Source organism: Colletes gigas, unplaced genomic scaffold (genome assembly GCF_013123115.1).
Source record: "Colletes gigas isolate AHSC1104 unplaced genomic scaffold, ASM1312311v1 Colletes_gigas_Sc00007, whole genome shotgun sequence".
NCBI lineage: Eukaryota > Metazoa > Arthropoda > Insecta > Hymenoptera > Colletidae > Colletes > Colletes gigas.
In genome coordinates, this window is record NW_025106636.1 from 8047422 (window position 1) to 8191600 (window position 144179).

A 144179-nucleotide genomic window follows, 5' to 3' on the forward strand; every position below is an offset into this window, starting at 1 on the left:
TGGTCAGCAGTGGTCAGCAGGGGTCAGCAATAACAAGTTGTAATCGTTGTACGTTGTCAGAAGTAACAGGAGTGGTCAGCAGCGGTCAGCAGAGGCCGGCGGAGGATTGTAGGAAAATTCGAAAGTACATTTAGTCGTACCTTATAGTTGGGGTAAAAAGGGGTATAAGTAGGTAAAACAATTTTATGACATTACCTGTTAACTCAAGTCAGCCACCAGTAAAGGCATGTAGAGATCAGCAATGGTCAGCAGAGGCCAACGGAGGTTGGCAGAAGTCAGTCGTAATCGTTATACGTTGTCAGAAATATAAGCGGAGGTCAGGAGAGGCCAACAGAGGCTGGGAGAGGTTAGCAGTAGCAAGTAGTAATCGTTATACGTTGTCGGAAGTATTAGGAATGGTCAGCAGAGGCCAGCTCCGCCGGATAAAATAGTTTAGTCTTTTTATAACAATCGTAGCTTTATTTATTTATCTGGTTTAACATCTCGTCAACAATAATTGTAATCAAAAATTGTATATCGTATTGTCTTCTAATACCTGAATTTTTTAGGAAACACTTTCGAAGTATTCGTTTCCAAATTGCTGGGTTAACGTTAGTGGCGCGTTTTTAAATTTAACCTACTTTCTAGCTCGTGGTTTCCCGATGATTCGTTTCTACGGTGGAATCATTAGGCACATGAACGAATACATCGTCTCCAAGTTTTACTTTTCCTGGAACGTATAGTCCACAGAGTATTCCCATTGTTGGTAATTTTCCTTCGAGCGCAACTCGTTCCGGGGCTGTCTGTTCTCGAAAGCTGAAAATGATCGAGAAGTTTTTCACTCGGAGAACGAATAGGTTTAATCAGTTTTAGAAGAATTTGAAAATCGACAGTCAAAAATTTCTTTGACTTTCCCACTTCCATAGGAAATGTTTAATTTGCACAAATGCAAAAATAATACATTTCAAAATAATATATTTCACATATAAAAATTACATAGAAGATAATATAAATTTTCATGCAATGAAACTGACAGAGCAAATTTTTGATTTGTAATTTAGAAAATGGAGCCTTGAACGTTTCACGTTCAGTTGAACAATGATAGTATTGAATGATCATACGTTTTTAGAGTTTTCGTTGGCTCCTGTTCATCCATAATGCCAGTGTCAGGGTTTACTTGAATTAATTTGCACCTGCAACGATGGTAATCTTCACGAAACTTCCGGGAAACGAAACTTTTAATTTCGAATATATTCGGTTAGTAGTTTACCCTTGCTCGGTCAGTATCTACCTATTTTTTCTAGTTAATATTTCTTTGATCACGTAATTTCGATTACACATCAGTGTTAGTTCTTTTCATTTCTCGTTAGATCAAAATGAACTAGACGCTGAAGGCCACGAAGACGCTATCCCCACCATGCAGTGTGATAATTTCTCCCTCATGACCAAGCATGTACTGCCACTCGAACGTGGGGTTAGTTGGCATGCCATGGAGGAAGAATAATTGGCTTTGAGTAATCAATGACTGTCTCGACTACCGTAGAATGTCAGCACATAGCACTATACTTCAGTTTTTTTTAGTTAGTAGTAATTTTTTACAGGCTAGAATTTGAAAATGTTTCTCTCGTACCTAGTACACGGTTTTACGTTTCTGACCACAACTCGTTCGCCAATTTTTATCCACTCCCAGTTGTCGTCTTCGAACGGTTCCTGCGTAGAAACCAAAATATTCGGACGGAATTGTAAGGCAGGTACTGGTCTCTCCAGTTTCTCGTTCAGCATCTCGACGGATCGCGTAGACATCAGCATGTAGCTGGCCAAATCGCTGAACAAGCCCTGAAAGATATTTGTTCTAAGTATGGTTCGTTCGAAATATTCGAACATTAAAACTTACAGTGTCCTCGTTCCTGAGAGTCTTGTATACTTCTGTGTACTTTTCCCAGGGACCAACGGAAATGTTTCGTCTGTCCATCGCTGCACAGCCCAATCGTAATCCGGAATTTATTCCAGTTAAAAATCTAGAACGAATGAAGCGTAGTGATTGATTCAAGAGATCGATTTTTCTATGCTTCTAACGTGGTCGTGTTCTTCGAACCTTGATAACCATTCAGCAGGTTCTGGGCCACAATCGATACACTTCACTGACTCTCCCCACCACATGGTGCATTGAACGGCTTCGGGACTATCCTCTGAACATTTTGGCACATTGAAAATTACACTGGGCATCCCTACGGCTTCGAGTTTCACCTTGGATTCGTCTACCGCGGACAGGCTAACTAGAATCAGCGTTGGGTATTGTCTTCCAGTTTGGAAGCGGCCAGTTTCCTCGTTGTACACTAGAAACATTCTGATAAACAATGAAATTTCATAAATTACATCGTAAAGTATTGCGATCGTAAAATTATTCTATAAACGTTTAATCATCTCGCGAAAAAAAATCGATAAGTTGTTGACCATTTTGCAATCCGTAACTTCGTTATCAAGATACGAGCAGTTAAACTTTGCTGATATCAGCTGATCGCGGGACTGCGCATGCGCTCATCCATCATCTCTCCATGCGCTCACGCGTGCAGAATTTTAATTTTTCATAACTTGTTTACGATGCCACGGATTGTAAAACAACGTATTCAGATTATGTCGAACAAAATTATGGAAGATTCATGTTTGCAATTCTCAATTGCATGTATTATACAGGCCTACGAAACAACTTGATAGGTCTAATGACTTTATTTTACGCTGTGCATCGTTAATGAATGTTAAATAATAGATGAACGGTTTAAAGTGACGCGTTTGAAGTCAAATGAGATTTTCTAGAGCATCGAGTATCTGAGTAAATAATACAAAAAGTTTCACCTGTCTCGAAGGGTGAACCGCCCTTCCTTCTCAATACTTATGCCAAATTCTGTGAAATTGCATTCCTTCACGTCCTGTCCTCGCCCAGATTTTAAAGGGTACGCGTATAGCTCTTGAATTTGACCCACTTTCATCCATTTTGGATCGGGTAATTCGGGAATCGTGTCGTTGCTGGGACACACCGCAACGTCGACTTTGTGATTTATGTTATTTTTGCAGATGATTTCTTCGTGAACTTCCTCGTCTTCCTTTGTGTCGTTCTCTGCCGTCTTTTTCGACTTGCTTGGGCAATTTCTCTTTATGTTCCACATGATCACTAGGAGAACTATAGTCAAACTGCACGTCACCACCACCGTGGGTCGCCAATCCTGAGGGCGAGATAATTCTCGATTAAAAATTATTATTTCTTGAATTATATTAAAGAAGTAAATTTTGTATTGGGACCACTTTTCGAATTTTTCTATAATCGAAGAACTATTTGTATGGTATTCGTAGATCACTCTACTAATTTAAAGGTGCAGTGTGTCGATCATAATCTTGTCATTATCTTCTTTGTTATCAGGAGCATGATATGACGTACAGGAAGGAAATGACTCATTTTGAAACAACAAACAATCCGATTAATGACTATCTTTTTTCTAGGTCACTTTTCTCGTGATTTCAAGATCATCGGAAGTCGTTTTATATTTTTGTATTATCTTGGTAGCTTTAACTGATAACGTGACAAATCTAGACGTCTGATACATTAATCTCTAGACTGGTAGGATAATTTTTAGATACAAGTTTCGCATAATGAACAAAAATTGAATTTGATACGTTGTTTGTTCCAATAAAAATTACAATCTGAATCGAAGAACGTTTTACACTGATCGAAAAAATGATTATCTTCACAGTTATTTCATCGAATAAGCATTTTTATACGTCAGCAAACGATGACCATTTATTTGCACGTTTGTTTTTGTAGTTCGTGTTCGAGTGCTTCTAGTTCTACCAAACACGTGACGCCGCTACTGAGTATTGTGTCAATGTTTCTTAATCGAATTCTCCTCCGGTCTAGGCAAAGAGGCTTACAGTGGATTATTTATTTCTTTACTCTTTTTGGGTACTATCCCGGAAGGAAGTTTGTTTCTGTCAATAGAAATAGACCGCTCAGAATAATTTTAGCAGTTGCACAAATCTCTTCGTGGATCATCGAAGCTTCATATATTTCGAAACCCCCATATTTTACTTATTCTCCTTAACTACCCAAAAATCCTACGATTACTTTATCTGTGTAGTTTTTAGACGCAAGTTCAATTTATAATATTTTTAAGAATCTAACAGAAACAGTGTAGGCTTCATTACATTGCCCACAGAGGAGTAACTAATTTTTCTAATTAAATCTTTGCGTAAACCCCCAAGGTAGAACTCAAAACTCTCGCGAACACTCTGTCTTCGTCACCTTCGGAATTAGTTGCTTACAATTCCTCTTTTCAACCAAACTTCACAAACTTCAGATTCAATTTTTTTTTATCAAACATAAATCCTGGATTTTATCACTGAAAGTGTCCCGTCAGTCGTCGTCGTAACCCACGAAATAACTTCACCACGAATTCTGTATCGAAAGAGGCTTAAAGAGAATCAACCTACCGGGTGTCCTTGCATGTTCCTTCGATACCGGTGTCCCCTGCGAAAGGATACAGTTGTTCGACGCGCGGCGTGGCAGATTCACCCGCGTTCCTCGCACATTTCCGACTCCTACCGACTCTGCTGATATTATGCAACGCGTCGACTCCCTCTGCCCTACTCCGCGACATTATCGGGCGCAGGCCTCCATCGTAGACGATTGTGCGCTGTCCACCAGTCGTCTAGGAACTCACTCAACGGCGCCAGTGAATCGCCGATGCTCTTAATTATCACGTGTCTGCTGGCTAATTTTTCTAAACTCGATAACTTTTTATCTCAATAGAACCACTACCCAGTCGTATCATGGCAGAAGCATCTGGCTGGCGCTCGTGATAGCACGAGATGATTCTCGGTGGTCCAGTTCTGCCTCGATTAGTTGCGACAGTGGCTCTGGAATCTGTGTTCTCAGTTCGAGTGACACGTTTGAAGGGTGACATGAAAGTATTAGGCTGTTAACTAAATCTCAGCACGATTTTGTTACTTGGGAAGTTATTTAAATTTAGTTTCACTTTTCATCGCTTTGAGTGTCTCGTTCCGCTCGTTTGATGGTTAGGAAACAGAGTTTTTAACGGGTATAATGGCTGAAGAAGGCGACATGAATATTAATGATGCTTGTGGACTTGACACCATTAGCACACGTGTAACATTTAAATGATACTCGAGAGTCTCGTGTGCAAACTTGACGGTCGGCTACACGTGTTTTGGCTGGCCAAGATGACATTAGGTCGCACGAGACTTGTCAAACACGAACAAACTACGAAGAAATTGAAGTGGAAGGTATCGGGACATGATATAATTGGCTCAGATTTTTCGTTAATCGATTTTCTCACCTTTTGAGGCCCAGAGAATTCAAAGTAAAAATGTAAAAAGTAGCAAAGAAATTCAACAGAAATCGCTTACAGAATTTTGTTCGTTCATGAATGAGGCTATGAATAGGGCGATTCTCTTGCCAGTAGACTCGAGAGGAATGTTCCTGCCTACACTCTTACAATTAGAGTTGTGTCTGGTGCAGTAGTTGTCATCGTCGACCAATGGATGAAGCAACATTCCTTTCGAGTCTGCATTTGAAAGAATCGTCCTATATCATTGTGACATCTATTACCCCGAGAGCCAAAGAAAAGTGGAAAACTCGAATTGGACGGGGAATATATCAGCTAAGATGATTTCAAGCTCATTAGTTTTTGCTTTTTATTTGATCATCATTACTTATTCAAAATAGTGCTGAAATTTAATATTAAAAATACGAATGTGTTGTATACAAATAATATTTTATTATTCCTCTCGATTACAGTAAAGTAGTTAAACATAAATAAATTTATTTTACTTCTAATATCGTCTAAATAATTTGTATTTAACTTTGGAACATAATTAATACTATTGTCTTTTTGTTTAATTAGTAAAATTATTTCTGTAAATATTTATTGATCATATGTAGGCACTCTACATTTGAAAGACAATATTCTGTTTAACGTTTCATTTTATTTATTCTAAATTGATCTGAGAATACCAAATGAACACGTGAACGCCTCGGAGCCTCTTTCGTGCGCAAAAGTTACTCGAGCAGAATGAAGTTTATTCCTTTGCTGGTTTAGAACGTATTTAATTTTGTAGTATTTGTAGCATTAGTCTCACTAGTAAAGCATAAACCAACTTGAACTTCCATTTCATTTTCTCGATTCAAAAAACAGTTTCGGTACTGTTCAATTTGTAAAATTCCTTTTCTCATCGGACGAGTCGTCCATTTATAGGAATAAGATTTCTTTTGAAAAGGAAGACATGTAATTTTCGAGTTCAACTTGAGTAAACCAGTTTTGATGCTCGGAAAAGACCTCACCCAGGCACAACCAGTTCTCGTGTACAAGATTGGCAAGAAACTATCTACGGAAATTCGTTCGTTAATATACTTCCTAACAGTAACATTTCTTTACGTTTACCGAAAACATTCGATAATGAAGAATAGCGATCCATGAATAAACGAAACTTGAATTTCTGCGTAGACTTTTTTCTCAATCTCATATATTCGTTTTCACTCGATCTATAACTTTCAGTAATTTGTATTAGTTCTTAACTATCGCGTCGTCGTTAACTGTGTATCCCGTTCACAGTGGGGTTCTGCAGAGAATCGAGAATAGGGCACAGCATCCCTAAACTAGGAATATAAAAGTCTGGTCGCACTTCCTGATTCTGCGTCGCTTCTTCTATTTTGTCGAGGCCTGTGTCGACGAAGAGCTTCGTAAATCCGCACAATGTTCCGAATTTCATATCGTGCTGTATCCTGAAACGATGAGATATCGTAACGATCGTGATTATCATAATAAAAAATCGAACTTACGTATCGCCGATGATTAAACATCGTTTCGGGTCCTTCACTTCGCAGTTCTTTAGGACGTATTCTTTCAGAACTTCGCTAGGTTTCGCGCATTGGATTGGCGTTCGCCCACTTTTCGTGGTAATTATATCGATCAGAGGACCAGATCCTGGAAAATAATAGTTGTTATTATTATCGTGTTTAATGATGTGAATTTACCAATATAAAGCAGTACCTAAGACCCTTATATTGTGCCCACAAATGATCCACTCGTCCTGAGCACCGGTCAGGTACAGAACGTCCTTCCTTTTCAGACAGGAAATTGCGAAAGCTAATTTCGCCCAGTCAAAAAATATAGAAAAATCAACGATCACTGCTTTGATCGAAGGCAGACCCAGTACTGTCTTTACCGTCGCCGCCTGGTCCCATTCTGTCACTTCTAGCTAAAGGAAGACACCAACAATTTTACATTCCCTTGATTTTAAACAATTTTTTAAGTCCTTGGATTGTAATATAACTTGCAAAATTTTTATTCCAATGAGAAGCTCTTTATCAGGCTCTTAAACAGGCTAGATAATTCGAAACCTTTTGAAACTTTAGAACCGATTCTTTGCTATTCCATGGAGCATATTGCTAAAAATTGTTTGCTCTTCGAAAAGAATACATTAATCTGAATATACTCACGTTTTCGGGCCCCAGTTTGATGCCATTCTCGAGTAAAATCTGTCGAAACGGTGTGGTGGCGATCAAGAATACTTCGTCGCGAAAATTGATCTTCTTCAAGTACCAGCTGATCACTTTCGCCGTGTTTATTATATCATCCTACAAAATGTTACATTTTATGATGTTGAGATGGTGTGTAATAATAGTCTGAGCAGTTGCCTTTTTTATCGTGGTCGCGGAACGTAAAGATAAGACGTGAAAAGACAGCTAATAAAAGTTAAGCAAATAAGTTTATAAAATATTTTTAAATTGGATTTCTGTCTTTCCCTGTCCGTTATGCTTGAGTCGGAGTTAGGTGTTGGTTGAATACTGTACAATTTTACAAGTAGATGTAGCATACACACTCCATATAAATACCAAATACAACACACACAAATGAGGCACGTACAACTCTCAAATATCATTTATTACATCACATACGAACCATACTAATACCACGTACCAGCTACAGAAATAGGATATTCACACAGTACGAGCAATTACGTGTACGTTCGTAAGAGATAAGGTTATTGCTTCCATATATACTGTCAAACTCAAAAAAATGTTTAGCGAAACCGTTTTTGCATCTCTATTATGATATCGATAATGATAAATATTCATGCACAGATGACGGATAGTACGTTTTCTGTTGCGTTTTGAATATCAATTTATTGAGAATTCGCAAATGAATTTTACTATGTATGTATATATTTGGCACAGCTTGTAATTAAAGTACCAAAGTTGCGTAATATTTCACGTCGCACAATATTTAAATAAAATGCAAAAATGCTTCTGTATGTTATGACGTAAAAGAACAAACTTTACGACTATGAAAATGAGTTGAAAACTTCGTAAAAAATTAATGACGATATCATGTTGCATAGCATCAAGGTACATTTCAATATGGAAAAACATTTTCTTAGTACGCTAGAGTGTATAATAAATGGTCTTTTAACTTTGAAATTTTTGTAAGATAACGTTATAGCATCTGCATTTAAATAATAAAAATTTATACAGAAGATAGATGATAAGCTTTACCTTCACGGGTGCATATTTTATACAATAAAGTTTACATTAAAATATCTGGAAAACAAAACCACATTTTGAAGGAACTTAGATGTCTTTTTAGAAAAAGTATTGACTATAATTTTCACGTAGTGCCATTCAAAACAAATTTGAGGCCTTTTGTTGTCAGTCACACTAGTTCCACATGTACATACGATACCTAACAAGATATTGCACTACTATTTGAACGACATGCTCAACTATCATGCACACCACCACCTATAGTTTGAAATATGTGTAATAATCTCATGCATCAATTCCTATTTTTGGAATAAAGTATGCCCAATCGCATACATCGGTGCTAGTCGTGGCATGGATGCGTTCATCTACCATACTCATCATTACCAAACATTTCTATCACTCTCGCGCCTCGAAACTGACCAGGTCACTGGCAGAGAAAATCATCTACTCACTGGTTTTACTTTCAAGCCACCTTCACCCATTTTCTCACAGTATTGATCGATGCCTATCGTGCTGTTGTTCGTCACAAGATACACCTTCTTCCCCAGCTCCTTTAACCTGTTTACCGTCTGCATCGCGCCAGGGATCGGGTCCTGGAGGCGCCATAGGACACCTGATACAATAACAATGATACCACTATCAGCTCTAGACCGAAACCAGACGGTCGAATGACTCTAATATCTTCATCTGGATCTCCGTCTGTGACAACTGGAGAGGTAACACTCGCCATCGCAATCCGATAGGACAACGTCGAACGAATCCAGGAACTCCTGCAGCTGCTCCGCGGTCATCTCTGTCAGGTCCCTCGTGCTGGCCATGGCGGTCAATCGCGAATGATTAGTCTGACTGTCTCGTGCGACACCGTTTTCGTGGACCTGCATCTAGAAGGACTCTTGTCATGTGGAAGGGTGCACGCAGTGCGTCGAACTCGGTCGCTCGACGCGATTGGACTGACACGTCGCGAGGCGTACGACCGCTAGGTACACCCGCGTATCCTTGCCTGGTAACATCGCTAATAAACGATGACGCGTACTGATTGCGTTCACCACTTCCTTCGCGACGAAAGAGCTGACACACTGATCTCGTCGAACGACCGTGCGTACGTCATGCAGCTGATATTGTTGATCAGCGCATGCTCTGAGGTGCTCCAGGAGTGTCCTAGATTTTGGAGGTCCAGGGGTATCATCGAGTCACAGAATTTTGGATTTCCCTTGATGACTTCCTCAACACTGATTGCTTATAGCAGAGTACTTGTTTGACAGTCGATAGAAGTGACCGAGATCCTGATAGATCAATTTTATTTTTTGGAGACAGGTGGATCGATCGAGTTTCTTGAGCCTAATGGGTCTCAAAGGGCTGAGATTGTTACGGTTCGATCGTGTTGGTAATTTATGCAAGAATGTTGTCTAATAGTTTGGTATTGATCGACACGATGATTTATTCATAGCATTCTATTTAGATTAATTTGTATGTTAAGTCCTTAGGGGAAACGTTCGGTATCTTTAGAAGCAGTTTGATACAGGAACATGTGTGTAGACTACTTTTTCTTGCGAGTATTATTGTACTTGTCCTAACGTTCGACTATGTGGATTTATGGTTTCCATTGTTAGAATTGAACTTGTCAGTATCCTCAAGATTATCCATTTTATTTTGAAACAATTAAATATTTATATCTCGGAGGATGGTTTGGTATCTGCTAGGGGTGTTTGACTCCCCAGAGTCAAGATAGCCTGATAGCCTGACAAAGCCAAGACTTCGAAATCTTTAACACCACGTTGCCTTTCGTCACACTTGTGCTAGTTAATTTACCTCTATCATCGCGTTCGATGAGGGTGCAAACTGTATTGATCGATGCAGTTACGATTATTCATAGCGTTCTATTTAGAATAATTTACACGATCGGTCCTTTGAGGGAATATGTGACATCTGCGGAGGAAGTTTAATATCTCAGGAATATCTGTTTAGATGACTATCTCTTTTTTTCAATATTACTGCAATAACTCATCATTTGGATGTATGAATCAAGCAGAGGTCTAGGAAGTTCAGCATCTGAATGATTTCAAAATTCTGCGTAAATATCTATTGAAGCAAATTTATTTGTACAGTTTTTAAAAAGATGATTAACGTCATATTGACGCTTATTAAACATACTCCTTTCTCTTACGTGTGTTACTCGTCAACTAGATTGATTATGCTTAAATCAGACGAGGAGAGTTACAATAGAACGTATCACATGTTCTTAAGAAATGGATAACCAGGCCATTTTTTCCTAGAAAAATTCTTGTTTCTATGAAGGTATTGAGAATTATCAAAAGATGACGAGGTAACATAACGCTGTAATACTTAAAGAATGGAATACATCAATAACAGAATTCTTATTGAAATTCATTGTATTCATGTATGTCAGTTATTGAAATGGTAACGTTTGACAAATTGAGAAGAGCTCGGTATCATTTGTACTATACTTGAGGAGCATAGAAAAAACCCAAAGACACATGATAAAAGATTAGCAATACAAGGTTCATTGGTAGTTAAATTAGAATCCTGATAACACGAGGAAATTTTTTATCTGTGTTAAAATTTCGATTGTCAAATAGAAGGTAAGCCTTGTATCAGCTCTTAGTTATTTGACATTTTGGCAAGGCATTGAGAATATCATAGCATACATTAGTCTACTTTATAGTTGTACACTTCAACTTCAAACTTATTAGTTGCTTGTAAGTTTCATCGTAATCTACCTGTGTCGTTCGAAAGTACAACCCTATTTCGAACTATGGTCATGGAATAAACATGGGAACGTCTGAGATTGCATTTTCACTGAGAAGAACGGATGTTACGACGAAGCCCATGATTCAGTCTTTTGATAGATGAACAATAGTCTGCACGCAGTCGATAACCTGGACCGATATAAGCTGAATAGTACAACGATAAGCAAACGTAGCCACGAACAAAGTTAGGTGTGTTCGTGGACACTTGCGCAGACACTTCTTGACTTATTGTTAGCGTACTGTATTCTTTTCGAAATTTCACACAAATCCAACTCTCATTTTACCTCTGTTGTAACTTAAAAGACAGGATCGAAGGGGAATTCTGGTATTTAATGTGCTGTTGGTGGCAGAAACAATGTTCTACACTCTTATGCATGATTTAATGATAGTTTTCGAAGTCTTCTGAGTCGTTTACAACGATCATCTTACCTTCCATAGTTTCGAGTAGAATACAGAAGTCCACGAAACGTCTCACTCCACCTGAAAGAGGAAGAGACACAACCGTAGCGGCGGAATAACAATCGAACGCGTTTGGGTTAATAGAATTTCAATTTATTAAGTTTTTTTCCCTAGCCGTCAGTGTCTTGATTCTCATTTACAAAGGTATTATATGACTGTAGTGATAGTAACTAATAATCGATGATGGTAATAATCAATAATAACCATACTCATAATCATTTGCAATAATAATAATAAGAATAATCCTTAATTAATATATTAATCGAAATCGTATCTTATAATCGCCGTCTCTGTTGTTTCTCGACGTGTATGTGTGTTTGTGTGTATGCGTGTACACGCGTGTGTATGTGTGTTCGTGTCTGTTTAAGATCGCTCGTCTGGACGCGACGATGAAAAGAAAATTAACGGAAAGAAGAAGAAACGTCTTACATATTCACAGCAATGTAAAAATTACTGACTGCCAACGTAAAATTATTTTGTAACTCGTACCTGACTAGAAAATCAACTCCTTTACACTCTTACACGGCGGTACCGTACAATAATTCGTAGGCGAGGGCGAATCCAGCAGGTGTGGCGGTGGGGGGAGATGTAGGACCGTTCGAATTCGAACGAAGGACTCGAGAAAATCAAAAGTAAAATTTTATTGTTCGATCAAGCTCTCGTCGCAGCTGCCCCCACGAAATCGTTCTCTCGGCGATTTCGGCGTTGTTCGAATATTGTAACAGGGTTCGTGCGATCTCTACGCCCTCCCCCACCTTTCATTGTTAAGAATCTGGATCCGTCCCTATTCGTAGGCTATCAAGTTAAAGTTGTACACGTACATAGAAACATTCGTCGCACAACAAGCATGGAAACGCGATGGACGTCGTCGTGGAATTATTCAATTCGAAATCAATTTCGTCAAGTCTAGCGACTCTTGGACAATGGAGGAACTGAGTCTCGATAGCTTTTGCGCGAATAACGTGCGAATAGGGAATTGCAATAAAACTTTCAGCCGATGTATAATGCCCGTTTGCGGACGTTTGGTCGATTTTTTCTATCGGGGCTCGCGAACAAACGCTTTTTACGACTTTAACTTTACAGTGTGCCATCTTCGTGGAGTCGAATGGTAATTTCAAAGACAAACGAAGAATTGGTGAAGTACTGAAAGGATATATTTACGTAATCGAATTATGCTCGAAGGTGTACAATACGGTTCGACTTCGGTTCAGTTCGTTGACATGTCCAAGTCGCCAAGTTAAAGAGAAGCCAACGAAGCTGTACAATTTGTTGCCATCGCTTCTGCAAAATCGAACGAACTTATCGTTCCGACGACGCTCGATACACGTTTTCTTATGGCATCCCGGATCTTATTGATCCGAGAGTTACACGTATTCTTCGTTACACCTTCCTCTCTGCACCAAGCCTCGGTCCATGACCGACGTAAACGCGCCGATGGTGACCAGTGAGAAACTGCGTAATTCGTGACGATTCGCTTAATCTATAGGCCTGATAGTTACGTTCAAATTGGACCTGAATTGATTGGTTAGGGTCTATGTTAAACTAGTTATGCTTGGACCAGGTCTGTAGGATGTAGATCAAGTTAGGGAATAGATTATGTTAAACTAAATTTAGTAGTAGCTCAAGTAACTCTGTTCCAGGCCTTGTTTAAACTAAGGTTCGGGTTAAAGTAGATTTATCTAGGTTAACAATTTGGATCAGTTCTAAGACTGGTACATCTAGTTCAAATGTTGAAGTTAGATTTGAGTGAATTTCAGAACATTCAGAGGAGCCTCGGCTGAACGAACGTGGAGTCTTCAGTCTTTGTTCATTCGCTGTTGCAATATTTCTACTCAGTCACGCTGATCGAATTATTGAACGGTTTCCTCACTGGTCATCAATCGCATGGTCGCACGGATTAATCGTGAGCAATGAGTAGAAATGAATTTAGGCCGGTCAGGGGACTCGATACTAGCCATCGAAGGAAGGTTATGGGGTAGGAGGAAGGACAAGACAGGTGGAAACGACGCGATATTAGTGATATGACATCATAAGGTCGATGAAAGATCGAGAAGGCGTTGACAAATTGATCCAGGACTATGATTAACGTAGCGTTCTTCGATCGCTTACACTCGTCTCTTTGTTTTCTACTCTCCTCTGATTACTCCTCTTTTCTCGTCTTGAAACTCACTCTTTGCAACGAAGTTCGACAACAGAAAAATGACGATAATATTTCATGTAAGCTTTACATTTGACCACGCGGTTTCATGAACGAGTGTAAACGATCTGACCCCGCTACACATAATCCCCGTTGTTTCACGCATCTTTACGTGTCCTGTTTCGACAAAATTTCAAAAAGAATGACAGGGTGTCGTCTCTTAACCAAAGGGGGGGTCCAACTGCCCAGGTTCCCTAGCGGTTTGACGAAACAGCGACGAAGGTTTGAAAGTACGGCAGTCGAAAATGGTCAAGGTACGCTGGAAGAGCGAGGTTCCCATCGCGAATTCACCGACATCACATCACCAGGTAGCGTACACCTGTGCAAAGGGCGGCGCAGACGTAGCGCTCGCGTACGTTTCGTCCCAGTCGCGTTGGTTCGAACCCCCCGGTATAATGTCCGCGACGTTCTCGACGACTGTACGAAAAACGACCATAGTATTGCGTATCGACTATAGCGACAGTATCGATATTAGTATAGAATAAGTAACGTTAGTAGCACGGGTTAACAATTAGAAACTCGTCGTCCACGACTGTCGGCCGCCTGTACCCTGATCGGATGACCGAATGAACAAAGATGACGATGATAGTCCCGGCAGTGATGATCGCGCCAGCCACTAGTGAGTGTGTCGACGGTAAACGCTAACAGCGCTTCGCTTGATTCGTTTTCATTGGTGTTTACATCGTTTAGTGGCTTAGCGGCTGCTCCCGTGGCTCCTTTTTTGGGACTACTGGTCTGTTCGGACCTGAAAACGCGTGGAAGGGGGCTTCGACGGGGCTCGAGCTCACGAAGAAACGTTACAATTTGGAATAATCGCTGAAAGGCTACCCCCGCCAAGAGTATCCCGTTAAACTAGGTACTCCGGTTGTGTTTTTTATGTATCCAAGAGGGCTGGGGCCACGGGTGGTACCGCAGACACCACTCTGATCACACATAACGACGATCGAACGAAACAGTGACGATGATAGTAACATTAGTGCCGGTAGATAGTAACGGTAGTAACGTCTACGGTTAGCACAGGTTAAACTGGGACTAGGCTGGCTGTAGTAGATCTTCGTTAATCTCTTTTTAATAAGCGCTTACTAATAGTCGTTGTAGTAGTTACTTCGGTATAGTAATTAGGTAAACTGGTATTAATATTAGGTAACACTATAAAAGAAGTCCCTCCGGCTGATCTCGGTGTTCCTTAACTACTTTAATAGTCTGTTTAGAGTTCTTTTGTTCTCCGTCCTCTTCCTCCTCCTTCTGTCATCCTCGAGGTTTCTCCTGGCAGATACATCCCCTCGTCCTCAGTTGGATCGGTGTCTTTTATTTTCGGTTTTGGTTTTTTTCTTTTTTTCAAACACGAAACAACGGTACGCGACCGTAGTCTCTGCCTATCGCCGCCCTGCCTTTAGGTATCTACCTATCTATCGACCTACCTAACCTACCTACCTGATTACGAGACCTGTCTGTCTAGCTCGTCTAATCGAACGAAGAACAACGCGCCGGATGATCGGACGGGTGAATGACTCGTTGCCAGACGAGGCGTCAGCTTCCCGTAAGGATTCGTGACGATGATCAAAATGGCGTTCGTAGCGTCCCATCGAGGACAGCTACACGACGGTGAGGAATAATGAAAGTGGTCGGGCTAAAACTTGTTCAGGGCATTGGCAATGGTTCTAGAAAATGGGAGAGATGTCCTCGAACGTCGCGAAAGGTAGACTTTCCATCGACTTTCTCGTTTCGTTGCAAAGTTGGGTGTTCCGTTAACGGTATCTTAAGCCTACGGTCGCGTCATATCAAAGTGCAAGTGATCGAAATCTATCGATCTCCACAACCCCGTGGCTCCTGGCAACGAGACATTCTTGCTCGTGTTTCTTTCCCGAGTACGCAACGTTACATCTAATGTACACTTTATAGTAACCTATAAAGCTAATCCTCGACGATTCTCGGTTTTTCTTTGTGCCAAATACGTTCCATCATTTCGTTACGTTCGTCATCTGTGGCGCGACGGTCGACGGTTGAGCCCGCCGCTAGGTGTCCGGGCAACCTCGCAGGGTCCCGTCCCGTCCTATCCCCCTCGATCCTCGAGATTAGTCGTACATGCTTAACACGATATCGATAATACAATAGGTAATACGATCTATTACTTGTAGTTTAATTGTATACTATTTTACGGGCACGATGCGTCGATCTCTTCGCGTCGTTCTCAGACCAGGATGCGACGAACGCCGCGGAGAGAACGAAAGCGAGGTTAGAACGACAGAGGTAGGGAAGCCAGCTGATCTAAACGCGACGAATCGAGATTCGACCTGACAATTTCGATTCGACCCACCCATCTAAAACGATCGACCCGTCGGACGTTCCCTTCCTCTCCCGTCATCGTGTCTGCATCGTCGTCAGCATCCTGCTTCCGTCGCTCCTCAGTAAATTCGTGTTACACGTTGCTGTTTAAGTTTATTCGTTCGTTAAGTAGTCAAAATCGCACGGCGAGATATTTAGTCTCGATCGTTATAATATGTTGTATTATGTATAATATGTATAATGTACGCCCCTCTAATGGTTGTTACTATAACATTACACGTCTATATACAATTATCAGGAGCAACAGCGTTATTAGTCATATTAATTAATATGATTTATTCAGGCCGATGCACGCTTCTCATCGATATTTTTTTCGTTAATATGTCGTAGCTGTGTACGTGTAGTGTATGTGTGCGCGTGTGTGAGTGTATATGAGTACGTACGAAGCGGTTAAGGCGGAGGATCATCGCTCCAACTTGGTTCGTTCGTTCTTTGCTTTCGCTCTTTTGTTCCCCGTAACGCGCTAATCAAACTCTTTTCACTTCAGGGTGTTGACGATCATTACGGAGGTATCCAACGTACGGTTACTATCAAGATGACGAGCTGGTTTTCTCTTGGTGCGCGAGAGGACATCAGAAACGAAGATGAAGCGCGAGCCGATATCGTTACAAATCGAACCACGATTGTATAGGGCTCCGCGGTACGCGCGACGATCGAAAATTATAGTGTTGCGTGTATACACGCAACGATAACGTTAAGGAGGAAACAAAACGTCTCCACTTCGTACGTGTCTGGAGTCCAAGCATCGCGTGGCTGTCTGCTAATTACCGACAAACAATTTTAACTTCAAGATTCGAGAAAATGAGAAGAAAAAGTGTTCAAGCATTCGAATAGTTTGGAACTGCTAAAATATTTACAAACTTTCTGGTACACCGAGAAAACGAAGCTCTAAGGATCGAACTGAATAGACTGTTCAGAGGTCTCTTGGCCCAAAATTGACTCTGTGAGAAGTGGTAAGATTTACCGACGAGATATTCATGAGAAACAAGACGAAGCCGGGTAACAGCCACGCGATACGAGCGAAATATCGTGTTGCCTTAATAAAATCCTCCATCGGACGTGGAGCATCGCTGGTTCCGCGCGATTAATAGGAGTCTCCTTTACAAATTAAGCCGTTACCGTTAAGTTATTGCACATTGAACAAACGATTACCGATGAACTCTCGAATGCACGTTATACAAGTCTCTACACTCTTCTTTCTTTCGTCAGGAGATTGGTTATAATTCTATATTCACTCGAGTACTTCACCGTTCCTTTTTTCCGTATATGTATACATACATGTATATACTCGTGCTCTCTCTTCATATATGTATATATATATATAATTATTTATTTATTCATTTATTTATTTAATTATGTATTTATTCATCTCTTTCTTTCATTATTTATATATATATATTTATATGTTTCTCTCATTAGTGCCTACTTATTGTAAATCAAGGAGGAATGTAGTCGTAGTGGTCGCGTTGGGTTGAGCGAGATAAAGAATCGTTCGAGCGAGCCGGCACGTTCATCGTCCGGTGTACAACTAATAATTGAACAGGAGACCTAATTGGCATGGTGGAAAGTCAGACGTGTCTGCTATTTAAACGGTCCGTTTGCCGTTCCCTCGACGACCACCATTTTCTGAATCCCTCATCCTAAACGAAACCTCTTTTTCTCTGCCGAAATACATGACTATGGCTATGATTTTATTTATTATTTTTTTTTTTGAATGCCGGTGGCATTTGTATGTTCTCTTTTAATGAAATGAAAATTGGCAAGTATAGTCTACTGCGAGGAAGTGCTGATGAGTTTCTAGCGGCACACGATGGTCTAGGTCTAACTTATCTTGGATTCTATAGAAAAAAAAATGGGTACATTGGTCTAACTCGCGTCATTGCTCCTGCATTGATGTTACGGAATCAGTTATTGTTTTGGATAAACTACTATAGCCAATCAGATATGATCCTTCGAAAGAAATGAACTAGTTTTGTTGATCTCACCACCTGAAGATTGATAATATTGGTTAAATGAGATTGCGTGGGGAACAATTGACCGAGCATAGAGTAACCTGGTCATCTTCATAGTTTTTTTCAATAATACTGAACGTGTCTTATCATTTTATCCTGCGACTATAGCAATTAAAACATTGACCTGCCCAATTAACAAGTGGGCCCCTGAATGGGGGCGGGGGCAAGGTCGCCTTTAAGGCAGATCATCAACAGACACCTCTGATTTCCACCGTGCAAAAGTGTCCGAGGGCCAAGGCCTCGTTAACCTCGGAGGCACAGATTGCGCGTTCGATGATTAAATACCTGGATCAGGCATAAACCAGTCAGCGTCCGGAACCAGAGAAACTGAACCACGGATCTCTAACGTTGCGATTGAAGTCTCCACGAATTCAGATCAGTACCCTAATGTTTCTTAAGTTTACTTTCAAGCGTAGACTATATTCACCAAAACACACGGGCTATAGTGATTGTATATAGCCTCCCGGAGTTTACCGTGCGTTATCTATATTGTCACGAGATATGATCATCCATAGTAGAATACTTTATAGTCATAGTTGTCTTCCGATTTACATACTCAACATCGATAGATTCGTTATGTTTCGCACATATCCGTCGAATATACTTACATTATTTGTATATATATATATATATATTCTCATATATATATAATATTTATATATTTGTATATATTATATAGTATATTACGGAACTCTCCTATGTAATAACTTTGTCCTTCTCGTTGGGATATTCAATTCCTTACGAATAATTATACGCCGTTTTCTCGTCGTTCTAGACAGTACGATTACGAGGTTCTCCCATAGCGGAACATCGACAATTTATATACTTTATAAGGCCCAAATATTGTGCGCTACCTTTTCAATGAAATACGCCAAAGGAATTGCGAAAGCATTTACGTGTTTGCTCGGGACACTCACAGACACGCCTCTCTGTTCGTTGGGCTCAGTTTCTCGATTCACGCGGCTAATCTTGACCCAGTAGTAGATTGCGCGCGTCGTCGCTACTGAACTTTATGCTTGACCCATCAGCCACGCGATGGCTTCGTTTGACAATCGGTGACGTAATAACGGACGCACCCAGGGACTCTCCACGTCCCCACTCGGGCTGGTAACGGAAAATAAAAGAACGAAAACGTCAAGTCCGTGCGCTCAGATCGTCCTCGTTACGCGAAGACGAGAGAAGCTGATGGTGTTGGCTTGGCAGGCTCGTTTTTGGCACACCTAACTCTCCGGCTATATGTTCACGAGAAAATGGGCTCAGCCTCTACGAATCCCAACGAACAATTGTGATATTTTGCTAAATACCATCCTCGAAGGCCTTTGCTCGACGCGAGAGACGCGATTCTAAAACGGACTAGAAGTTGAGGCCCGGCTCACACCGATCGCCCTCCGAACCATTTGCACCATAGCGCGTTCCGTCACCACTGTACAGCTCGCACAGACCATGGACGACCTCCGAAACTGTCTCTCCTGACGCGATTCGCGCGATCGATGATCCGTGGAAGCTGGTCGAGTGCCTAGGAGATCGAGGATCACGACGAACCGGTTCAGACGTCCTCCTCGTCGTTGACGTAGTTATCCGTGATCATCGTTGACACAACATTGTCCGGCGGGTCGGCCGTGTAGTTCCTCTCCTTATCCTGCTCGAGTTACTCATCCCCCAATTCGTTTCTCTGGACGATACCCATCGGATGACCAGGTGACCATAGAGAACGCTTCTCTGCTCGCTCCTACGTATCGGGGTACCCCGTTTTGCTTCTACACCCCCTGGAATGCCTTGCCAATGCTGATTTCTTTCTCTTCTAGCTGTCCACGGCGCACACTGCCTCAAGTGGCGCTGTCTCGCGCCACGGACTCGGAGTTGTCGCTTCTACGATGGCGACCCGCTGTCGATTTACGGTATCCGTTAGCGACGACACCGTCGCTGGGCGTGCTGCTGGTCGAACGGTCGTCCTCCGTGTCGAGGTCCGTCCCGGATGGCACCAGCATGGCGAGGGTAGGCGAAGAGGACGGGGACGAGGAAGAGGACACGTTGCTTCGATGATTCGCGGTGCTGCTCGACGACTTGATGCGCTGACGACGCGACGGGACTTGGGATTTGGCTTCGTACTTGATCGGAGTCTTGACCGTCGTCGTCGACGGCGCCGCCGTCGCGGGTGTAGCACGGTGAGACGTCGACGACGGCGTTGTCGATCCACCAACGGCCGACTGGTACCTGGCCGTCGGTGTGATTTGCAGTTGTTGCGCCCGGAGACGGCGATCGTCTCTCTGTTGCTGGAACTTTGGTGGGGCCGTGTTCTGCAGGGTCCAGTGGACTTTCCTGGGGACGTTGGAGGACAGGAGGTAAGTGCTGGCGGCTGTTGCACCACCGGGGGAAGCAGTAACCGCTGATAGAGCTGCTTCCGGTGCACTGTCAGCCATCGGTGACCCCGCAGGGCTCGGTAGACTGCGTACGAGAGGCTCAGGAACAACGACTGGAGGACGTTGCTGCTCGTTGTCGCCCAGATCGCCAGCGCAGCCGTAATCGTAGCTGCAGCATAGCTGCCCGTCCTACGGAGAGTTTCGTTGGACACTGGGTTAGCCACGGCGGATGGAACGCGACTTTTAAACGTCTTTCGCGTTCGTCCCTTCACGGTTACCCTCTCACCGCGAAAAGTCTTGGGCTTCGCGAGTGTGTGCGCTTCCTTTCGGTGCTGTTTACGGTACGATACGTTGACGAGTGGAGGGTTAATTGCACAGTGATCGGCCGTGTGTTTAAAAACAGAGCAGTGTATCTGCTTGCACTTGGGTTTTGTTGATTTAGCTTTGGGTAAAGATACTGGCGACTGAAGGCGTTACTTGTCGTCTGTGGGTGATCGCGTGGGGCAGCTACATTGTGTAATCGTGGGAAATTGGGCGATTCTAACAAATTGGACATGCTGTTTCTCAGGAGCCAAAGGGAGGACGCCTCGACCCTTGCTTTAAGCGCTGAGGTATCGGATAGTTGGTGGAAGGCTGTGTTTATAGGAATCAATAGCTGAGTAGATGGAATGCCATGTAGTGGTGAGTGCAAGCGATACTACCACAGTATTAATCAGTTGAAACTGTGTTATATGAGTTACAGCTTGCCGTCTTTGTTAGAGTCACTCCGTTAGTGATCGATACAGGTCTCTACTCGAATTTTGGGGCTGTTCTTTTAAATTTACCTCGTACTACGGATTAGAAGTTCAGTACCAGAGAGCAGACCTTAAAAAGAACTCCAGAAAGTTTGATAAAAAATGGTTTATTTGAAAAATATTCCGCGCAATGGCGAAAGAGTTACCGAAATTTCAATCCACAGTATATGTACACGATTTTAAACAATAAACATCTGTTCCAAGGCCGTATTAGAGCTCGTGACCTTCAGCTAAGTGAGGTCAGGTGGTTACAAATTTAAATTCCTGATAACAATTTTAACAAGTTTTCTTTCGTAAGATGAAAATTTGCCTAAGTGAACAAGTGAAAGCGTGTATTTTATATCGCGTCGCTTCAGTGGCCGCCATGTTTGGTTTCGGGAATCGCGAGTCCAAGACTTTTCGCATCGCAGAAGGAAAACTAGGTAATCCTCCACATAGTATGCAATTCATTGTTTCATTGAACTGGCCACGATTCCGCCGTGGAAACAGGAAATCGACGTGAATATCCGCCCTCGCTCACGTCCCTTCGTGATGTCCGCACTCGGTCCGACTCCTTTCTCTCTTTAACCCACGTGACTCTTTGTGAGACGTTCACTTCACGATCACAATTACAAGAATTCTTAACGACAATCATGCTGAGACATTCGGGGAACAAAACAATGAATTTCCATAGTATGTATCTGACACCTGACGACAACGTGTCTAGGCTTTTACTACTTTTCGCACCGACTCTGACAAAGTGAGTACGATATCTCATTTAGACCCTTTGCGAATACAAACATAACCGTCTGACGAATAGAATTACTTTTCCTTGTTTAATCTTACATAAAAGCATCGAAATTGCTATTAGTGATCACACTTTACTAATAGTACATTACTTTGCGTTCCCAAAGAGTCAAAAATCGTTTATTCTACATAAGAATTCTGAAATTCTGACGAACTCACGTCCTCGTAACGTTCATGAGTCTGTTGAAGGCAAAATAGCTCGGGTAAATCAGTTTAGTAAGTAATTTTCAAATAGTCAGCTTTTTAGTAGGAGGCGATTTCTTGCCAAAAAATAAATCAAAACTGTAGAACACATTTTTTACTGACAAGGCTTCCTTTTCGAGAAAATTTGCTTGAAAAACTTGTTGGGGCTGCGCGGCGCAGGTCAATGGCGCCTCGGTAGTTCCCCGCAAGCGTCCGCCGGTGTCGCCCGATGTAGCAGTTTTCAAAGTCATTTTTCTCGAGAACGAAGCATCAGAGAAGAAAACTTTATACAACAGTTTCGATTTGTTTTATTCCAAAGAATTGTTCTCTCTGCGTTAGATTCATAAGTCACATTCGAATACTGAAAATATGTGCCAAAAATTCAACAGCTTCTACGGATCAACATTGGGGCGATGAATCGAGCGATTTTGCTTTCGAGAGACACTAGTTTTTCCTACCGTTTCATATATTTATCAATATTTCAATTTGGAAGCTTGAATCGAAATTGTTCAATTAATAAATTGACGAGGATTCTTTGCCAGAATCGTTGCTGGACAACACTCGATAGACAGAGAGAAAGAGACTCTTGGTGCTTCTATCGAATCTCGAATGCAGATCAGAGGAGGGTGCAAAAGAGGCTCAAGTGTAACCAAAAAACATAATCAAAAATAAAGATAAAGAAACGAATCAAAATGCAGTCTGTGTGTATTTTGTGTGTTTCTGTTACCACGTGCGCCGTGCGCCCCGACCGATACCAAATATAAACTGGCCAGAAGTGATTTATATATCTTCGATTTATGTCGACGACAGTGTGTCTCGAAATGTGTGCGAGCTAAGTGAAAGAAGTTAGTTGAATCGTTTTAGTCATGAGAGCGTGGGGTGAGTCGGTGCATGCGAGTTTTATTTTTTTTTTCTGTAAACGTGCATTCAGCCACTGTACCAGAGTAGAGGATCCATACATTTCTTGATCGATCGATCGATGATTTGCTGATAACGCGGAACTATAGCTCTGTTATTGCATAAAGTAAATGGTACTGAATTGGTTTAGTTGATATCGATGTTATTTTTATCCTTAAAAATATTTTAAACCTTGAGATATACTCTAGTAGAATTAAAATCAATGGAAATGAAATTTTAGTATTTTGTAAACATTTCTAAATTTGCAATGTTGACAGCTATTGATATTTCGTTGTTAACAAATGATATTGTAGCGAATAAGGCCGATGGTACCAATGATATTGATTTTCGTATCTGATGAAGATAACAATGTTCAAAGATAGTATGCATTCTTTCTTCTATTAATCGACAGATAGTAATTCATGAACAGTGAGTTAGTTTACGAATAAATGAAAAATCGCCGACGCGTCGATCAAGAACATTTTTGACAAGAATTAAACGTATGAAACATGCGACGTGCTCGCGATTCACCCTGCCAATTAACATTTTCTTAGCGCAATATTAAGTCAGGTCTACGTCACGCGCCATTCTCAAAGCAATTATGAATACTAGATGTCATATTGGGTGTCATCTTGCAGAAAAAATCACGGGGCCTGAGATGGGCCGGATTTCTATGCCCATGTGCGCTAAGAACATCATCGATAAAGTGATCGAGTAAAAACGGGTGGTGCATGTTTAGTAACAATTTCTGAAAAATTAATAAAAGAGACAGATGCTCAAATGACGGCTAAATGCACCATAGAAAATACCTTCCAGAGTTTGGGCATATTTTTTCGGATTTTTAAAAAGATCTCTGCTTGAAATTCATCCTGATATATCGAAGTTACGTTCGTACGATACGAATTTTGTTCGATACCCATAATATACATTATGTGGAAATGATAATTCCGACAGTCACGTGACATAGACAGATCGTAGACCCAACACAGTCGAAGAAAGGGTTAAGAGAAAGCCTGGTGACCAGCGTGCGACTATTAACGAACGAAAAGACCTCTAAACGGGGACACGCGGATTACTAGAGTCTAGAAAAACGAACAGTACAGAGAAGAAAGGTTAACAGAAACATGGAGACAAGCGGTGGAACGGATCGGTACCAGTGCTAGAGAGCTACCTAAGCAGGCAGGAGGAGTAACGAAAGCACTCGAGCTCGAGATTAGTCATGGACAATAAACAATAACAGTAAGAGACATTAATAAACAAAGAAAAGAGGCGGGTAGAGATTATAGGTGAGGTAGAAGTGACGTGATTACCGATGCACACAACACGCGCTATTGCTCACCAATTGGGCGCAGTACGGCACCTGCAAGGATACCCATCGTTAGGCTATCAGGTTAGTCGTCACGGGCAATATGGCGGGGTTAAAATTTCACAACATGGTTACGGTATTAGCACTCGGTTACACTCTTTCGTGTTACTTCGTGTATGCTCAGCGTATCAGCCCACCCTGTCCGCGTCCGTCCATTCACGGGAGCATAAACTATTAGCTCTGTGCCCGAGTTAGGCCGATTTGCTCTCTATTGAGGTGCTCCGTTGAACGCTTTCTGGTTAGATTTCGACTCTGTTCTTTTTGCTAATTACTGTCCTCTTTAAAACATTGAGATTTGCTTGCTCTTAAAAACGAGACAAGCACAGTTGGTCTTGATTAGGACTGAAAGCTGCCGTGAACGGATCGACGAGGTCGAGGTCATGCTACACGGTCGGTCGCTATGAGGTCGGGTCCGCTTTTGATTAATCATCGCCAGGCAATATGTATTGAACACGATCCATGCAGGGCCGACCCGAAGCAGTGAGATCTTTTATTTCCGAGCCTTCGTTTTCACGCAAATCGGTCGAAAGTGAGCTGAGTCAGGACTTAGAATTTTTCTCTTCCGTCCGATCGAGCGCGCGATTCTTTCGTATTTCGCGGCAGTGTTCGATGGTTTTGAAAGTTTATTTTACGATAGAGAGTATTGGTTTCTTGGATCGAGAGTGGCGAATGATCAGTGGTCAATGGGCACACTGTTTTATTTCTATGAACGAAGGATGAGTTCTTAATTTTTTAAAACAGAGATTGCTGGTTGTTGTATCACACTGATTCAATTTCAAGCATACTCTGTTTCTTATATTCAATTAAAATATATAGAATCGTATCTCAAGAGAAGAATCCTGAAAATTAAGAAATACACTCTAGTAATCCAAGAGACCAATAACGAATTGATTGATTCGAAATCGCTGTATTGTTTTCGTCCAAGCTATTTAGCACCTGGTCCATACAGTGAGCGAGGGTCAAAACAAAAACGTATTACGATTGATAAATCAATTGTCACTACGAAAATAATAACAAAAATGACTCTCGTTTCTACATTTACGCAGAGAACAATGAAATTACTCTGATCAGTTGGAGAGACATGCAGTATAAGTATATACGGTGCCGAATTGGGATATCTCGTCTTTCTTACTGATGGTGAAAGACTAATAATAATAATGAACACTGCCGCGTGCGAGGCAGATAACGAAAAAAGTACACAGATCTAATTTAATGCTAGCTTAGGGACGCCCCTGAACGTGTCTTGGACACTTGTATTGCCAAAAGAGATCTTGGAGTAATTTACAATTGGTGATTACAGCATGAGATCGCATAATGACAAGACTAGCACGACGCATTAGTAGCCAACGCCGAGAGAACATGTTCCCAAACGATTAACACGGAGTCGAAATTCCCAAACAGCCTAACTAGATTCATTTGTTTGGGTTTTATCGTGGTGCTTAGAACGTTTCGTCAAGTCTTTGTAGTAATACTTGTCCGATAGGTCGAGTGGTAATGAGATTTTAGTCAGGCTAAGTTGCACCAAGTTAGAGAGGTTTCTTAATTCAAATTAGGTTCGAATCAAGTCTGGACCAATAGCTAAATGCTAAGTTTAAGTTAAGTAAAGGGCTAAGTTAGTTCACAATCACATTTAAGGTCTGGGTCATTTGAATTGGCTAGGTCTCAGACAAGGATCACATTTATGTTAGGGCTGGATTAAGTGGATCAGCTAAGTTAATTATATCTATTTACATCTAAAGTATGAGTTAGGTATGGATCAAGTCTAAGCTATGTTAAAGCTAGCTATGAGCTAAGTTCAAGTTAGGTCTAGGCTAATGGACTGATTCTGTGTCTGGTTTGTATTAGATTTGTGTTGAGCTTGAGTTGAATCGTAAACTTCAAAGACTTGAACGAAACGTTAGCAACAGAGACATTTGTAGCATGTTAAATTTGATCCTAATTTTCTCTCAGCGTGTGAAAGATCAAGATTTTAGCGCATAGCTTTGCAACGTTGACTCGCGTTATACACACCGCAAAAATAAATGGCATAGTACTAGAAATAAATTACAGTCAGTATATGTATAGGCACCTTGTATTATACGAGGGTTACCTACTGACACGATAAATAAATAAGATAGACAAAAAAGTAATAGAGAGCGAAAGAGAGCGAGAAAAAAAAGGTATATATATATGCTCGTGTGTTGTGACTTTATTTGTACACGTGGCGGACGAATTATTTCTACATTTAGAACGATAAATCCAAAGTGAATCGTCAATAAAGACTAAAATAAGTTAATTCTCGCGTTATCTGCTTTTTGTTTCGAAATGATTCTTAAATAGCTTTTAAAAGATATATAACGTTTCTGTTGATTCTAAAGAATTACGTAAAGAAAGTCCTTTGATTACTAAGATTAATTGTACCTGCACATTTCTTAAATAAATATTAGTCACATAAATATATCTGAATGCTCTACAAGCATTTTATAAATAAATCAATACGTATTTACAGGAGAAACGACACAAACAGTCAATTAATTATTATCCTTGATTAACATAAAATTATACTAAATTAATTTACAATTATCTCTTACATCTCAGACATTTAAACATCAAGATAGTAACACGCTAATGTTGATAACTGTTCATGCATTAAAAAAGCGATGTTAATTGAGCGGTTGAGTTTAGATACAGCGAAAGCATATTACAAGAGAGAACAGATACAGAAAGAGAACGTTAATATAATGTTAATCCGCCACGTGTATTATGTACATCATGATGTTTTTGGATGGGCGGCTGTCGCACAACAACTGGTCGTACCTCGACGTATCATAGTGAACGCAACTGATTGGACACATGACAGATTCACGGCTAACTTAATGCGATATTTACTTTTCGTTTACTGACCTTGAGCTCTTGATTTCGCGCGAAAAGAGAGTGCGACGAGAAGAAACGTTGACCAAGATATTCAAGTTATCATTGCTTAAGTATAAGAATGTGACATGAACATGATTGTTTAACCCCTTCCCGTGGTATTTAGTGGTATTTCGTAACAGAGATTATGAGAATCGTGACCAACTCTTATGGCGTACTAATAGGAACTAAAACTCGATCACGATCGTGATTTGCTATCAGCAAGCCTGGCTCGTGATGTTCATGTTTGGGCGAAAATCATCATCACGAGTCAGACTCGTTAAAGTACGGGAAGGAATTAATGTTTAACGAAGCACCAGTGCCAATACTAAAGTACGTAAGTACTGGGAAGAACATTGAGCAAAGAAGACTAGGTGGCGCTAGTATATACGAATTGACTCTCACATGACTACTCAAGATTACGATGGCGTCACGAAGACAACATTACAATTTAAGACAAGGAAAAAGATCCTAATGCATTCTCAATCGTGTACACTACACGCTAAAGGGTATAAATTTGGTCGCTAAAGTATGCAAGTTTACTGGATGACGCCATTTTTTGACTACGCTGTATGAAACTCAGCGCATCACATTTTCTTTGCCGTGTATAACAACAGATAGAAAATCCAAAGTGTAGCTACGATCCAAACGTGGATCGACGATGTAATGTGTGAATCATCCGGACCATCGATCCTTCTCAATCCTTCGCCTCTCTTCTCTCACGAACCCCCCTATCCTATCCGTATCCTGCGGACCTTCCACGGGTAAAGGACCGACGATTCGGTTTCTTCGGTCCTTCCACGTGATCGTGGCTGGACGTCCTCCTTACCTTGCACTCGCACGTGGTGCACTTGTCATGGGGGTCCTGCCAGGAGCTGCCGCTATCGTGGATGATCCCGGAGTAGCTGCAGGGCTGTGGTCGAGTGAGCACCGAGAGGGAGGTACTGTTTCCAGGCAGTTCCCTCGCGCAAGGATCATCCTCGCAACGAGGACAACAGTCCCCGTCCTCTGTTACGGGATTCGAGCAGGTCACTGGTGGACATTCCATCTGCCAGCAGTCTATTTCGCCATACTGCAATAAATTGCAATGATTTTAACAGATACATCGACGGATCAAGCCTAAAGATTGCAAATGATCTAATGGAATTCAGGATTATGCACCGTCAACGTCTACTACGAGCTATGTTATCGCAACAAATCTTATTACCAGGCATTCGCAAGTCTGGCATTGGTATATCCATCGTTCACCGCTTCTGAAGACTAGGTGATGTAGTTCCTGGTGTCTACAGGAGGCCGCAGGATCACACTGCGGGCAACACTTATCCCTGTGGCTTCCTGGAGCGCTGCAGTCGCAGATAGGATCTCTACAAGTGACAACGCCGTCCTTGCACGTGCATCTTCTGCAGGGATTTCCGGCCGGCGCTAACGTCTCGCCATTCTCCACTTCGCGATTCTCGAACCAACAACCTGGACAAGTCGAGGAAAGTAGAAAACGGAATCAATTGACGAGCCACCATGGAGCCATCGAGGATTGCCACTTAACTAGAAATACTCCTCACGCAACAGGAATAAGGATCAAGCGCCTACAGCGACGATCAAAGGATTCATTGTTATAGTCTTTTAATTTAAGACAACCTGGACACTTACTGAGCCTGCATTCCTCCGCGGTGTGATTGTCTTCCTGGAGTGGACACATGCACTCGTACCCTCCTTCGGTGTTGGCACATTTCGCGCTAGGGTGGCACGTGTGCCTCCTTTCGATTGTTTGATCGTTGCATTCGTCGATGTCGAGGCACTGTGTGCCTTGAGTGCTGTCATGGAGAGCACTTCTGTAGCCAGGTTTGCAGCGACAGTAGTACCACCCGGGCATGTTGAAGCACGTCGAGGACTGATGGCACCTGTGTAGGTCGCTGGCGCACTCGTCCAGGTCGAGCTCGCAACTGTTGCCGATATAACCGCGTCGACAGGAACACCTTCCCGGCGCCACGCACTCGCCGCCATTCTGACAGGTCTGATTGCAGACGGCTAAACCAGAAGAGGTCAAGAGATTAGGAAGATTACGGGCTGGAAAGGGGGTGCAGCGTTGGAAGGAAAAAAGTGTTACGATCAACGTAGAACACAAAATAGAATACTGTACGTTTGCAGGTGTATCCATCTCCCGTGTATCCATCCTTGCATACGCAGTAGTAGCTGCCAGCTGTGTTGACACAAGTCGCATGTTCGTCGCACGCGTGATGGCCGGTCGCGCATTCGTCAAGTTCCGCGCAATTGAATTTGTCGACTCTATGGTAACCCGGAAGACACTCGCACGTGTAGGAGCCAATCACGTTGACACACTTCGTGTTAGCGTTGCAGTGGTGACCCTCCGAGCCACCTTGCTGTTTGCACTCGTCTACGTCTGAATCGCCAACAAATTAGGTCAATGTGAAATGCAATTACCATTGCAAAAACGTGTTGTTTTCGACACTTCGTTGCGAGGAGAGGGTCGTAAATGCACGTATTTGTTTGAAATTGCAATTATTGGATTACAGAATTGCAGGCATGTGTCTGTACTCTTATGAAACATAGGAAGAGTTGCTTAGATGCATCCCAGACTTGACTAAAGCCACCAAGGACTGATCACCAATGATTTTATCACGAAACATGGACATAGGCAGTAAAGACTATCGGTAGAATGGGTGAGCTTGACCACTTGAAATAGAGTCTGAATCGCTAACAAAATATGGAATCACTGTCTGAGGACAGGAACGCGCATCCCCGTTACCGCAATTCTGTAATCACGACCATCCTCCTTCGAATGACAGTCCGGCTCTTCAACACGGACAACGAAGAACCGTGTGTGTAAACACGTGTCATGTTCTCCGCGTGTCAACATCATCGTTTAAATATTTCACGCGACCGGATCGATCGGAAATTGCACGTGGTCGAGCAGGAATTTCCCATCGACCCGGCCCGCCTCCATCGAGACGGTTCGAAGGTTAATACGAGCGCGTTAAGTTAGAGAGGAAAGCATATTAGATACCGTGACAGTTATGACCATCCCCCTGGAAACCAATATCGCACTGGCAGGCGTAGGTTGTCTGGAGGTTCAAGCAGGATGCGTTAGCGTGACACTTGTGGCCCTTCGCGCAGTAGTCCACCCCTGGTTAAATTGGGTTAGCCAGGCAGATGAAGAGATAGTTAGAACATTCGATTAGCGTATTTGGTTTAGTTTTAGCGGGAAGCTGCCGCCGCCAGGGAATTGGATGAATTCTCAGTGTCCAAGACTGAGAAGAAACGATCCCGACTTCTTGACGAGCTTCTGTACAGAGCTTGTAAGATCTAATGCCACCCAAATGTATGGGCAGACGGTTAATTGTTCATAAGATATTTTATATTGAAATTAAATATCTTGGAAACCATTAACCATCCGAAGCTCTTTCATTATGCAAGAGCTCGTCAAATAGTTAGCGTTACGCTTCAAGACCTTCATTCGTGAATTCTCGTTAATCTTTCATGCTGATGAGCGCGTTAAGTGACGATAAAAATTGAGTAGTCTGGGATCTCCTGACGAGGCATGCGTCCCTTTGTTTATTTGATCCTTAGTTAATGGGCTATTATGGTGAGTAAGTGACTGATTTAGCAACGAGGACAACCCCTGGCAAAGAGTTCTTTGATTGGAATAAATGGTTAAATAATTTGGTATAGGTAGGGTGTAATTGTGGCGACTCTTCAAATATGTCAGAACATGGAAAACAATGCTTAATGTAACCATGTAACTAGTATCGGATAAAGGAGTGATCCAAAGAGTCACCAGATCAAAACTGTCAATAAAGTCCACATTATAGCTTCACCTACAGGGAGGGTACCTTTTGCCTGCGTCTCAAATTTGACGGAGTATCAGTTTATCGGATGAGGAACCTTTTGCCAGGGGCTGCATGCTTGGTTAATAGATTATTACATCATGCTAAACATCGAAATGACATTTTGTTAAAATGGACTAGCGAGGGCAATGAGTGATCTCGTTCGTTATTGACTTTACGTTAATTTTCACTAAGGGCTCTCGACAAATATTGTTAGAGTCGATCGTCACTCGATACGATCGAACCCTGTCACTGCTGTAAAAGTCGGAAATGTCTCAAAAGATTAAAGTAATAGTACCAATGGATGTTCTATTGCTCGCAAACGTACCTGGACAAAACTTGCAACACTCTTCGGCCACGCTTATTTGCTCACTGGGTGGACAAGGCAATCGTGGACACTTTGTTTCGGTGTCGAACCTTTTGCAGGTGAAGCTACCGTCGAAACAATCGCATTCGACGCACTGTCTCGGCGAGACTTTCACACCGTGATCGTAAATATCGCCGAGCAAGTAACATTGCTCTGGGAACAGACACGCCAGGATGCGAATTACCAAGTGTTTGCTCCGGCAGCATTGACCAAAGCAGTCGTACGCTCGGGCCACGGTCTTAGATAAGGGGTGTCTTTGTGGGAAACTTACTCAAGCAGATCGGGCAGCACTGTCCCGGAGGAATGACAGGATTCTTGCAGGTGACAGGGGCGCAAGGTGTCGGCCTACACTCGATCTCACCGTGTACGCAAGAACACTGCTGACAGTCCTTGTTCCAAGTCGCACCGTCCTCTTGGACGGTGCCATTAGTCCTGCACGACTTTTGGCACTCGCACTCTTCCACTTTGCTTATTCTGCCCTCTGCAACGGCTAGCTAAAAGGAAGGACGTTAATGAGCACAAGTTGATCGGCTGTCCGCGACGGAGAAAATTAAAAACGTGCTTCGACCCATTTCTTACGACGAGGACGGTATCGCCGAGTCGTTCGACAATTTACTCACCCTACGCGTAAGTTCGTTGAGATTATGCATCAGCTGCTCCACAGTATTTTGTAATATAGAAAATTGACCACAAGTGGGACAGGACGAATCGAGCTGGGGACACTGGGAAAGATAGCCATGGGGCCCTGGTATCAGCTTCACATCCTGCAAAGCACCCTGTGGCGCCAAAATGGTACTAACTTATCTCAGTCCAATGTAGAGTCAGGATTTAAAGTAGCGCTACCGTCGCTATATACGCTTTTTCTAACACTCGTAACCCTGTTTCTCAAGCATACCCTCCGCGGAACTAAACAAGTGCCCTTGAAACTGAGCCTGAGAACCCTGTAGACCAAAGACGCTCTAAACTAAACTTAAGTTTACGGAGTAACCCGCGTCGAATCCACGGCCTTAGGTCTATGCTCTACGTTGCTCGATTGCGATACGGTTGGCAGTTGTAGAAGGAATTGGGGGGGAAAACGCTAGTAATGAACGACTCGTACCTTGAAGAGAAAGTGTCTGACGTTTCTCTGGCCTACCCAAAGCTGAAGCTGTGGCAAAGTGAAATTGGTGTCAGGTGGTCCGGGCCTAAGCAACCGCCTGTACAAGGGATGACAGTCGACGAGCAGCTCGACCTGCGAGCCGCTTACGCTCAGGGCGACCCTGTGCCAGGCGCCGTCGGCCAGTCGGAAAGGAAACGCCTCCACGTGGACAGTCCCGTCTCGGCGCGATACGTAGTGAAGTCGAAGCTCGTCCTTACGACCGCTGCTCTGCAGCTCCAAATATCTACCAATCGCACAGAGATAGTTCACTTTTCTATAGAGAATAATCAACGGTTAAAAAAGACATTGCAAACTCGTAAAATGGTAATATACGGTAACGTAGATCGGTTGCTCGAGAAATTCAATTGATTCGAGAGCAGTCGATTCCCATGAATTATCACGCAGCTATTTAATCGAATAACTTGACGCAGCAATTGGTACGACAACACGGTCACAGAACGTAGTACGCGAATAACATCTGGAGATCGATTAAACCCCGTCTCGAGCTCTTAATTGAAACATGTGCATGGAATAAATTGATTACGCGATCGAATCAGATGAGGACATGTTACGCGCGTGCATCGTGATTTCCGTTTCGCGCTGATCGTCGATTCTAACCACTTGGATGTCCTTAATGATTCATAATAATAGAAATCTTGATTCTACGAGTGCCAATAGACGAGTCAAGGGCGTGTATCGGCAGGGTCTTTGGACGTGGACCGTTCCATGCAAATCCCTACGACGAATCTTCAATTTGGGACAACGGCAAATTAACATTAAATTTCGCTTAAACTGGCCGTGTTTTCTGCTCGGCAGGGCGTGTTAATTACCGTCTAATACGCGGACACGTAGGTGCATGCATCCAATTTGTGTCAGTCAGGTCAAAACGACTAGACTGCACTCCTCGCGTGCCAACAGAGGGTGCAACTACTTTGAGGTTAAGTGCTCTTCTTCATCCCGGCTCAACAATTGACACAGTAACTTCCTTAAGACTGGCTTTTCTACCTTTTCCAGTTCGCGGACTCTCTTTAAGCATCGTTGCTTCTAATTCATTGGTCGATCGCAGTTTGGTCTGATGGCTCTTGGCTCTATCTCCTCGATCGTGCTTGACCCTTTATAAACGGTACTTTCACTGATTATACAGGACGAAAAATTAGCAATTCCCAACTGAAATGACTACTTGTTTATCGAAACCCCGCTTTGAAGCGACAGAATCGAGACTCCCAATGGAGATAAAGGAAAAAGGAGTCTGAGGATTCCCGGAGCTCGATCTCGTATTTCGTTCGTGCATTGCTCGAGTTCCAGCGCGTTGTCCGAGTCACTTTGATTCCGGACCATCAGTCCCGAAGCGAGAATCAGTGGGTGGAATTAAATTACACGCGTCGTACCTATTGTTCCCATGTGAAAAGGCGACGATCGTCCCGGAATTGGCCTCCTCCTGTCGCAGAGCGGCGGCTATAGTGAATTCCGGAACCCGTTGGAGTAGCGTAACTGCTCGTTCGAAGCTCGCCTCGTTCAGTCGGAGCTCCCTCTCCTCGCCTGCAGTAGTAAAACTCAATGATTCCCGCACCTCGTTCGATCTTTTCGCGAAACATGGATAATATTAATAGTATCGTGAACAAATATTGGAAAAATCCTTATCTGGATGAAACATAAAGAACCGTTTATCCGTTACTCGCTAAATAAAAATTACAATTTCTTTGGAAATAGCTTCCACACTTTTTGGCCTATAGCTGTGTTAATTTTGGCAAAAGTTGGGCAGAGGCTTAATTCACCTAGGTCTAGCAATTTCAGAAAAGTTCGGGAATACTGTTTCATTCGATGACAAAAGAGTTTGGCGATGTAGGTCAGCCGAAATTTTTTGGTGGGTCGCATCGATTTGTCCGATTCACTGTTCCCGCTCGTAGTTACGCAATCAAGTTGACATGGAAATTCGATTGACTGCAGTTTCCGGCTCGGTTTCGTGAAAATTCGAAAAAAATTTGTCCTCTAACGAACCGAATTGTGAGCTTCTCGAGCAGAAATCCGAAGCTTCTACTTCAAAAACTATCCGACGCATTTTAAATTCCTTATAGTTACAGAAAAAGATAAACTAAACAGAGATTAATTACATTAAATTACATCCCCCTTCGAACGAGTCAACGTTTAGCCAACGAGTGGCCAGCGTTTGTAGATGAAAATGGGACACCCTGTAGAATCACCTGCGCTCTTTTTGAACCGTGCTCGGGGTCACCTGTAGAACGTACACAGTCGATGGACGCTCGGTAACGCGACACCCTCTGTATCCGAGGAAACATACTCTATTAGCTCGCATAAGACACGGACGATAAAGTTTCGTTTAACGCGCCATAACGCGCGATTCCTCTCCCCCTATGCAAAACGTATCCATTGTCCTCCAATTAACCACGTCGACTCCGGCGGAATTAATTTTTGACTTTACCTCCCGTTCCTCCCGGTGTCGATCATGCGGCGAACCGTGTAATCCGTCTCGTGCAAACGATCGGGGTCTGCCGCTCGAATGCAAGTGCAAATACCCCCCTTGGGACGAAGGTGCGTGGCCGGGTATAAAGTGCACCCGCACATGGTCGTCCACTGGCTGGCTTCCCAGTGGTCCCGCGACGCCATCAGTTTTTCTCCTCGAGTTACAGACACGCCGCGAGCTTAATAAAGCAACCGGACACCAACGGGGCTCGGCAATAAACCCGCGGCTCCTTTTTTTTTTTCGTGCACTCGAGGACCATCGAACCGAGTCGATCGTTTCTCTAGCCCACGAGCCGCGTCTGATCAATTATCCACGTCCACGGTCGGTTCTACAGCAACGGCGAACTATATCGAGGTGCTCAGCTCGCGTATAATCTTTCCACGCAAATTGACACACGTACCTAGCGAATGTTATTGAACGAACGATGACAGAGAACGCCTTGGTGGTATCTGGTTCGGTCGAGAAACGAATTCGAGCAACGGTGAAGTGCCATTGGAGAAGTTGTACGTGGATGAATTTGATAATAAAGAACGTGGGACCTTGCAGGTTACTATGAGTTTGACGCATCGTTGACGATAGAAGGGAATTATTATAGGGTATACCTATTCTCTATTGAGTTGGTTACTTGATCCTTGCAAGTCTTGAGCGTCAATACTCGTTCACGGAAAGATGAGATCATCGCGCAATGATCAGATTGTCTGTCGAGTTATTTTGATACAGTACCTAGTAACCTTGATTCTTGCAAGCAGATGTGTAACATAATACACTCGAGAGCCATGCCTGAACTTTAGAAAATATACAGAGCAGTTTATGCCTCGTGAAATATTATCAAAACAATTGATACGCGATGGCTACACCGTTCGCCGAGTCCATTGAATCCGAGTTGGATCTGGCATTGCTGGCGTGGAAAAGAAATTTCATACTGTGCAATATCATTCTACCACCCATGATCAATCGGGAAACAAAATTGTAGGCTGGTATCCAAAGACGAGTGCGGGGTAGAGAGTTTTTGGATCAGCACGGGGCATTAATTTAGCATCTGCGAAGACGGTCAAAGAGAAAGTTATTCGTTTCGGAAATAAATAACGGAGAGATTAAATCAGCCGACCCTACAGAGGGGTCCCAAGGGGTCACCCAATTCCAGGACCAGTGGGCTCGTTCCCCGCTGAACTACAAAGGGGGATCGCGAAATCTTGTTTTCCATGTTCGGAGAAAACTCCGCCACGTGTCGGCGTATATAGTTCGTGCCCTTTGTCCGACGGTCACAATGGGTTCCCTTACGAAGCTCTTCCAATCCGAACAGAATGAACCGAATTTCGGGGATGGTTCTTCCTCGATCGACTGTCCGAAGAAATATTTATCGAGGGTGAGCTCGTGACAAGATAAATAACAGCGACAAGAAACTGCTGTCGGCCATTTATTTATACGGAATATGTAAATGCATTCGTTGGAACCTTGAAATTCATAAGAAACATTAGCGTCGCGATTCCCGCCAATCATCTAATGGCGGGAAATTCCAATAATTTTGAACGACGTGTCTGCAACACACATCGAAAGGAACGAACTAAGAGCTAATTCATGCTTGAAAGGAAGCCATCACCGTTTGCCAGAAACTCGCCGAACGATTCTCTGGAACAATACCAACGATTTCAGACCACGGAAACTCGCACGAAGCCAAAGAATGGGGGATGCAAAGGGCTGTGCAACGATAGAAAGAGAAACAAAAAGAACATTCCCTTCGTTTTCGATGTTGCAAACCGCAGAGAACGTTCGGCTACTTCCGCGAAACCATCGACGGAGGGTGCAAGGCAGGCAAGGGTGGCCCCGGTAATTGAAATTTCTTTCGGGGAAACCCCTCCTGACAGCCACCCTTGGCCCGACCATCCCTCCCAGCCCCACCAAAGCGATTCCACTCGCTTTTCGCGGACGTTGCACCGTCGCCCACGCTTTCAGCTTGGGTGCACGTTTCTCTAATACCGATCGGCTGCATGAAAGCATGGGGGGGTTGAGAGGACGAGAGGGTGCAAACGTTTACGTAGCGGGGGTGGAGGACCACGTAATTCGATACGCGATATTACGCGCGGCAATTCGAACGGGAGAGATTTTATTTAATATCGAGATATCGATGACCTGTGCAACGATTTGTCAATTGGAGAAAGGGTTGTTTGGTTCAAATCGAAAATTTGAATAATATACTAATTCTATGAGATATTGATATCCTGATCCGTTGAGAAACGTGACCTTGAGAAGATGCGAATAAGAAATCGATGCTAACGAAGGGAATGTTAAAAATGTACGAGATGAAAATTGGTAGAGTTAATGGAAGTTGAAAGTTCGTCGAATCGAATCTCGAAACTCAAAAGGAGGAATCGATATGCGGCAACGAGGGAAATCCCTCCGGAAGTCTACCAACGGAGACGATGCGCCGACACTGGCTATGTAACTGACCTTTCGCGATATCGATTAATCGCTGGTTATGTAACCAACGCGTTCTAACTGATGAGTAACAATTGTTTTTCGAGTTTATGACTCCGTTGAACAAAAAAAGTTACGAGCTTTTGGAGCAACTCTATTTGTCGGTTCTGTTTTTTTATTTTTTTTTGCGGTACACGTGTACAAGGGCAATTCCAGACACAAAAGGACAGAAGGAGGAAGCAGGTTGTGATTTACGAAAAGCAATAATCGACTTTACGACTGGCAATGATTACTGCCTAGAATAGTCGAGGAAGATTGCCCGCGCTAGAAACGACCCTCCGATATGGAAATAAGGCTATATTCGGGTTAAGAGAAGCCCGTCGAAGCGGTTTCGGTTCTCGCCATGAGATTTACTGCACCGCGTACAACTCGCACGCAATTCTAACACGAGTGTAAATTGTTCCCAAATGATTTATTCGTCACCTGCCTGTGGAAGTGTATTATTTTATTGTAGGCAACATGTATGTACATTGCCAGAACGAAAAATATGGTCCCAGGTGAAAGAAATGGAACAACATCGATAAAGGAAAGCGCTTTATAAATGTTTCTATGCTATCATATACCCTGTTATGCCCTTGTAATATGTGTTGTACATTGAATAAAATATAGGATAGGTCCTCGATGTTTCCTCACGTTCGTGTCACGTGACTGTTTATCGTGTATAACACACTGTCCAGCATTAGAGTTTCAGTGACATTAATTCTTAACACACTTCACTCTGCATAGGGAATTATTTTCTGCGCTGGGAAATTTCGTCTATATAGAGACAGCACTTACCCTGAAGATAATAGGCTGGCTTTAACCTAACCAGCCCCGGCACTTGTATAACACCCTGTCGCGTTGTGTTGTACAACTGTAACGCTGCCAAGAGGTCTATACCTCCTCCAGGATCGCTCCCCGTCCTGGATCTCGTGCCCAGGACACTAGTGGTTTCCTCTGTAACGCCAACAGTGGCCACCGCCGTCTCTTCCTCTTCCTTGTTTGTCGTGCCAGACACTGAAAAACAAAACCAAAACCGCTCGTTAACACGTTTTACAAGTGTACGCGAACACCAATTACAGGAACACAATTGGTTCTTAACCCAGTTGCGGCCAGTCGAGAATCTCGAGTGCCCCAACTGTGGACGCTTTTCGATAGTGTATTTATCTCAAGGTCACCTTCAATTTATGAACGTCCTTACAATTTATTTTGCCTGTCGTTTAGAGCCGCGGAGACGGAATTAATGAGCCGTAACATCATGACCTTTGAACGCCCTTGAGTACAACAATTTATGACAACGGAACGTATCGTTCCAAAGGGATACATCAACGATCCGAACGCTTCGCCTAATAGTTTCGTCACCCGGTATATATAACTGTATTTATAATAAATCACCCAAGGTGTTTTACCTGTATTTTCCATCGAACATTTTGCACATAAATCGTGCCATTCCAGAGACGGGAAAAGCATTTGGATAGTAATTTTGAATAACAAATGAACTTCTCAATGGATTAAACATTGCAAAAAGATCGTTATAATGTTGGAATAACAATTTACTGTTTTACACACTGTATTGAGTAAAAGGTGTTCATTGATTACGTAGTGTCCCCTCTCAAGTTGTCACAGACTCGAGACCGAATTGAGACAATCTAAGAGATCGAAAAGCAAGACGAGCGGAGGACGTTGATTCATCAATTTAATTCTGCCCGGGAGTGCTTCTTGCGGTCAGAGATACAGCCGTATCGTTTATGTTTATAAAAAATAACCCTGTACAGTTGATGTTAACGGAGTTTCGTGCCAAAACGCGACAATTCTCGTTCCTCCCAAGCTGTCGCATTCCATCGAACGAGCCAAGTTCGAGTAACGGGAGCCTCTACTCGAAGAGCAATAAAGTTCAATGGCGATATTTCCACTCTCTCCCGTGAAAAAATGCTAAGAGGAGTTCAAGGGGCATCCATCATCGACGCGCGGCTATCGTCGAGAGAACAGCGAAGGCAGAAGAGATCTGTACGGAAGAAGCGCGATAAGGAGAGAAGGGACAAGCAAGGTAGTCCTCTCGAAACGCGGTAGTATCGATCGACTCTTCACAGTCGACGGTCGTTATCGGCCTTTCCGCGCTTTTCCTCGTTTCCGTGAAGCCTTCAACCCCTTCCTCGACCCTTCTCCACCCCTAACCACCCTCCCGTAAACACCACTCCGCTTTATCGGATCGGTCCCTCCTGTATATGAAAAATCCATTTCGCCTCTGTCGCGTCGAGATCACGTAACAACGATTGAACCACCTCTTCCTCCGCCACGTGGAAAAAAGCTTTGCTTCGTTTCTTTTTCTTTTGCACCCTCTTTGCGCCCCTCCTCCCTCCTCGTCAACCTGCCAATATCCTTTTGTCCGATCGCCAATGGGCTATCGCGACCAAACGACAGCAGTTGACCGCGCTAATAAAAATGTTCACCGTGTCCTCTGCGATCCATCCAGCGACGGAATCGAGTCGTGAAATGGAAAAATATCGTTCGCTTTTTATTGATATTCGTCGCACAACGAAACCATTCCCCCGTAAATGTACAAATGATGGTTAATTGTCTGAAACACATGGATTTAGAAGCTACGATTACCTGTACAGTCCATCGAAAGAAGAAAAGAAACGTTCAAAAATTTCTGCTCAAATGATTCTGAATTATGTGAAGGCTTAATTGTCCATTAACCATTGCTTGTTAACTTGTTTCTCGCTCACGCTGGTATTAACGGTACCATTTTCGTTCCGCGGAGGTAGGGGTCTAGCAAAACGTGAACAACACTGCCTCTAAAACGGTCCACGGAGAATCTTTTTAATTGCGTAACGAGCAAGGGAAAAGAGAAATCACGGAAAGTCCGTGTCTCCTTTCAGCTGCGGGAACAATCAAGGATTCTGCGACTAGGACTCCGTGGACATTAATCGGGGCAAATCGTCCGGTAAATTAATGGCATTGCAACGGTTGCATTCACGGCTAAAAGCGGTACGTTGTGCCAAACGCATGCCTGCTGCGTCTTCGATCCATTGGCGTAGACTTTTTGTTACCTCTCGTACTCATCGCCATTCATTCCGAAACGTTTCTATCACGGACAAACTAGTGTCTGTCAAACCTTTCGCAAACGAAAGTTATCTAAAATTACCACAGTTAATTACTCCTCTCGATTTTAGCTTAATTCTCTTTAGTAATTTTCGTTGGAAATCACTGACGTCTTGTGCGACGTCACCTTAGCCATTCCAGGGTTAATTAGACTCCCGACGTGTCGCTTTCCAGTCATATCGGTTCGCAGACAGACCTCGCCCCAGCCGTGAATTTGACATTGTACTCGGTTATCTGGAGTCTTACGTTACGCATAAGGAGACTAAACTGACACACGAAACTTCACAAATGTCACGCGAATTCTCGAGAATATTGAATTTGACAGTCCAGTCGCATCGGTCCGAGGACGCAATTTAAGATTATAAACCAAATAGTTTGGATTTCAAATATTCGAGGGTTTGAATTTAGATCGATCGAGAAAACAGCGAACGGGGAAAAAATGAAAGATTCGCGTAGCAAGGGGTGTTAAACGGTCGGGTGGAGCGCCAAAAGAGTTTCCACGAGTGGCGAAAGTGGCACATGTCTCATCGATTCGCCATCCCCGCGGCCGAAGGGTTAACGAACCGGCGCGAATTTCCAAAAGGCGGCGCCTATGCTCGTCTTAAGAGCGGCCGCGCGCGGAACGCACACACTCGCGCCGCGGACCGCGGGAGACACTTTCCTCCGTCCGAAAACGCGCGCTGGTGTGTGTGCGCGCGCGGCCCGACGTCGGACGAAACAGGATGGAATGGAACGGTGGCAGACTGCCGGGCGTCGCGACGCCCGCTATCGAACCGTACGCGGCATTATCGTTTCGAGTTCGAGAGACGGACAGAGGGTGGAGCGAGGGTGCACATGGAGCTTCTAACGCGAAAGGGTACCTGGAAATCCAAGTGGGACAGTGGTATCCTCTCGATGAGATCGGAAGAGTTGTTATTGTGGACGTCGTGCTCGATTGAAATAGGGTAAAGAGGGGATGGACGTCCCCCTAACCCTTTCGAGCGTTGGGGCAATTTATCACCCCATACGTGTTTGCGAATATATTCGAAATCTGAATTATTGGCGGATCTAGAGCTCAAACGGGGGTTGACAAAATATTGGAGAATCCCACACCTAAAAAGGCTGCTCAAGAGGGGGGCCCAATCCTCCGCCTATTTCTAGGTCTTGATACATATTTCTGCACGTAGTAGAGAATTTTGTAAAAGATAAATTGTTACTTATTCAATCAGAACCTGAATTGGCTGCTGTCGTCTATAATTCATATTTCGATTATGTCAACATACTCTGTTAAAATCTTGGATCGTTTAATCAAGGAACAAAGCTATTCGCTATTCCAGTAATGAATTGGTGGATTTAATTGCACGAAGCTGAACGGGGGCCAGAATTGGGAATTATATTGCAACGGGATGATCAGCGGGAGGTACGCGCAGCCCTCTAATGAAAACATTCCTCACGCGAGGATGATGACCTCTCGCTCGCGTTCTCGCGCACGAACTCCACATTTATCATTCATATTGCGCCCCACGGAACAAGTAATCCGCGGCCGTAACTCTCATTAACGTTATCGAAATTGAAACAGTTGTTCGTACACATTGTAAATCAGTTGTTGCTGCTTAATCTGCTACAAACTTTCGGTACCCTTTCGTCACGTGTATTGTTATCGATATAAGATAACATAACCTATTCCACTTATCGTGTTATCTACAATATACAACACAATTTCGTCTATGTTACAAACACACTGATTTTCAGGGATCAATAGTTTGGTAATAATTATAAAATGACTACTTCATCCTTTTAGACTCTTGGTTAGCGAAGACACGCGTGTCTAATAGATTCTGGTGCTCGAAAAAATGTTAAAATTGAAATGAAAATAGCGTCCCATTCTCGAGATGATCCCCCAAAAGCCACAGATCCTCGAGGATAAATTCTTAGTGCAGTCTCGCATGAGAAACCTATTTCCAAAGGGGCGAGGGAAACCGAGCACGCAACGCGCCGCATTTTTCATTCACCGCGACAAAGAAAAGCGTCGACGAATGCCAGGGACTGCTCGAATCGATAGCACGTCGACGGTCAACCGGCGTGTCCACCTAGGAGACCCGTCCTCGTGGTGCACGACTCCATCGATCGTTGCTGGAGCGCGTTCCACGAGTCCGTGGGGGTCGCAGCCCGCGAAACGACCGATCATTTTCGTTAGATACGCACGTAAACGAACGCTTCGATCGTAGGTTCACGACTTCCTGGAAAGACCTGACCCTTCCGGGACTACGCCACCTTTCAGCTCTCATGCATCACGCGACAGACGGTGGTAATTTTCGCCATTAGTCGAGTGATTGGGTTTTCGTGAACGGGGCGCTCGATTTTCATCCATAGCAAACAGTTGGAGCCGGAGAGAACCGAATTACAGTAGTATTATTTTATTACTCGTTCGCATAGGTAAACTTTCGACGTTGTTTTGTTTATCGTAGTCGGTAGTAAGAATTGAGGTTATAGTTAATGCATTATTTGAAAGTTCGGATGGACACGAAACTTCCTGGAACAAGCAGTTAAACGTAACTCGTCCAATTGTACCCAGATATCGATTCGCTTATTCAGCACGCAATTTTGCAGAAGCCTGTCAGTTTTATCAGACACGATAATTGCTCGAAAATTTAGAGGAATATTAATGAACGAAACACGCGTGGTAACAAACGATCGGGTGTCTGATTCGTATCGTTTTATTAGTGTCACGAATGTTTCGCTGCTTTCCAAACTCTTACGACAATTCATTGACTACTTTTCCATTATATCAGTGGCTCGTTCAATATCTTCGATCGAGTTCTAATTACTATTTCTATTATAACAAATTATTTACTCGGACGATTCATGAAATACTTCTTACTGACACACTGACTTAATCGTGTACTCACTCTTGGCCGCCCTGTTCCGCGCGCCCAGGCTCCCAGATTTCTCCTGATAAATCGAACCGATCGCTGGCAGGAGCAACCAGCAAAACGTAATCCTGATCAGTATCACGAACGGGATCGACATAACAAACAATGTTCCCTCGACAAACTCCGACCAACCACTATCGACACCCGGTTTTCACGATTCGACTGACCACGCGCGCCGACAAACACTCACGATCGGGTTTCCACGCGCGATCACACGAGTGGCGTGACCGATCGCGCCGAATTTCGCGCGATCATTGAAATTTTTCCCCGGGAGGACACACGAGAACTGGCCACCCGATATCTGTCGTCGATGGAATTCCGCCGTGCCGACAAAATACAGCTTCCTCGTGCGATGTGCTTTCGTTCGATCATCGCTTTGCGAGGGTCAAGGTCGCCACATTTACCTCCGTCGCACGGTAACTTTCGATTACTTCTATCTGGACGCTGGATTATTCCCCTGGCCGACACTTTTCGCACGAACCACGTGTGTTCGACTCGCCCGTCGAGTCGGGACGAAGTCAATTGGCCGCTCAAGGCCACCGCCTACCTCCACCACGCCGCCTGGCTGCCCCCTCCACTCTGCGGTTCTCGCGAAGCTCTTAATAGGAATTATACGCCGTGACGCAAACGAAATTCGACTATTGCAACTATTTGAACGCCTGTTTCACATCCCGACTACTAAAATTGATACTTCATGAAGTTCGTTCTGTTATTTATCTAACCTGAACGAACAGGAGTGGCCGTCGAGATTGTATCGAATATAAATTATATCGTCAATTATCTATCTTTCGCCGAGAAAATCGTGTTTCCCTCGATCGATCGTCCGGTATACAAAAGCGGCGTGATTGAGGAAAGGATTACCCTTAAGGCGGCTCCGTGTGGCCTTTTTCAGGCTGCAAAGGCGATTAAACAGGGGCGTTCTCGTTAGGCGCGGCCTTGTCGTTGCCTTTGCAGGCCATTTCGAACGTTTCGTGCAAAAGTTTAACGAAACGTTCCGTAATCGAACTATTTTCTTTGCGTCTGATCCTTCTGACGATCCAATTTTGTTCGGTGCCCGCCTTCAAGCGACAAAATCGGTCGTCATTGATAAAATTAGATTAACGTTGCTATCGCTAGGAATAACAAAAATTCCATTTTCAATTTGCCAAGATCGGCGAAGCATTGCACGATGGGCAACTATAAGAAGTATCAGCATGCAAAGTTTGAAGTTCGTATTTATCACGGTTCAGGAGATAGAGCACCCCAATGCCGCTCCACGCGAGGGTAGCTTTGAAGGTGTGTCGTAGTTCATGCGAGACACATTCTGATCCCTGGTTGGTCCTCGAATACAGTCAATAAATAACACTTAATACGGGCTGTAAATTGTCGGTATAATGACGCATGAAACACGAGCATACAGCCACTGTTTCATAGGGCTGTCAAGGATTTCGATTCACCATAACACATTGGTTTTCTCAACTTTTACAATTTTAAATATTGTAACTTTTGAGGTTGGGAATCACGCCCACCTCCCCTCCCTAGAATCTTGTCTAAGATCAAACGATCGTTAAATATCTCAAGATAGTTTTGCAATTAACTCGTCATCCTCTTCGTGTTCTAACCTCCCATATCTGCCTGTCGTCAGTGCCGAATACATAAAGGAAACGAAAAAGGTAGGAAAAGCGTTCTCAGGGTTCGAAACACGAGATAACCGAGACCTACGTCGTCGATAAGAATCTTGATCAAAGATCTCGAACGATAAAGCTGGCGAGGGTCCGAGATAAGAGAAACAGGAAGGCTCCGGAGCTTGTGTATAGGTTAGGTGAGCCTTCCCGCGGCTCAGACAACGCCGCGTTAACCTGACGCGTCAATATTTGGCGATAGTCGGGCTTGTGCGCACGTTTGCCCGAAGAGATTAGGCTATTTTCCACGCGGCACACACTTCGGTCAGGTGCTGCACCCGACGAAGGTCTCACGGATATTTAAATCCACCTTGTGCTATTCTTAATGGAGGTGTTGCTCGATCGGCCAGTGCCGAGGGAATCCAGCGTCGTTCCTTCAGCGTTGGGATCCATGGCATTTCGAGTCTCGAATCTCGTCCATCGTTCGACGCAAGTTCGATGGACGGGACAATCCAAATAAGAGTGGAAGATGAATGGGATTGTAGGAACGAGACGATCTATTAGCGTGGCAGGTTGCTGGGATGAGGTTTATCGATGATATAAAAGATAAATGTATTTGAAAGTAGCTATAGCTAACATTCTACGCTCGTGCAGGGTACTGTTTGATGAACTCTCACTGAACTATTCAGCTCTGACTCTGAATCATTCAGCAGCTCCATTGTAGGATCGTTCCACGTGTATATTTGCAATCAAAACACTCAGAATTAACTCTCAAATCGTCTCAAACCGTTCCACACTTGTCACACCACGTGTACAGGTCACAGAAGACCATATGCACTTGACAAACGTACATAGACAGCGTACTCCTTCAGAATCAGTTCTCAAACTAGCTCAAACTAGTTCAAACGGAACCAAACATCGTAATTTGTATCTAGTACGTACATCCACGCAACATAAAGAAATATTATCGAAACCTATAGAGTTATTGGGTAGCGAAGAAAAAACGTGAAAGAATCCGGATGAATTAATTCACCGGGACAAGGACGCCCGACATCGTGTGTCAAAGTTGAAGTTTTATAACGCAATCCACTTTGGCGTCGCGTGCCGGGATTCCGTTACAGAGCAACATACAGACCGTGTCTGAGAAATTTACATTTAAGTTTCATATTCCTATTTCAAGTTCTGATTAGATCCTCGCGAACAAAGCCTCGAACACAATTTCGTCTTATTTAGGCACGCAGAATCATCGTCCGAAAGACTGTTCGCTGATAGTAAAAATAAGAACAGTTGAGGTAAAGGTTTAAGAGAAATTGTGGTCCGTGCAGTCGACTGGTGATTTCCCACGCTTGCCAGAGAAGCACGCGTTAGCCCACGCGGTCATTCGAACCGAACTTAACCTCCAAATTTGTCGGAACAATGCGTCGATTCATCCCAACGGTCGTTCGGGCTGTTTCGCGACTTCTCACGGTGAATATAGATCAAAGGTTGCAAGGGATCAGAAACTGTCGTATTGTACCGTTAATAGTACAGAACGTACCGAGAAGGGGCGGTGTTTTCTCAGCCGGAACGCGCGCAGAAACCTTTCATTTTGGGAAAGACGTCCGAAAGTCTGCGCACGTATCTCCCTCTGTCCTATCCTCGTAAAACGGCGTCGTTCACGCGGGCCGCGCGAACGCCTCAAAAATAGTCGGTTGGCTCGTAAAGTCTTTTGTTGCCCGTGAAACGCATTCTCTTCGTCTCCGACACGTCTCTTCGTTTCTTTTCTGTCTGTCGGCTTGCATCCTCCACCGTTTCGACGCCTGGCATCGGCGCCTCGATACCTCGCGAAACGGACGATCGACTTTGACCTTTTCACCGACGATCATCCGATCGTCCACCCATTGTTTGTTTCGGGACACCTCTACATCTGCTTTTTTTAACTTTCATCTTCCCCGAACTTCTGCATTAGACCACGATATCAGTCGAATTGCACCGATCTTGATCAGACCTAACGCTTATCAGCACTTCGTTGCCATGTTGGTACTCGGTTCGTAGAGTATTATTTTTATTATAAAATTGATGTTAAACGAGGTAGAACGCTGTTATTGAAATCCAACTTTTACCATCGTCACTGTGAATTGAAAAGCTCGTTTATTCCGTTGCAAGGGGGAAAAAACGTCCCAGAAAATATTGAATCAATGTATCGCTAGTTCCGGTCCGTCAAGATCAGACGAATCCCATGCATCGGTGATCCATAATTCGCGTCAGGTGCACACGTCGTTGTAATTGGCTCGCGCTAGTTACCAGGATTTCCTCTGTCACTAGCACGGTAACGATATCGTAAATTTGAACGTGTCACGGGCAACGAACGCTCTGTTTTGTATCCGTAATCTCTCCCTGATTCCCTCGTTTCCGCCGAATTGCTCGCGGGTTCTTCCTCGCTTCTGTCGTTGGTAGTTTCTAACCTCAACCTAATTGGCTGTCGATAATTTACGAGCAACGTTTAACGGCCAATCGATAAGACTTCCGAAATTCCTGTTAAAAAGTTAGGAGAATATGAGAAAAATATTTTGACGGCCCTAAAATCATTTTACCGGGTGCTTGAAATGACGATCGATCAGTTCCCTTCGACCTTCCAACGAATATTGCATGAAACACGCGATGAGTGTCTGCTATAATAATTTACTACTCAGGTACTGTAATTACACTTCTGGTAAAACACAAATAAAATGCGTGAGTCTGTAGATGTGAGTAGTAAGTAACACTTATTGAAAGAAAGCCGAAAATATTGGCCCAGTAAGAAGGTCGTAACACGGTCGGGTATTTGAAGTAACGAAGGTTATCGTCTTTATTAATAGTTCGTTAGTGGGATTAAGGAAACAGCGCTGCTGAAACGCAAAAATAGTACCGATCGTTCCGGAAACGTTAAAATAGATTTATCGATCAGCGAACAAATATTTTCGAACCTATAAACGCTACACTATCATCGCGAATTAACTGAACCTTTCAGATAGGTTCGAGTGCAAAATGTAAAGAAAAAACAGTATAAATAGTTATAAATAAAATAGTATAAATTTAAAAAGTTGATATAATCATGAAAATTTTCAACATTGTCGAATTAGTTTCGTTCTTTTTTTAAATTTAAAAAGTTGATATAATCATGAAAATTTTCAACATTGTCGAATTTGTTTCGTTCTTTTTTTAAATTGTAGATCTCGACGAGTGGAAAGAAAAAGATTGATGCGTCGTTGGTCTACGATTAACGGTTCAGCTGAAATTAATTACACAAAAATATAGGATTTTATTAGGTCATCGCCAAATGTATTGGCCGTTCAAGGTCACCAAGGGAATGGATCCTAATGTAACGTCCAATTGTTCTGCTGTATCGCTAGGACGTATCTGTAGGCTTCTGACTAATTTATGACGAAGTTTTCGTATTAAAAATGATGTTTACGACATGGTAAAAATGACGTTATTTACGATAGCGCTTACGTGTTCGCAAATGCAGTTGATTTAACGAAGAAAAATTGTACACGAAAAAGTAGAATCGTTGGGAAGTTACGAGCATTTCCGTTGCAGCTAGGATCACCATGTTCCTGCGCGTTTATGCCCGACGGAAAACGCGTGATTGCGCGCGGCGCCGGGGCGTCGAGACGCTCAGCGACCGATTCCAGTTGCCGTAATCCATTCGCCTGTCCGCGGATTCGACGCACTCCAATTATACTTCTGTCGATGAAATGCGAACGAGCGACCAAAATATGACTGTCCTAACGACATCGGCGAACTTTGACGGTTGTCGAAGTAATTTTCAAATAAATATGTCGCGCGGAACGACCCTTCTGGAAAAATTGTACAGGGTGGGGCTCGTAAAGCGTTACGATCGAATATGGTCCGAGATACCGATGACATCTAAAAACGTTATTAAGCGAAGTCGAAGCTTTTATTCGTTTCTCAAAGTGTAATCCCCTGACAATGTTTTCCATCGTCAAAAACCAGTGAGATGTTTAAGCTGAGCCAAGTTTAAGACACTAAACCAGTTTATTCTGTGGTAAAACTGCCATAATATTTTTTTGGAAATTGATTAACCCCTTCCCGTACTTTAACGAGTCTGACTCGTGACAAAGATTTTGGTCCAAACATATATCATCACGATCATGATTGAGTTTTAGCTGAATGGTACGGGAAGGGGTTAACCCTGTACAGTGAGCTCTACAATTGTCTTTTCTCTAACTGATCGCAATATACGTGCGTAATTTTGCACGTTGGAACGTATTACGTAAGAAAACAGACAAAATACAGTCCCTTGGGGTAGATTAATTTCCTTCTACCAATAAACTCAGACGTAAACGTGGAGCCGACAGGCAGAGGGGCGCTGAAGAACATCTCAGAAACAAGAGAACAAATAGGCAGAGACACGGATGAAATTACCCGCCGACGATAGACGCGTCGCGAGGAAACTTGGAAATTACGGTTGAAAAGAAGAAAGGGAAAGGGGGAGAAAGGAAATAACGGAAGGGTGGCTGTCGCGATTTCACGGCGAAATGCCTCGACGTCGCCCTGGTAAACGGGGAAAAATTCACAGCGAGCGAAGTAGAAAAAAAGAAACCCGGCACTTCGTACCATTAAACGCCATCTCCTGATATTCAAACTTTTCTTTGAGCAACGCTTCGATCGACCACAAACTTCTCCTGTTAATCGACTGAATAATCCACTACGAAAACGAATCTACACAGAGTGGAATATTTAACATCGTCTAAGAAAGTTTGTTGATACTACAAAATGCGTTCGAGTAATAACACTCGAGTATTGGTCAAGTAGAATGTGTCTGCATCGATCAGCCAAGATTCTACTATTATCAGGGGTACCATAGCCACGATAGGAGCAATATTACCGTGAATACGAGCACCAGTGGCGACCACTGTAGTATTTTACGGTACGCACAAGTCCATTTGATTGACAAAAGGCGTTTAAAATGTTACACAAGTCCGCCTTCGTTTTGTTATGCTCGTTTCGCTAACGAGCAGCGTGATTCATCGGCCACCAATAGAAATTTGTTGCAACGGGCATAAATTGGTCCTCCGCGACGCCCGGTCCGGTGTTCAACGTCTGAATATCGCGACACGATGCACCGTGAAATTAATAACTTCCGCGGTGAATGTGAAACGCGCCGCTAACGTTGGATTTATAGCCTGCATTTATCTCGAGGTGTTCGTATCGCTTTTTAGTTGGACGTTTATACGCCCCGCCGCAACACAGCAACTTTGAGGAGGCGTTTTGGTCTCATCAATCACCGCGAAACGCACCGGCGTCTTTGGGAATCGATCTATCATGCGAGGGCAAACGCGGTCGCGATTTGAAAATTGTGTCAGCAAATGTTACACGAGTACTCCGCGTCTCGAAACGGAGCAAAAAGCGTTTAAACGCCTGGGTCCGGAAAACCTTTAGTTTCTGAAATATAACTTGAAAGGATCGGCTGAGTGTTCTATCATTCATCCGTCCAAAAAGATAGTTGTTTTCTAAGTGCGAGGGGGCTTAAAGTTCATCCATGCTGAGATACGAATAAACCCTGCTTTCTAATTATAGCCAGACTATCCACCGAAGTTACAAAGTATTTGGAGTTTAAGTTTCCGTAAGGGTACGAGACTTGGACTTAGCACCGAGTCGAGTAGTCGCTTAAAGCCACATTCCCACTAGTGTGCGTTATTTTTAATAAGTATTATGGGACTTACGAACTGTCCAGAGTTCGAATGAGCCAGATAAAGCCACACTTACATCGAAATTTTGATTATATTACTTGCATTCTGCTTCGAAAAGAAAGCTAGATGTTCTGTTTAATATCGTTATCAATCAACCGCTCATTAAACAGTAATGTACTAGACTCTCACCGCCCACGAATACTGGTATAAAACCGGCTAGATTAGCGTAGTTAACAAGCGCTAAAGAGCAAGGATTCTACGGATGACTTTAACGACTCATCAAACCCACGTATTTGCGTCCATTTTAGCAGTAAAATTGTTGATCAGACATTCAGGCACTGTTGGAATTATATTCAGTGACAAGATTGTCAGCATCGACTGTACGTTACAACAAGTTGCAACATAATAGAACATGAGCGGTTATGTTCGAATACGTTTTCGTGAATGTTCAACCATTTTACCTAGTTTGATATTCGAAAGTTCGGTTGGGTTGGATTAAATCCATCCGTGTAATACAAGATCACCGAGTCTCTTTCTTGTCCGACGATTACTCGTACTGGTAATGAGAGGTTATGTTCGAACATGGTTCCGAGAATATGCAATCATCTTGCCTAGTTTGCTATTTTAAGGTTAGGTTGGGTCTGAGTTAGGTGAACGTGTGTCTACATTTAGAAGCGAAGTTTTCAATACTATAACTTATTGGTGCCTAGTAAGTCTAATAAATTTAGTCCTTTCTCTAAATATAGAGTTGTTCAAGACTTGGATTGTTTAACTGTTCGTTTGGTGAAACTCGTACAGTCCGAGAAACATCGCATCGATAACGACACGAATTTGTATATTCGTTCGTTGAATAATTTCACCGACGGAATCAAAGAGTGCTCGGCTAATCGATGTTTATCCGTAAATTTTTTAACGCTCGTAAAATATTAATCGCGGAGTATACGTAACATGTATCGACGGCGCGATGGAAGTCCGACAGTTGCGCCGATTTTATCCACGGCCTTGCACGAAACGGGAGAGCACGAGAACCTTTCTCATGTTAATGTACACTTTTAGATAAAATTCTACCGGTGGCCAGCGCGGAGGGGTCTGATTAATGGACGGGGCTAAAAATATCCTGGATAAAAGGAGACGTTCACACGAAACATCGAACACCGGTGGTAAACTCCGTGGCTCTTCCTTGTTCGCGGCCATTTTACTTCCAGCTGTTTGCTGTTTCCAATCCTGCTTCTCGCCGATAAATCGTAATTATTTTTTAGTTCACCGAAAGACGAGGATTTCCTTCGTGGAATTGTTATTGTCGATCGAAAGTATAAATATTTTTGAAGGTGTAGTGGAAGTAAAATAAAAGAGATAGCCAGTGTTTACCACCCTGTCAACGATGTTAAAAAATAGTTTTTATCTATCGAACCGAACCAACGGTGTCATTTTTATTGGCTACTATAAATATTGTAAAGTTCGCACGTATGGTTAATAAATCCCAGAGCTTGAATATGTCATGAAATTATCCGAGGTCCATCGATATTTGGCTTCATTAGTGCCACGACACGTCGCACAATGACAAATTACTTTTCTCCGAGTACACTATTGCGATACTTTGGCGAAAGTGTACTCACGTATCAGAAGGCTTGTGTGCTTTAAAGCAGTTCGCTTGAAGTACGGCCATTTGGAACTCGTTCGTACGTAAAAGGAGAGCACTTCCGGGGAAGGAGTAAATCCGGAAGTGAACTAAAAGCCTGCATGAAAATTGAAGCGTGGAATTCTTTTAAAATCTACTACGAGATTACGTTTCACGTTTTGGGATTGCTGGTAATTCCAGCGCAGAATAAATTGCAAATAAGCTCACGGAACTATCGTTCTGGCCACCTGCCATTCGTTTTTCATTTTTATACCACTGTATATTCCACGCCCCGCAGACAAAAACACGAGATATTCTATAACACTTTGTTCTATTTCTGATGTTGGTCCATTCCCCCACCCTGGATCAATTGAATTTACCAATCGTTCGACACTGGATCGGAGATAAGTTCAATGACCATAAATTCAAATACCATGGGACTAATAATATCCGAAGTAAAAAATATTTTCAAAATTCTGGATTCAAGGACCTAGCAAACAAGGCTGCAAAGATGGAAGAATCCACGTCTGCCACATACTCAGCCAGAAAACTGTCTTTTCCCGGACACTAATAACGGTACAGAGAGAAAGATACTTAACTCAAACGACTGGTAAACGGTGTGCCCATCACCCGATTCGAGGCTGCAAGTCCTCGGGGTTATTGTCCCCGATAAAGAACAGCCCTAAAGCCTCGAGATTCGCGATGAAATACACGGAACAGAACCGCTCGAATCGTCGCCATTTCACCCCGACCCAGACAGACAGCATTACCAGGGAACAGAGTGCAGACTGTCGGATCGACAAAGGAAGGATGAAACGAGAGTTTAGCCAAGAGTAGCGAAAGCGCATGGGGGGACGAGAGCGTTCGAAGGCTGCACTTTCGTAAATTCGTACGAATCACTTCCGTTGCTCGCTGCTCGCCACCCTCCCTCGTATTTACCGTCGGGAAACGACGGGGGTGGACGCCACCCCCCCCCCTGGGTTCGATTGATCCTCCAGGACGAACAAAGACGACCACCAGGCCGGAGTCTGTCCCGAACGTTCCCAGTTAAAGGTTCCGCGAGAAAACTCGAAAATCCCTAGGGAAGCTGGATACCAAGGGAAGAGACAATTTTCGCGCGATTCATTCCCTCCCTCGAATCCACGATTCGAGCCCATTCGAACACTCACCCCCCTCGCCGCTAGGTGTATGGGCTCGAGCCAGGGCCTTTTTATCCCTCAGTGCGACCGTGAAATCCAGAGAGCCCCTCGTGCGTCCTGACCACTCGATAATGAGCAATTCGCTCTCCATTTCCCAGCCTTTTGTGCGTCCCTTTGTTGACGCGTGCCGTGCCCACCCCTCGCGCCCTACCCCTACCCAGGACCCTGAGGGACTCCTTCGGGATACCGTATGTTCGTTAGGTGGGTATCTCGTAGAGGGAGGTGAATTTCGGTGGATTAGCGGGAATTCGGGGACCTTGGGAGCTTTGTGCGTTCCTGGAATTGGAGTGCCATCGGAGTGGTGGTCCGTTAATGGCGGCCGGACCAGACGGTCTTCGACACGCTACACGATGCTTCGAAAACACGAACTAAATTTCTTCATCCTTCGAAGCATAAAAGTTTACTAGAAACTATTCTTAGATACAAAGTAAATTTCTAGGACTACTCAGCTGTAGTTAATGATGGTTTCGAAGCTAACCACAAAATCGAATGAGCCTTCTTGAGCTCCGCGAGTTAAATTCAAAATATTTCAATACACAGCCTTTATTATCGAGGTTGAATTAATAATAGCAGACAGTTGCAGCTTCCCTTGTATTTCTGCACTTTCACATATTATTTCTTCATTCGATACTCGTTTCATGTTGTATTCGACTCATACAAAGTCGTAATACTTAATTTCCATAAGACAAGCTGCAATTAGTATCGATTTCATTTGTCCACGTGAATATTTCAAAAAAGAAATTATCTTAAGTCTGTAATCTAATAACAAAAAAAATATATAGAGCTTCTAGAAGCATTCAAGCATGATTTTACGATAAATGTTCACCCTAAAAATGAATGAAAGTTTCATTAGTTTGACAGGGTTCGTGATTACAATAACGATTACCGCGGAAAACATCGCGATACATCTTAAGATAACAGTTCCAAGATGTTCGTACCTTAGTAATTCTCAAACGTGTCACTCAGGCGGCGAACAGAGATTTAAAACTACACTAATGAAGCCTAATCATACAACGTCACACGCGAGCTTCTAGCACACGACCGTTCCGCGTAGTCGCTCGCTTTTACTAAACACCGTTCCATACACATATCCGATCGAGGAGGGTTGGGATTAATTATTGAAGAGTTCATCGATTATTTAAAGGGCAAGTCGCGGTGGCGTCGTCCTCGAAATGCTAGTCGATTGTCCTCGATCGACTCTGTGCTATGGAATATCGATGATTGACAGTTAATCGGAAGAATGTCGATAAATCTACGACAGGAATTGAATAAATGACAAGTGTACAGTTATCAATCTCATCAACCGACGTTTCGGTCATGTTTTTTGGTCACCTTCAAGGCTATAATTCTAGGTCATAATAAATTCAACACGACGTTTTTGACACGTCTTTTTATACAATAATTTTTTTTAAATTAGTAAACTTGTTAAAATTAATAGAACACATTTTGTATTCTCATCGCGTAACTACCATGTTACAATTTCACCCATAAATATTCATTGTGATATTTCTCGTATCGCATTTCTATGGAAATTGAAAACTTTTTTCGACGAAATCGAGAGGAAACGCTGCGAAATGGTCATGGCGAGTTTAAAAATTCAAGAACACCACTTCGCCACCGAATAGTTCGAGTTCCGCTAACCTCGGGTCACGGTCGAGGTAATTGGTTAGTTAAAATGTCCGTTCGTGCTGGAAAACAATTGAAACTACTCCGGATAATTGGACGCGGACTTTTCTCAGCCCCGCAGCGAACGAATTTACTTGTTAAAAATTATGCCCGCTAGAAAATAACTTGTTGGTCAATTAGCCAATCAGAGAACAGTGAATGATTTGACAATTTCAAGAGTACTGCCGAGTGTTTAAATCAAAATTTAATTTTGAGCCGTGTAGTTGCGATACGACTACGTTAGTGAGAGACCAAATGCTATCGATCGAGTCATTAGAATACATGATTTGGTTTAAAGTTTCTCATCACGTATACATATTGACCCATCGTTGACGGATGGGAGCCCAATTAACGCACGTAAATAACCCGTGTTAAAGGGACGAAACACCTGTTCGGAATTATAGCGTCGCTGGGAAGAGGATTCGTAAAGGGGAGGGAGCCAAGGGGCCCAACAGGCACGTGCCAAGGAAAAAAAAAGTACTTTAAAGGTACCGGCGCGTAAAGCTCAATCGCCAGGTGTCTGGTGGTCGTACACCAAACGATGAAATCCGACGAGTGTTGAATTTATGAAACACGAAACATGAAATTATAGACCATGCCTGAAGCCACAGTCCAGCAAAAATTATATTCGAATAGCAGATTTAATATTCATCATCTTCTATTTAATTCTAATGATGCTTTTATGAATTGAATTAAACAACTGATGGATAGGTAATGTTATCTGGGACCAGCAATATCGACAGACAACCTAACTAGGGTTTAGATTCCACCACAGACGAGCTACACTGCCAAAATCTAGTAGAGCTGATGAATACCTACAAACAAATTTATTAAAAATGAATAACGAATTTTTAAGAAAAATCAACATAGAGTAGGTGTTGAAATTCAGCGAAAATAAAAAATTTCAAATCGTTCTGGAAAAATTATTTCTACTTGCAGGGGTCAATTACAATCATTTTTGGTGAATAGACATCAGCCCCAAATTTCTACGCGCTTTCGAGAAAAAAATTCTTCACCGAAAATATATTGTTCAGAATAAAATTTAATAAGATGGAATTGTTAAATATATTACCCTATGAGTGATTTGAACACGTTCGATCGAATTTGTAGAAGTCGTGCGCTTAGGGGTGAAATTGGAGGAGTTGAAAAATTGATTCGAACCTATTGGGAACGCGAGGGAAAGATTCAGACCGCTAAAGGTTTATAGTTCCGTGCGGTGGCCGGTGTGCGTGCGAATTCGACGTAAAGGGGAAGGGTGCGCCATGTTGTCTGGCCTCCCCGCATTGCGCCAGTGAACTCGGCGAAATCCCGGACATAACCCCAGACCCGCCCGCATCTTCCACACGGTGTCCTTTCTCGAAACAGTGTTTCTTTTACCTCGGCACCTCGCTTCCTGCCGCGACGACGTTTCCTCCAATCCCTCTGGCGGATGCAGTCTCTGCCGCGTACCAGTCCCCCGTGCTCAGCCGCTCCCCTTCACCCCCCCTGACCCCACGCCACCAGCCTACTTCCAATAATGCGCTTTCGCGCGACGGATCGTTATCGGGTTTTAGGCCGACCTCGCGAGAGATTCGCGGGATTCTCTCGAAAACGGCGTCGATATCAATTCCCACGGACCAACAACTGTGCCACGATTGCCGCGGCACCAGCGTTGCGGGCAGACTGAACGGAGTTTTCGGTGAACGGGTCATAGTTACGCCAATGGAGCCCGGAATCCTGGAGAGATTCCGGGGTGTCATCGGTGCCGCAGCCAGTCGATAACGGGGTATAATTGGTAGCGAAGAATTTGTTCGCGTGGACCTCTTATTGAGGATTCGTTTACCCTATCCCACTGGAGAACCTCGATTTCGATCCTCTATAGGCCGTGTCCTCGTTAGGTCAATTATCCTTACAACTTTGGATGCGGGGAAGGAGGTTCGAATTTATCGTTACAAATTAATCGAAACGTTTGGAGAGCTAGATTCTTGCACTACTACAACACAATAGCATCCGATACTACCTAGAAATGGTGTTAGTTCACACAACGAAGTAGTTCCAGATTAAGTTCAAACACTACAAGAACATACACAGCAGTGCTAGGTTAAGTTTTGATACTACTGTTTTGGAGAATCAGGAATGTAAGCACGTGGTAGTTCTAGATTCCATTTTATTACTACTAGTCTTGTGGGTATCATTACCTAGAACCTAATGGTATGGTGCTACTCGAAACCTAGAACTATAAATAAAGAAGTAGTTCTAGGTTAGGTCTCAATACTTCTACCCCTGGTAGAATCTAGAACAGAGTTCTATTGTTTATCAATAAATATTGTAATAATTCTAGACTACGTCTTAATACTACTGTTCTTAGATAATGGTATCTACAACCTGTTTACTATGTTTCCCTATATTGCAGAGCCTAGATAATAACAGTACATAACCATTTATCACCTAGAACCGACAGTATGTGATAACTAAAACCAATAACTTACAGTGACAAACTAAAGTTTCCGTAAAATCACATACCTAGCTCCGTTTTGATGTGACGTGTTCTATTTTATGCACACTTCTATATTCCAACGCTGAACGATGTGTGATGCGTTTACGCGATCCTTGGTCATCAATTCTCTATGTTTTTGAACGGGATGATGCAAATGGACATGTTTGTGCTGGTTCAATTGACACAGATTGGCACGTATACGGAATATCATTTACATGCCAGACTGTGTCAATCGTACAATTTTAAATAGGAATCAATCTATAGCTAATATTTGAATCCTGAGCATTCTAAATCCATCTACCATAACTCCACTTTTTATTTCCTTCCCCCAAAGCATATTTATCAAGGTAACTATTGGCAAACTTTTGAACGCTATTATACGACCTCTGTGTGTACTATCGCCGACAACTTACGAGTTTTCTTTGTAATTAGTCCCTTAACGAGGCAAACATTACAGTTACTGCTATATCTAGCTGCAGGAGGGGGAAGTTTGCGTTGTCATATGGGGAATGTACGGTGCGCCAGGTGGTACGATTCGATCTACTTATGTAACACCTGCCTTGCGGGAGGTAGAACTCATGGAATTCACATAAATTAGACGCTCTTCAAAATATGTTGCGTTCATTAACAAACAGGTCCTCTAAGCTTTGATAATTTCCAAAATATTGCAAAGCCTCGATAGATAAAACATCAATATTTTAATGATAACAATATCCTTCTGTCTTATCTGAGAGTAATTAATAGAAGAAATACACGATTCCAGCCCGAAATTTACGCAATAATAGACCCACGAGAAGGGCAAACGGGGTAAAAGTGTCCGAACGAAACCAACAATGGGTTAAAAAAGATTTAAGCGGACTAGAGAGGCGCAGGAAGCCAAAAATAATTTTCCCTCGAATTTATTCGATGCCAGCCTCTTCGGCAAATGGTGGTGAAAGGCCGTGTCGAGAGGGGGGTGGAAAACGTCGAATGAGCAACAAGGCGAACGACGGCCACCAGAGACGACAGAAGTGAAGAACGTGGAGAGCCTACGAATATAGAGGAGCAAATTGAAGTAGGTCATAGCTTCCAGATTCTCTTTACTTCACAGGCCGGAATAATCTCACCTTCCCCCACCCCCAACGCCCCTTCCCCTTCTCTGATCGCACTCCGACTGTAATCCCTCGAGAGGACGAGAGAAACGGGGCTTGAATTCATTATTTCCCGTTTCCTCGGCGTAATTGCATTCGCTTTCGTTCGACCGTAATTTCGGCGCGGCCATCTTTTTTTCGCGCGTCCCCGCCACGCACCACCTGCGATCTTTACTTCACTGAATCGTTGTCATTTCGTAACTTCTGTACAATCCGAGCGTGAAAATAGATTCACCTTGACGGAGAGATTCTATTTTGTATAAAATATACTTCGAGAAGAAAAATAGTTCAAAGATACAGAGGATTCTGAAGCCATTGGCGGGTGGTAATAAAAAATTGCGACAAAATTTCGAAACTTCAAGGATTCGAATATTCCACCTCTAAAAATCACGAATAGAAGTGAAAATATTTAAGTTTCGACGATTCGTTGGTTATTAGAGGCAACGTAAGTTCCTATTAGCTTCCTTCTTTGGGTTCACCATTGGATGCAGTATCTAAAAACTCGACAATTACCTCTCGACCTTATCTGCAAAACTCAATTACAATCTGCTAGCAACATCAAGCAAATTAACGCAACTTTAGTCTAACTGTAACCACTCTCCGCCGTTTCTCCAGCATCATAAATCCCTTTCAACTGGACCAATTGAAAGCAACGATTACGCGAATCCCCGTAATACATATTTTTTTCAATCTGCTGTCTCCTTGCAGAAATTTTCCCAGTGGTCGAGATCATCCTCTCCACAATGCCCAGCAATCATCCCATCTCGGTAACCTTGACAGTAAGAAAGGAGGCTGGATGGAGAATTGTCGCTGACGAGGGAACGAAAGGAGCACGGTTTATCTTATTTGTTCAGAGACTCTGTCGATTCATCGTGTTTTTGCGCATTATACCCCCCTACCCTTCTACGATTTTCACGAAAATCCTTCGCTACCATTACCGAGATAGGGATCGTCCTCGACGAGTTGCCGACGAGGTCGTCCTTGGTTTCTGAAACGAGATCGTCGGTCCCCCAGGGTGCTGGCTGTTGGCATCAATCACATCCACTTCACAGAAAGGATTTTGGGTTGAGAAAGACGAAATGATTTCCCGCGAATCCTTTTGCCAAGCAATGGAGCCAGGAGCGAAGCAGAACGAATGTCAAGGCTGGCATGATCAAAGTTTGCCTTCGTCAGGTTTGATCTACCTCTCATGACAGACCATGTTTGCGATACTGTGGTCAACTACTGCTTGAAAATTATATACATATATTCAGGACAGGTACCTCGTCTTTATGCAATCATGCAATCACTCTGCAACAGTGTAGAAAGCATTTTGTAATGTTCGTAACAAGTATCTGGTAATTTGAATTTGGCGCGCGCGCGGAAGGCTCTTCGGTGACCACGAGACGATTGGTTTAAAAAATAATCGAACCTCGTGATTTCTGTTAATTTATATAACCTTGAAATATCAAGTTAAATGATGATACGGCAGACTATATCGTAGACAAAATATATTTGTTGAATCATAATTTTAAATGCTTAAAGAACGACTGCAAGTATTCCAGAAATTATGTATGATCGAAGCTGACGTAGGTTCATAACGTATCGAGAATTTTTCGTCTGGTTTTTCGAAAATTTTGCTACGTTGTAAAGAAGAAAAATCTTTTATTTTCAGCCCCATTTTTATACGGGCGACGTTTCCAGGTTCCGTCTGCGAGAAAACATCCCACAAATTCGTCTCACGGAGACACTTCGGACGAGACGAACCGTCCTTGATGCGACGCGACGAAAACATTCGCACGTTCGAAGGCAAGAGAAAAACGGCACCTGCCATCGATCGTCATGTTTCGTCTCGACAGGCATTGTTAGGGATATTTCAACCGAAAGTCGTTGGAAAATAGTCAACGGAATAAAATAAATCTTACAGATTTATTTTACGCGAGAGGCGTTCGGGACGCGGTGATTATTCTTCGATGTAAAATTATTAAAGTTTCATCGCTTCGATAAAGTAGTCAGAGTTTAGGTAATTCGTTTTTTAGATAATTTTCCTGTAACGTGTTTAAATTTCAAATCGATAGATGGAATATCTTTCGAGGTGTCGCGCGCGCCACGTTGAAAAATGTCGAGTTGTGACATAAATAGATTCGCGATATATCGACACGATAAAATTATCGTGGGCAACATCTAACCTCTAATTATTTCGAGGAATACACGTTTCGAAGTATTGTCGACAGGATCGCCCATCGTCGAAGATGAGTGGCCATCGTTGTAAAAAGATGACGAAGAAGCAATGGTGGAGGAGGAGGAGGTGGAAGGCCGTAAAAAGCAGACAGAGAGAGCGGAAAAGAGTCGCGATGGATCTGTTTATTGCCGTTTGGAATAAAAATCGCGGTTGTCGCTGTGTGGCGCGCAGTTTCGCATGAAGGAGCAACGTAGCAATGTCAGCAGTGGTACTCGTAACAGCTAGAGAGCCTCTCGTCCTCTTTCACTGCCTTCTTCCTTTCAGTCTCCTCTCCAAGGTTCTTCTCCCTACTCGCGAAACACGCAATCAATTATGACGGTTTCACGATTCCCTTCTTAGCGTTCCTCTCTTTCGATTATCGGTATCGTCCGCCACTTAGCCCTCATCCCTCTATCTTTTTTTTTCCATTCGAATGTCGAACGATTTAAATTTGCCGCGCGCGCCAAGTGCTCTCAGGTGATTCGCGTGACGCACCGTGTGATCTTTCAGAAAAATGGCGTCCTCTTTCAAGTTAATTTACCCTACTCTTACCTCATATTTTTAAACTATCAATTTTATCGAAGATGATTCGCGTCGACCATTATTTTTCGCCTATATTGTACATTATCCCCTCTCTTAAAAGACACCTAACCTCAGCATTTCCAAAACAAATTACCCAAAGTGCTTCAGAATCCGCCGTCACATCAAATAAACCTTTTCCCGCCGTGATCGAATAAAAACTTGGAGATAAAATCTTCCGATTTATTACGCGACATAAACGTTTCGTTCGAAGCAATAAAGCCAGCAGCAGTGTACGCGTACCGTAATTAGATGCTTAACAGAGTTGTGGCGCTAGGCGTGCTCCATGTTTCATCAAATTTCTGGGTGGTCCGTCGGTTTCGACGGCTCCGGTGGTTGTATTTTTAAACAAAAGGGGGTTAGTCGTCTGCGAAGTTCTACTAGTAGCGAATAATTTTCACATGGTCCGCGACACCGGCGCCGTTTCAGCGAGCGTAGGCGAGCTAGATTTATTCGCGCTGAACCACTCGCGTCTGGACGGCGTCTGGAGTCGCGACTCGCTCGTAAAGTCACCAGAAAATAATCAGGACGCTGTCGGAGCATCATCGAACGGTCACAGAGTTGTCTGCTCGAAACGATTATACTTTTTTTTTTACGATGGTCCACTTTGGCAACGTCTAATCTTCCGAAGCGCTGTCGAGACCGGCGGGGAAAGTTTGGCCATTATTACTGACAATATAGTATGATATTGAACAAGTCCATAATTAAGAAGAAAAAACGATTTCAAGAAATTTCTCCCTCTACTTTATCTTTATATTTTTTGAGACAGGCAAACTGAACATGACGTCACGTTGTACGTAATTTATGGTATTCTGTTTTCCGAACCTCTTCCCTTTTCGAGAAACAATTCTCGAACGCCCAACGTCCATATAACATTTACGTCCTTTAGATTCAGTTTCGATAAAAATTTCGAAACAAACACACAACAATATTCTTGGATTACGACACCTCCGGGCACTAAAACCACGCGATAGACCTAAAAGGAGATAACCTATATCCAAGTATCTATTTCTCCAGGTTACCCTTGCCTCCGCCAATGAAAAGATAAGGTCCATCTTAGTTGCCCCGGCCGTTCAATATTTCTCAATGTTTGCATAAATTATAGTTTCTCTCGAACGTTTTTATCGTTAAATGGCTGCAAACCTGACGGAAAAAATTAGCCTCCAGCTGCCATTGAGCGTTTACGATAGTGATCCAGGGGGATGGAGCGACCATAGGTCTGGCAGCGGATCATTGGCCAGACCAGTGGAAGAAGACATCGACACGACGCTTGGATGGGATTGAGTCTGTCGCGTGCGCGGGTGTGCGTGCGTGTAACATAGTGGTCTATCAATTTCGCGGGCCTGGACGTTTACGAGGAGGTCGTAAAGGCGACGTAATAGGCGCATACGGCCGTGCAGGCCGCCGTCGGGTGGCCAGGAAATTCGATAGAGCGCGAAAGAGGTTTTACGTAAGCCGAGGTCCTTCGATCGTCCTCCGCGACGCATCGGTTCGAAGTTAAGAACACCACCTTTCGAACAATTTTTGCTCTAGCTTTTACTTTTCACGTTTATATTCATGTAGCAACATAGTAGCGTATTCTGAACAAAAATGGAGACACATCCAGGCGAATTAAATTTGAAAAAAGGTGGAAAATTTATCTTGCGAGAAGTTGCGTATGCGTCGAAACCAACGTCCAATCGAACATAATTAAGACACTGTTTGCTCTTTCATGGTACACTAATGTGACGTTTAAGATAGTGTTATTATTGCTCCCTGCGAGCAGCTCGAGTGAGAGTTTGTACCAATCAATGATGACCATAACTCCGATGTTACGGTTGTGATTTACGACTTCTGAGGATCGTTTTATGCACACTTTCGCGATTGCGATTTTTTCAGTTAATTCAGAGTCGCTGATTACTCAAGGGCTCCAGACATTGATCCCTGATTCCCACGGCTGTAGGGGTGTTAAGTGACAATCGTTATTGAGCCTATACAACGCTGTTGAAGTGATAGGCGCAACGTACATAAAAATATCGCTACGCAGTATGCGAATGAGAGCGGACATAATTTGTTGAGCATTGTTTATATTTGAGATTACATTGGTGTTGAACTTGGAATTAAAGCAGTTGAGTTGTACTTGTAATTGTAGCTGTGCTTATAATTGAAAGCTGAAGTTCAAGTTGTACTTGAACTCTCAGTGCTATAGTTGAAATTGTAATGGAAGTGTCAGTTGCAGTTATAGTTGTAACTACAGTTTGAGTTGGGGTTTTCAGCGACAATATCCAACGTTAAGTAAGATTGCACATTTGTCTGATACGCGGAACGAGCTATCAGAGGCATGTCCGTAAAGTATCCTTTTACTTTCAAGCCTCGGCCATTTCGCCGGCCTGCCTTTTTTCTGCCGTAGACAATATTTTAAGCGCGCCATCTAGGCTTTGCTGTCACGTCGCCTCAATCTGCATTATTTTCTTCCGCTTTTTCCTAAATTGTGTCGGCGCCTGTGAGACAAACAATGGAGAGAACAGTGGCATAATTCTCCTATATTTCCCCAGCTGCGCTACTTTATATTCATTACCCATGCTTGGCATGTGGCGAGGCTATCGAATCGTTAAAACTTCGTCGGTTTACATCGACTCAAAGTAAAAAGCGAAGCCAGACTGAAGTTGAAGTAAAATAAAAAAATCACTGGAAACGTACAAAGAAACAGAATATTTTTAAGTATCCGACGAATTTAGAGAAGTGCCTTCGACGTCATATTTGATATGTAGGACAACGATGTCGAATTGTTCGGAACACATTCTTCAGCCATCTTTATTAGTCCGGTCGGAGACCACGTGGGCTGAAACAGTGCTAGTTCGAAATTTGTCTTGCTATTCCGTGCAAATCGAGCATAACTTGTCTCACACGTGACCAGCACGGCGACATTTTCGAGCGAAATGTTACAACATTTCGCGTGCTACGATCGAAATTACCACTAGGGCAGTGCTACCATAATTCATATTTTAACAAAGTCACCGGACTACGTATAAAATCGCGTAAATACGACCACAGACTGCTGAGATGTTGGTGTAAGACGAGAATGTATGACGAAAGAACGAATTCTGACGATGTAAATGGCTTCAGTTCGTTCTAAATCTACAGAAAACACAAAGAATCCCGGTTTCGGTTTGAATCTAAAGCGAAAAAATCAGTTTCAAGGAAATCAAAGAAACGAAGCGCTCGACAGAGTCTTTGAAGAGACCGGTTTCGATTAAAAGGATTAAAGGCTCGGGAAATCCGCTAATTCTTCGCATCCTTTGGTCAGATACTCTTTTTCCGGGGGACAAGAAGCGCACCCGAGAAACGAGCAAATAATTGAAACAGAAAGTTTGAAGCGATAGGGCGTGGAACACTCGAATTGTCCTCCACTTTGAAATCTATTTTTATGCGTCTGTCAACAAGACTAACGGGTTATCGACTTTGTGGAACCTCGTCAGGACATTCTGGTTGTTTCCAATTGTAGAAACTTAAAACAAGTTACATCCAAAAATTTTCTTAAAATCAAAATCAACTTATCGAACGATTTTTGTTGGAAGAACATTGTCAGAGATTCTCGAGATTCAAATTTCCTTCATACTGGGCCTTCGATATTGGGAATTCTACATAGGTATGCAAAGTAAAATTAGCGAAATTTACACCAAGTACCTATTCCAATACAGAACATCGCGTAAACCTTTTGTCGGAGCTATAAATCAGACCTAACGACTACAAATCGCATTTAACTTGTGCTACAGGCTAACTAGAAATGAAGTATTGAGTGTCTGCTTCGCCTGCACTTTCGAAGTGATGACTCCAACTAACTTGGACTATGCTAAGTAAGGAATAAGCTTTCAGACTGAACGTTTTTCACGTGAGAATGAAGTTTTAATAATTCACTATTATTCAGCCTCCTACCTATCTCTGAGGTTTCATCGAGTCAATGCAACACCAACGACTCTAACACGAGCCTAACTTGGACAATGATTCAGTTGCCAAGGGTTGTAACTAGAGGTTGGTTCCCAAACTGGAGATCTTTTACATGGCAATGAAGTTAACGTGTGCCACAGAACTTACTCTGAAACTAACAATCCTAAGACTATTAAGTGTTTGGTATTGTTTGATCATCTGCCTACATCGCAACACCTTGCACAGTACCCTTACTAAGCTGATACTTCCAAGGTACTATCTTCAAACCGAGGTTCTCAGACGCCTCTAATTATGGTTTGACTGGGAATCTTTGGATACTGTGTTCCTAAGCATCTGTTTGCCTTTGTTCGTACCATCGTTTAGAAGAATCTTGCGGCTAACTGGGTTTCTGCTGATAAATTAGGAGATCCTTGGATCTGACGTTAATTGTAAACACTATTCAGCATCCTCTGTTTCTCAGTTTGCTGGCTATATCCGATGTTTGATAGAATCGTCTCGAGTGGCACCCCTGCTAGCGCAACACTCGAGAACCGGCGACTCCGAGAGGTGTCTAATTTAAGCTGAGTCTAGCTAGAGTTTGACTTTGAAACCGTGTACCCTCGCGGATATCGATCACTCGGGATTCGTAAATATTTACCCCGATGGACCGATCACTTCCACGTGCGTATCACGAGCGCGGCGCACCTTCCAGGAAAGGAACCAACGGTTTATTGACATTACCTTGGTTCCATCTGCGTTGACGCGCGCCTCTCTTTGACCGTTCTCGTTTCTGTTGCCAGAGCTCCTCCGGGATCTTGATGTCCCTTCCATCTCACGGCAACCCACGCTCTGGCGATGAGACTCCGCAGGTGGCCGGATGCCTCGAAAATAGAGGAGCCTACCAACACCTATCGCCGCCCCAGCGATCTGCATCCGCGATGCAACGCTGCCTCTGATAACCGCTCTTTTGAGCTTTCGCTGCCGCGCTTCCCACTTTGAATCGACCTTCGCGGAATCGTTCCCGGAATACTTGCCGCGGCGTCTGGTCAATATACGACGCTTGAAATAATTTTATCCAATTTTATGTGGGGCCTGATAGTCAACGGGGTTGCGCTGAAGATGTTGGGCGATCGAGGTGGTACCTCTGCCCCCCCTATCTTATTCCGAGTTTCTTTCGTCGAGTAAAGAGTATATCCATAACGCGTTTAAAGTTATTCGGGATTACTGACCGCTCAAGGCCATTACCCCACCACTATATCTTTCAACCACGCCCATCAGACCACTTAGTCATTCTCACTCTTCTCTCTTCTCTCTGCAAACGTGTGTTTGACGGGGTTTGGAGTGGGGGAATGTGATCCTATGGCCAAGTGGATTTTGACTCGATCGAAGGTGGCCAGGCTTATTCCTTCAAAAGTTTTAAGTGACTTTGATTCAACTATATTTAGCATCCCTAGGTGTAATTCCTAACACTGAAGGTGATATCTGACTTTGTTAGCGGAAGGTTTATGAACAGAAGGAGCTATCATATGGTGGTACCATTATTTTGTAGATGGCGTTCGAAGCTCACCCTTATTATTTTAAACAAAATTACATGGTTTTCCTTCACCGTGTGATAATGGCGCTTCAACCAAGCACAAAGACCCATGTGCAAAGATTAAGAATCATTTATATTTAAAAAAGAATTTTAACAACTAATCTAGACCTTTTAGTGCGCGTCCCGATATTCTCGGTGCAATTTTAATTCGACAAGCTTTCGAACTGCTCCAGTTACGAACGGAAAGTAATTAAATTGTTTGTTAAACCGGTTTGAAGCCGTCGATTGAGGTGCACCGATTACCTCGCCGTAACGTTTCGTCTAACGAAACGAAAGAGGAAGAAGATGCTGACGAAGCGCTGTCTCTTTCCAGCGAGTGGCAAAGCGCTCCGCGGAAATTCGCTAATTATAGATCGACTAGCGACGAGGTGAACGCGTTGCCGTCGACGCCGACGGCCACGACGACCACTCGCTTGGACTTGAACCAATCCTGACCTTCCCTGCTGCGTCGTGTCGACCTAGAAATTTGCGTGCGTCGTATTCGTCGCAGCGTGATGGACGCCAGCCATATATAGTGTCGCGTCCCACCGAATACCGCGACCGGAAGTGCTCGACGCCGTCTTCCACCGATTCCGATTACGTTCCCTCTCGTGTCCCACTTTTGACCAAATTTGTTCTGTCTAACAACAGATCGATCCGTTAAAATGCCCGTCATATCCAATTTGTAAAAGATGGTTTATTGAATTCAAACGTGGTGATTTTAATCAGAAGGGATAAATTTTTCATTCGCACCAAAACTCATCAAAATGTCCGCAAACGTGGAACGAAGGGAATTATTGACTTAGGTTTCATAATCGTTGTCGCGTGTGACGGTTCTGGTATAGTGACAGAAACAAGCGTTTAAAGGATTTTGCATATTGCATATCTAGTACCCAAAGGAAGCTGCAGATATAGAATCTTTATCGCTTGGAAATGTAAATCCGCTACCCTCATCCGTCACATAGCGGTGAGAATCGAGTTTAGCACGACACCGTAGGAAATGTCACAAACGTAAATGCTTATCACGGTCCCGTGGCATTTCTGTCTTTCACCTTTCAAATATTCCATTTTATACGTTCACGTTCCAGTTTCGTTAGAATCGGACAATTTGTGCGTCGCGCCTCTGTATGTCTGTGACACATCGTTATCGCTAATTATTATTCGTGATTCGATTACTCGGCTGAGTTTATTTACCCGACGTCCACTTTTCGTTTTCGCCTTTCTCAAGGTGTCCAATTGTAATCGAGACTGCTACAATATTTGTTTTGTCATGAGAAAGACATAATTTGGGAAATACGAAACACTACTGAAATATAGACTGGAACAATATATTTTGATTAATGTAGGATTGGGGCGGGCTCGGTGAGTATTAATTCGTCAAAAGAAATTAATTTTCTACGACACAATTCGTGCAATAAATCTTTCTATTGGTAGTTGTCTGTCCTTGTCAGTTGTTCTCCCGACACTTTGCGCATTTTGTATGCAAAGTCGACCACCAGGGCGATAATTGATTCAATTGGAGCGACACAAACACCTGTTTCGGTGTCGCCAATCGTCCCCAACAGTTTAACTCACGTTTCAAATCGACTTGCTTGATATTTAAAAACATTGTCGTTAGTGATTTGAAGATTTTAATTGAAATTTACGAAAGTAGATGACGTCGGTCATTGGTTCCCGAGAAGGCAGCTTGTGACACTTTATTTGAGCGAGCCAATTTTGATAAAATTCTGGCGAATCGGTTGTCCAGAGGTAACGTTTCGATTTCCGGCGTGTTCCCCGTCCCCGAATCTGACCGAATTCCCCCATGAAAATTAATTTCCGCCCGGCTGGGAATCGTTGGAAATCGCCCAGGCCGCATCGCGGTTATGAAAGAAAAGGAATTGGGTTGGAATGGAGTGCAGGCTATAGCGGGCCGCGAAAACCACCTATAGAGAGGAGGCGTATCGCGTCGAGCGCAGAAAGAGACTGAAATTTCGGAAACCCGTTGCGACCGTGACCTTACCAAATGCATGTGACATCAAACAGTGGACAGTCGATGCTATTTACAAATTTTATTTGCAGATATAGAATCTTCAGTTTTAAAGTACCCCTATTGCTCTAGCTCCTAGTTAGAGAAGGGTTAGGATGCCTAACATCTACATACTACTCCTGAAATCGTTAGTTCTAAAGAATAGAGTTAGGGCAGGTACTATCATAGCCACACGAAGGATTACAAAACTGTAAGATAAATTCTAGTTAGCCGTAGCCTTACTTAGGTAGCGTCTCGAAGTCTGCAGAAGGTATAGCTTTAGAAGCGTGGGAGATTGTAAAGGAAGGCATAGACAACTCCTAGTAAAATGCATTCTAGAATCGTTCATTCCGATCACGTCACATGTTGCTACTTACTATTGCGTCCATTTCTGTATAAAGGATTCCTGGTTCGAAAGCCAAGTTAATTACCCATAGCTCAACTTAGGTGCGTCTGGGTGTCGCTAGACTAAAGCTAGGAGTCCCAAGAACTGCATACCTGACTATTAACTTCATATTCAAGCGAGGGATGGCTTTAAAGTAGATGGCTTCGAACCAGACAAACATGTGCTAATAAAGATACCCAAGCACGTTTATTAATAAAACAATGTCATATTATCGTTATTAAGGCTGCTCTAGGGATCCTGTCACAGACTTGTCTCTTAGTTAGAAACAAGCTCCTATAAGAGGATCCGTGGTTCAAACTCACTTGCGAAAGACAACCGCCATCTACTGACAAAATAGGTCTGACAGGTGACAGGCAACTAGATTGGAATTAATTTATAGTTAAAACCTTGTGGTTAGACTAAGTTCTACGTGTCGTGGAGTCTTTGAGTTCTCGAGTATGGCTCTAGCAGGTGTACCACGCGAGATATTGCATGGTACTTTTAGTGAATTGGAACGAAGTAGTGGCTATAGCGGGTCGCGGCAGCCGCCTCTAGAGAGGCATATCGCGTCGAGCGAGGAGGAGACTGAAATTTCTGAAGCTCGTTGCGACCGTGACCTTACCAAATGCGTGTGGCATCGTAGTGTGTTGGAGCACGTCACGGTGGCGAACAACGGCGGAGAGGGTGGCGCAGAAACAAGCCTCAATTGAGGTGGATGCGTGCTGATAATTAACAGCAATTGGCGTTACAGCCGACGGCCATTAATATTCGGTTCATCGATATCCGCGCGACCTCGGCAACGGGCCCTTTTGAACCGACGATCGTAAGTTCTGTAACGATCGCGAAACGAATTTCTAAACGGCTCTTCGTGGGACTTCTGCTCCCTAAGAGAAGTCCCTAACGGTCACGATCTTCCTGAGTCTCGAGCGCGAGGGGCAAAGAGGTAGAAAAATAAATGTTTGCTCCTCTCGGAGATTAAAAACAGCGAAGAGTAAATGATCAGAAAGAAAAACTAATTTCGATGGAAAGTGAAATAGAATCACGGTCGACCGATCCGGAAATGGAATAAGGGATGAGGGGAACAAAGCCGTGAAATGAAAGTTCGGTGTTTGCGGAAGATAAAGAGACCAGCCGAGGTTGAAGGTTCTCAAGAATTGAAAGAATGCGGGAAATGGAAACGAAAATGGACTCGAATGGCCGGCACCGAACGATATTTTTAGTTACGATTATTACTGCAACAAACGAACATAGTAGGAAATGATAAATATACAAAATACGGATGAAGAAACATTAGAATGGAAGCTTGAAATTGATAAAATTATTCCCTTAAATAATAGTCGGAGTATGTATGCGTGAAGCTACGAAATAATGTTAACCCAAAAATCCAGATGTGAACTCCCGAGTGGCGAAGAATAATCCTAAGCGAAGCGCAGAACGTCGCCACCCTTGAAACGGGGAGAGTAGCAGAAGGGGCGAGGGTTGAAAATTCATCGAAGCTTTCAAGGTGGTGTGAAAGAACCTCCCGGGACTGGGCGAGAAATACGAATCAAGAAAATGAAAAAGCCAAGAGTCGCGGCAAGAAAGTATTCGGGGTTTTAAGGGGATAGAGAGAGGCAAGATGGCAGGTGTGGGTGATTGGGGGCGATCGATGAACCCCCGAGAAAAAGCTGGGCTTGCGGCGGGGGTTCGGGGTGGCGGCAGGCTGGGGGCGGAGAGGGGCGTGTGCCACGAGGGTGCCACGAGGAGAACGGTGGATGTAAGGGGTGATAGGCCGGGGGCAGGAGGTCACTCGACTCTAGCTGCCTCACCTATGCAACTTCTTTCCGTTCGAATATTGTTAGCCTCTTAAAGGCTGGATTCGAACTGGACCGATTAACCTTTTACACTGGATCTCCATGTGACTTCAACACTGTTCGTTACGACAGTTGGACCTCGACGGATAGATTCGACAAAACACCTCCTTATTCGTTTATTCGTCGGTCACTGGAGCAAATTTTGTCTGCGAACCGAATTTGTCCAACGACCTGCAATTTTTTTACTAATCCATGAGTCTGAACTGTACCTCGATGGAGCGCGTACTCGCGAAGCAAATCTTTTTTTATTTAACGACTTTATTCTCCGTCATGAATAAAGAAAGTACATGTTCGACCACATAAAAAGATGATATATAGCCGAGAAAGCAAAGTGAAAGGACGATGTTCAGCAGGTCGCTATTTTGTGACCTAACCTTAAAACCTGTTGGTCTACAATCTTAAGTTAAATAAGCCATGCAAATGCTTTGTAACAAAAATTAAGGGGCATACTTCGCTTAAATTATGTCATTACTTTGAACAAAGAATGTTCAGAGAATCTCAAAGGATCTTGTATCTTAATGTTTGTCGGTTAGTGTATCTATATAGTTGTTAAACAAAAATTTGCAAGCAGAAGCTCTAGTCTATAAGAGACGACTCAGCTCCAGAAATATCGCTTTTGATAGCGTATGAGACAGCCTGGCCTATCAATATCTGGCTAATGAAACTACATAATAGGTGACGACTATGGGAGACCGATGGCAGACTACTGATCGCGTCTGGGGGTCGCATTAAATTCTTCCAAACGATCTCGAGCACGCGAGAGAGCGTAGTGTCGCGAAACAGAAGGAGATCGACGCGTGTGGTCCCCGTGGCGGATCGTAACAGGAGGGCCTAACTTCGGTGGTCTCTAAAAAAAGGATAACCGTTCCGAGAGGCACAATCGACCTTTATAAGCCTCGGTGACCGTCGTATATATATGTCCTCCCTGGATGTCATATTACTTATTGATACCAACGGAATTTGATGCGCGCAGAATGCGCCGCGACTGTGTGCCGACGCTCTTAAATGGCAATAATATTGGCCGGCTGATTTGGCAGTAGATCAAACCACGCTGGCGGTGAATCAAGCCCTCTTTGTGTCGGCTACCGTGCCGCACAATTCGAATTTGAATTCCCCGCTGGTGATGTCACGATTGTATTGGCAATTTCGCAGCCGTGAGAACACCCAAAGAGTCACACGACGCGGTATCTCCGAGCGATCCTTCTTAGCGCGCGATTGAATTAATGGACGCCGCCGATCTCAGTTTCCAACGCCCGGAGACCTTTTTAATCTATGGCGAAAAGGAGGCCATCGTTTCGAGATTGGTCGTCGTTCGGTAGCTTGGGTGTCGTCTCTAACCCTAAATGCCGGTACTATTCAACTCTTAGGTCTTGCCCTGATCGAGCAAAATCAGCAGACACTCTAAAAATGTTGTTCAAACGCCCTTTTTATTAGGGATCCATTCGATCATAGTTGGAGAAATTCGGAGCCGCAAAAATGAACAAAATGGAGGGTCTATAACTGACTATACACCTTGCCTAACTAAATACACAACTGTACTTAAGTTAGATCGGTAATAATTTAGTAAATTCGACTGACTGTTTATTTGAAAGTTAACTTGTTTTGCGTTTCATAAAAAATTGATCGGTAAACTGAACACTCGTGCGGAAAGTTCGTGTATAATAGAACGCTATAAATTGCTTCGACACTGCGTTGCAACTCCAGGGTTGTTAGAGCAATACTTTCACTAAACTTTTTCGACCACTTTTTGGTCTTCTTCGAGCACGAAAATATTCATTTTCTTGTAGAATTGCTTTTAAAAGCAATCTACCCGCTTCGTAGTTGTTATTCAAAAAATTCTGCTTGATCATCGTGTTTAACGGGATTCTACTTCTATGTAGATTGTTTTTCTCCATAAATTAGCAAGATATCAGTTAGCCAAGCAAAATAGGAGCAAGTAATTAACCTAGATATAGCTTGACAGGGATGGTCGGCAATAAAAAGTAGAAAAGGGAAGACAATATATCCTGGAATTTGTAACCATTAAGCTACTATGATCAAAACAGACAAGAAATATTCTTTTAAGGTTCCTCTAAAATCCATAGCGATCGCCCAGATAGATGGGGGGAGCTGATTACGGGGGCTACGGACTGATAACGTCGTTTTCTTTCGAGGAATGGGATCGTACAACGTAATCGAAAGGGCGTTGACTTCGGCGAGCTTGCAAATCGCCTTTGAGCTTGTAAATCGACCGTGTGATATCACGTTTCGTGACCCGTGACAGAACCAGCCCGGTCTCAAAGGGATGAAGCAGACGGATGAAATCGATTCGCTCGAGTCAACTGTTAAATTTCGCTGAAAATGCGTTTAGCCCCCGAGCGAGCTAAACAAATTTAAATTAGCCAATTTGGGCTGCAGTAGTGGAATCGTTTGATTGGAAATGCACGAAATCTACCATAATCAACAAAATATTGCATTTTGATAATATTTTGTGAGCGTAATACTTGGAGGAACTCTGGCTTACGTGAAATAGTAATCGATTCAGAATGAAATAAGCATTTTCTTCCTATCGACATTCGCTCCGATGGGGAAAAAGCGACTGGTCACGCGAAATCTACGAGGGATTTCCGATTTCGTGCCCAAGAAAATTTAATCCCGTCTTGCACGACGTCGCGCTATAAAAGAAACCACAACGTCATCATCAATCGATAAACCTGAATTCAGGATATTCGATCCATTGTAACACAGAAACGGCAATATCTTGTACACTTAATTTCAAGTAATATAATAGGGGTTGTTCTTTATCAAAAATCTGAGAAAGGAAAACTGCCTCAAGTGTGTCAAAAAAGAAAAGATCCTACTTTGTCGAAATGGGGTAATGCACAAGCGGAGCGAAAGAATAAAATTTATCATTACTTAATTGGCGATTTTAATTCGTTCCCTTCGCCGTGAACGGCGCCGAGAAGAATTATAGATCCGTGTTTTCGCGTTTGCTAAGTGCATTAAGGGTGTGCAAACAAGAGCAACGACACTGGGCGAGAAGGGAGAGAGACGGAACGGACAGAAACACGTTGCAGATATTCAACGCCCTGAAAGCTTATTGCTCATCGCGTTATACAACCCTTATTCGACAAACAGGAGCGTTACTCACTGTCTGGGCATGATGTAACCTCATTACCATTGAAATAACCGCTTATTATGCTGAACAGAATAACAAATAATATCATTTCGACGAAACAAAGACATTACAATAAATACTAAAATTGAGTAAGGTAGTCTGCCAGTCTCAATATCACTTGCAAGGATCATTACCCAATTCTTATCTCTGGTATAATGTAAAATTTAGCATCCAGAGCGAGTATTAAAGAATGTTAGACGAATGGGGGTGGAAGCAACTCCCAAGCTTGCACCTTCGAGCACGAATATCGTTATTATTGCCAATTAAATGATGTCCTCGTTGAAGAACACACGAAAGGCAACGTTACAACGATGTATCTCATCGACACTTCCGTTTTCTCTCAGACTAGCGCCCAACCCAGACGCACAAATCACGCAGTACAATGAAAATCGTCGCGAAAGACGTAAACGACATTTATGTCCGCCCATTTCACCAACTTGATCGCGCACAATTCTCCGCCGAGCGCGATCCAACTACCACAACGAAGCCCTACTTTACAATTGTCACGGGGTAATCAAAGAAAAAGCACGGCGCAGCGAGTGCCTCGCGAGTAATCCGAGGGTTCATGCGAAAAGACGAACCACGGGGACCGATATTAGCAATGGGGGAGAAGCTAAGCGTAAGAAACGTAACGCCGTGCAAAGTCAACGCCCTGGCAGCTCGATGGTCGGTGTATTATGCAACCCTCCCAGAACGACCAGTCGAAGCGCCCCCCACTACCGCCACCGGAAGCACTGCCACCATCACCACCACCACCAGCAACTTCAGCTACGCCACGATCGCATGGCCACCTAGAATCGCGACCGCATCTAAATCGCCAGTACAGCACCGTCCATAACCAATGTACCCTGAGCATTTTAGGATTCTTGACCCAGTCAACGTTAAGTCATTCCAAACACTATGTTATTCAATTTTTAATCAGGTCTTTAGATGATACTATATTAGAATAAGCCACCTAGAACCCTATCCAAAGGTAGAACAGAAACCATTTGTGGACTAGGCTCTCGGGGACTATGAGGATTCTTGACCCAGGCAGAGCTGGATACTACCAAACACTATGTTAAGTTTTTAGTAGGCTCTCTAGGTAATATTACCCTGGACTCACTAGGCTACCTAGAACCTTAACCAAATTTGAAACTGAACCATTTGTGGACTACGTCCTCTGGGACTATGAGGATTATTGACCCAGGCAGAGCTGGATGCTACCAAACACTATGTTGCTAAGTGTTTAGTAGACTCTCTAGGTGATATTACCTTGGACTCACTAGGTTGCCTAGAACCTTAACCAAATTTGAAACAAAAGCATTTGTGGAGTATGTCCTCTGGGACTATGAGGATTATTGACCTGGTCAGTGCCGTTTCAGTGTTTTAAACTAGTTTTCTAGGTGATATTACGCTAGGATCACTAGGTACCACCTACAACCTTGACCAAATTTGTGCAGATTGTACAGGAACATCCAAGAACGATGTCCTCTGAGAAAATTTGAGATTCTTGACCCAGTCAGAACTGGGTGCTATCAAATTACATATCAGTAAATTAAATTTCTAACTATTCTGCTTATTTTAAGTGCATGTATCCACCTAGAATCTTGACCAAATCCTAATCTATTCATCATACGAGCTACCTAGACCTCTGAATAAATTTAAACAAACACTGCCGATCATGGAGTCCTTTCTGTCTATCAGGATTCTTGACCTAGCTTGAACGTTACTGAATAAAACATGGCTGAATTTTAAATTCGTGTGCAGCTTAGTTGTCGTTAGGTGATGAGTATAATGTATTCAGCGAAACTACTTGTGGACAGTCCTGTACAACAAATTCCAATTGTACGGTATCCAGGAGACTGGTAGGAGGGTTGCGGGCCGATATCTATGCGCATCTGTCTCTCCTACGGGAGGCCTAGCAATTACGAAATGGACAGTTATCCGTCTCCGTCTCGAGCCGAGTCCCCAGAAAGTCCAAAGTTTGCTCTCAGCTCGACCTCGATTGTTCACAGTTCGTCTTCGATCTAAATGTTACTTCCACCTATCGCTTAGGGTGATCTTGACATTTCTACGTGCTTCCCCTGACTTTTATACTTCGTTATATTGGACTAATTATAATTGCACTTGCGCTTCTGTGTCAGTTTGAAATATCTTTCCACTATAGCGTGGTCATTGGACTCGTATTTCTTGCGAGCCCGAGTATACTTGTGTTCTCGACCATTAGACCTGCTTTGCCTCGTGCTATTGTTCTCTCTTGCATTATTCCATTCCAGCAGAATTTGCAATTCTCATTTTCGAGATTATTGCAGGCTACGTGTTTGGTGTTTTGATCGTGACCTGGGAAATACGCGATGAATTCTTAAATATTAGAGTAGAAATTGGGGTCTGAATTCTTATTCCGATTACCGTTTCCTGCGCCTATGTAGTTTTAGCTTCAATTCACCCTTTCATAGTAATAGATCATTAGTAGCCTCATATGTACGATATTTCTAAACATGGCTGCCTAAAATAACGCTAGTATTTTATTACGGATATTATGGTTCTTTCCCTGAACAGGGCCATGTGCGGTAAAACGGGCACAATGTTCTCATAAATAAAGTTACCGAAGACACGTATCCGTCGAGGAAAAATAATAATATTTACGGGGAACTCCCAGTCGTCGACCACGAAATCAATTGAACGAAGAAATCGATAACCATAGGCGCAGGATTCGTCGATTTCACCATAGGCTCACGCCCCGCGCTAGGTCTCGTGACGTGCCAAACGGGAGTGTTGGTAATACTGAGCGTGCACCGAGCACATGGTCAAAGCACCACCCGTGACAGCAGCTGTCATATACCGGACCTAGCCTGCCGCCTATATTGCCCTTTTTTTCGACCATTTCTTTTTTCTCTCTTTTTCGTAACTTACAGCGACTATTCCCGTTCGCAGGTGTCCGCGTTCGCCCGACATCGTTCTTGCATATCTACCCTACGCGTTTCTTCCTCCCCACCCGGTTCGCGTCATTTAATTAATGACGGCGCGGATAGGAGGTTCAAGGCCATTTGTGCGTGAATCACTGGCTAATTGGGACGGTGGAATACGATTTCGTTGATAAGCAACGCGGTGCAAATTGGGGTGGAAGATTTTTGGGGACGCAGAATAGAGCAGCGTCATGGATGATCGAACAGAAGCTATTTCGGGACGCAGGGACATATCTTTCGAGAATAATAATTGATGGAGTATTTTTTGGGTGCACAAAATGATTCTGGTCTTAAGAAAGGCATCCGGACATTGTATTTTTCTAAAATTAGAGATAAAAAATAGCAGTTTTCCTAAACAGAAAGTTCTTTGTTGCTTAATGCGTGAATAACAATCCATGGAGAATTTTCTGTACAGATAATTTGGCGAATATAGTGTCCAGCATTTAAATAAGAGGCATACATTCCATTTGAAGAGACACGCGAGTGCCCTTGCGATGACCTTGACCCCCTAAGACCACGCGTTCAATTTCCACCGCTTGTAGGTTAAAATTTCTGGATTTTTTGTTTTTCCTGGGTTCACGTTTCGAGGTCGCGTGTAACCTTACGAATCCAGGTCCTGAATTTGGGTCACTGTCTTTTGTGCAAGGTGGAGGGGGGAGAAGGGTTGCCCTTTATTATTTTGAAACCAGTTCAGAGGCGGCCTGAACGGGACGACAATGGAAAAAAAAGCGGATCCCTTCGGACAGAATGAAAACCGCGGTGACAGGTACGAGAATATGTTCCCTTTCAGAGAAAGTAGTCCCCCTTTTGCGCCACGAGGAAAAGTTACGCGCTTTTGTACCGCCCCGACAGAAATTTTATAATCGATTTACCTCGCTGCGATTTTATTTTTCTCGATTAATTTCCTCGCTTGATGGTACGTTTCTGAAGTGTAAATAAAAGAAACGAATGCGAAACGGAATTGGAAATTTTGATTCCTGCGATAATGTAATTAAGGTCTGCAGCTAACGTTGTCCGCCATCGTAAAAATCGCAGCGCGATAAACGTCCCGAATACTTGTCGGCCTGGAATTAAGTCTCATTCACACTCCGGGCTCGTATCTAATCGCGTCTATTATTGCTGAGTGAATTATTATGCTCGTTCATTTATTCAGTGGCACCCATTTTGCACGGAACGGAGGTACAAACGACGGAAGAGTACAATGATCATACTGTAAATGTGCGAACCATTGCAATAAACCAGCCCCATTGGCTGGTCTGGCGCCTAGCCGTGCACAAAGAGAGCCCTTAAACGTGTCGCTAAAAGTGCAAGAACAACGAACATTTGTTGTTTTCGCGGAAACGCCTAGCCTCTTCAAGGTCTTGCGTGCCTTTCAGACGTGGTTAAAATTCTCTATCCAAATGCAAACTTCGGATATCGAATAAGAAAACAATTCGTTGCTCGTTAAATGAAAATAAATATTACATTTTATAGAATCAAACGTTTTGCAACGCGTATTAAAACGATAAACGAAACAAAGATATTGTTCAGCGTTACAAAACTAACACCGTTTCACGTTATTAGAGTTTTCACGCTAAAGAAATGTTTGCAAAAGCTAACATTACTGTTGCTTCGTTGTTTTACACTGTAGGTTGTGCAAGCGTCTCGATATTATTGGATACTTCGAGGCGCCAGTGTTGAATTTATAGGACGCGTCCTAAGTATAAAAAAATATTTTTCCATGCAAAAATTGTTTTTCTTGTTTCATAACGTATTTTGTAACACAACATACAGAAAATACTGATCAATTTTGAAGTAATAATTCGCCACAGACTACAACAAAGTAACCAAATCTATTAACGGTGATTTTAATTACCATAAAGGAACGATAGCCTTTTTTTTTTACATATTAAATTAAGTATTTTAATATATCTATTTAAAAAAAGAAAAAGAAATTCTATATTTCGAGTATTGCTGGATTATTGATTTGTCACGAATTAGAATGATAAATAATCGTTTATAACTGAATTTCATAACGATATGGGACAGCTGTGTCGTCGCAGAGTTGATAGATGTCGCGTGTCAGTACCAGTTTCAATTTTTGTTTATTTCAAACAAGACAACTCGTCCCTGAAGAGGTTAATGACACCTAGCGCTTTGCATGAAGCTTCCTGTTAGGTGTTCAGTATAATCGGAGAATATCGTATCTGGAGAACGAAGCAAATAGCATATTTTGGAAAACGAGGCGAAGAATCGACGAACAATTAAGGAAAATATTTATTTATAACAATCTTATTGGGATAATATTTTGGGAAAAGTTTGTGAAATAATAGAACCTATCAAATAGTGGGGAATGGATTGTATAAAATACAAAAAACGAAAAACGATATTCTATAACGATAGACGTATAGGGAAAATAAAAAAAAAAAGAACTGTAGATAAATTAAAAACATACGAGACGTCTGAACTGGGCTAGAAATTGCAAGTAATTCCAAGTAATTTTATATATTGAATGATAAATAGTGAATTTTGAGCCCAAAATTAGTCGAATTGACTAAAGAGGAATGGTAGGTTATAACGGTAAAAACGTGCGAAGTGGAGGTTCGAATCGTGGGGCGAATATCCTCGTAAATATAATGTTTAAAAAAGCATGCTTGTAAATATAATGAAAATATACAGGTAGTCCCAAAATACGTAGTCTCCATTAACGTTCTCGGGTGGAAAAACAGAATCTTCCGCGTCGCCCCGCGGTCGCGCCGAGTTTTGGCGGCCGAGAAACGGGCCGCGATAAACTTTTCAGAATGATGGACGCAAAACAACTGCGGTGCCGGAGCACCCCGAGGAGAATCGAGAGCGCCGAGGTGCGTAAACTTTGTTCCATTTTAACGTTTCACGGCCCGCCGTACGTAACGACAGTGTCGCCACGGAAAAATCGGCTGAATTATCGTCACTCGCCGCGACGAACGTTATTTTAACACCGTGGCGACAAACGGCCCGATAAATAAACGGTTTTACCCGCGATTATATCGTCCCTGGCAATCGAACATCGACTCTCGTTCGATAAATCAGTACCAAATTTCCTTCAGGAATAAAATTTTAATTTGCTTTTTTTTTTATAATTTCTAAACCATTTTACTAAATCTTTGGTAAACCGATATTATTCCCAAGTATAAAAATGAGTATTATATATTTCCATTATTGTTACGTTCCTCCTGAATTATGAAATTTACTAACCACGAATTTTATGATCCATTCGTCGAAACAATAGAGGTTTGTCCATACGATTCGAATCCACTTACAGTAAATTTTATGACCCATTTGTCGAAACGATATAAGTCTGCCTTTTGATTCGAATCGATGAATAGATAAACATTCTGTCGCAATGTCGCTAATAAATTTCGACATCCGATCTGTCTTGTCACTCCGATTTATTCCATCCTATATAGACACGTTTAAAAACTGTAAAATAACTTTATATAATCTTCTCTCGTCAATACGTCTACGTTGTTAATAAAATTATGAAATATATAATCTTCCTAGTGAAATGTTTTTAAAGGCTGTATTGGCTGAATTGCATTATTAGTAACTTTGTGCTTCCGAGGAGCCCCTAAGGGTCAGGGGTTGTAGTCATTAAGGCTGAGTTAGAAGGGCCTAATTGTGTTTCACGTAGAAAAATACGGGAGAGGAGATCGAATCGGTGGGAAGTACGTGACAAATAGGTATCGATCTAGCGTAGAAGGCGCGCGATCTAATTTACGATAAAGTAAAATCGTGTCTGGAAAGATGGGAAACAGGGGAACTGTGATGGTCTCTGACTCACCCTCGGTGAGAAAGAATTATGGCCGTCGAATGTTCGGTCTCTCATAGAAATCCTAGGTTTTTCTTAGAAGTCCGCATTTACTCGTGTTTGAAGGGAGGCTCATGCAACACCGACACCCCGGAATAATCGGGATGCTTTGATTACGCAATGCTAATAGAAAACACGAAGGAATATGAAAGGGAACCGGGAACTATTTATAGTTTGCGACCACACGCAGACTGGTGAATTCTACCAAAGATTTATGAACGATTTAGTCTTCGACGGGGACAAAGATCTTTTTAAAGGCTCCAACACGTGTAACTGTATATATCTAAACTCGATGATCGATGGCTTGTATACTATACAGGATGATTCTAGCAAACGGACCACGCTGTGTCCGTTCTAAACGAAGACAGGGAATTGTTTAAATTTTTCGGGGTGCAGATCGTCGGTGACCTTGAACGACCAATTTATTTCGCTCGTACTCTACATTTCCCGAATCACGGAGCAATCGACAATTAAAACCGTCGTACGATCCTGATATATCGATGAACAAAGGTCCCAAAGGCTTGCCTCGAGAACTCCAGGGGAAAAGTATTTAAAAAACGACGCAAAACCTATGCCGATCGGCGCAATTGCTCGGCCCCAAGCGCGCGACGAGAGGGAGACCCGTTAGGTTCCTCCTCGAAAATATCTAAATTTAAGAAGTGGCACCACCGTTTCCTCCGATACGATTCGGTCGTTGCGTCTGCCTGTTTCCTTGTAAATCGTGAAAAAAAACGGACGAACGGGGCGGTGGGGTGGCGGGAGGGGGCACGTTGGCCGAAACAGAAAAGAAGAGGGACGCGCGGGGACCGGGGATAGAAATAGACGGATAGACGAATAGAAGAAAGACGGACTGAAACGTCCGACACGGTGGGGCGAAGAAAACTGTGGCCGCGCGAAGGGCGGTGGGGGGGAGGAGGAGTGGTATGCGAAAAAATACACTTGGCTTCGGCAGACGACGAGATAAATAGCGCGCGTGGGTGCGGCTCGGCGATGTCTACGGGCCACACGCCACGTTTCGACCGGAACGAGTCAGCCACGTTTCGACCGGAACGAGTCAGCCACGAAACGCGGGGTGGGGGAGGGAAAGGAAAACACGAACAAGGGCGGGGAGAAGGGACAAAGGTGTTCCAACAGAAAATACCTTTTTTTTCTTTTTCGTCTTCTTCTTTGACGCGGCGTTTCCGTGTTGTCGGAGACGCGGGGTGCCTGTGGGCACGTTCGACCATGGAGCGGAATTTGAATGATAAACGCGGCGAGAAATATTTTTGCGCCACTATTAATAGTTGTTCGGTTGCACGGTGGTGTTGCAAGTAGACGTTGCAACCGGGTGAACGGGTTGCTCGAAATTTTTGTTTCGTGTCTTTTGCTCGCCACTATCGTTTAACGACTTCGTATCGCGGCGGGCAAAATTCTTATCCGCGCGAACAATTTTTTACGTAAACGTAATTTTTCAGTCGCTATACAGTGCATGTATAATCTGTACAATTTAAGAAACGAATATTTTACAAATATTTCTGCGATAAATTTTGATTTACATCTATTATTGCAATCTATATTGTCCGAGTCAAAATAATTTCGCTTGTTTATTTGGCGTACAATTTTAAGCATGATTTCACTTGTTTATCCGGCGACCATGTTACCCGAGTTAACTCGGGCGCGGCCGTTAAATGATTAAAGCTCACGTGACCGTCGTTGAATCTTTCTAAACCTTGCGGATACTTTTATTTTTCATACTGTCTTTTCATTTTTCGCTGAACCTAGTTTGCCAGTAGCCTTTATGTGTGTCACGGTCGATAGTCTACCATTGATTTTGCAAATTTCATTCGCGTGTTAGGCGATGAAGCTGATTTAGGTATGAAATACGAACAGAGGTTGGGCCTAACGGTAATAGTAAAGTAGCCAAAAATTGACAATTCTCTATCGCCCTTTCCTTAAAATAAAAGAAAAAAGCGAATTACGGACGGTTCGATGATTTGTAAAAATTGATTAGCAACGAGCAGACCGAATCTCGCGCAACAGTTTCCCCGACACTGGATTTTGACGCAATGCGTCATATGGTTACTGTCAGACTTGCCACTTGACTGTTCTACGAAAAGAAGCCGACCTAAAAAGCTGAATGCACACCTACATAGTTCCAGAGCGCCAAATCGTCCGCAATTAGCGTCCCCGCGTGTCTTTCGCCTCATTTATCTCTTCATGCATCCCCGATACCCACCCTTCGCAAAAAAATGGACGTACGTTCCGTCGAATCGAAAAGAAGAAACATCAAAGGACATCGTAGTGAGGGGGCCGGGGGGGAAGGGAAGAGAGACGACGCGCGAATCGCGAAACAGAGCAGCATTTTAATAATACACGTATCTGCATGCTTGAGTGGACACGTTGCAGGCGCCTCATCGCCAGCACGCCCGTGAATATTCTTCTTATTTTCGCAACGAGGAGAGCTCGATGTTTACTTTTCGCGTTTCGATCGGGCCGAGCGTTCCTCGCGCTCTCGCAAAGACAGAGCCCCGAGAAATTTCCATAGAAGGGTAATTTCGCGGAGAAAAAGGAAGCTCGGCAATTACAGCTCGACATGTTTCGCCACAGTCTTGGAGATGTTCTCTCGAAAGAATAGGTGGGACGCAGGTGTTTGACCGATGGCCGGCCCACGACACACCCAGCGTCTATCGAACACGCTACAATCGTTAGCATAATTTTTTGAGGTGGAATCACGAGTTGAAAAAAGTTAAACAAGGATTCGGAAGGTACGACAGGATCGAAGGGAGAATTGGTATAGCCACATTGTGACTAGAACCAATATCATCCGCCATTGTTTCGTGTTTGAAGGGAGAATTAAAATAAGTTTCGTAAAAGATAGCTAAGGCATCTATTAGTCAGCTTGGGTTCGCGTATCACAGGCGACTAAAAGCAATGTACTCAACGATTCGTAGGGTATTATTGAATTCAGAAGTAGAACAAGTCTTGTTGGGACTAGATTCACTATCGCTATCGATTCAGATCTATTTCTAAAACTCATTTAACTCAGTGAAAAACAATTAGATACTGCAAATCGAAAGCTAGAGCAGGAGCAAGGAGTGGAGTGTTTTCGAAAGTAGGTCTGACACTATCCAGCATTGTCTCGTGTCTAGGACTCATTTAACTCAGCGTCGCTAGATTAATCAATCAAATGAGACTGAAAACAATTCCTCGCTGTGAAATCAACAAATCGAAGGATATGATCAAATTGAAACAAGAATTGAAAGGGATCTCGTCAAAACCAGGCTGATTACTATCCATGAGACGAAAGCTAGAGTCTATCGGAGCTTGGTTAGTCTATCGGAGGCTACCAAAAACAATTGCTCGTTACAAAATGAAAAGATACGATAGATGTAAGAAGAATAAGTCTTCTCGAAAGTAGGTTCACTACCACCCACCGTTGCTTCGTATCTACCATAAAGTCTTATCTGACCAGCGTCCAATGGTCACGCATGGTTAGCCTATCGGAGGCTTCTTAAAAGAGTTGCTTCCTACAAGATGGAAAGATAGAACATGCACAAGAAGCGGGCCAACTAGTCTCGTCGGAACTAGGTCCGATTCCACCCACCATTATTTCGTGTCTACTATGTATCTCCGATGTCCAATAATCACGCTTGGTTAGCCTATCGGTGGCGACCAAACACAATTGCGATCGTCAATCCCAAAAGTAGAATAGAAGCAGAAAGTGGAGTAAGACTTATCGAGATTGAACCCACTGTGCTGGAGGGTTGGAGAGAATGCCTCTGAATAGAATTCAGATATACTGATAAAAAAAAATCGTGGAAAAGGTTATTTCACTTACTATCAAGGAAACGCATTGTGAATTCAGTCAGGGGCATTTTTTATTCTGATCCGCTACTATTTCACACCTAAAATTTAAGGGCATGTATTGAAGTAGGATACTCGTTAGTTGAGAGTCTATTTCTAGGGTATCATAGGCTAATTCTGGTAACAAAGTCATTAAGAAATCGAAACAAGTTTCCTGGAGACTAGATGCTAAGTAAAGGACTCGTATCTTTCGACTCAACCCTATAAGAATTAAAGGACTTTAGTCAGCTAAAGAACTCTATGTTTAAACTCAGCTCTATGATCATTCACCTATGATACGATAACCATTTTTCCCCGATTACCACATTATTTGCGGATTGTTCCGCATTTGGTGATATAAGTAACTCAACGCCAACGATTGTTCCGCGCCCAGTGATATAACGAGACGTAGCGCGCGGAATATTCCGCTTCCTGATGCAGATGGGTTAAGGAACTCGAGTCTTGTTGACTCTGCTCTATGACTATTAAAAGGCCCGAGTCATTCGATCGATCCCAATATCAATCAGTCACCTCCGTGACAATCAAAGGACTTGTTCACAGAGGACTCAACCGTAGAGTAATCAAAGGATTCGAATCTGATCGAACCCTATGACAACTAAAACGCCAGTCAAACGGAGTCTTCCAAGGCAATCAACCCTCGCCTAAACAGGTATTTTATGGCCAGTAGAGACCCAAAAGGATAACGCAGACACTGGCTCTGCATGCCAAAAAGGACCCGTGATCGGTAAAGGCGAGGGTCGAAGGACAGGAGTCGATTAAATTGCAGGGTAACGAAAGGACTTACCAGGAGAGACGGCGAGTGCGAGGAAGGCAGCGGCAGTGGCGAGCAGGAATATCCTAACCGCATTTCCGCCGGCTCGTCTTCTGCCTGGCCTTCGACCCGCGTGACAGGAGGCGCTGCAGCAGACATCCGTGGGCTGCCTCGGTCGAACGTTGAGGACGACGTATGCCGGTTCCTGTCGCGGGGACAGGAGTTCCTCGTCGGCGTCGGCGTCCTCGGGGACGCCGGTCGTCGTAGCGCCGCGTCGACGTGGTGATCGCGGCTGCTGAAGGTCGCTGGCACTGCAGCTGCTGCCGGTACGGTCGATTGCCGGACCGTAATACATGGCCTGCAGGAGCGACGACTGCCGTGCCACCGGGGGCTGCACTCGTCAGCGTATCCTTCTCGCAACACCCTGGTACGTAACCGGGACTGCACCTGCGGCGTCCTTACCTACGACACCCAGCGATCCAGACGAGCCGCTGCTGCGAGGCATCACCACGACCTGCCGTCGAGATCCACCGATACCACCAGCACACCCCCGAAACCACTTCTCGTTTGCCTCGTTGACTCTCTTCGTACGTGCGACGATCGAACCGACTGCGGGATGGTCAGACACTGGCTTCGCTCTTTGCGACACGAGTCGTCTATCGACGGGGTATTTGAGATCAATTCCCAACCGCGGAATTCGACCGTGCGTGTTCACCCGGAGGTAAACGTTGGCCCGTCACGTCGCACCGAATTGTTTATGGTACGCGACACGCGAGCGCGTTATCGGTTCCTACTGTTCTCGGATACAGGCGTTTTCATCTCTTCCTTTATTTTCTAATCGGACGATAGAAAGGAAATAAGGCGCGTACGTAGTTGGACACTGAGCACGGAAGGAGGCCAGGACGACGACCCTAGAAAACGATAATCCTGTCCCCCGGTGTCAGACTTTCCCTGCGCGGCGAGCAGTAGGTGTGCGTAGTAGGAAGCAGACGAAATTCACCCCGACGAAAACTCGACTTTTGAAGAGGAGCCACCGCGTGTATTCCGGCACTCCTACGGCGCGTCGACGTCGGAGGGAAGGAAACCCTCTAAACGAAAGCGCGCACGCTATATTACCGGCGACACGTCGCGCGCGTCAGTATATACGCGCGAGAGTGTGTGCCGCGTGAAAGGGAGGAAAGGGTTCGTCGCACTCTTTCCTTCCCGAGACCCCTTTTCCTCCGTCCTTGAATTTTTTCTCGTGCCGAGGAACAACCACCGAACAACCCGTCACCACCTTGTCACCAACCACCTTCTTCTTTCTGCGTCTCTTCCTTCCACGGCCCGTGCCTCTCTTAATCCTTACGTTCGATGAACAACGGCAGCAGCAGCAGCGACCGGCTGCGGCTCGTGTGTCCAGCGCGCCTGGACACTACCACCGTCCGGTAGGAAGTGTCGACTGCCACGAGGTGGACACCTCTGCGAGGCTCTGCCAGCGGCAGCAGCACCAGCGGTGGCGGCAGCAGCAGTAGCAGCACTGTGCTGGTAGCAGTGGCGGTAGTAGCGGCAGTGGCAGCTGCAGCTGGTGCACCGGCGCATCCGCCTGCACCGAGCATTCGTGCCGCACGCCCCGTACAGACGTTACCACGATCCTCCACGGGTGTCTGATCCTTCAGTGTTTCTCTCCTGTTCGCCGTTACGTTGTCCCTCCCTTGGTTAAAATACCCCGGTTACGAAACCGTCTCGTGCGAGACCCTGCCGGCTGATCCGTCGCCGTGGACACTTCGACGTAGACTGGCTTGGCTGACTCTAGGTACGACGATACACGCGCGTGCCGCGGGGACGGCGCCGTGTCACGGCAGCCAGTCAGCCACCGGAGGCAGTTAGCAGTCAGAGGCCAGGTCTATACTAGAGGTGGTATCCTCTCGCAACTGCTCGACTAGCAGTGCTGGTTCGGCTACCTCCGTGGCGCGTTCCTCAGCACGTCCCAGACTCGCGCAGGCGGCTTTCGTGGCGAATCCTCTCTTCGAGGAGAGGACGTGCTGCGAACAGAGGCGATAGCGGCTCTGCCAGCTAAACGGACGCTTTTGGGAAACGGCTTGCCGCCAGTGGCAGCAGCAGCGCCGCGACGCGCTCTCGCCACCACGTCGGGACACCCCCTCGATACCCCGCCGATGCCATCGGCCTGGCCCGAAATCGATGCCCCGCAACGCGACGTCTCGAAACCACCCCCGCGACCTGTGCCATCAACGAACACCGCCTACCCTCTTCCTCCCGCTTTCTACCCCCTCTCTTTATCTCTCCCTCGACGTTCTACCCTACCTACTAGGGCTTGGAAATTCTTATCGAATTTTTCTGTATTCGAATATTCGATTAATCTCCACATGGACAAATTAACACACTCGATACAATTCATACTTTTTTCGATTAAATATTCGCTTCTACTATAGTTGTTTTTAATCCTTTGCGCTCGGATCTACCACTAACTCGAACACAGTTTCTTACGAGATAGATAACAAAATCTCCAAGGAAACATATCTTAATTTTAATAACAATCACCATTCTGATGGTGTTTGCGGTGTTTAGTTTTGGAATAACAGTGGATATAATAACGTAGGGCACAGTTTACGAAGGGTAGGAAAATGAAGGCTATATAAGCGAATTATTATTTATGAAAGATGTACCGACCTTCGATTTATGTCTGTTTTTTTTCCAACTCCCACGTGGCTCCAACACTGTAGCTGTATTTTTACTCCTTGGTCGAACTGCTCAAATAAAAGTGGTCCCACGACCTCTTTACTCGGAGACATTCCTAAGATTACAATTCTTATTAGACATACGATGCGTTTAAGTACCTTACTGACTGTAACACAACTTTTATGCAATATCGTTTTCCAGATAAAACTTTGAATAACGTTCAGCTCGAGGAGTAGCTCTTTCCCCTCCCCCTAGTTTTTAACGCAACGACTCGTAGCTCAGTTCTTCTAGGGTTAAGATTAGATTAGCATCGAGTACACACGAGTTAGTACGACCGAATGCAATCGTTTTATTAAATTTTAAATGCGCCCAAAAAATCGTGGCCTGCTGTGACTCAGCGTGAATTTAGCAGTCGGCGCATCAACTCTTTGCAACATAAAGATTCGAGTAGTTTGAAGACCCTTCGTGCACAAGGGAGAATACAAACAAACAAAAATGCTGACTCACTTTTATTTATATTTATTTAACGGTGATGAAAATGGACGTGATGAATTGTTGGAGCAAGTGGTCATTGATGCTAACCACTGTGCTTGAATAAACATTTTCTAGGTGGTCAACTACCATGCTGCGAGGAGTTGACCCTTGGGCGATCACGCGATTTTAAATTACGCAAAGTACACAATGGGGCTTATAACGAACCCCGAGAAAAAAAAGTCATTTGCTAAGAGCCTTTTTGACAAATACTAATATTCGTCTATTTATTATGTCAAATGGCGGATCGTAATCTAAATTATCAAACGAATATGAAAGAGTATGGAAGTACTTATAAAATACTTAATGTCGTTGTTTGAAATTTAAACATTAAATTATTCGAATCGTCTCAGCCCTGCTGCCTACGCTTCTTTTTTTTTTTAAGCGTATACCCGAGTTCACGTTTTCCTTCGTCGATGAACGGATACGTATTCTCTTTTACAGTCCAGTGCATGAATGGTGTCCCATGAACGGCGGTGTCGAGTAACACGGATCGATCGTGGAAACTAATAGCGTGCATCGATAGAGAAATTATGATGGAACTGGTGGCGCACGAAGTCGAGCAAACTTACCCAAACATTTCGAAGAAAAGACACATACTTTTACATTATTCGTTCGATAAAAATTAATCAACAAAATTACTCGATCTTTAAATTATTAATTTAAATTATTCTCAAACTACTTGAAATATCAGGAAACCTATTGCATAAAAGTAACAGCAGCAATATTTAGCGATACACGTTACGCATACTTTCGAAAGCATTATTACTGCAGCGTGCTATAATTCGTTCTTTCGGGCTGACTGCAGCCCATAAAAATTTACTGCACCTTTTTCTCGAATCTCTCGCTTGGCACACACTTCGGAATGCATGTGAAAAGTTTCATTGGATAAGTATTTTGTGAAACCTCTAGCAAATAGTATAACTCGATCCAAACGACTCTTTCAAGGGCGTAAGAGATTTTACAACCCTCGCCAAACCTAGACGAATCGCTAAAATAATATAAATAACGTCTCCGTAATGATTTTCTTCGATACAAATTACCTCGATTTACAAAAACTGGTACTAACAAAAAAGAAAAACCAATTCCAACCGAATAAGAATTTCGTCAGAACGATCGAGTTCGTTGGTTCTGGGTACAACTGCTGACTACACCCGTTTCACCCGGAGCAAAAGCCAAAAAAACCATTGCGTAACGAAAAGGCGGATACCCGAGGAGCCAGAGGTTCTCGGGGTGTCCGCCCGTTTGTGCAAACATCGCGTAACGCCGCGGAAATAATTCCACCGATCCGTGAAACTCTATGGTACCTATTAGACGACGCGTCGCGTCGGTTCCACGGGCAAACGGCTACCCCGGCCATCGAGTTTCGTGGAAACGGAATGTGGAAAGCAGGACGCATCGCGTTCCTTACTTGAGTCGCCTTGGAGATGCTCGTAGCAGCGGCGATGGAGTCAATAGACTCTACGTTGCGGCAGATGTACGTATCGATTTTGGAACGTTGATTCGCGCGTGTTCCAGAACGATACCGTTGCCCTCCGCAGAGAGGGAGAGAGAGATGCTGGCCGCGTCTCTTCGAAGATCAGCCTGCCCTGTCGCTGTTCCTTCCTGGCCAGCGGTGACGTTGATGTTACCAGCAGGCATGCGGGACGAGACAGGGGGTTTCGGGAGCACCTGGAGGCCACTGGGTGGCCGGCATTGCCCCCTCGCCAGGTGGTTGCAACTTGTTGTTGCAGGTCCCCGCGAGACGCGCTGGGGCCCCTTCTTCTATATACCTCCTTTTCCCCTTCTTTCTCTCTGGAATTGCAACATTCGCATGCTTCCACTCCGAATGGTCCTTCGCGTACGCTGGCATCTTCTCCCACGAACAATCGATAATGTTTTGGGTGGGAGAGTACTGGGAATTCCGTATGTCCGTAGTCAGGAGTGTTAGCAGACTTAGGGGCGTAGGTCCCCAACAATGGCCGACGGTTTACGTCGACTCCAATGTCTTCTCTTGACGTTGTTAGTTTGTCCTTGAAACCCTACGAAATATATTTAGGGCAGACCCATGCCCGCGTACGGACCCCATCGCTGAGCTGTTAATTTTTAATCGGCCGTCTTGCCGCGTCTCTGAGACATCCATTATTCATTCGACGGAGGCAAGACAGGCACAGATGGGTATACAAACTTCAGTAGGGGATTGGAGCGCGCATTTATCTTTAAAGAAATCAAATTGTTTATTAAACCAGTTACCTACCTATGGGTTACTCGCTTTCGCGAGTCTACTTCGGAAGTGAGAAGACGAACTACACGGTAATACTTCAGAAGGGAGGAGGTCGACTGCAGTAGTACTTCAGACGCGAGGGGTTGGACTGCAGCAATACTTCAGAACCGAGGTGGCGGTCTGCAATAGTCGTTTTAAAGAAAGTAGGTGGACTCTAATAGTAGTTCAGATGCACAAAAAGTGAGGTGAAATACGGTTGTGCTTCAGAAATAAGATGGACTATTGACGTGGTAGCTCAAAAGTCAGAAGGCAGTAGTTCAGAGGCGAAGAGGATACCTGCAATAATAAACAAATGTGAGTCGGTGAACTACATGTATACTACAGTAGTAGCCCAGAAGTGTAGAGAGGATGAACTGCAACAGTCCAGAAGCAACTTCGGTAATGCTTCGGAAAGAAGATGGTGAACTGCAATATCAGTTTGGCAGTCGGAGTGCCGAGTTTGGTGGTGGCCTAAAAATGAAAAGGTGGATCAGAGCAGCGAGCCAAACTAAGAAACGAGGTGGTAAGCCGTAGTAGGAGCTCAGGTGTGAAAACGTAGCGGTCGGTAGTGGCCAGATAGGCGATTTGCACATTAAAGGAAGAAAGTTCGTGGAAAGACACACGCAGCTGCGTTCATGGATCATTTACGATGCCCGTTACCCTCGACTGGTGAGGTGATACGTCCTTCGGACACGACCCTATTGTTCCCGGTGAAAGGAATACGTGGACGCTCGTGTCATGCGAACGATCGTCCACAAAATAAAGGATCCTCCGTGTGGTCACCCTTCGCGTGGCACGCGCCACGATCCACCTTTCTTTTACTCGCACGGCCAGCCGTCGCCTTTCAGATCCTTCAGGATAAGGAATTCTCCCTACAAAGCGGGAGGAAAGAGGGGGGAGGTGGGGGATTCTTTAGAATGTTACGGTTACTTTCTACGGAGCAGAAAGGTCGGGGGATCCTTAGAGCCACCTTTGATGTTTCGCCCGTGCCTGTGGCTAAGTTTGTACCTCAAATCACTATACGGATTCCACGTATGAACTGTGTTCAGTTTTATCATAAATTAAACTGAGTTCACTATATGCTGTCATAGAAAATAATTGATGGATCCACCCTTCGCAGTACATTAACACAATATTATAAATAAAAGATTCGATACGAAATGTAACCTCCTTGCAACGTAGTAAATAAACGATGAGCGAAGCGACGGGAAAAAAGAAACAATGCGTATATTATTCCCCGATGCACCCTGCTGGTTAAACACACCATCATATTTCGATATCGCCGTTTCCCCGGGGCTGTTTTCCGAAGCTGCCCTTGAGGATTTAAAGAAGCTGGGATAAATGGCACCCCGCGTTGCGTCTATTGCGCAACCCGGATAACGATTCGAACATCAATGATTGAACGTATAAAAGAAGACAAACAATAGGCTCTCTCGAGGGGGGGCAGGTGAAAAAACTTCTGTCCCTAAACCCACATTCGACTGTCATAATTAATAACAAGCAGCTATATCGTGCCTCAAGGTAGCCCCCTTTTCGTAAAAATACAGACTAATGGAAATTCTTATGTTTAAACACTGGAAAAAAAAAATTGGACCAATCTGTTGCTTCGCTATCCGACAAGATTTGATTTAATAACTTGATCAAAAATCGAAAACGGTCTCAAGGAACATCGTTACCGGTGATTAAGAAGATACGTACAAAGATTGATGTGAAGATTAATGAAACTGCCGGGTTCTCGACTCACGGAGGGCATTACATTAAAACTTAATATTGATCAAAGACCCCTCCCGGCATTAGCTCCTGCTTGATACCTTATATTTCGTTCGTATCCAGCCAGACGGTCCCCTTAAAGGAACGCTTCGTGTTAAGGGGTGGGTGGACCTTGCATGCGCGCATGCAAGAACACACGAAGCACGGATCTAGTGTCTTTAATGTCGGCCCCTTCATTCATCCCGCAAGGATGAAGAAAGAGGGGCAAGAAAAGCGAGAATCTCGCGGCTAGAAAGAAACGAAAGTCGAAAAGAAGGGGGCTTAGCGTTACTGGTGGGGGGAAGGGGGGGGGGGGTGACCGATACAAGTGGGACATTCAAGAAAGGGGTTAGGTCCCATACGGTGACAACGGCAAAACTCGAAACGACGTCGCCGGACTTGGCTTCCGGCCATTTCCCAGTTATCGATCCACGAAGCGTTACGACGAAGCTGCCCTACGTGCAATTATAGGTGTATCGTGTGTATAATACGACCCTGGTACGTGCACAGCCGGGGGCTAGATCGTCGTCGGCACACAAGGACGATCTCCAAAATTTGGCCGCCGAACTGGGATCGCGAATTCTTCGATGGCCGTGCGCGGGCCACGCTATTAAGGGCAACTACTCTATCAGTCACCATTTAATGCTGTATGAAATTTAGTGGCCCCTGGGGAACCTCGAAAACAGGTCACAAACCTGTGATCTTGATCATTAGGAGAAAATAAATATCCATTGCTTTTGTTCATAAATAAATATCAACTCTTATTTCAATCGAAGTAAATCGCTCTTCAAAAAATATATTCGAGTATTTAGTATTTTTTGAAATACTATAGTTAATTAAATGAGATTAAGGTTACCTTCGAACGGAAAAATAAAAATTTCCGACTAATTCGGATTATGCAACATATAGTAGGTTTCTAAGATATTCAGTTCTAACCTATTCTGTATTCGACGCAGTCAAGGAATAATACTTAAAATTTCAAGCGAACTCGTTCGTGGAAATTGCGTAGAAAGTTGGTAGAACTCGTATTAGGTGATTTGCGTTAGACGTTTGGAAATTGGAATGATAAGGAATCTTTATTGCGGTCGCAGTTTTCCGTAACATATTTTGGCGAACTGGTGTGTAAGAAATACACAGTTCACCCACCCTACGAATGCAACACAACGGTGCGTTTCCACGTATGCGTGGAATCGATAACTGGGAATTAGTCTGACAGGCTGTCTGCCAGAACTAAGTACGTACATCTACGCGAAAAATCTTGCCAATCGTGTTAAAGTAATTATATACCGCGGTTAATCAAGTTAAATGTCCCGTACGCCTTATCAATGCCGGCGAAATTGTTCGATCAATATCGTTTAACGATTCTTTGTCGCCTGTCGGAGCCGTGTTCTCAATACGAACGCTATCGTTTCCAAATAACCGCAGAAAAAGTTGTCGCGCAAAACGGTCGATAACGTCGATGTTTCGGTTACCGAGTCAAAATTAAGACGCACCTAACTTCTAATGCACGGCTTTGTAGTTCGGAGAAAAGCAATCGTTCAAAATTCAACGCGCCATTTTGAAATGAATCGATTCAAATGCCGTTTACACTTAACGAAAATCATTGCCAAGTTCTCATAATATCGTAAATATACCGTAAAATAATTCTTACGTATTACTGAATCTGCTGAACCCGTGCCGATACGGACAATAAAATATTTTTCGAATAAACGGGTCTTCGGAGTTGCCAGTTTGTTAGGAAAAGGTTTCTGTCCCGTTCTTCGTTAACTCCAGCTAAACACACTATGCACCATTGTTCGTTCCTTGTTGGAATTGTTGGTGAAAAGAATGCCGGCCGTACGGAAAAGACAAACTAAAGGACAAATGAAAATATGTCCACACAAACGGCGCCGTAGAAGCTAGTACGGGACCGAGATAAATAGAGGATCGCCGTAGTCGGTACGGAGGATCAATATGTCACAACCACGGTCACAAATGTACGAAGTAACCTGCGTACATGTATACAAAGCTCGCACATATGCCTCCCGCGCTCTTACCTCGTACGTTTCCGTTACACCGCGAACCGTATCGACTGCATTTCGATTATCGATTGCACGGAAAAGTTACGTGTACAAAGAATACTCTCGGGATCAATACTTATCGATCCCGGGCGAGTGTAACGGATCGGTTAAAAAATAAAAATAAATACGTACGTCACTTTACGTTCGTTCATTTATTTTAGCGAAATTACCACAATGAACTGTTTCGATCGCATACATTTCGTTTATTGCTATACTCGTGAAAGAGAATCGTAAGTACACCTCGTTTAGAATAACATTCCATATAACAAATAATGTTTTCTCAAATTTACTTTATTCCGTTCTTGGTAAAAATTGATTATTTCTTTATTATGAGGTTAAAGGTAACCAGTCTTGAATGTCAGTGACAAATCGATTCAACATTTATACTTCCGGTTGTCGATATTATCGACTGATTTCACGTGCCGCGTGTGGCGCTAAAATCAGTGCAACGAATACCGCGCTTTTCTCCGTGCCAAGGTTGTCCCGATCATTTGAAATTCCGTTGCAGTCAGCACTTCGCACACGCTAATTACGAACGTCGTGATTACTTTTCTTAAACATTTTAATTGAACACATCTTTCTAACTCGCACCCGTCATCAGCGTAATACAAAACAAACGCTAAAAGTAGCTTCGAATACAAATTTAGATAAAATGTACAAAACTTACGGCATAACCTACATTCCTCTGGTATTATCGTTAATAATTAATTGCACGATGGTTAAAGAATTTACAATTGCTGAAATAAATTTGTTAAATCAGATACAACATTCCGTCATAGAATAATTATAATATAATGCAGGCGAAACGAATGACAAGTAGAAACTGCCATGATATTGTTAGCACCGTGTTAAGCGATTTGTTATTATAAAGTGCAATATAAATATAAACTGTTCAGTGTATTATAGTATACTTTACGGTATTAAAAATACCATCTCTTTAACTGGCCTATGAACATACATCCCCGAATGTTACTTACAACACGTTTAATTACAAATGATTTCTTAAAAATTCAGTATCATTTTTCCCCCGGTCTAACCTCTCATAATGATACATTAGCTGAGATTCGATGTTGCATTTATCGCAAAAACATCGCAATTCATCAAGATACCAATGAAATATACATTTCAGTTGAAAAAATCGGCTACCTCTGCTAGCTCTCTTGTCCGCGCTTGATGATGTGCCCAACGATCTTCCGCAAGTTTATCACTTACACCCCACTTGTCATGATAGATACGTTTTCCACAAGTTGGACACTTTTTACCCCCTGTGGCAAACCCAGAAAATTAGACAGCCATACCAATATCGAGATGGAAACTTTTCTTACCATGGAATGGGGGAGTCTTCATGAATGTCACAAGACATTGCAAATGAAACAAATGACCACAGTAAAGTCTTTCTATGTGCAAATCTGCATTTTCGTTGGTTTCTGCATTTTCTGGATTTGCTGGCAGACATAATTCTCTGCACAACTGACAATGTTCTTGTGGTAAAGTTTTTATTGTTCTGGATGAAAGGAAATCGATTAAAAAATAGCAACAACCTATAAGGGCAAGTAATGATCATGTACCTTATAAGAAAAGATGTGACTATCTTTAAGGACGGCGATGGCACAAAAGGGGTTTTTTGCAATTGCTTTTTCAATGGTGGCTCTACGCACTGCCTACCTAATTCTCTTCCTTGTCCAAGAAAGTAGCGAATAAATAGTGGAGGGAAGTTTGTGTCTGCATCTTCTAATCTGAAAAAATTGTAAATAAATTAAATGAAGCAACATTCTACAAAAATATAAATGGATAGTCATTATTTGTACACACTTCACACAATCAGTCGGATAGCTGTCCGGTATTTCAATTTTGGCCTTGAAATAATACAATCCTTGCTGAACTTTTAAACCGATACTAGAATATTTCTGTTTTAATTTTAATTCATCATCATTCCCTAAGATTTTTTTTAATGCTGAAATTTCATCATAACAGCATATCAAAGGATTCTCATCAATAAAATTACGGATTAATTTCAATATTGGTAAAACCTGTAATAAAATTCATGTAATATTCATAAACAGGTTTCTACATTGGGGGAGAACTTATTACGGCTGGAAGATCAAAGTATTCTCACTTGAGCTTTGCCTAAGAGTTTCTTGCATTCCTTTTCACAAACTTCTGTTAGACCATCAAGTAACTTTGTAGACAAAGTTTTGCTCTTCAATTCGATTAACAGCGGCGTACGTGGATAATCCTTTGAGAATTGAATGCACGCAACGATCGTTTTGAACTTTGTTTTTCTGTGAATTCAGAGACACGTAAAGTCAACGAAAGTGTATTCGATTCACGTAGGTACTATCACGAATAAACTTACGTTATTTCCACTCGCACCATTGTGCGCACACAGGAAACAAGACGGCTACCGTCAACGACATTTTGACAAAGTTTTGACACTTCTTGCAATTCATCGTCGATAAAGCCCATGAGAAAATTGAATCAAGTTTGTTTACGTGATCTAGCACTTGCCGGTTATGTCAGCAAACCGTACCGAAAATTTTGTGGGCTATCATAACATAACCAAACTACGCAGAAAGATACGGGAACGTTATCGCATATACTTCTACCCACAACTTGGAATTATGTCATGAGATCACTATCAAGGTCGAAGAATTTACTCTTCGCTGGATCCGTGTTTTCAAACTGGAATCAACAATGTATAATGTACCTTGTCAATTTAATAGCGGAGTATTTTAAGTTCCACAATTTGGAATGGTAAAAACGTAAGAAACGTTCATAATTAGTGATGCTTTATTTTTCACGTCAGTGAAAATTACGCAAACACTTTTCTGTAAAAATCACGTCCAATCATCGCGTTGTATAGACGTAAATACAAGGCTTGTTGATTGCATACGATAATGCAAATTACGTAGGTCTTGCATAATTATTTTACGTTTATTATCTTTCGGTAATGTATCCCATAAGAATTATAGGTAAATATAATATTATTTCATCCTATTGGTCGCTATTCGCGACAGAATTTTATTCGAATAAAAATATATGGCGATCTATTCTCGAGGTTTATTCAGTTACGGAAGGTTTCATTCGTTCGATGCGAACAACGCACGCAAAGTTGTTTATCTTTTATTCATTACACGAAATTTATATCTAGATAAGAATTTTGCCCCCCTCTGATGAATGAACCCCAAAAACGTGCGTCGATAGGCAGCTCTAGCATTATAATATTCTATGGAGCAAACCTAACCTATACCGCTGTAAACAGGGGCGTGCATACCCGTTTTCCCTAGATCGATGCCCTAGTGACATTTCTGACGCGCGTGCGCGAGAAACGTTGCACGCTTGGTACTACTGCGCTCTAACCTAAAGCAAGACACGTGCTCACGGGATGTTTCAAATCGTACGGAAGACAGTGGTGCTAATTAACACGGAAATAAGTTCACGCGAATCATGTGAACACCGAAACGACTAGTTATCTCCGCGGAACGATAAAAAGACGCCAAAATGTCGCGAATCGCCGACTCGAGGGAAGTGATAATAACCAGCGACAGCACGGGCGAGCACTGGAGTGCCGCCGTGTGGGATCCACGAACCGGTTCGTCATTATCGACCTACAAAAACGCCGGTGCCCTGGCAAACCGTACACTCCAGCTTCTGAGCGACACGTATATAATCGGCGCGGATGCAACGAAGCCTCGAATACACGTGTGGTCTCTGAACAGTCCGAGCCCCGCGCCTAACCTAAGATTAACGACACCCGGAAAGGTAACGGCCCTAGCGTCCACGCCGAGCGGCTCTTACATCGTCGCGGCGATTTCGGAGAAGCTGTTCGTCTGGCAGTCGTGCAACGGTCGACTGCTGGGAAACCTGTCGCAGCATTATCAAACGGTGAACTGTCTGTCGTTCAGCAAAGACGGCTCGATATTCGCCAGCGGCGCCGAGGACGGTTTGATATTCGTCTGGTCCCTGTTCCGTGTATTGAACGACGAGAGAATCACGCCTCTGCACGGTTTCTCCCACCATTCTCTGCCGGTGAAAGATCTACAGTTCGGGCACGCCGGCGCGCTTGGGAGGTTATGTTCCGTGTCGCTCGATCGTACGTGCAACGTTTACGAGCCGAGGAGCGGGTTGCTGTTGCTCACCCTCGTGTTCGACGTGCCCCTCACCGCCGTTACCATGAACGCGCGCGAATCCGACCTGTTCGTCGGCTGTACCGACGGCAGCATATATCGATTCAATCTCCACGAGCCGCCGCGCGGCACGGAGCATCACGTGCAAGTTAAAAAGAACAGCTCGGACGGCATGGTCTACCAGGGTCATAAATCGACCGTCGTGACGTTATCGATATCGATCGATTGCCGTTATCTGCTCTCGGGCTCGACCACCGGCGAGGTCCACGTTTGGGACATCGCCAGCCGACAGGTTCTTCGAACGATCGATCACAAGGGACCAATCACGGCGGCGTTCTTCGCGAAATACTACGAGAACTTCCGGGTCACAGAGCTTGAGCCGCGCTTGCGACTATCGAACCTGCAACGGGTATCGGACGATACCGACGGGAACCAAAGCCCCGTCGAGGCGATTCCGCGGGAACGAAGTCCCGCGGACGTTTTGAACTTCGACGCGTACGCCGGGAACTTGGGGGCGGAGGGATCGGAGGGACCGTGTTCGCGCAAGCTGCTCGAGATGAGGGAGGAGATCGAGAGACTGAAGAAAATCAACGCCGCCATTTACCAATACAGCGTGAAACGTATTCTGGGCACGACGAACGAACGGTGAAACGGAAACCGGGACTGTTGATTATACTGCGTATCGATAGATTTATCGTTAGGTTGTTTCGACGCGTTTTTTTCTATGAAAACTTACTTCAATAAAGAGTACCTGTCACTTACGATGTAGATTTCTTAAACCGCATCTGATGTCTCGAAAGGGACAAAAATGTATTAAATTACTGTTACAGTTTCGACTTAGGGGGGTATTTCTAATTAGGGACGGATTAGAACTAGAAAATAAATATTTTGTTTAAAATACTTGTAAACTTGTTTAAAAAATGTATAACAATTTTGTATTCGTAATAAGATTGGTAACTTCCGAATCGGAAGTGGAGAAGATGAAGCCTGGAAAGGCACTACTTTATGATAAGGCCTTTCGAGAAATGCTTAATACATTGTTTAATTAATTTAGTCATACCTAGTAATGTGTTTTGTAATGAATATGGTGAGTGATTGCCCATTTACATAGAGCGGGATATGCCGAGGTTGCATTAATAAATAAATATAATACCACATCTCTTAACGTTTTATTAAATAAATATCGGATCATGAAATTAACTAGTTCATAATTTTGATAATTTAGTCATAAGAAAATCACGTACATATTTTATTTTTTATTAATAAATTATATTACTACGTTACCCGTGGTTGTTTATTAAAAATCAAAAACAAATTTTTAAGAAGAATCGACAGGGTCTAGGTGCCTAAATATTTCAACAAAATTAAAAAATTTCAAATGGTTCTAAAAAAATTATTTTCGATTGCAGGGGTCAATTGCAATCATTTTTGGTGAATAGACATACCTCCGAAATCCTTCGCACTTTCGCAAAAAAAATTCAGAATGTTGGACAAAGTTGACAAAATTAAAAAATTTCAAATCGTTGTGGGGATTATATTTTCGATTAAGGGGATCAATTACAATCAGTTTTGGTGAATAGACACATATCCGAAATCCTACGCACTTTCGAGAAAAAAAATAGAGTAGCCTAAATTTCTCAACAAAATTAAAAAATTTCAAATCGTTCTAAAAAAATTATTTTCGATTGCAGGGGTCAATTACAATCATTTTTAGTGAATAGACTTAACCCTGAAATTCTACACACTTTTGAGAAAAAAATTCGAGTAGATGGAAAAATTTTTCAGCGATAATAAAAAGTTAAGAATAACCAGACAAGTAAACAATTCAATTATTAATTATTGGTTCTCTACAGGAATATAGAAAGTTCATTGTTATTCTGCATTATATTAAAAATAATACTAGTGCAAACGAACGAATGGAGAAAATGTAATTAGAACGAGAAACAATACGAGTTGATTAAACCAATAACTGCAGAACATTTGCTTCAATTGTTTTATAATTCTGTGGTCAGTATAATTTCATATGCTTTTTTACTACACTACAAATATCTCTCCTTTTACAATTGAAATTTGTTTTATATCTAAGTGGACAAGAATAAACCTCAAAGAATAATACTTTTTCCACAGTGTTAACAGTGGGTCGTAAGTTTTTCACGTTGAGTCGTGTATTTCGTTTACGACGTACCCCGGCACGTCCATCTAAATGAAAGATGTTAAATTTATTTTCGTCTACGAAAATGACATCATTCCGCCTCTCTTTTTCTTCAGAAATAAAATCCCTCGCAAAATTTAGTTGTCCAAATGAAACGCAGAATCATCACTTTTCTATCGGTTATACAGACGAAACCAAATTAAATTGGACTGTGTACGAGGCTGAAATTAACTTAGAATTTAAAACTCTCTAGATCGATATACACGCAGTTTGAATTTTATTTGACTTGTAGAATAATTGAAACCATGCTTGCTCAATTTTCATCGCGATCGATAATAATCTTGGAAGATTCTACATTTTCCGAAGATGAAGCTTTCGTGTCTCCCAGTACGCGGCTAATATTGTAAAGCTCACCGTGATTTCGGTCGACACCGAAGAAAAATGGGATTAATTATTCGCGCAGCATTAGTCACGATCATAATATCCCACGTTGCGTAATTTCACGTTACCGGATCATGGGATTTCGTCGTATTTTTCACCATCGCCTTGCAGCCTCATAAACAGCCACTCGTATTTTATCCACCCCCCCCCGCCGGACGTAATTGCGTTACAAAAATAAAATCCAGATACGGTAATTTTAAGAGCGACCTACCACTTCACTTGATCGAGCATTTTTCTGGTTAAAACGCGAACGCCGCGGCTGAAATTGTTTCGGCCGCGATAACCCGGAGGAAGCACACGTGTAAAATTTAAAAGGTAAAAAGAATAAGGGAGCAAAAAAAAAAACACACACACACACAACGAACACAATGGAATTGAATGGTGGAAACCTGAATATCTTGCAAGAAATTATAAAAATGTAAATTTACACAAGAACGGACAATCGTCCGCGGAGAGAATTTACATTTGCGGAACAGCGAAGCCAAATAAACGCGAAAAGAAACATTGTTTCGCTCGAAAAAGAAAAAGAATTTTGTTGGAGGAAAAAGAAAGATTTTTAAAGGAAGCTCCGCTGCCCATCGCCTTTGTCATAAATTTGTTTCATCATGTGCTGACAAGCTCCCGATTATGGGGGATACCTTGGCAACTTCAACGAAACTTTTTCATTGTGCCTAACACAATGATTTGCGAGTTCTCCGCGCATTTTCAAGAACGTCTGTGAAAAAAGACATGGAGTTTAAATAGGCGCAGTGACTGCGCTAGGGGAAGCCCGGGGAACTAAGCAACCCCGTTCCCTATCTCGCTCGTTAGACAAGAATGAAGCGTTTCAATTTTCAAGCGCATCGCTCCGACAGCAGTCGCTTCCCTTTGAATACCATATTTGCGAATCCTCGTAATCGGGAAGAAAATGTTCCCTGGTAAACAACATTAATGAAGTCTATACGATGCAGGGACGAAGGGAAGTCAATATTACTTAATTCGAATAATACCTTGGAGACATTGTCGTTTCAAACCCAGTGTATTTTAACTTTTCGATTAACATTGTTGATCTTCGGAAAGGAAATTTTAATTCATACCGTTAAATTACTAACAAATAAAAGGTTTCTGACGAAGCTCTATTCTAATTTGCAGTACTGTAATTACAGAATTGCTGACTATTTAAGTCTGCAGATTGGGTTGGGTTTACGCGTTGAGACGATTCTGTTGCAAGCATCCCTAACAAGGTGCAAGAAGCGTGGCATTTTCCTCCCTGTTTTTCGATATAAGAAAGACAAATCTTATTTGCATTTTTTTTTTTAAATACAAATTACGTGACACGACCGTGTCTATTAGCTAAAATAAACAGAAACTGTCGAAATTGTTCTTTATTCGAATCAGACCTTTGAATGCTGCCCTTTGTCCGCCATTTGCCCCTAGCGTTCACCAAAATAAACACGCGCCACAAGTCTGCTTAATTAAAACGTAACACGGAATGATAGATCTTAAGCGTTAAATATGCCGCGTATCCACGCAGTGTCCTCGGCTCCTTTGTATTTAAATGAGACGCAGCCTTAGCGCGCGAATGAATGCAAATGAGGCGTTCACGAAAGTGTTCTCGTATGACGGAATTAAATTAGGCCTAAGGCGGCCGCCCAAGATAGAAAGGTTTGCATGGAAATTGCCCTGCTGAAGGGAATTGATGCCACGGATGACCTCGCTGAATCTTTCGTTGTTTTTTTTCTACCCTCTGAGAACACCGCTACATATCGATCGTTCGTTTTCGATGTATTTATTATTCGAGGCTCGAGATATCCGCGGACGTCGGTAGAGGCGATACCGAATCAGAAAAGTATTGTTTTGTACTGATCTGCCACGAAGAGGGTAGTCAAGTCCAATCGATACACCTTTGATATTCTACAAAGCTATACGGCCGTATCAGTTACGCTCAGAATGTATATGGTGTCTATTTTCATGCAAACCAGTCGGTATCCGGAAGATCTGGCGAATTATGCGACTGTTCAGACGTCTGGACAGCAGTGACTGAAAGAATCGAGATCTACGAGATCATACGAAACATTTACTAAAAAATGCTTCCAAGGCATATCTTTGATTAAAGATTTATTTTTAATAGCTCTCTCCATTTTTTGTTAGTAAAAATAGCAGGCTAGTTCTGTGATTGTTATCGTAGGAATCAGCATCCGACTAATCTCCTAACGATTTCACGATACTGATACGTCTCGTTCTCGTATTCGATTTGGTGGCGAAACGTATCCAGGCCGGGAGATATTGAACAAGTGCGGCTGGTCTCCCTAGAAAAATGTGCAGTATGGTGTCGCGGAGATTAAAGAATATATCCGTATATCCTGCGTTGCACGATCACGGATACATCACGATCGGTCGCGTAATGCGGCATAATCTGTACCGTTCTGATCACATCACGCATTTATAAATCGGTGTTCGATCCTGTGTACATGGGCATGGCCGCACAACACGCGCGACTGTGGATTTGGATTATGACGAATCATTACAATTATCCGATTTCAAATGTAACGTACACGGGTTTAGGCAGATCGAAACCAAACTCTCCCGTTTCACGGCGTTGTACAGAAAATACGAGAGTGTCTTAACGAGAATCTTGCTACTGGACTCGTCAGACTCGGTCTGCGTGGTTGGAGCCAAATAAGTTGGCCGTTCAAGGTCACTAACGGGCTCCCCCCTCCACTGACCGTCGTTTATTCGAGAAAATCTGCAAGCGTTATGATAATTGTGGGTCTAATTCTACCACTCTGTATCTATTGTTTCCGCGAAAATTTTCTAAGATGATCTTACGTCGGTGATTGTGTTGGTCATTTTTAGAAAATATAATTTGGAAAAGAATGAACGACAGTATGGTGGGGGAAGCCTTTCGATAGCCTTGAGCGGCTAATTCATTTTGCCTCAATTTCACGGTAGATCTTAAGGACTGACCGTAGATTGCGTAGCCTGGATGAAGCTCGGATTTGACAGTAGTTTATTGAAAATATTTTCCATTATGAAGTGTCAGTGAAACGGGCCATCAATTCCCGCGAATTATTCGGGAGTAATTATTCGGGAGCAGTTTACCGAGTATCGTAAAACCGTTTTATTGCGCAAGGCGCTAACGAAGGATGAACTTTTTTGTTTACGGGCGTAGCCTGTAAAATAATTGTATCGGTGAAAGTTGAACAGTTTGAAAACAGCTAGAAATACCGACGGCGATGCATCGTTTCGACTTTTACGGGGCTTTCCGAGAAACTTGCCGGATATTAAGAATTGCGTTTGTTATTTGAAACGAGTTATTTGATCTCGCGTGGTCCGTTTGGGTAACAACAGCGCCGTTACTTGCAAAACGGCTTCACGCGCTTCATTGTTAGAGCAGAGTAATTACTGTTGCTCGAACGATTTCTTCGTTTCGTTTCGTTAACTATAACGAGTTGAGAATATCGAATAATATTAAGAGGTAAAAAATTCCTATTATTTAAAATTGATTCCATACCTCTGTTTCTATTTTTAAATAATTATCGGTGAGAAATACTGGATATTAGTGTAATGGATACTCTGACCATTAAGCTGACTGGAATATACACAATTTGTATTCGAATCGATTTCACGTTAATTGCTCGGCGCATGTTTTAAAAAAAATAAATTTCAAATCACTGTCCGTGCGATTTGTAAAATTGTTTGCACTCGATATTTTACGTTACAGGGCGCATAAAGAGGATTTTTTTATCGATTAATATTTAAAAAATTTCAACCACTCGTGACTGAAATTTTACAGCGATTTCAATGTAGTTTCGGGCATGGAAAATTGAATAAGAATGATTTCAGTTAAATCGATTCAAGTATCGAGGTGTCGGAATTTCGACGTTCGTATTTAAACCGTGGGTTTTTTTTCGTGAAAAATTCGATTCCGCTGGACAATATATATCGACCCAGAAATCAATTCGACCCTAACTTGTAATTTATATCGGGGCCGATACTCATTCCCGCGGTTCCGTGTCATTGCATTAAATACAGAGGAACCAAAGCGGTTTCTGTTAATTCCGAAATACGATTTATAGAGGATGTCCAACAATTTCGGTAAACATTAATTGGTGTCCTGGTTGTTTGCACGAACTTGCGTGGTCCTTTTATTATAAAAGGCGTGGCGGTAAATATCATTATCCAAATAGTCTCGATCAATTATTAATCATACCACAAAATGTTTGGGAGAGTGTATGTCCTGCCTCGAACTACGTATTTACTCGTAAAAATGATATTCGTATAAAATTCAAGGATTTCTAGCGGTACGAACTTAGTACGAAAATATTTTGTTTATAGAACAATGTTTGTTCTCAACGTGTTTTTACCTGTATTAAAATCCCCCTTCAGGGAACTCGTAGCCAGGGAATTTTACATTTTCACTAACATTTTATCACTGTTGTGTACACGCGCTACTTTCCGTAAAAAAACCATAACGTATATGCTGAGAAGACTTCTTTGCATCTCTAATAGTTTTGATGGTAGCAGCAGAGGGTTGGAATATTGGAGGGTAGTTGACCCCTAAAACTTGAACTGCAATAGCTAAAAAAAAGTACAGGTTCTTTATTTTTAGCTCCTCTAGAAACGTGCAAAGTTTCACAAAGACATTTTGGTCAACGTCCTTACACGAAAAATGTTAGTTTAAGCTTTTAGAGTCACGTTGCGCCAAACCTGGGTATCAAGAGTCGTTGACGATAAAACGATTTCTTCTAGAATCTAGAGTCAACAGTTTTGTCAAAGGTAATTTGCACATAAGCCAATTGAAGATTTTAAAATCGCTTTACAAAACACATTTCACATCCAACAAATAAGATTACCTTAAGCTCTTCATCTGTAGCATGTTCTACTTTCTACCGTTCATCCGCGTTCTCTGAAACTCTAGGGGGTTGGCATCGCCCCTCAAACTTGACTCACCGCTGCTGAAACAGAAAATACGTACACCTTATTTTTAGCTGCTCTGCAAACATTTTAAGTTTTATGAAGACTCTTCTTTAACGACCTTACACGAAAAATGTTTCACCCGTAACAATGGAGGCCGCGACAAGATTCTCGGCCAAAAGAATTTTTTGTTTATACACGGACCGCGTTGCAAGAATCACTCTGCGGCCCCTTAAGAAACGAGACTACTTGGGACACATCTCATGCCCAACAAATTATAATTTTACACAATTCTGTATATTTCGTAGCCGGTTTCTTAACAGCCTCAAACGCCATTGAAGACGTCTCCATGCTCAAGAACCGGGGTCAACAGTTTACTCAAGAATAAGTACTGTTTTTGTATAACTTGCCCAAGTGTTTAAAATCATTGTGTGCTCGGTTTAGAGACCCAAAGATCACTGGAGACTTCAAAGAAAGTCCAACAACTGGGAACAATAGTTCTCTCAACACCTTTTTACCCTTAGTCTGTCCGAGTTCTCAGGAAGTGTTCACCATTCAACATGCCTCGAGTGAAATACACAAGATTATCAAACAACGATCGTTGATAGAATTTTTAACGTTGGAACGTTACAGTCCACGCAGATCCCCAATTCTGCATAAAAATTCGGGTTGTTTCGAGGGTTGAAATACCGAAAGGTCAACATTTTCCATCGAATATCGATGTTGCTGTGCGTAATTGGATCGAGAGTGAACCGGAGTGTTTGTTCATGAAGTGGCCGAACAAAATGGATACAGCATTTTGAAAAAATATATTCCGCTCATTGGCGATGGCGTAGAAAAATAAATACGCGATTTCGAAGTATAATAAATTCGAGATTCATTAATTAATTCCTCTCCTCTCAAACGTACTTCAACCTACCGTACTTACTACCAGCCGGCTGCATCCTACGATAAACTTCACCCGCCGCAGCTTAAATGGAAAATAAGTATCCCCCGTTTTTAGTTGCTCGTTTTGACTGCATAAAGAATGTTTTAATACGAAGACGCTCGCCGGAAGGTCCGAAAGTTTGATCATCGGTGAGGCGAGCGTTGAATAAGCGAATGAAAACGACACTGGAGGGCGTGTGAGGGCAGAGTGCGAGATGGGGAATGTGAAACGAGAGGGTTGAACCACCCGGGGGCTCGGGGGGCGGCGAGGACCCGTGACTGGTCTCGGCGCAAGGTATAAAATCAGACGTCGGATACCTGGAGGTATTCAGTGCCGGTTAGATCTCGCGCTTCGCAGCATCGCTTCATCGAATTTCGATCACGGAGACCGACTGCCGCCATTGCAATGACAAATCACCTATTTGTATTCCTGGTCGTTCTAATATTTTCCACTTCTCTCAACCGTAAGTGTGTACTCCGCGATCGATCCGCTTTCCCGGTCGATCCGGCTGCAGAGACTTCCATATTTTTCTCCATTTCGCGGTTCGTTACACCGGAGAACATTCGACGCTATCCATTTTCGACCATTTTTCTGTTTCAAGGCATCCCGCCCCCCCTCTCTTCGTTCGCCAAACCTTTTCCTTCAAAAAGAATAATACATGCGTGTTTTCCAAGCGAACGATATACGGGGCCATTTTCGAATCATTTTGCCCGACGAAAATTAATTCTTCGTTCCAAACTCACTGTTTTGATTATAAATTTTTAGTGGACATCTCCTACTTTTATCTTTTGGTATTTTAGGGGGAGAAAAGTTAAAGGCGAACAATAGACGCGCGTCCGGTTTGGTGCCGTATCCCAGGATCGGTAGAAACTCCGACATGGCAGGATTCTCGAGACTAGATCGCGCCTCGGGCCTGGTGAATTTTCCCAGAGTCGGCCGCTCCGAGATGCCGATTTCTAATATCAATTTCAACCGTTACCGTGACATGGAACCCGACGCGGAGTTTCAATTTTATAACGAGCACGACACGGACCTCGACCATGCCGAGGACCAGGACTTCGAAGGTGAAATTTCTTGCTCGCTCGTTTCTATGAATCGAGAACGAACTGCAAAGCTCGTAGAAATATCATTTTAAGCGCTGTTCATCTGGATTAGGAGTTAATAATATTTGTATCAGGATACGCCAGAAGATCGATGAACGTAAAGAACAAAAATCTGAAGGATGCAGCCTGGCTGATCCCCGATCGTCTACGTATGAAGGAGTATCGCTCAGCGCAGAAGATCGACGATACCAGATCGCTATTCCCCAACACTCAAGGTACGAAGGATCGTTCGCGTGCTTTTGATTATGATTTTGCAAACGATCGACATTTTTCTACGCTTGGAACTGAGTTTGTTCAATTCGAGAGGTTTGGGTACGAACAGTAGTGCCTCGATTATTGCATAAAAGCTTCGTTCGTTGTATGTTCGCTCTACTTCTTAGTGGACTGTTTACTTCGATCATTGTAGGAACTTTCTGTCCCCATTTCTTGCAATAATCGCGACTGTACTGCCTCGTTTCTTGCATCAAACTGCGTTAGGGATACTTGCAACAAATCGTCTCTTCCTTTGTTTGTGTTCCTTGGGCTCTTGTTGAAGTGCAACCCTAACTTGTCCCTGTTCGATTGCAAGAAAAGATGCAGTACTGTATAGTGTTCTGCTAACGTGTATCGTTCCTTTGTCGAAAGCTCGATCGTTCGACGCAACTGGTTTAGTCTTGACGAGTCTAGCATTTTTCTGGTCGCAGAACTGCGCTCGTCACCAAGTGCCTTTGGCGACGCCGAATCCGTGTGAAAATCTATCCCACTGATACGTGATCAGCGAGCAAAAATCTATCGCGACTGTTCTGTTGACGCGGCCCACCGGATCCAAATGCCAATTTAATTTTTCGCCCCTTGCCGCTCGTATTTCGCCCCCTCACCGCGATACGTTACATTTCAACAATCGCATTTGCGCAGAATAAAACGCGTTATCGTGCAGGGTGATCCAAAATTCATCGATCAAATGACATAATGGATAATTTAAGTCTTCGACTAATAATTTATCCAAGGAAAAGAACTATTTATTAATGATTCTACAAGGCCACAGAATCACTTTTGTTTTTGTTAACCAGTCATCTATATTGTCTCAAGGCTCAATTAGAAGCAACAGTTTAATCAAGAAGAAGCGTTCTGCATTCGCTAAAGGAACCTGGAGATCCTCTTTTCTTACCAGTGTTGGGTACCATTAAAAATGCCTTTTTCTTAACAATTGGGGTCAACCGTTTAGCCAAGAAGAAGAATTCGTAATGTATGGCTTGTTCGAGTGCCAAGAATCACTTTGTACCTTTTCGATAGACCTAGAGTTTATCACAGACATCACTTCCTCAATGTTCGAATCAAGAATTGTTGCCAGAAAGAGTAATCTTTTATACACAATTTCCTCGAGTGTCTAAATGTTTCATCCAAGTTCCCTCGGTGAATCTTCCGTCGTAGACTATCATTTTAACAGACCCATGGATCATCGAAGACGTCTTAGACCTAACAATTACGAGTGTACTGTATCGTTTCATCGGACCTGGACGTTGCAACAACTGGATTTGATAGTTTAGCCAAGAAGATTCTTTATCCGTTGACCGTCCATGTGCCTGGATTCGATCTATAGTTTCCTAACAGTCCCTGGATGGCATCGTCTACGCTTCAGTGGAACCAATAGCTGTACTAATATCTTTGCAACTAACCGATCGTCGCTTGCAGGCTCACGTAACGGTCAAACATCGCTTAACGATTACACCCCGAGATTAGGACGCGAGACCAGCGCCGAACGAGGTATCTGCAAATGATCTTCCGTGCCAACACGGCCCTCGACACCACGGAACTCACACGGAGAACGCAACGTGGTGTACAACGCGATCTACAAGGCTCTCTGTCGTCGACCTATCTCTGCCTTTAATTCCCGCCGGCGGTACACATCGTTAACTAAACTTTGTACAAGAAGTTATAGCCCACGATAGATTCTATGTACACGAAACAACAACGGACACGAGTATCTGTATTTATTTCGATTATTGCGAACCTACGTAGCTCGTTCAACAGAGTTTTCGCTGACTTAAGAAAGGATGTAATAAAAGGCCGTGAAATTACGTTTGTTTTTCAACGAACACCCCTCCCGCCCTCGTCGACGAACGCACCTATCCCGTTTCTCTTCCGACGATTTTTCCTTGAATTTCCACCTCGCTGCGAGCACACTTAGCAATTGATATCGACCCTCGAAATTCTCGTCGAACGTTTTCCTCAAATTGGAATACGGACGACGATCGTTGAGATATGTACACGGGAGAAACCCCCCTATAGATATCGCACACTTCGAAATTCATTTTTAGCGAAACTATATCCGAGTTTGTTTAATAAAATTCCCACGGATCAGAAAAATTGCTCGATTCCGGTCCCTCGATCTCATACATATTTATTTCAATTCTATGCAAAAGTTTTTTTCGTTCGTATTGCAGTTGGAATATTGTTGTACGAACATTGTTAATGGGAGATATTACGTTACGTTGGTCAGAATTGTCCAATTTTATCATAGAAGGTATTTTGCGTTAACCAAGTTTGAAAATTATTTTTAATATTGTTAGACTGTCTCCCGTACCCCTTTAATTCACAGGCACCAAATAGCAAGCTATTGTCTTCGTTCCTTTAATTTCTTCTACTATTTACTGTCAAGTTATTTACTTTCTTTTACCTACCTGACCCGTTACAAGAACTAGTACACTTGGTTTTCTCATAAGATATAATGAGAAATTTTATCTACCCCTCCACCACCCTTACGAGGATGACTGACATTGGAATAGGATCCTTTCAAGATGGAAGAAGGAATCTAGTGAGGAAATTCAAAGTATTACTGTAAATGTTGCACAGTATTCTCTTGAAAGATGTTCTGGTAACTAGTACGACTAAAAAGAGTCATAACAAGATCGTGTTTGGGTTGGTTTCCTTCAAAACAACCTCGCCAGTTTATTGGTCGACGGAAAAGTAGAAATAGTTAGAGAAACCCTAACGAGAAATTTCAGTTACCCAGAATCAGGAAGGAAGTAACGTATGTATCATGTTTTGAGGATACCCTGGTGAGCATCGTTCAAGGAATTACTCTGTTAATTTTTATTTAAAAATGGAGAAAACTTGACGGCGAGATCCAACGACCGCAGCCGCGTCTAACCGTTACACAGAGAGGCAGTATCGACACAGTGTTCTGCTTTCGGCTCGTTACCTGCTTCCTGTTACCAACTTCTAAAGTCCACATGCCCGAAAATTAACACCTTAAAGCCAACAGATTCCGTCCGAGCGGCGGCCGCGAGTTCGATCGCCGCGCCGACGGAATAAATTAGAACGATGACACGATGTATGTAAAATTCAATCGTTTTATTAATTGACAAAGTGTTCATAATGAATACCGACGCGGGCACGCGACGCGTCGGGCCACGCTATAATACGTGTACTGCGATAACAAATATGTACACACGTAGAGTACGGTAACAAACTAGTGATACACTTCGAGAATGAGTAGGGAGAGAACCGGGGTAACGTTACTTCGTCCTTCCTTCCGCCGCAGGGAGTCCCTCGGGATCTTTATGTACAAACCTCCTGCCTCCGTGGATATTGGCAACTAGAAGAGACTTAGGTCTAATCACACACACACACAGACACACGTATCACGCACACGCTCATCGTACACGCTTCCTCTGCGAGAGTAGCCACTGTACGCTGACCAAGCATGCAAGCCAGGCAGACAAGCGAACAGACAGACCGAGGGGCTTGTTTTTCGAAACTGCGCGTTACCTAGCCTTACGTGCGCTCGGCGTGAAACGTGAGGATTAGTTTTGGCCGTTCTAGGATGATCGAATGAAATGGAGGAGGTTGAGGGATGTGCGTTTAGTCCCGAGTCTGCTAGCCAACTCATCAGCGAGGTTACTTAATAGGCTGCCCTCGGACGTGGGCTGGTTCGCTTAATCACTGTTTCCTTTATACGCTGTTGCCTCCTTTCTTGCAATTGGGACATTTCACCGAGACTAAGGTGGTCCTCTTCCTCGAAATAGATCGAACTCGAATGGACTTTTAATTGCACCGTCGACCACTCGAGTCGAAGAAATATAAACAGCGGTGGGGGTGATTGCGAGTACTGTCCGTCCACGAGAATAAGGCTAACGAGTGTTTGCATCCCCACTCTATGATGGTGGGGGGTGTAAACACTCGTTGACTTTTCTGTCGAGAATGGACACAATACAAATTTGTGGTAGCCTTTCGTTGCTATAAGGGGGTATGAGGCTGGAGTGAGACTTCCTGGTTCCGATCAGGTCGAAAACCCCAATTTAGCTGATGTTATCCCATACCCGGGACCACTACTTTGACAGTAGATAGGCCTGGTGCAGAGAATTTCGGCGAAGTTAGCGGGCCCACTCTGGTCAAATCCACTCACCTCACCTCCACGTGGGGCCCCCGGGACCCTGTATCAACTTATATTGGTGCAGGGTGCGAAAGAGTGAGTGGTAGTTCAGGAAGGAGTTAATGGACGTGGTGTTAGTGTTGGTGACAAATCAAATTTAAGCAAAAGAAAAGTTATATTCTGAGTAGAATGGAAGAGTTGAGAGTGCTGATTCTGTGTAATCGCCCCTGGTGCGATGCAACCAAGGGGACAGTGCTTATGTGATTATCTCAACAGGCAGTGTTCTGTTTGGTACCCCACCATAGACGTGTTTTATCTAATTTGTCTTTATCACGAAGATTTGTACTTGGTTGATTTGTTCTGATTAATTGTAGAGGAAGATACACTAGCCCCGGACAGCGTCGATATCATTAAAACAAAACATTCGATGAGATTATTAATCGTCGAGTGCATAGAGATGGTGGAATAAAAAACGAGACGAGAACAATGTTTGAAGGCAAGAGAATCGCTTCTATATTCCGCTAGACGCGAGAAAGGTTGCACCGTTTTAAGTGTGAAGTGTTACATTCGGTGCGTTATAGTGGTTAAAAATTGTGTTATTATACGCTTCGGTGAAAAACCTCTTGGTGCTTTTTGTATTTAGCGAAGTGTTGCTGTTAGTTTTGTTGCCTGGTTCGCATGTAAAACATAAAGGAAACCTTAAGGAACCTTTCCTTTGGGTTAGAAGAAAGTGTTTTGAAACCTTGCAATCAAAATGTACTCTAACTCTTCTTTCTTTGCGTCACAAAGAGAATTCAGTGTCCTGATTCAACAAGTCCAGCTAGCAGATTCGAAACAAACGGTAAAGGTTTCACAAACAAGGCATATTAAACAATTAAACTGAAAGTGTTAATATGGGGGATGTAGACGTTATCAAGGTAATAAAGACTATTTTGCATCAGGAAGCAGTTAACTTCGAAAGACGTAGCCGTAATACGTTTAAACTATCTTCGTATAAAAAATGTCGTCCCTCACGCCATTGCATCAGACCTCTAGTGTGTGTGCCCGATGCTTTAGCAACGAATTTAATCCCGTTTCTTCGGAGCTATGTACAAAACGAAAGGTACTTGTGGCAGTTGTGGCATTAATCATTGGCGTCACACGCGAATTTTGACGAAGGGAACGCGCAGTTTCGAAACTCGTTGTCTTACATAATCGAATAGATTGGACAGACATAACTGGAGTGGATTCGATCAAATATTCTGTATACTACTTTCGATAACCTGCCGGACGTCTTTAATATACGCACGAGATACAAACTTTCTAGGTCCCTGTATGCATACAACCTTACCCAATGTACGTTTGAGGAGTGGTTTTTGATGGTTAAAAATGTGAGCCATTCGCTTACCAAGCGGCGAGAACGAACATATCCGAGTGAAATTATAAGTGCGTCGAAACGTTGGTTTTCGAAAGTACCAAAGTCGATCAGCGTAAAGTACAATAGTCCAAAAGTAAAACTGGCGAACTGAAATGGATCGTAGACCCGAAACAGCCACTGTTTTTTGTTCGTCTCGCCTGGTAGGCCCATGGTTCACCGTATAAAATGCAGATACACTTGGAATACCGTCGACGACGAACACAATGAACGATAACCGTTTAAGGACGACGCGACTGAACGTGGGAAGAAAGCGACGGATGAGCTCTGAACAAGTATACCGACTATTTGCTCGAAAGCCGGTCCCCGGGCGTGTCCTTACAGGGATACGAACTCGTGGGGCGGTTGGATGATTCGCGGCGGGGGTGGGGGCGATAGTCGTAGGTCCACGTCGGTCAGCGAGAACGCGGAACTTCCGTTGGCCGTGACGCGGGGCCCCATATTGTCGTAAGGCGAACAAAGATCGGTGGATCGCAGTGTGCGTCGCGGTAGCGTCGCAAAACTAGAGACGCTTGTGGCTGCCGCCACGACGGCGGTCGTTTTGTTCGCCACGCTGCTCGCGCCGTGAACCGGAATGTCGAGCAGGTCTGGGTAACAGCGATCCGAGGAATCCTGCGGCACGGACACCGAAATGAATATATTGCCGAAGATTCCAGCGGGCAGAACGCCGCTGGTGAATTCCGGCGGCGGCGGCGGGAACATCGCGGTGCAGGGCACGGCCCTCATCGCGTTCACGGAACCACTGGTCACTTCGGGTCTGAGTCTCTCGACGGTGACGGTGGCGGCACTCATCGGATCGCAGATCGATCCCCTTTCCGCCAGCTCGAGATCGCCCGTACTGTAGGCCTCCACCAGGCTGCCGTGCCCGCTGCCCTGGTCGTTGCTGTTCCCAGGCGTGGTCGTCGTTACCGACAGGTCGAGGAGCTTCTTCTCTTGGTCGCCGAAGCTCGTGCTGCTCTGGAGCTTGACCTTCTCCCGGGCGTTGTGTCGACGGGTCCCGCCGCACACGCACAGCGCCAGCAGCACCGCGGAGATCGAGGCGCACAGGGCGGCGGCGCCACCGCCCGCCAGACTGACCCACAACAACCAATTGTCACTCTGAGAGAGCGTCGGCGCCGTGTACACACGCGGAATCGCCACACTGACTGTGTCCCGCGCCAGACCGGCGATGTTCTTCGCGAAACAGGCGTACTCCCCCGCGTCGCCGTCGCTGGCGTTGTAGACGGTCAAGTTGTTCCACCTGTCGACGATTCTCCCAGGCGCGGGTCGCTCGTTGTAGGCCATACCGACGTCGGACGTCGCGTACGCGACGTACGTGCCGGAGTATATCTGCTCGGTCAATTTAGACGCGTTCACCGGACCGCCGTTCAGCTGCCACCAGACCTCGGGCTCCGGGTCTCCCGTTGCCAAGCAGGCCAGACTCAGGTTACCGTTCATCTCTTCCTGAATACTGCTGGAGAGCACGTAAACTTCCGGCTCGCAGGCGTACTCCGTCGGCTTAACGTCCTCCCACTTGCGACCCGCCAAACGCGGCGGCGATGAACACAGTTGAGGCACGGAATAGAGTTTGCTGGGCACGTCGGAGATCAGCCAGACGCGGAAGTCGCGGAGCCTGCAGTCGCAACTCCACTTGTTACCGTCCATGGTCAGAGTCTTGAGACGCGGCAGCAGCGATATCACCGACGCGTCGAGATACTCCAGCTCGTTGTGGTCGAGTCTCAGCAACTCGAGCCCCGTGAGATGTACGAACGCCTCGCCGTGTATCTCCGACAGCGTGCACCTTTGCAGCTCCAGGTTTCGCAGGTGCTGGAGCACGGGGAACTGGTGGCTCCTCAGTACGGTCAAAGGGTTGCCGCTTAAAATTAGGATCCTCAGTCTTTCGTTGCCCAAGAATGTGCCCGGCTCGAGGGCCTTCACGTGGTTGTCCGACAGGTCGATCTCGACCAGGATCCTCATGTCCCTGAACGAATCCGCGTGGATCTGATGGATGCCAGCGTTCCTCAAGAACACCCTTTGCAGATTCAGCAGGCCGGAACGCTTGAAGATCTCCGACTGTAGCGCTGGTATCTTGTTCCCCGACAAGTCCAGCACCTGCATGTCGGGGTCCAGCGATGCGGGCAGCGACGTTAGGCCGGCGTCGGGGCACAGGGCCGACTTCTTTCCCGACGTCCATTTGCACCGACACACTGCCGGGCAGTCGGTCCAATCCGGAAAGGCGGCCGCCCGTGATTGCAAGGCGAACGTACCAAGTAGAAAAAAGAGGGCAAGCAGAATGCGCCCTCGTAGAGGGTGATGCATTGGCCCTAACATGCCACAGTCTGTTTCTCTTCCGCAGCTGCTATTCTGTCCTGTGGACGGCCTCTCCACCGATTAGAAATCTGCAAGGAGAAGGAATCGTGTTTAAAATTGGAAATTTTAACGCCAAAGCCTCCTACAGCTACATCTCGTACCCCCAACGTTCCGGGATATTGTGGTTCGACTACGTCTGCGAGGTGCATCGAAGTTTAGAGGAATAAGGCCTCGAGCACAGCGACTAACATAATCTCTGGTTCGTGGATAATAATGAGCAAGCACCACTACACACGAAAATCACGATGAACGCCTAGGTGCATCCAAGACGATGTTTATCGAGCGAAATCTCCCGGCTTCGCAGACGGCTAAAGCGCGATCGTTAAATTAGTAAAACTCTTTCTAACGCGGACCAGGTGGCTCGTTACGTACGTACGCGTGACAGATGCGAAATAGGTTTACATTTGTAGAAGTTTGTCTAGAAAGAAAGACTGCTTGCTCCCGTTGGAAGCGCCTCCGACAGACTGACTCTGATATTCCCGTCCATTTACATATCTCTTCTTCGTCCGTTTCGCGTTGAAACGACGAAGCTGTTTAGTAGATTGAATTAATCCTCGCTCAGCGAACCGCCGCTACACGGAAAATAGCAATGCAACCGGGATAATCTATCCCGAATTGCATATCGTTTGGAGACACTCCCGAAATAGCCGCGAATTTGCTGAGCGCGGGTGGCCGGCGACGACTAAATGCCGCAATTCACGCCAAATGTTTTGAAACATTCCGTGTCTTCGCACGGCCGCTCCGTCATTTAGCCCATTTGTGCTAGCATGTAAAATTACGCGCGATAATTTCCGGATTAACACGCTGCCCGCTCGACATAAGCGATGCTACTTAACGCGCTATCGCACGCTGTATGATTAAACGGTGACAGACACGTGCTCGTCGGTCCGAGCAACGACCGAGAGCATCGCGGAAACGAAGAACAAAGAATTTTGTACGAGAGATCCGGACTGGTGAGCAACGGAACGAAAAAATTACAAAACGGGGGGGAGTGCGTTGTTTATCGCTGTCTCCATTGCTGGCATATGTATTTCGTCGCCGCTACTGCTTAATAAAAAAGAATGTAAGAGACCCTTTTTATTACGAAACGTGAAAGCTCTGCCGGGAACGTGATTCGCGGCTTTTCACTAAAAACGAGCCTATACGCGAGCGTAAAACGAACTTTGCTCCGTGCGTTTTATCGGTGGTTAAAGGAGAAAAGAGGAAACTTTTTGCCACGTCAGTTGGCCCGTGACGAAACTTTCCCATGCAAAACTGGTTCACGCTATTTAGTCTCGAATTCGTCGCGTCGAGTCGTTCGACTGATATTGAAGAACCCCTTCCCTCCGACTTGCTACTGCGATGTTTACCTATGTGGGCAGACCCCCACTGTTTGCGTACACTGTAGACGTACCATGTTTCCATTTACAATAAACTGAAGACCCCCCGTATTCTTTTTCCGTCGTCGTGTGCCCGGTCTGTTGATGCGGAAAGGAACCGCCGTCGAGCAACGGGAAAATGCAAAAGCTGGCTCGCCGAGCGAAACAATACGAGGAACTGCCATGATCTCGGGCATGAACTTCTACCACCTCGGATTTAAACTAACACTTGAACCGTTTTTTTCACCGAGACTTTCCTTGATCGGCGAAGCTATAGAAAAGCACCGATGGGACACCAGAATCCGATAGAGAATACATACGCAAGCATCGTGCAGAATTCTAAATAGAATTAAGAGGCTCGTAACTCATTCACAGAAACATTCTCGCTCGAACGACAAATACTTTGTTCGTAAAAAAGACAGCTCTATACGCCTGGATCCTATGGTTTGCGCGTTGGTATTTGGGCAGCTTTGTTTTGACGAGAATCACAAATAAAACGCAATTTTAATTCGTTGTTCGATGCAACGTGGTTCCATCCACGGTGGGGGGAAAAAGTTGTACAAAAGTAAAACCACGGACGTAGAATAACAAACTTAAGTCTATTAGCAGAATTAATGAGAGAAAGTAAAACGAGAACACGGTACGAGAATTTTAAAACTGTGTAACGAACTCCTTTCTATCGCAAGTGATCGAGAGCATGGTGCTTTTCGAGAACAGTTACACGTTAAAAATAGAATGAAAACAGGATGTAATTGTCGAGCGTTGCACACGAGCAATAAAAAATATCAAATATGTATGTATGTAATGACGCAACAATTCGTTTACATAATTATGACATTTAATAGGGCAATTGTAGCGGAAATTTACAGAGGCACCCGGTGAAACACATTCAAACGATATTTCACGTTTGTTATAACGCATATTCGCAAAGTTAGGGGGCTCAAAAGCAGGTTGAATCGAAGGCAGAGGGATCGATGAATTGCCAACGGAATAGTGGATTTTTCACCTCGTGTAATTTTCACGCATTGTTCGAAGAATCTGAAATCGAAAATGCGTTCGTCGAGGATGAGAAATATCATTTAAATCCTCTCCTCGTGCTAGTTACGCAACAAAGAACGACGGTATAATTGACACGGTAAAATCGTTAAATATTTTGTATGCAGGCGAAGGTACAATATCGCGCAGAAATCTGACGGGCAGTAGTTAACGAGTTGAAAATCCGACATAAAACGTAAGAAAAATAAAATAAATCCGTTCCATTATTCGCGTAGTCCGACAGAAAATTTTAACCGACAGGCTACCTCTGGGTATCAGTGATATGCAAGTCAATGGTCATCCAACACTTTTGGAAAAACGAGAACAGTATCTTAAGCTGTCAAATACCCACGCGATACAAACAGACACGGATTGCTGGAAACCCAATACCTGCCTCCGTAACAGATTGTTAGACATTCTTCCGTAAAAGACAACGCGCTCAATAATGTGTTTTATTATAAGGAGAGAAAAAGATCAGCACTGGAAAGAATTGCTGCTTCTATTGGGCGAATCAATCCTTCTAAGGGGCACGACCAAAGAAAATGTTACCCGACACCCGTTCACGTTCTATTTACTCGTGATACCGTTTCATTTCAACTCGAGACTGATCTCTCTTTCTCCTTGCATTACCGTTGCAAGCCGGAAACATCTGTTACGAGACGAGTAAAACGTCTCTAGACGCCTGTGGAATGCGTTCCCATAACAATGTAAACAGAACCTAAATAGCGAGCAGGCCACTGGCGATATGACTGTTTATGTTTATTGATTACCGGCCAATAGGCGACACTCTTCGCAGCCCTTGCTCGGTCGCATGCGATGCGAAGGGTTGAAAATCTGAACAACTTCGAACCGGTGGAATCTTTTCGACGACTGATAGGCTAAGGGAAACCTAGACCCTCGTAGCGTAAGAACAAAGATAGTTCATGACGTGACCGGCGGTCGAGCAAGTGGCCTTGAGTGGCCAGTTGATTCGTAGGGCGAGCGAGCGTTATTCGATCCCGACCGCGAGGAAACGAATCCTGCGACGACGACGATGCTCTGCTTATTCTTACTTGAGCGTTTTCTTCGGCCAGCACTAAGCATGCCGTCTGCGGATCTGAATGGGGCCGTCATGCTTGCGTGGACGCTTCCATTGTTTCTCGGGGGCTTTCATTTCGCCGACCGGTCTCCTTCGGGCATCACGAATCTATTGTTGGCGAGTTCTTAGATTTCATTCTGATTAAGTGCGCCCTACGTGCACGCGCGCGCCCCGTCGGCCGGCCTACTTTCCCCCGATCGCACGCCTCGCCGGGTTCAATCTGCAACAAAGGAGCAACAATCGCGCGATTATGTAACGGTTTTTTCACCCGACGCGACCGAACAAGCGACGCGGAATCTCTCGAGCCCACGAGCCTCGAAAGCCTGTAGGATTCCAGGCCGCGGGTTCGCCCGCCGAGCATTTCCGGCCGCCTACTAAGGCATATTAATTGCTGACGCCGCTAATGGTATGCCCGCGTAATGCGCCGCAAAATTTATATCGATCATAAATTAGTCACAAAGTCGGCCGCGGGTAGCATGGTAATAATTTTCAATCCTCCTCGATGCCGAACGCAGTTCCCCGGATGTTCCGAGGCCGCGAACGGAAGGCACACCACCGGCAGCGGCGGCAGCAACAACCGGCTAATTGAATTCAACGAAACTTTCACGGCGAACCTGAGAGTTTCGGGGTTCGTTAGGGGAGTTCTGCCCGATATTCGACGCTCGATCGCCGGAACCTTATCCGCACCAGGTGTTCTTGCGCGTGGTGAGTGCTCGCGTCACCCCGACACCCACAGTCATGCCACCAAGCGCGTTGGCCACGAGCGGCAAAATTCGCTTACGCGTTTACTCGCGTCGAAAGTTTCCCGGTACGTTCCGGCCAATCGCGTCGTCGCTTGCGGGCTGGTTGAAAAATTAAAGACGAAAGCGCACTGTATCACTCGCGAGGAGAGACGCGGCTCTCTCCCTATTTCACCCTCCGTCCTTCTTTATTGTTCGTCGCTTCTCACCCCCGTTCGGGACGATCCCTGTCCTTTTGTTTATTCTCTCCCCGGAGAAGAGACGCTCGCTACGTTACGAACGGAAATGGAATTGCTCGCGACCGCGGCGTCTACGCGACGATCGCCGCGGTTAGGTTGACGTCAGGGTCCGTGTCGCGATCGGACACGATATCCGTAAACCCGCGGAGAGAAACGAGTAGAAACGGACGGTGCGCGACGGGCACGATGCACTTGTCAGCTTCCTCTCCACGCGTAGTCTCACCGTGCGAACGTGTGTTCGCCCGTTCTCACGAGAGGACACCCCCCACCTGGGCCGTGGGGTCGTCGACTGGCATCGACGTTCTTTTCTATTATCCTCTTGGCCGATCAATCAATCACTTCGCGCTAGGCCCGCCGGATAAGAAGCCTCCGCACTGGCTACCGCTGTTTCCGCGAACGAGAGCTGGACATATGCGGGGAAACGCGAGAGCGGATGCTGCGATCGCGCCGCTCCATCGAAGGCTTTCATCCCCCGTTGCGTGCACCCCGTAACCGCCGCGAACGATCACGCACAACGAACTGAACGGCCACGACGATTCCACCCACGAGTCACGATTTTCGCGATTATTATCGTCCAACGCACACGCCACGGAAACCTGCAGATTTGCCGCAGAGGCCACCGACACGATGCCTACGTATCCCCGTGTCTGTTCCTCTCGCTACCCCCTCCCTCTTGCGCTCCCAACCACCCCTCTCCGATCGGTGGTCCCCCTCTTCGTTGATTCGCCGACCTCTCGCTCGCTCGTTACCCGTCGCTGTCCCTTTTCGACTCCCTTGCCGCATAACCGTCCGCGGGCAGCACCGTCGAATTCTGGTTCAATGAAATCCATTCCGCTCGCCGGCACCCTTACCCCAACACCCCCACCAGCGGCAACCTTTCGACCCCTAACTGCGTCCTCTCGTCGTCGAGATTCCGCTCGCACTAGCCTCTATAACCGTTGACTCTGTTCCCCGCCGGCCCTAGCGACTCGCAATCCTGAACAGGACGCGTGTGTCCACCCGTGGGGATACGCACCCCGCGAATCTGGCGATGTTGGATAGCCCAACTGGTAGCCCTTAGGTCGTCCCGGGCGGTAGGAATTCGGCGACGTTGGGGGTTGACCTAAGTTAGGGTCGAGAGAAAATGTCAGGGAATTTTATTGGCGTTAGGGACCGTTGATGATTCGATCAATCGGGAACTCGACTAATTTACGAACACAGTCGGCAAGTAGACTCTTTTATCTTAGATTCCTACTTTATCGACCCGCCCGGGTAAGTAGGAATCAGGAATTCTTCTTTATCGACGCGAAATTCTCGGTCGATAGCTATTCTTACCGACGGGCGCTGCTGAAGTCGTTCGGTCGGTAACACAGACGAACGCGTGAAACACGGGGGATGTGGAACAGATCGATGGGATTACGCTAGTGCTTCGCGCACAGAAGACAGGGTTACGATGCCGTACTTCCTTCTACGTTTTCAGCGTTTTATTACAAGAATATAGTATAAACTTTCGTTCGATAGTGTGTATGTGTGTGTCTGTGTGTGCACCGTCACGCATGAATCTTTATACATAGTGTCGCATCTCTCTTCTCGACCATCCCCACCCCCCGTCCCCCAGAAACCCCTCCCACGCAGGCCACGATAGTCATAGCTTTCGATAGTTGATCGATATACGTATAATAATATATCTTGTGTAATCTTACGGTTACCTTATCTCCGCTAAGTTGTAATCTCTATATATCTCTTTATATCTTCATTTTTTTTTTTTCTCGTTACTGGAAACATACTTGGCAATTCACGTCTAATAGTACAACGAAGCATTTTTCTTGGTTTTTTTTTTTTGTTCTGTTTCTCTCACTCTTGCGCACTCTTTCTCATCCTCACTCGCTCCTGACCTCAACAACACGCGCCATCGCGGACTTGCTCGATCGGTTTCGACGGTGACCCGCCGATCACGCGCGTTTCATTTTAATTGATATGTCAATGGGTTTTATTCTCTTAACGGCGAAGTTCCAGCTCGTCCCAAGGAAAGCGTAGTTAACTGCGAACGCCAGGCGTCTTCTTCGGTTCCTCGGGGTTATTTCCAGCTGTTTGCTGCAACACCAAACGCGGAAAGGGCACGGTGACTAGACATTGGGTACGGCTATTTTCGAAGATTCGTTATTCGGGGATCGGGTCAAGTTCATGGAATATCAAGCTCGCGGAAACTGGACTTGGAAATACTTGTTACGTAGCACGCTCTGCTTGACCCAGATAGAAAAAGAATTACTAAGTGACTATTTGCCTTCCTCCTCCATTGGATTACAAAACGTCCTCCCCTTGTTATTTATAAAAATATTTATAAAAAGCTGATGTGTACAGTGACTTTGGTGTGGTATCGATGTGTAAGAACGGACTGGGGATATAGTACAAAGCATTACGTTAACGACTGATATACTGACTCAGACATGTTTCGAGATCTGTTATGATTGCAAAGAAACACTAGTTCAATTGACAGAACTGGACATATTTTAACAAAAGTTTTCTGTAAAAAATCATTCTATTGGAATAATGTTTACTACTGTTATCTTAACCAACGATGATCTCATTTGTTTAAGTCATTCTGTATGTTTGTAGTTTCTTATCGTGAGTAAATAAAGGTCACCTTGACTCGAGGTTGTAGATTACGTCTCAAGTGATACAGTGGCATTGCAGATTTGCTTCTGTCAACATTCAATAGAGAAAGAATACATTGAATGCTGAATAGCTTGGTTTGGTGATAGCAGACCGCAAAGAAACGAGATATCGTAATGTTTGGATCGAACGTAAACACCAGCTTGACCTCTAACTATCAAGTTGACATTGGGCTGTCTCTGATGTATTATACAGTCTCGCATAACCATATTTGACATTCTGATTCGTTGCTGATTAATCTATTTACTCTAATGTGTTTGTATCAATGTTCTATATTTATCACGTGTTTTTATATTCGTTAACAGAACGAAAGAATCGTCACAATCGTTATTTTTCTTTTAATATGAAAATATTTTTGGTCCTGCCGAGGCAACACACGGTTTTTCTTCGCCGGTTAAAGCGCGTTAATACCGTAAATAAAATATGCCCAAATCTATTCGATCACTCAGGTTTCGCCAGGACCTTCTATCGTTCGCGCGAGGCCAGAAATACTCCGTAACGAAATTAAACAAAGCGCAACCCAGTTCCAGCGAATATTCAATGAACTTTTCCCATTTTACCTCACGGCCATTGTATACGGCTTCTCGTACCTTTGTAATATATGTCCCTATTCATCGTCGGACAGTTTTTCGGTCCCTGAGGAGCAAAATAAAAAGTTTAGACAATCGTCAGCGATCGTGAAGTTCAAAACTACACGCACCAAGCGCGTGTTCTTAATATACCTGAAAGTTAAAGTCGATGTTCGTTCGCACGGGACGATGATGCAGCGGCTGCGTAGGTCTGAAATTATTCCCAAGAGGTGCATTCGGATGGTCCTTGTCCCCTTGCATCAGTTGTCGCAGTGATAAAAGCTACAACGACAAAAGTACACAATGTTTTTCCCCCTTTTTCCATGTTTAGTACGCGCAGCTGTAAAAATTGAGACTCCTTTCTCAAGGGTTAGTTCTTCAATGGAATTTAAAATATTTGTTGCAATTGGAAATGCTTGTTTCGAAATCTAAACACGCATTGAAACGATATGTTCGTTATCGCACGATAACCTTTCACCCTCGATGATGTAATAGTATCAAAATTGGAACTACTTTGTTAGCTGAAGCCTTCGATAGATATCGTACAACGGAGCGATGATTCTACGACTGTTTACACTCGTAGAAACACAATTTCCGAGTGTACAGGGTGTTTTAAAATAAGTATCGTTTTTATTAATGAATATTATATATAACCTCTATCTCGAAATACGATTTTCTCGTGCCAGCTACCGTTTTCGAGAAAATTCATTTGAAAAATACTCTGGTCAGCCGTTCCACTAATCTCGAATCTTGACTTTGCGACTCTTTTCACACTAATGGAGTCTACGATGTACGATAAGCTTGAAAACGTTCGACACACTTTACATCGCCGCGTGCTAGTCTCGGCGTTGACTTTTTGTCAGAATAACCAGCGACACGTGGTTTGGTTATTTTGCATCCCTTTGATGTACCCCGGTGCAACTTTCCCCGAAAAACGCTATCCAACGGAATCTCGGCGTTCCGACTTAGCAAGTATAATTCTTCGCGAGTCGAGGTGTTACCGATAAATTTATTAAAATACATTGTAAATTTATGTATCCGCGATGTGTCATCCGCGAAAAGTGGCCATTGAATCTTTGATCGGAGCCTGTCGTTGCCAGAAGAATGGCAACCCCGATGTGTTTACGTTGAAACCTTTGGGCAAAGTACCAGCTTTCTGGCATACGAAATCGCACGTAAGCGCCCGTTTTATGAAAACCATGTTATCGCGATTTTTATGCATCCGTTCGACCTCCAAACCAAAAATCCAAGTTTCAACTTTGAAACGCCCTGTACGCTCTTGTTCTCAAAATCTTAACTTTTGAAACGCTCTATTCCCTGCTCCACACAGTACACACAATCGAAGGTATACCATTCCGATATCTCCATCTGTTTAAGAAAAAAAAAAGCTTGTAACAGTTTACATGAATCGCCCTGTATACACGGAGATGCAAGCGCGAATTTAATTCTCGTTCTCTCCATTAATTACACCGTCGTTTCGCTCTCAACGACAATCTGTTGACGTCATTCTGTTTTTTTCCCCCCTCTTGTCGACAACTTTTTTCCCTGTAGAAGGAACAGCCGCGCGCTTCTCGTCCGCGAATAAATCGCGTGAGCATCGTCGAGATTAATTCCGGAATGTGTGTCCACGCGACGCGCTAAACAATTATTTCTTTTAAGCACGGAACATTTTTCACGACTTTGATACGCCCGCGCCGGTAACATGGAAATTTACACGCGCGACGTCGGGAATTCATTACAACTCAGAACGCGTCGGGAGACGTTGTAGCTCGGTGCATACGCTCTTTAATTTTCCGAGTAACCGAGTAAGGGGAAAATTAAATTTACAGCGGACGAGTAAGCCTTTGAGTTCGTTCTTCCTGCGCGAATTAACCAACCCTCGAATTATTACATTTCGTGCTCGCTTGTACGGGTCGAGTTATTTACTAAATATGTCTGAGCTGGCTGTTCCATAAAATATGCTGCGGAGCTACTAAGCTGTTTGGTATGTGCACGCGATGATGGATGACGCTAAACGCATAAAAAGATGCTACTTGCGATAGCGTGTACCGAGCAGTGTCTGATGACAGTGGCTATATTTTGTGAAAGGCCATGAGATACTTAGGGGTAAATGGGGACAGTGGATCCTAAATAGAGTCTCGTGACGCTGGGGGCATTCACCAAGAGACGCGAAACAATTGAGGTAGTGGAAACTATGTAATGCCCGATGACAAAAGCTGGGATTTGTAAAAAGATATGGCCTACTTGGCCTGGGGGGGGATCGATACACCATGCCTTAGACGCTGAGTGTATTCTCCAAAAGGACTTTGGCTACTTGGGGTAGTCAACACCAACTATTTATATTTTGCAAAAGAACATGTTCTATTAATGGGGTGGCTCGGTGGACCCTAAGTGGTTTCTGATGTCGATAGGTGTGTCTTTAAGGAGGACAGGGACTACTTATGGTAGTAGGTTGGTGGACCCTAAGCAGTGAACCTTGGTGTTAAGTGTAATCTGCGAAATAGATGAAGTATTTGGGGTTGGAGGAACCATGATGACGTAACTGTATTTTGCAAAAGGCCTGGACTTTAGTTAGTAATCTTCTGAAGTAACTATCTGTATGAGATCTGTTGCAATGGTGGATCAATAAACACTAAGTAGTGTGTCAGGTGTATCCTGAAGAAGAGAAGTATTATTTATAAAATACGACTTGGCGAGATATCGCGTGAAATTTGCCATTAACGTAATTCCGGCCGACTCTTTGCAAAACGCTTTCAACGATTGAATCGCGGACGGCCCGAGGCAAACTTTTTATTTCACATCGCGGATAACCGTTTCGCAAAACGAGATCCACGTTCGACAATTCTTTGCTTTTATTTCCCCCGGACAGAGCGATATTTCATTTCGAAAAACCCTCGTTAATTTATTCCGGCGAATCAAAACGCGGCCGCAATCGGGTCGCGCGCGTACCCCCGGACCGTTCGAAAATAAAAAAAAAACTAACCTCGAAAATAGAAATCGGATTAAAATCGTTTAAACGTCCGACAAAGGGCGCGGCGGTACTTCCGTCGGAAGTCGATAGTCGAGTTATTGAATTCGAGATATTGTTTGCTCCCTTTGTTGGCCCCGAAGCGCGCACATTTTCGACGCTTTGTGCTGCTTTCTGAGGACAACGCACGAACTCGATCGCGTAATATTGAAACGGGAGATGAAACAGCGACGTTGCTGCCCATTTTCCTCCCGCCCCCCTCTCGGCTGTTCTTTTTTTTTTATTTTCGAAAGTGCAACTGCAGCCGGCCTGCATACGATCCATTTAGCTGATTGATTCGCAGACGGACGTTCATTACGCAGCGAGCGAAAGCGTGCTCTTTTAACGTTTTGAAAAATTATACACGGGGCGTGTAATTGGGGAGGACCGTTGCGTAATCGCCGCGTCGGAACAACGCCGGCCATAAGTGGATCCGTCGAATCGCCAAAATAATTTGGAAATTAATCGGGAACTTTTCTCCGTCCCCGCGGGGCACGAAACGCGCAACAAACTCAATGATTTAACGTACCAAAAATACGATCGATAAAATCTAATTATTGCATTTCCGATTTTAAAACAATTATCTCGAAGTATTTACCCCGGGAATTAATACAAGGTAGCTATTTATTCGCGGATTTCATTTATCCTTTCATGACGAGTAAATAAGAGACTACTGTTAATCAATTAATTTAAAAATACTAAAGCAGCATTAACGGGAGTTGATTTTCAGCCATGTTGACAGGTGCAATTTGATACGAACCAAATCGTACTCAAAATTTAAGCTAAATGTATCATGTATTTCCCGATGAATAATAGGTATTGTTAACGAATTAATATCAAACGAAAGGTAATAACGCCGACCGCCAAGTTCGTTTTATTCGATTAACAGAGGTGCCTGGTAACCGTTGTTTATTTTATTATACAACAATATAATTTACCGCGCGTAGTATCGTACATCTAGAAAGAAAGAAAACGCATTAAGTCATCAAAATGTAATCTCGCGATGATAAAGAACCCACGTAAACCAATTTCCTTTGTTGCGCGGGCGTGCGCGTTGCGCGCCGCGAGATTACGCTCGTCCCTGGCCACGCGAAATCGTTAAAAGAACATCAGAAACTACTTTCGTGCGTGAGTTACCGCGATTCTTCAAGTCGTCTCGACCAGATACGATCCCTTCCCTGGCGCCGTTCGAAACGAAATAAAGTTCTAGACCGTGAGCGATCGACGGAGCTGGGTTTCTCGATCTCGGTCGAAAAAGAAGGACGACCCTGGAGGCACGATATCGGGCGTGAGAATCTTGGCCTTACGTCTTTTGTGGCGCCGTTAGAGGAATAGCAAAGCCTTATGTTCGCGGCTAGTCGCGTTTTGGAAATTAGATGTTTCTGGGTTACGGTCTTTGTGTTGCGAAACAGCTTCGTTAGCTTGAAATATTCAAAACTTCGCCCGGATACCTTCGGATCTAGGCTATCGAGGTCACTAGCTTCATTTCGCTTTGCACCGCTACACTCCTCCAATCAGTTTCTTGGGGGCTCGATCATTTTCTGGACCTCGAAACGCTGATGAAACAGGAGGGGGGCGCGAGGCGACCAATGGAATCAGCCTGATAGAAAAATTTAAATCTTTAAGTCTGCTCTCAAAAAAATACGAGGCTCCACTAATGGGGTGTAGGGTGGTTAACGTTTTATCTGATTAATTTCAACGGTTGAAGTTGTTAAAGTTATTTTGCCGCGAGTCGTTTCCCTTTTAAAATGTACCTAGCGTCAGACACCACTTGTGCTAGAGGGTCATTAGACTCGAAGTAGTGTCTGATGACGGTGGCTGTATTTTGCAAAACGAAATGGACCACTCGAGGTGACGGGTAATTAGACCCTAAGTGCTGCTTGATGACACTGGATATATTCTGGAAAAGTAGTGTCTGATGACACCGGGCTGTATTTTATAGACTGACGTAAGCTACTTCGAGGATTGAATAATGCCTGCTGGCGCTAGATACATTCTGCAAATGGGCCTGGACTACCTGAGACCGCGAGCAGCGTCTTATGGCGCTAGATTTATTTTATAGGTGGCGTAGACTGTTATTAATAACGAGGATCAAGTAACATCCGAGATAAATGGATTCTTCAAAAGGATCTACTCGGAATAATGGGTATCTAATAATGTTTGGTGACGTTATTTCTGGCACCTGGTAACTTGGATGAGCTATCTACCAAGTCGTTACGAGGACATACATGCTACTGGAGGGTATCTAGTTAGATATTTGCAATTGTACCCCGACCGTGATCGTCAAATTGATGCAAGGAACTCTTAGTCCGCAGTCAAGAATCGTGACTCGAACAATCTATAGCCATCTAGGATGGCACGTCGTAGGATAGATGGAGAAGCGTGACGATGCTCACCTGCTGCTTCGTGATGTATATCGGCTTGTTCAGGATGATCCACGTGGTTGTCTCGTGGCAGTCTGGCATCGTCATGGAGCCGTCGTACGTCATGTAATATTTCGTCTTCGGCAGGAGCTCGCGTATCACGAAACGCTTAATCTCCATCGTTTGGCCTGTGTGCAATCGGTCACGATCGATAACGCTGGGATCTGACAAGCACCGTGACGCGCATACGTACCCCAATTAGCATCGACGTGCCCGTACACACGCCACCTATGCCTAACTTAATACCCCCGTCGCCTTACGTGGTCGCGCGTTCCCAGCCACTTAAGGGCTAATGCCCTGGAGAAAAGTTCGCGTGCTATCACGGACCAACGGCAATTTCGAGCTGAGAAGTTAGCAAGTTTCCGGTCTACACGTGCACCGTGTCGCGATCGCGTGTGTCGTGACTACGACAACTGGGGAACACCCACGCCCGGGGGATGACAGCGATTTTTGCCCCTATTTCGCGGCATCCGCATTGTTTTAAACAACTTCTGCTTTATGTTCGTTCACTTGGAGATCAAGGTACGCACCCCGGGAAAGCTGGGTCATCGGGAAAATAATTGCAAGCTTCGGGCCAAAGGTTTGGCAGTCAGCAGACACTTTTTAGCGATTACTGTCATTCAGGGACTCGATACCAGTGTGATTTTTATGGTATTCTAGCGCAACTATGCCAATAACGAGATAACAATACCGTGGGAATACTGGTATTTAGCTGTATTCATTTCGTGAAAACTGATTAGCTCCATTTTAATATACGGTAGAGCGATATTACCAGTAGATACAAGTAAAATACTGGTATTTACATATTCCAGTGTTTCGATATTTCGATGTCTATGAGGCTTATGACAATACAACCGGTATTTACTGCTATAATACCGGTATTTAGCGGTATTTCGCATATTTACGATCACAGTGAAGTAGAAAAGGTAATAAAAATACCGTTAAGTACCGGTATTTTATTTATATTTACCAGTATAATACCAGTATACTGCTGCAATTGATTTAGTTAATTTTGTCATCAGAGAATAATATTCTATATCGATTCTATAATGTAATAGTTAACAACGATGACCCCAAGCTTACGATGTCGAGTTAGTCGCGAGAACCTATAACGTATCTTACTAATTATTAGACCCAAACGAACACGTGACTAGTTTAAAATTTATTTGGAAAGTTCCGAAAAATGGAAGTGTATCTACGGTATACCAAACAAGTTTTATTTCAGTGTTTTAAGATGTTTTTTTATCACTGTTGGCAATATCATTCTTTAATTAGCTGATGCTCGCCAAGGAGATTATTCTTTTCTTTGGTTTTGTTTGCCTATCGCTACCTTTGCCCGAACAACGATAAAGAAGGCAGTCGCGACCCATTACCTGTAATTAATTTCTCCTTCCTTACAGCAACTTAAATACGAACGCGATCGCGCAAAGAAGAATTTTAAATTAAACGTATCCTCAAAGTGGAATTTAATATCTGGAAACGCCTCAACTTAGTAACATTCAGTTTCATTCTTAAAGACTTTTATTTCCACCTTTTCCCTTCGGTCTTTTTCTACCCCGCTCGCGGCAGACACCTTTTTCTTCGTCGAAACTTCTTTAAACTTGCGATTCTGTTCGCGTCCACCTTGCTCGAAACGTTCATTTACTTATGAATACAAGCACATGAAATATTCGACGCGCCTTTTCGAAATAATACGCGTGAAAATAGAGAGCCGTTCTTTTGTGAATTTCGTACCTATAAATATATGAAAACCTTCGGGATCAGATAACATACCTAACCCTCGGCTGGTCCGATGAAATCAATATGACCCAGGGTATTCTCTCGAAGCACTGTATCTGATATAACAGTCGTTCCATTGAAACTTTCTGTATTCGAAACTGCAAATATTTATGTACTTTTCACGTGTAGTTGGAGGTGTCTTTCAAGTACTACATTTTAAAAATTATGTCATCTTCTGGTCTAACGAATACAATTTTTTTTTTAAGAGAACTATATGCAGATAGTCGAAAACATACATGTATAAAATGCCAAAAAATATTTAAATTTGATTTGAATTAGTTATTCGACGTAAACACGAAGCTATATTTTTATTCTTCTCCCAGGAATTAGAGTGACGATGTTATTTTTTGAAATATTTGTGGGGAAATCTGTCCACGCGTTTATTGGAAATAATTTTTCACGTTTTGCGTAGCTAGGGAAATACGACGAGAGATATTCTGCACTGGCTTGATCCGAAATTGCGAAATATTAGATGTCACTGCGTTTGAAAAAATGAGGGGGGCTGACAGTACAGCCCTCTGGGGCTGACCTCATAGCAGTATCGCATATGTCACATAAAGGACCTAGGAGAACCATAAGATATCAAAGACGAATTTCGTCGCCATCAGTCTGCCACACTTTATGTGACTTATCCCACCGTAAAGAACCTCGAGACTTTAAGATACGAAACAAAATGCTTGACCTAGTTTGAATTATTTGATCAAAGATAACATATTTGACTCTGTTTCCCCCAAAATTCCATTACACTCCATAATAGTATAATATTATTTTTGCTTCAAAAAAATTCCAATATTACAGAAAAACGTAACTGAATTCACGATACAAAGTTTGAAAACGATGTACCGAATGGTTTTTTGCAATAAAAATCTGAAAGATCGCTCAATTCTTAAGACACCAACTCAAATTGATCTCATCGTGCGGTGCTGCTGTAATTTCGGTCTGTGAATCGCGGGTTAAACCCGATCCCTTTCGTTCGCGCGATATCTTATTATGGTCGGAAGGATCTCGAGAAACTTGAATCTGTCTAACGCGCGAAGGGCGTCAAGCTTTCTCTAAGCAGCGTATTAAATTACTCGTGCTCTCACCTCCGTATCTGATCTTATCCAGCTGTTCGGTGAATATTCGCAGCTCCGGGTTCGAGAGGTCCCCCACCTGAAAGCCAACGGAGAGGGTATTCTATGACGTATCTCTTACTCCGATCTATCGTCGTCGTCGGCGATTCGATCTTTCGGGGGTTGAAATACGCCGGTGAGATTAGGCATGTACCTGGAGGAGCAGCGACACCGCCACGATGCCCTGCGCCCTGGGCAGAGCGTCCGAGAAGTTGTTGTAGAGCTGGGAGTTGAACCCATATATTTGCAGCTGCGAGATAAAAACAGAAAAAATGGCGTTAGCAAAGTGGAGAAGGTCGATAGGGTTTCTAATCAGAATGTAGAGGTACTGAAATTTATGAAACGACGAAAATTATGGAGAGCCCCAAACAGTAGTTGAGTTTTGGATTCTTGCCAGGTGATTGGTTTAATGAATTAAGCTACTCATACTATGCTATGATCCCTCAGTGTATTATTCAAAATGCCCAAAGTTTGGCTAATTTATTGAAATATCAATCTGCATAACACAAGATTGTAAATAATAAGGGAGCTAAATAGGAATATACTGAGATACTTCTGGAAATTGTAGGGAGCTAAATAATAATAGGTTGGTAGGATTGCTGTATCGGGATTTGAGTTTGGAATCTTGCCAGGTGATTTAATGAATTAAGCTACTCATACTATCTACGTATCTAGGGTCCCTTTAATATTCGAAGAGCCGATTTGTTTGGACGTCATTGTTTTTATATAAAACTCAAAATTTGGAATAATAGGGGAACTAAATATGAAGATGATAATGCCAACTTCTGAGGACTATAGAGACCCAAACAGTAGGGTGATAGGATTGCTGAAACGGGATTTGAGTTTGGATTCTTGCCAAGTGATTGGTTTAACGAATTAAGCTACTTATACTATCTAGAGATCTGTGATCCGTTAGTTTAATATTTAAAATACTGATGAACCGAGACTATCGATAGCTTGGCTAGCTAGAGATAGATGTCATAATTCACTGACACAACGACCATCTCAGTTCTGAAAACTGTAACAAAAGATAGGATTGCTCAATAGTATCTCTGTTGTATTCCTATTCCAGACGACTTGTCTTATCAATTAAGCAACTTAGGCTATCAATAGATCCTTGCTCCCTGAGGTTAATACTCCCTTGTTCAAAGCTCAGCTAGCTCGTGATAGATATCATAATTGACTGACAATTCAAACTCCTAGATTCAAAGAAATTGGAAAATGAACGTAAATTCACAACGACCAATCCTATTTCTGAAAAAAATTCAGTAGTATCGCTAAATAGAGATTCGTGGTTTCGAGACTTCCTGTTCCAAACGACTTGTTTCATCAATTAAGCTACTTATCAACCTTGCTCCCTGAGGTTAATACACTGATGTCCACAGCTCAGCTAGCTTGCGATAGACGCCACAGTTCGCTGACACTTTGTACCTCGAATTTGCAGGAAATTAGAAAATAAATGTAATAGATCGTTTTAATTTTATAAAAGAAAAATATCTAAGATGTTATCGTACGACTCGTCGTTCTGTTCTAACACTACGAATCATACCCAAATTCTATTATCTTAAAAATCAATATTTAAAACAATAGACTGGCACTGATCTAGTCCGACAAATTGAAACATTTTTGGTCACGCGCTGGACTAAATATTTGAAACAAGAGAAGCGAACCCGGAGGCACGAGGGCCAATTCTATTTCTGAAAATTGTAGGGAGAAATAGAGAATCGGTCGATAGGATTGCTGGACCAGGATTCGAACACGGACGACTGCTACAACCAATTCAGCACGCTAGGCTATCGATCAATTCTTTCCCCCTAGAATTAAAATTCCAAATGGCTGCCGTCGACACATTTCGCTTAACACACTGACTACCATGTCACTCAGCGTCACGGAGCCAGCTTATAATCACTCAAACGCACTGTCGCCATTTGCCACGATTAAATGAAAATATTAACCTCGAAATACATTTTTAGAATTTCATCTTCGATATACAAACAAATTTTAAACAGAAAAAATCAAATAGTTTTAATGGGAAATTCTAGAGTCCAAAATAAGACGAAAATTCGTTCAGAAGTTATCAACGTTTAATGTTCCGCCTGTACTAAATTTTTTTCTCGAAAATGCGTAGGATTTCGGGGGTATGTGTATTCACAAAAAATGATTGTAATTGATCCTCACAACCGAAAATAATTTTTCCAGAACGATTCGAAAATGTTTAATTTCATCAGAAAATCTGTCCACCTACTCGAATTTTTTTCTCGAAAATGCGTAGGAATTCATGGGTATGTCTATTCACCAAAAATGTTTGTAATTGACCCCTGCAACTGAAAATAATTTTTCCAGAACGATTTGAAACTTTCCATTTTCGCTGAAAAATTTCAGGGAAACATATCAATATATGGTCAGACATTGCGGTAAAACATTTATTTCTCGAAAGTGCGTAGGATTTCGGGGGTATGCCTATTCACCAAAAATGCTTATAATTGACCCCCGCAACTAAAAATAATTTTTTCAGAACGATTTGAAATTTTTTAATTTAATTTTTTAATAACTTTTTAATGAAGCCTCAATCAGGAAATTGATATTCTTGATTTTCGTCTTATTTTGGACTCTAGAATCTCCCGTTAAAATTTTTCCCAGGGATGGCCGAACACCCTGTATACGTTCAAACGGACGTGCATAAATAAATGTTAACATAGTGTGGATATAATATATATTCGTACTTTAATAATTTACCATATTTACTAGTTTCCAATAAATTGGTCAGATTTGTGGGTTCCATCACACGAAATTCTGTTGTAAAAATAACATTTTACATCTCCTAGAAACTGTTCAGGATGTCTGGTTATCGATCTTCCCATACTACTGAAATTTTTTAACCGTAAAATCCGTCTAGACCATCGAAATTGTTGACTGCACCTACGCCATCGCGTGATTTGAGCTGATTAATGTGGAACCGTTGCGTTCGACTTTTCCTAAATTGAAGTATTCATCCCTTAACTGGGTCAGACTACTCAACTAGGTTACTAGTATAGGATCGCGATACACGCGCCGGAAAGTATATAGCTTTTAACAGTTTGCTGGTTACAACGTGAAGTACATTCGCGGGTGAAATTAACTAAATCGGAAATTTTTAAAAATTACGATACTTTTTAAGTGCGTGGAATACGTTACCTCCGCGCAATACGAAACTTTTTTACTGTGAATTTGCTCGATACGCGCGAGGGGGGAAATAATTTCGCGGCAGCGTTTGTTTGCGCAGAAAAACACGCGATCAAATTTCGACATGAAATTGGAAATATTTATTATTACCCCAGCAACCTTTTCCCCGTGGCTTCTGAGAATTTAGAATTTTTTTTAATATATAGGTCGAGGGGATTTCTTTATAAGTACTAAAATAACTGTGAAACTACATGGGCTAAAATTATGTGAACCTTTACCAACAGGTCGTTATAACGAAAAGCTTCCGTGGAAATTTTTTTATACGGTTCGCGGTGGAGAAAAAAAACTTTAGAATGGCCACGTGTCCGCTGTATGTCAGAGATATCGAAACGAGATAGAACAATAAAGGATAAACGTCCATTCGTGAAAGCTTTGCTCTTAATTACGATAATCGTCCGCGAATAATCCGATCTCGGAAAAAGCAATATTTTCTGTATCGCTTTATATTTTATCAGTTATCGGGCTAAATATTGTTGTAAGAGCGTTTAATTAATTTTAGAGAAAGTAAGTACTCTTTTTCAAACTCTATCAGTCGACAAAAATGTGTAGGAGAATATTTTCATTCCTAAAATTCACAAACAATGTACATCTAGATTGTTTACATAGAGAATGGAGTAAAATAAGAAGGCCAATAACCAGATGAAAACTAACACCAAAATTGTTTTCTGTATCAACAGTGAATATCTAAGTAGGTTGTCTGAATAGAAAATTAAGTAGAACGAGTAAAGCGATAGTCAGACGCCTGTGCTTTTTCACTTTCTGAATGTAAAATTAATACTTTAGGTCACGTATAATTTTCGTAAACGAGTATAAGAAGATTATATCAGCAGAAATAAAATAGAGAAAATTGAAATTAATAAACAAGCCTGTGTAAAACAGGTTTGGGATGATAAGTTTTGCAATAATAAACATGAAAGATAGATTGGTGGTGTTCATCAATAACTGTAAAAATCTTGGCAGGTCTTTCAATTTAGAAATTTAAGTGGATAAGAAATATCGGTAACCAGACAGCTACAAGAAATTAATATTTCGCAAACAAAATTTCTGTCAATGTACGACAGTGAAGTAGATATAAATGAACAGGACTGAATTCCTTTATTCGACACTAATATACACCTGAAATTACCAACAGGAAACGTTCAATGAAATCGCGAGAACGGGAAACAAGAATAAAAATAAAAACTATTTCCATTTGAAGGAGAATTCTATTTTCTCTTCTGAACGAAGACGAATTAACATTTGACACTAGGCTATATGAATCAAATGAAAACCATCTTAGATCGAAATAACTCAATCTGTTTCTGTTCCCGAGGACTGCTTAGACCAAAATATAAATCTAATTTCATTATTTGCTCCAAAATTAACTTCCCCTCGATCGTCGTAATATCATCGGTCCAAAATTATAAAGATTCATCGATAGGCGTACGGTATATCCGATAAATAATACACGGGTATAATTTTGCAAAATCGAGATCAAGTTCATGGAATCCAGGTCTAACTCGGAAAATGAAAATTTTCGAGGATCTCCAATTACAAAGGTTAAAACAACGGAGTATGTTAATGACTCGACGAATCGCCTACCTCTGCAGGGAAAGCGTGTTTATCCACGGTGTGCTCGCTTCCGGTTCGATCGTCCAGTCCAAAATGCAGATGAATCTCGTGGAACTGGTAACGATAGCTCAGTGGCCCGCCAGAAATGTTGACGGGATGACGCGTGTCGTTGTCGACGGCGAAGACCACGCTGTGGCCAGTGTTTGCTAGGACTCCACCGATCCCGTGCTTGTCAAGATGCAGTGGCTGCAGGTTCGGGTCGAATAGGAGCCTGGAAGGCTCGAGGTCCACCGGCGACTGTCGTCTGCCTTTGTGACAGAGCCACCATTCGGGATTGATGAGACCCCAGAAGCCGGGACCTTCAAAATCGAGACGATTAGGTACACGAACGAGGCTTTCGGGCATCGATTAACCGTAGACCCTCGAGACTGGTAACAAGTTCGAAACGAAGTTTCCGCGACGCTAAGCCCTGGGATTAACGGGGGTATGAAATTATTCAGGGATCGGGCAGAGTCGAGTGCTAACGGGTTTATCATTTTATAAAATTAAGCACTCGGGAACAAGCTTGACGTCTTAGCCGGATACTTTTTGGATCAGGACGGGGATCTCTGATCCCTTAATCATTTAAACGAACGCCCAGGCTCCTCCGACAATTAATTCAGAAATAAAAAAAAAAAAGTATCTTCTACCACTTCTTTTAAAAATGAAAGAGGCGTACTCTTAACTAGCTCTGATGAATGCTAATTTTAGAGATATTGTCAATAATATTCAAATTTTTGAGTATTCGAATTCGAAATATAATTGCGTTGAAGATCCACGATATTAAAATACTACAAACATCCAAATACTTAATCAGTGCACATAATCTTCAAATACTCAAGTATTTGAATTTCCATGGGCAATTATTCGAATACTCAAATACAGAAAAGTAAATTATGGAATTTTTTTAAAATAATAATGTAAAGAATGTTTAGTTCTGATCGCCGAGTGGTTAACGAGCAATTCGTGTAGCGGTGATTGTAGAATTCCTTACCGGAAATACCGTCATAGGTCCACCAGTCGTCCCAACTGAGGGGCCTAGATTCTGCAAATAGTTCGTTATCAAGAATTCGCGCGATGTCATTTATGCAACAGCAGTCCTTAACCTAGAACCAGTTGGCGGGGTCAAGTGGCAAGGATATTTGGCCACACTTCGCCCGAATAACGAGCCACTCGTCTCCATTATACACTTTCCTTCTACCGAGAACAATAATAGCCACCCCCGTCAGCGAGTCGAATAAGAAACGTCAACCGTCCGGTTAAGAACCGCTGCCCGTTTTACGCATCTGCGTGTCCAAATACCTTGTATCAAAACGATAACAAACACTCCCCAAACGCCGAGGAAGACGGAACTGAATGGGGCCATTCCTAGCGCTGCGCAGTCTTCGTCAATTGAACATCATTCGTCTCGATTCTATAGGGGGCAGACAAGAATAAAAAAGAAATAAAGATACCAGTTGATTCGAACTAGAAGCACGTGTTCGCGTCGACCCTGCCACGTGGCCGTGAGACTCTGCCCCCCCGCTCCGAGCTGGTCAACCGAATCTCCAAAAATCCGTCCAAACCTGTCCACGATCGCTATCGTCGAACCGTCCGGGCGAGAAACCCTCCGTGGAAGAGGAACGACAACCGCGCGAATCGATCCGCGAGGAATGTCAAAGAACCCCCTTGGTGTAACCAGGACTTTTAATTAGCCGGCGTCATGCGAACGATCCCGACTCAGGAATCTCCGACGAGCTGGAGATCGCTGGGGCTACTGAACCCCCCGTGGCTCCTCGAGAGGCGACGCGTGTCGCTGGCGATAAGAGGAGCAGCTCGGACAAGAAAGAAAAGACAAATCCGCAGTCATCGTCGTCGGGTAGGACGCTCGAAAGGGGGCGGGGTTCCCCACTCGATCCCCCTCCACCCACGGACCTCCACTCCACCCCGTTCCACGGTACTCCAGCGGCGGTATTCTTAGGTCAGGAAAACTCGAGTGGACTCCCTTCGGCGGTCGATCGATCGATACGGGAGATCGGATCTCGCGGAAGTGTCTCTAACCTACACCGAGAGACAAGAGCCCTCCTTGTCCCGAGCACGATGACTCGGCTCTCAGCTTCCCGTTTTTCTTCCCAGGCTCGCGAGACTTCTTCGTTGCACTCGACGATCGCGCACCGCGGCATCAAAGTTTCCGCGCGTCGAGAGATTTCGAATTGGTTTTCGGATCCGCGGGACTAATTTCCGAGTCACGGGCCAGGGCGATTGCGTTTCTAATCGCGGCTCGTCGGACAGGGTCGATTTCCATGGCGTTTATCGAGATCCTTCTCCGGAGTCTACACCGTCTACGCTGGTGATCTCAACAGTGCCCCAGGGTGGAACTCGGTGATCAGAATTTTTTGAGAAGGATTTGTCAGAAATTCTCGTCACACGGAACTGTGATCGATAGGATTACCATCGCGAAAGAAGAAAGACATTTGCAGCAGCCCCTAGCTGGAACTGGGATTCTCTGATAACGATTTGTTGAGAGGGGTTCGCTATTGACCAGGATCTCGTGAACACATAGAATAACTGATGGGATTGCTATCATGAAAAGAGGAGCATCGATCTCTCTAAGATTATAGGCATGTCCCAGTCGCTGTAACTTCCTGGGTGGAAGTCGGATTCGGTGATCAGAATTTTTGGAAAAGGAATTGTCAGGATTTTTTGTCACATAGACCAACGATCGATGGAATTGATACGAAGGAAGAAGGGTGACGATTGTTCTCACAGAGTAGACACTGAATTCAGATTCAGTAGGATTTCATGACATGTTGTATAGTAACTGATTGGATTACTATGTCGAAAAGAGGAGTACTGATTGCAGAGCTCAGGGTATTTGGTACTTATACACTAGCTGAAGTCTGAGCCTCTGGATGGGAGTTGGATTCCGTCATCTATATTTGGAAAATGGTCACCACAGGTCAAGAAACCATGTCACATAGACTAATAATGAGACTACTATCGTGAAAGAAGAACACTTGCATTTGTAATAGCTAAGAAAGTATGCTCCTGGGTAGGACCCAGAGTTCCTGAAGAAGTTGATGGTTAGGACTTCGTGTCACATAGACTAGTGGCTGATAACATTGCTTTTATATAAAAAAGAAGACGTATTTATTTCATATCGTTAGGTTCATTTAGGGGCATTTTAGCTAACTACGAAATAAAGTTAATGTAGTAGCTATGGAGAGTGCTCCTGAATGAGAATCACATTCGGTGGTCAAAATAGTTAAGGACGTCAGATCATGAAAGAAAGATGACTGATTCCTTGAGAATCCTGGACATCACTCAGAGGCATTCTAGCTCCTTGTAGTATTTACACTAGCCGTGGAGAATGCCGCTAGATAGAACACACATTCAGTGATCAGAATAGTTGAACAGAGTATTGGTCCGGATTTCGTGTCACATAGATAAATGATTGATAGGATTCTTATCGTGTTTGGGGCAATATTTGCTAGATCAGCCTTACCGGTGAGTCTACCAAGACCTCGACTTTTATTTTGAAATTCCTAACTATAAACGAATTACGTAATTTATTGGTAACGTGATTGTACTCTTATAATTCGAATAATATTAATTTACCCAGCCTAAGATGATGAGAATTTATTAGAGGATGTATCGTCTCAGATATCCTAATAATTGATGAGATTACTATCACGAATAAAGTAAAATGGATTTATCTTGCATAGTGGGCATCACTCCGGACATTTTAGCTCCTCACAATAGCTGCTGTAACCCATGACAGAAATTTAGGTTCAGTGATCCCAATTTTTGAAAGCGGTATTAGCTAGGATGTCGTAGTAACAAATGGGATTACTATTATAAAAGAAAAACGACAGATTTAACTCGTGGAAGTTACTCAGGGACATTTCATCTATTGTAGTCCCTGGATGGAATTCAAATTCTGGGATCACAACTTCTGAAGAAAAGGGTAACGACCAATAGCATTGCAAGCATAAAAAATGAAAGGCAAATGTCTTTTACATAGTGGACAATGTTCAGAGGCATTCTAGCTCATTGCAATAATCGAGGAGAATGCCTCCGAACTCAGGGTACAGCAGGTTTAGCGATCGTTTGTAAAAATAATAAAGTATAGAACTGCTGTCACGAGGAAAACAGATTTTTTGGAGAACGTTCACTGCTGCTGAAGATTCCGTGTCGCGCAAGCTAATGACCGACAGGATTACTATCACGGCAAAATAAAGCTGTGCTTGTTTCGCGTTGAAGACGTCTCAAAGGAGCCTTTTAGCTCCGATACTATGAGGATATTGTTAGGATTCCGTCCCTCGGAACAGGACGATGCTACCCGATCGAAGCTACCGTCCTCGGAAGAGCGAAAGAGAATTCCTTACCCCTAAAGTGCAACGACTCGACTCACGGTTCTCGGCGAGACCCCTCCAGCGTCGACTCGTCCCATGGAAAGCGTCCCGAACGGTTCGACAACTCCTTTTTCAACTCGGTCTTTTATCCTTTCGGGACCTAGCTGCACGACCAGCGAGAACGTCAGAGGATTCGACCGACACTGTGTGGCTGAACCGTCCACATCCCGTGCACACACTCGCGGTACGCGGTTCCGCGTCGTCCCGGTGCCAAGGATCCGGTAATGAGCCACGGGATTCGATCGCGAGGATTCAGCGGGAGGATCGTCCTCCTGGAGGATTGATCCGTCCTCCAGCCGATCTGACGGTGGCGTTCGTGGCAGAGTCGCGAGCGAGGGCGGATAAAAAAGCGTGAGCGCCGAGAGGAGAGACAGAGGCGAGCGTAGGGTCGGCCGCAGGCGAGACTGGTGGGAGGACGAGCGTGCGGAATCGATCGGCGAAACGCGCGATGTTGTGCGGCCGAAATTTCGCGTGACGAGCGAAACGGGTACGGCTCCTGCGGAAATCAATAAACGGCGATCGCGTGGACGCGAAACCGAGGATCCCCGGAGTCCTCTCTAGTCCCTCGGAGGTTCGGGGTGTCTCGCGTTAACCACCGGCAGGACGAAGCCCCTCGATTATCGGCCGATACTGACCGTGGACGACGAGCAGGACGACGTCGCGTCTATTCCCCACCTCCGTCTCCTTCACGCGCTTCTCCACCTGGCACTTGCACTGTACGACGGGCCAGCACGCGACGAGAAATTCCAGACGAGAGACCTGGCACGCCTATGGCTAGTCTACGTCGGGTTGCTCGTGGCCCAGGGGCCGTGAGAGCTTTTTTCCCCACGCAATAATTTCGTTAAAAGCGCGGCTCCGCGCCTCGCGAAGGAACGACGAAGGAGGAACGACTGCCCTACGAGGCCGCTGTGTACGTTCCTCCTACCTCTCTCTCTTTCACTCCCTCCCGATCCGTACTCCATCTAGATCTCCGTCGGGCCTTTCAGGTGCCCCCCGCGTCACGCGCACGCGCGACTCCTGTCCTTTCCTCTCTCGTTTTGCCTGCCGTCTTCGTCCGTCCAAGTGCATTGCACTCGTTTGCTCCTGTATCGGGTGGCCCTCCTCTACGTTCGGCCACATCGATGCTTCCGGACACGGCGGAACGAGCGTTTCGCGCCTCCGCGCTCTTCCACTCGGTCGTCCTCGTCGTCGAGCGGCTAGGACGTCTGCGCACACGCCAGGACGTGGGCAAGGACGGAGCGTTCCTTCGGGGAGCGATACATCTGTACCGGTTACCGGAGACCTCTTCCCTTCCACCGGGGGCCGCGCGATCCCTAATGAATCGACCTTTTCGAGATGTTTGACCCTACCCCCCCCCTCCCCCTCCGGCGAGGGGATAATCAATGGGCAGCGATGGTTATCGAGTCACCGTGCCACCCGAAATTCCTCGCTCGATCACGATTCCCGCTGCCCCGGTTCCGTCTATCCATCGCTCGCTCTTTCCGTCCTACCCGATTAACCCTTACCGCCGCCCACGTCAAACTCATTTTTGACCTACAGCTAATTTACACTTTGTTACCGTCTCGTTAAATTGCCTTCGTTTTCATGCTCGTTCGTAGTTATCTACCTTTCTCTATTCTGTCACAAAAATTACGGATACTTGAGTCTCGGATCGGGTTCAGCGTAAATCGAGACGG

The 144179-nt window shown here is 43.7% G+C and overlaps 8 protein-coding genes across 12 annotated transcripts in view; 2 read left to right on the top strand and 6 right to left on the bottom strand.

Annotated features, from left to right (window-relative positions):
- Positions 1-470: 470 nt before the first annotated feature.
- LOC122396252 (mitochondrial amidoxime-reducing component 1-like) lies at positions 471-4598 on the bottom strand. 2 transcript variants are annotated; one of them, XM_043394470.1, is made up of 7 exons: positions 4462-4598; positions 2833-3200; positions 2075-2326; positions 1874-1997; positions 1610-1815; positions 1101-1172; positions 471-795 (listed from the first exon to the last, which is right to left on the bottom strand). In XM_043394470.1, exons 1-7 carry the CDS (start codon positions 4474-4476, stop codon positions 624-626), a joined length of 1209 nt encoding a protein of 402 aa, XP_043250405.1. In that variant the 5' UTR covers positions 4477-4598; the 3' UTR covers positions 471-623. The 2 variants fall into 2 exon arrangements, with proteins under 2 accessions (XP_043250405.1, XP_043250406.1); XM_043394471.1 differs by lacking the exon at positions 1101-1172.
- A 1237-nt stretch (positions 4599-5835) lies between these two features.
- Positions 5836-9595, bottom strand: LOC122396197 (4-nitrophenylphosphatase-like). The gene is made up of 6 exons (XM_043394379.1): positions 9261-9595; positions 8986-9146; positions 7490-7627; positions 7041-7248; positions 6830-6974; positions 5836-6772 (listed from the first exon to the last, which is right to left on the bottom strand). Exons 1-6 carry the CDS (start codon positions 9412-9414, stop codon positions 6580-6582), a joined length of 999 nt encoding a protein of 332 aa, XP_043250314.1. The 5' UTR covers positions 9415-9595; the 3' UTR covers positions 5836-6579.
- Positions 9596-19001: 9406 nt separating this feature from the next.
- LOC122396186 (protein kinase C-binding protein NELL1-like) lies at positions 19002-87786 on the bottom strand. Of its 2 annotated transcripts, XM_043394364.1 has the most exons (13): positions 86317-87786; positions 38672-38890; positions 34326-34476; positions 32899-33181; positions 32420-32575; positions 32071-32293; positions 31761-31952; positions 30613-30732; positions 29728-29988; positions 29238-29615; positions 28798-29057; positions 28420-28662; positions 19002-20864 (listed from the first exon to the last, which is right to left on the bottom strand). In XM_043394364.1, the coding sequence occupies exons 1-13, from the start codon at positions 86636-86638 to the stop codon at positions 20142-20144; spliced, it is 3531 nt and encodes a 1176-aa protein (XP_043250299.1). In that variant the 5' UTR covers positions 86639-87786; the 3' UTR covers positions 19002-20141. The 2 variants fall into 2 exon arrangements, with proteins under 2 accessions (XP_043250299.1, XP_043250300.1); XM_043394365.1 differs by lacking the exon at positions 30613-30732.
- A 7927-nt stretch (positions 87787-95713) lies between these two features.
- LOC122396076 lies at positions 95714-98349 on the bottom strand. Its single transcript, XM_043394193.1, has 6 exons — positions 97898-98349; positions 97658-97823; positions 97354-97571; positions 97110-97277; positions 96867-97045; positions 95714-96806 (listed from the first exon to the last, which is right to left on the bottom strand). Exons 1-6 carry the CDS (start codon positions 98005-98007, stop codon positions 96667-96669), a joined length of 981 nt encoding a protein of 326 aa, XP_043250128.1. The 5' UTR covers positions 98008-98349; the 3' UTR covers positions 95714-96666.
- Positions 98350-98928: 579 nt separating this feature from the next.
- Positions 98929-100488, top strand: LOC122396077 (WD repeat-containing protein 18). Its single transcript, XM_043394194.1, has one exon. The coding sequence runs from the start codon at positions 99043-99045 to the stop codon at positions 100315-100317; it is 1275 nt and encodes a 424-aa protein (XP_043250129.1). The 5' UTR covers positions 98929-99042; the 3' UTR covers positions 100318-100488.
- Positions 100489-108490: 8002 nt separating this feature from the next.
- Positions 108491-109918, top strand: LOC122396609 (CAPA peptides-like). The gene is made up of 4 exons (XM_043395163.1): positions 108491-108548; positions 108886-109149; positions 109263-109403; positions 109872-109918. Exons 1-4 carry the CDS (start codon positions 108491-108493, stop codon positions 109916-109918), a joined length of 510 nt encoding a protein of 169 aa, XP_043251098.1.
- Positions 109919-115274: 5356 nt separating this feature from the next.
- On the bottom strand, positions 115275-121429 carry LOC122396347 (leucine-rich repeat-containing protein 24-like). The gene is made up of 3 exons (XM_043394659.1): positions 121391-121429; positions 120751-120996; positions 115275-117334 (listed from the first exon to the last, which is right to left on the bottom strand). Exon 3 carries the CDS (start codon positions 117264-117266, stop codon positions 115275-115277), a length of 1992 nt encoding a protein of 663 aa, XP_043250594.1. The 5' UTR covers positions 117267-117334; positions 120751-120996; positions 121391-121429.
- A 1774-nt stretch (positions 121430-123203) lies between these two features.
- LOC122396199 (carbonic anhydrase-related protein 10) overlaps positions 123204-144179 on the bottom strand; it is a 31127-nt gene continuing 10151 nt past the window's right edge. For 2 of the 3 annotated variants that reach the window (XM_043394384.1, XM_043394387.1), the window contains exons 2-10: positions 139412-139523; positions 139104-139154; positions 138101-138429; positions 133452-133547; positions 133271-133337; positions 130380-130534; positions 125130-125258; positions 124998-125043; positions 123204-123828 (exon numbers count right to left, since the gene is read on the bottom strand). In XM_043394384.1, coding sequence (XP_043250319.1) covers positions 123812-123828; positions 124998-125043; positions 125130-125258; positions 130380-130534; positions 133271-133337; positions 133452-133547; positions 138101-138429; positions 139104-139154; positions 139412-139475 — 954 coding nt within the window. In that variant the 5' untranslated portion in view covers positions 139476-139523 and the 3' untranslated portion in view covers positions 123204-123811. Of the gene's footprint in view, positions 123829-124997; positions 125044-125129; positions 125259-130379; positions 130535-133270; positions 133338-133451; positions 133548-138100; positions 138430-139103; positions 139155-139411; positions 139524-143138; positions 143751-144179 lie in introns of those variants that run through there. The other variant, XM_043394385.1, reaches the window with a different exon arrangement.

Bases quoted from the DNA above. Each gene is read 5' to 3' on its own strand.
- LOC122396252 (XM_043394470.1), bottom strand. The intron at 2,327-2,832 runs GTGAAACTTTTT...ATTGTTTATCAG, and splicing joins CGGTTCACCCTTCGAGACAG to AATGTTTCTAGTGTACAACG. The intron at 1,816-1,873 runs GTAAGTTTTAAT...AATATCTTTCAG, and splicing joins CTCTCAGGAACGAGGACACT to GGCTTGTTCAGCGATTTGGC.
- LOC122396197 (XM_043394379.1), bottom strand. From the start codon at position 9,414: ATGCAGGTCCACGAAAACGGTGTCGCACGAGACAGTCAGACTAATCAT. The intron at 9,147-9,260 runs GCGAGTGTTACC...TTATTGTATCAG, and splicing joins TGTCCTATCGGATTGCGATG to GTGTCCTATGGCGCCTCCAG. The intron at 7,628-8,985 runs GTGAGTAGATGA...AACATTTTGTAG, and splicing joins GTGGCTTGAAAGTAAAACCA to GATGATATAATAAACACGGC.
- LOC122396186 (XM_043394364.1), bottom strand. From the start codon at position 86,638: ATGTATTACGGTCCGGCAATCGACCGTACCGGCAGCAGCTGCAGTGCC. The intron at 38,891-86,316 runs GTAAGTCCTTTC...TTTGTTTTTCAG, and splicing joins CGCACTCGCCGTCTCTCCTG to TGTCTGGCACGACAAACAAG. The intron at 32,294-32,419 runs GTGAGTAAATTG...CCTTCCTTTTAG, and splicing joins TCAACGAACTTACGCGTAGG to CTAGCCGTTGCAGAGGGCAG.
- LOC122396076 (XM_043394193.1), bottom strand. From the start codon at position 98,007: ATGGGCTTTATCGACGATGAATTGCAAGAAGTGTCAAAACTTTGTCAA. The intron at 97,572-97,657 runs GTGAGAATACTT...ATTTTATTACAG, and splicing joins AACTCTTAGGCAAAGCTCAA to GTTTTACCAATATTGAAATT. The intron at 96,807-96,866 runs GTAAGAAAAGTT...GGTTTGCCACAG, and splicing joins GAAGACTCCCCCATTCCATG to GGGGTAAAAAGTGTCCAACT.
- LOC122396077 (XM_043394194.1), top strand. From the start codon at position 99,043: ATGTCGCGAATCGCCGACTCGAGGGAAGTGATAATAACCAGCGACAGC.
- LOC122396609 (XM_043395163.1), top strand. From the start codon at position 108,491: ATGACAAATCACCTATTTGTATTCCTGGTCGTTCTAATATTTTCCACT. The intron at 108,549-108,885 runs GTAAGTGTGTAC...TTGGTATTTTAG, and splicing joins ATTTTCCACTTCTCTCAACC to GGGGAGAAAAGTTAAAGGCG. The intron at 109,404-109,871 runs GTACGAAGGATC...TTCTGGTCGCAG, and splicing joins GCTATTCCCCAACACTCAAG to AACTGCGCTCGTCACCAAGT.
- LOC122396347 (XM_043394659.1), bottom strand. From the start codon at position 117,266: ATGTTAGGGCCAATGCATCACCCTCTACGAGGGCGCATTCTGCTTGCC.